The 144,179-nt window shown below is 41.4% G+C and overlaps 7 protein-coding genes across 9 annotated transcripts; all 7 read right to left on the bottom strand.

Annotated features, from left to right (window-relative positions):
• Positions 1 to 14,900: 14,900 nt before the first annotated feature.
• LOC311264073 (ladderlectin-like) lies at positions 14,901 to 17,021 on the bottom strand (the record flags this gene model as incomplete). The annotated part of the gene is made up of 5 exons (XM_084364621.1): positions 14,901 to 15,016; positions 15,483 to 15,582; positions 15,706 to 15,831; positions 16,165 to 16,256; positions 16,949 to 17,021. 5 exons carry the CDS (start codon positions 17,019 to 17,021, stop codon positions 14,946 to 14,948), a joined length of 462 nt encoding a protein of 153 aa, XP_084220747.1. The 3' UTR covers positions 14,901 to 14,945.
• A 5,717-nt stretch (positions 17,022 to 22,738) lies between these two features.
• On the bottom strand, positions 22,739 to 30,798 carry gstt1b (glutathione S-transferase theta 1b). The gene is made up of 5 exons (XM_084376770.1): positions 30,580 to 30,798; positions 29,886 to 29,973; positions 27,970 to 28,120; positions 27,303 to 27,479; positions 22,739 to 23,260 (listed from the first exon to the last, which is right to left on the bottom strand). Exons 1-5 carry the CDS (start codon positions 30,689 to 30,691, stop codon positions 23,063 to 23,065), a joined length of 726 nt encoding a protein of 241 aa, XP_084232896.1. The 5' UTR covers positions 30,692 to 30,798; the 3' UTR covers positions 22,739 to 23,062.
• A 29,227-nt stretch (positions 30,799 to 60,025) lies between these two features.
• On the bottom strand, positions 60,026 to 67,291 carry LOC311268864 (uncharacterized protein). Of its 2 annotated transcripts, XM_084372793.1 has the most exons (7): positions 61,901 to 67,291; positions 61,523 to 61,699; positions 61,362 to 61,417; positions 61,225 to 61,290; positions 61,045 to 61,101; positions 60,826 to 60,957; positions 60,660 to 60,745 (listed from the first exon to the last, which is right to left on the bottom strand). In XM_084372793.1, the coding sequence occupies exons 1-7, from the start codon at positions 61,926 to 61,928 to the stop codon at positions 60,725 to 60,727; spliced, it is 537 nt and encodes a 178-aa protein (XP_084228919.1). In that variant the 5' UTR covers positions 61,929 to 67,291; the 3' UTR covers positions 60,660 to 60,724. The 2 variants fall into 2 exon arrangements, with proteins under 2 accessions (XP_084228918.1, XP_084228919.1); XM_084372792.1 differs by having other exon boundaries at positions 60,026 to 60,957.
• Positions 67,292 to 71,895: 4,604 nt separating this feature from the next.
• ddt (D-dopachrome tautomerase) lies at positions 71,896 to 109,715 on the bottom strand. The gene is made up of 3 exons (XM_084383006.1): positions 109,529 to 109,715; positions 74,136 to 74,311; positions 71,896 to 72,419 (listed from the first exon to the last, which is right to left on the bottom strand). Exons 1-3 carry the CDS (start codon positions 109,634 to 109,636, stop codon positions 72,347 to 72,349), a joined length of 357 nt encoding a protein of 118 aa, XP_084239132.1. The 5' UTR covers positions 109,637 to 109,715; the 3' UTR covers positions 71,896 to 72,346.
• Positions 109,716 to 110,544: 829 nt separating this feature from the next.
• On the bottom strand, positions 110,545 to 115,321 carry chchd10 (coiled-coil-helix-coiled-coil-helix domain containing 10). 2 transcript variants are annotated; one of them, XM_084343251.1, is made up of 5 exons: positions 115,025 to 115,321; positions 113,229 to 113,268; positions 111,987 to 112,209; positions 111,099 to 111,240; positions 110,545 to 110,778 (listed from the first exon to the last, which is right to left on the bottom strand). In XM_084343251.1, the coding sequence occupies exons 2-5, from the start codon at positions 113,264 to 113,266 to the stop codon at positions 110,759 to 110,761; spliced, it is 423 nt and encodes a 140-aa protein (XP_084199377.1). In that variant the 5' UTR covers positions 113,267 to 113,268; positions 115,025 to 115,321; the 3' UTR covers positions 110,545 to 110,758. The 2 variants fall into 2 exon arrangements, with proteins under 2 accessions (XP_084199377.1, XP_084199376.1); XM_084343250.1 differs by lacking the exon at positions 115,025 to 115,321 and having other exon boundaries at positions 113,229 to 113,399.
• A 1,042-nt stretch (positions 115,322 to 116,363) lies between these two features.
• Positions 116,364 to 120,309, bottom strand: LOC311264033 (uncharacterized protein; the record flags this gene model as incomplete). Its single annotated transcript, XM_084364562.1, has 13 exons — positions 120,226 to 120,309; positions 120,092 to 120,157; positions 119,004 to 119,064; positions 118,642 to 118,692; positions 118,518 to 118,562; positions 118,285 to 118,349; positions 117,857 to 117,968; positions 117,676 to 117,762; positions 117,560 to 117,595; positions 117,386 to 117,481; positions 117,051 to 117,233; positions 116,626 to 116,714; positions 116,364 to 116,526 (listed from the first exon to the last, which is right to left on the bottom strand). Exons 2-13 carry the CDS (start codon positions 120,136 to 120,138, stop codon positions 116,364 to 116,366), a joined length of 1,035 nt encoding a protein of 344 aa, XP_084220688.1. The 5' UTR covers positions 120,139 to 120,157; positions 120,226 to 120,309.
• A 4,244-nt stretch (positions 120,310 to 124,553) lies between these two features.
• On the bottom strand, positions 124,554 to 128,613 carry LOC311264028 (uncharacterized protein). The gene is made up of 5 exons (XM_084364551.1): positions 128,552 to 128,613; positions 127,615 to 127,765; positions 127,311 to 127,439; positions 124,796 to 127,195; positions 124,554 to 124,639 (listed from the first exon to the last, which is right to left on the bottom strand). Exon 4 carries the CDS (start codon positions 127,115 to 127,117, stop codon positions 125,774 to 125,776), a length of 1,344 nt encoding a protein of 447 aa, XP_084220677.1. The 5' UTR covers positions 127,118 to 127,195; positions 127,311 to 127,439; positions 127,615 to 127,765; positions 128,552 to 128,613; the 3' UTR covers positions 124,554 to 124,639; positions 124,796 to 125,773.
• Between the last annotated feature and the right edge of the window lie 15,566 nt (positions 128,614 to 144,179).

Genomic DNA, 144,179 nt, shown 5'->3' with positions numbered 1-144,179 from the left:
ACTCTCCTTCTTGGTCAAATAGCCCTTACACAGCCTGGAGGTGTGTTTGGGGTCATTGTCCTGTTGAAAAATAAATGATGGTCCAACTAAACGCAAACCGGATGGAATAGCATGCCGCTGCAAGATGCTGTGGTAGCCATGCTGGTTCAGTATGCCTTCAATTTTGAATAAATCCCCAACAGTGTCACCAGCAAAGCACCCCCACACCATCACACCTCCTCCTCCATGCTTCACGGTGGGAACCAGGCATGTAGAGTCCATCCGTTCACCTTTTCTGCGTCGCACAAAGACACGGTGGTTGGAACCAAAGATCTCAAATTTGGACTCATCAGACCAAAGCACAGATTTCCACTGGTCTAATGTCCATTCCTTGTGTTCTTTAGCCCAAACAAGTCTCTTCTGCTTGTTGCCTGTCCTTAGCAGTGGTTTCCTAGCAGCTATTCTACCATGAAGGCCTGATTCACACAGTCTCCTCTTAACAGTTGTTCTAGAGATGTGTCTGCTGCTAGAACTCTGTGTGGCATTGACCTGGTCTCTAATCTGAGCTGCTGTTAACCTGCGATTTCTGAGGCTGGTGACTCGGATGAACTTATCCTCCGCAGCAGAGGTGACTCTTGGTCTTCCTTTCCTGGGGCGGTCCTCATGTGAGCCAGTTTCTTTGTAGCGCTTGATGGTTTTTGCGACTGCACTTCGGGACACTTTCAAAGTTTTCCCAATTTTTCGGACTGACTGACCTTCATTTCTTAAAGTAATGATGGCCACTCGTTTTTCTTTACTTAGCTGCTTTTTTTTGCCATAATACAAATTCTAACAGTCTATTCAGTAGGACTATCAGCTGTGTATCCACCTGACTTCTGCTCAACACAACTGATGGTCCCAACCCCATTTATAAGGCAAGAAATCCCACTTATTAAACCTGACAGGGCACACCTGTGAAGTGAAAACCATTTCAGGTGACTACCTCTTAAAGCTCATCAAGAGAATGCAGAGTGTGTGCAAAGCAGTAATCAGAGCAAAAGGTGGCTACTTTGAAGAAACTAGAATATAAGGCGTATTTTCAGTTGTTTTACACTTTTTTGTTAAGTACATATTTCCACATGTGTTAATTCATAGTTTTGATGCCTTCAGTGTGAATCTACAATGTCAATAGTCATGAAAAGAAAGGAAACTCATTGAATGAGAAGGTGTGTCCAAACTTTTGGTCTGTACTGTATATGTAAAATATTTTTGTCCCATAATGATTAGAGCTTTCTAAAGCTACTTAGCTTTCCTATTCAAAACACTCTGTACACATTCAGGACGACAAACTCTCTGTTATTCCTCTTAATCTGCACACCAATGCACCAGTCTGCTTCGAGTCGGATTATGCTGACCACTGGGGCATACCTTTTATGCAAGAGGGTTACTGTTCTGTGCATGTTTAAAATACTTTTATTAAAAGATGTTACTGCATATCCTACTGTATAGCCTCCCCTTTCACCCCCTCCATGCCCCCGGCTTTACTGTGCGGTCGCGGCCAGTGGAGCCCCTGCTGCACCATCCACCGGGCCGCCAGTAATGCTCCACTGTCACACCAACTGGGGTAAAAGTCCTCGCAAACATCTCATGGGACACATAAATAATCAAAGTGCACGTGCAGCTAGTGGAAACGAGCCAGGAAAGAGCATGCATGACAGCGTGAACTGAGCATTTCCTCAGAATGATTGACATGTTGGAGGACAAATAAGATGATCCACCCGGTTTGCTGCATTTGCAATGTTATAAAAGGTTGGCCACCAGAAAAATATCTATGACCCAGTAGGATTACAACCTATATGGACAACCCAGTTAATTTTTTGCTGGAAATCCAATATGGCCACCACAATATTAGCCCCTGTATAATTGAGGTGAATAGGGCAAAAAATTTAAACTTAGAGATATCTCCATGAAACTTCACAGGTTGATCACCGACATGAATAAGAACATCCTTTGTATTGGAGGTTTCCATGAATGTATATTTAAATATGCAAATAGGGCATTATTTGAGTACATTACCCTTAACCTAACCCTAACACTGTAAAGTAACTCGGATTAATGGGTAGTCGGACTTTTGGGTGGTCGGACTGACGTATGTCTCCCAATTCTGTATGGAGGCAATTTCCCGAGCAGCATCAGAAATCTCTCTAGTGAGAGGGAGAAGACAGACTTCAAAGCTAAGGCTGTTACTGTAAGAGAGGACTCAGGGTGGGGGAGGGGATGCCACCATAGGATGCCACTCAACAGGCTTAGAAACTGACCTTCAGTGTCACTACAATGAGCTGCCAGAGCTAAAATATCAGTCTTTCCTAAATATTGTCTCAATATTCAGCCTTCCATGATAAGTCATTTTTTACAAGTAACACAATTTAATAGAAAAGAAAAATTCTAATTGTATTTTTTATTTTATTTTCAATAGTAATTTAAATATACATATCTGGCATAAAATATGTGAAAATCCCTATTAAAGATAAACAGCATTTAAGAAGTTCAGACTTGTGCTGCTCTGTATCTCAGATTGAATAAGTGCCATACTACATGCTCCTCTGAAAGTTCACAGTCAGGTCAGCTGCAAGGTCAGGGTGGGGGAGGGGAGCTTTCAATGCACCTGCACCTCCAAACTTCCTCCAAAAACACTGCTGCATTCAAGGCAGGCAGGAATTACTGATTTCCTTGAACTGAATAAATAATGATTATTATTAATACGTGTATAACTTCTTAATCCCTTTATGATTTGAAATTATTTAAAGATAAAAAACTATTTTAACTCATTTTTACTAATTAAAACCATCCCATGGCTTGTATGACTGAGAATATTAAGATTATTTAATTTTTAATAGGCAGTTTTTATATTCTTCACTCTGCTTAAAACTATATTTGAAGTAATTATTTAATATGGGAGTAATTACCTCAATCTGTAGTATTTTTGCATTGAAACATTTGATAAAAGTTTCCTTTCAATTTGAGGCCATAACAGTAGTGAAGTTTCCCACTGCCTAGAGCAGTGAAGTTTCCCACTGCCTGTGAATGCATTGGAGAAGCCAACCGCGACGGCTAACAAGTCCTTCATCTCTGCTAAGTTAATCGAGCGGATCGTGCGGGAAGTCGACTGAGGACTGGAGGTATGTTTGCAGTACTATTTTTTTTTAATTAATTTTTGCATGTTATCTTGTCGACATTCAAATGACCCCATTTACTAAATGTTTGAAACCTTAATTACTATCGTCTATCGTATCCTCGTAGCATGAAGTCCGCGAATAAACCCAAGCCAAGCCGTATTAGGTCGATTGTAACCATGGACGTCAGAACTATTTTCTGAGAGGGGGGGCGGGATTTTTGTTGGGAGGGGCGGGGGAAGCACGCACTTTTATCAATGATTAAGGATTTGATTTGAAGTTATTTTATAATGGCGTGCAGTTATAAGAGAACTAGAATGGATGAACACAGCATCTTTATTGTTAAGAAAATGAAACTTTGATCACTAAATCAAGCCATTTAAAGCTATGGTCTACGATTTGAAAGATTTGTTATTATTATTAACATCATTTAGATGGTGGTTATGACCCAATAGTACCACCCACACAATGTGAAGAGTAAAGGGAACCAAAAAAATCCATTCTCTCTAGCGTCTGTAAAACTGAAAAGAAATTGACCAATAGGAACCATCTGGCCCGGATGGCTCCTATTGGATCAATTTTCCGATCCAATCCTCCCTCACTCTCCTGCTCCTGCTCACGTCTGGTCCCGACCCACTTCCGCATTTGAAACTACAAGCGGACAAGAGCAGTTCAGCTGCCTCTGCTGGCCCCACCGATAAAGAGTCAAAGAAAGAAAGTCTGTCACTGAAAAGACACAAAAAGGAGATGTGAAACAAAAGAGTGCTCAAACGGAATAAACATCGGGTCATCATTTGAACGGTGGCGAAAGGTCCGTGAAGATATGGACCCGGTGCTGATACAGCGGCGTTTCTGTTGAGCAGGTAACCTTCGTCTTTATTGTGGATGTTGTGACACAGATAATGTTCATGCCGATGCTGCTGATGACTGTGAAAGCTGCCGTTAGTTTGTTTCTGTGTTATTAGACGGTGTCTGTCTCCGCAGTGTTGTCAACACTTGTTTACTTGTTCGACGGAGACGTTAGCCTCTATGCTAGCATTGTAAGCTAACAACAAGCTAACATTGCTAACATGTTTACACCAAATCAGCCTATTTATTTGCTCGTGGCAGCTAAATGAAGCAGCAAGTAAGATGAATGAAGGGATGGATGAAATCCCAACGCGAAGCGGAGGCGTTTCGGATTTATTTCCGGATTTTTATCTTATTTGTCCGGATTTATTTCTCCATAACAACCTCTCGCCCGGTCACTACTCAACTGTTATGCTAACCCTCCTCCCGGTCTTGTCCGTTTGTTTTCAACGAAGCCTTTGCTAAATCAATATGATGGATTATCATAAACGCGTTACGATGTGTGTATTTGTGTGTCTTATCTGTCATAAACAAGAGATTACGGTTTACGGACACGTTTGTGTCGCGGTCTGTGTGAGTCTCGCAGCAGCTGTGTGTGTCCTAGCTGCTGTCTGGTGCTACTCAGACAGCAGCTGGGACACACACAGCTGCTTCGAGACTCACACAGGTTTGTTTTTCAGCCACAATGTGGAAGCGATCGTTGTGATGAAAGCTGACGGCAGCATCTGTTAGTCTCTTGGCCCTCAATAACTTTTAGAAGTGGCTAATTTAGCTGTTGTAACTTATTACGTAGCTGTAAGGTAACGTAGCTGTAGCATGCTAATGACGTTACGCTAGCTTGGCTGTGGAGCTTAGCTGTGGACATTGTAATGTGTTACAAGATTTACGTCAGTTTCAACATGCATTGTGTATCCGACATCGTTACTCCGCATTCAAAGCCGGGCTGTATTTGGTTTCTGCCGGCTTGTTGCTCTTGGTGCTTGTTGCGGGACGTATAAAGTTCGTTGAAGAGAAAAAAAAAAGCTTGTAGCCGGAGGGGGTGTGTTGCGGGACTCCGAGGGGAGAGCGATACGAGCTCGGAGGGGAGGGGTTAAGGAGCACAGAGGGGAGGGGGGTGTGTGGGGGGGGATGCTTTTTTCAAACCTTTCTCAGATCGTAGACCAGAGCTTTAAGGAACATAACAGCATTATTTGTACCCTTGAATGAAAAAAAAGAAAAGTCTGCGCTCCTGACTCAGGGCTTTCATGCATATCCAAAAGTGGACCTTCTCTCAGTTGACCTACTGATGAAGATTTTAAGCAGGGTCGAGACATCGCTTTCATCCATAAGGTCACTGTGAACGTTCATAACGGTCAAATGTGTAAGTCTCTCCTGCGTCATGGTGCGCAGCCAGGTTTTCAGCCTGTGCAAGGCTGAGAAAGAGCGCTCGGATGCCGCGACAGATATTGGCAGGGCCAGACACAGCTTAATGAGCTTCTCCACTCCGGGTTTGGAGCTGCAAGGTATGCAGGATGGACACATCCTGGATGGTGCTTACTTCTCGTCCCCTACACACATTCCTCAGTATGGGGGAATGCAAATGTTAAGGCATCTGGAACAAGTTCGCTTAACTGGAAAGACCACATCCATCCCCCACACTTTTGAAAAGCTTGCTACGCCAGTGCCCCCACCCCCGCGTGCTGAGGACAGCAAAGCAAGTGATAGCATTAAAGGGAGCACCAACTCGCATGTGACTGGCAGACAATGAACATTACGGCCAAGGGATCTCCTCCTGCAGGGAGACTGCTTCAGGGACTCACTCCGCTTTAAATAACCTTCTGTATATCCCACTACTGTGAAGCTACTGATTATGTATTTTAATAAAGCTAGAGAAAACTGTCTGACATGACGTGGCGTCGTTCTTCTTTCTATAAGCCTGTTGTAGAAAATATAAGCAATAGAAAGCACAAATATTTGTGTTTAATTCTGACACCACAACTGAAAGAAAGAAAGCCGGTCATAGACGTCGGAACTAGGGCCGCACCCCCCCGCACCCCATCAGCCTCCCTACCCACGGCATTACGCTTTAAAAAAAAAAAAGAATCTGACATACATTTATCTCTTACATATAATTAATGCATAGATCTATGCTTTTGATGTGACATGCAGCCTGCCTGACTACATACAGTAGCCTAGGCATCTGGCATAGGAGTCAGGCTGCATCTGGACCTGGTGCGCTCCGAGGCGGAGCGGCGTTTTGATCAGGAAGGACTCCGCATAGCTGCAGGGCGAGAGCAGGCAGTTCTTGAGGCGGCTCAGGGGAAACGAGTGGATGTGGGTTCCTTGGAACTGACCCCCTTTCCATGAGAGCGGCTAAGCCTTGAGCTGGACATACTGAGGAATGTGTGTAGGGGACGAAAAGTAAGCACCATCCAGGATGTGTCCATCCTGCATACCTTGCAGCCCCAAACCCGCTCCATGCTGTCGGAGGTGGAGAAGCTCATTAAGCTGTGTCTGGCCCTGCCTCTTTCTCAGCCTTGCGCAGGCTGAAAACCTGGCTGCGCACCATGATGCAGGAGAGACTAACACATTTGACCGTTATGAACGTTCACAGTGACCTTATGGATGAAAGCGATGTCTCGACCCTGCTTAAAATCTTCATCAGTAGGTCAACTGAGAGAAGGTCCACTTTTGGATATGCATGAAAGCCCTGAGTCAGGAGCGCAGACTTTTCTTTTTTTTCATTCAAGGGTACAAATAATGCTGTTATGTTCCTTAAATGGCTTGATTTAGTGATCAAAGTTTCATTTTCTTAACAATAAAGATGCCGCGTTCATTCTAGTTCTCTTATAACTGCACGCCATTATAAAATAACTTCAAATCAAATCCTTAATCATTGATAAAAGTGCGTGCTTCCCCGCCCCTCCCAACAAAAATCCCGCCCCCCCTCTCAGAAAATTGTTCCGACGTCCATGAAGCCGGTGAATCAGATCAATAGAACGTTTTTTTTTCTGGTTATCATCTATTGATATTCGGTACGCTACAGTTGAGGTGTCAGAATTTAATGTATTTTATGTACACAAGCATGAAAGCTGGTGCCGCAGCCGGCGGAGAATTAATGCTCATTTGCTCATTTATTTGCTCAAACTTGGAGCCATATGTGATCATAATGATGATGAGAAAAGAAAACGCATTAACTAAAGGTACAACCTATACTGAGATTCGAACCCATACTAGCGGATGATTCTGCTTACTGAGGGAGCTGCTCTACCAGGGGAGCTATACATCAGTCATAATACTCTCATGTGTCTTATTCATCACCGACCCGCTGCCCCAGCTGACACACATCAGCGTCTGGACATACATGCTGCTGTCGTGTCATCAGCCTAAAAACTGATCTTTATACATTTTTTCGTTGAGTAAAAATCCTCTCTGAATTATGGAACTGATAAGAATCATTTCTTAAATGCTTGTATGGACGTTGAAACTTCTGTAGGCTGTGCGTAATTGTTTCTGCCTCCACTTAGCCGTGCTGCAGTGAGCGAGCAAAATCACAACCTCAGATGTCTTTAGGGTCTTTGACGTGTGCACAAAAAAAGACCACAGTTAAACATAAAAGCAAAACGAAAACAGATAAACATAAAATGGGAATATCACAGATAAATACAAAATACAAAGAATAAGACCTTAAAAGACATTTAAAAGGCTTCATCGTGAGTTGTTGATGATGTTGATGGCGGATGAGATGAATTATTTTTTTCACTGTCTGTCCTTGCTAGAGGGACCCTGTAGCGACAGGTTGAAGGAAGGAGTTGGAATGAGGTGTGGAGTGGGTGAGGTATTATAAGCTACATTCTTGTATTTAAGCAACAACGAACAGAAACATAAATCAGGCAACCCTGTCCATTCCCCGTTCATGGTCACTGCTCCCTGCTGCTGCATGTTGTCGTCCTCCTGCTCACAGATGCCACCTGGTGGTTGTTTGGGCACATTGCCGCTTCTCATGAAAACACAATTGATCCTCCACTAAAAGGTGCGTGATTCTCGTGTGATTCACGCGAGAATCACGCGTGAACTCGGCCACAACGAAGTAGTACCTACTGTACACAGCTAACTGGGTCCGTGACATATAGCAACAGGTCTTCAGCATAGAGAGACACTCGATGTTCCAGTCCAGCTCTAAAAATACCAGTGAAACATGAAGAAGATTTGAAAGCAATGGAAAGAGGCTCTATTGCTAGGGCAAAAAGCAGGGGAGACATTGGGCAACTTCTCTTCATAGAGGGAAATATTCAGACCTTTGAAAGTTAGTTGTCACACAAGCAGAAGGGGCAGAGTATAAAAGTTGTATCCAAGAAATACATTTAGACCCAAAGCCAAATTTCCCCAAAACAGAAAACAAGTTATCCCATTCAACCCGATCGAAGGCTTTCTCCGCATCTAAATATATAACCATTTCAGCAGTTTGGGGACATGTTAGGAGATAGCACAATATTTAAAAGTCTTCTAATGTTAGATGATAGTTGGCGACCTCTAGCAAACCCTGTTTGATCTAAAGAAATTATGTCTGGTAGACAAGGATCCAAACGGCATGCTAGTACTTTGGCTAGAAGTTTTACGTCTGAATTTAATAAACTTATTGGTCTCCAGCTGCTACATTCATCTAAGTTCTTGTCTTTTTTAGGAATGAATGCGAGATTGAAGCCTGATTTAAAGTTGGAGGCAGAGAGCGCCACTTCAGTGAATCATTAAAGATGTCTAATAGCAAAGGAGCAAGTTGGTGGGAGAACTTTTTATAAAATTCAACCGGAAATCCATCCGGCCCTGGAGCTTTGTTATTTTGTATTAATTTAAGACAATAAATTAATTCTTCCAACTGTATAGGTTTTTCCAACTCTTTAATATGAGGATCTATGGTAGGTATATCTATGTTATCCAGGAAATTATCCATTGTGGTCTTATTTGCAGGAGGTTCAGACTGATACAGGTTAGAATAATAGGAAGCAAAGGTGGAGTTTATTTCAGCTGGGCTGGTAGTTATGGAATGAGAGGAGTCATATATTTGTGATATGAAATTTGAGGCTGCCTGACGTTTAAAGGATAACTACCGTTTTTTACAACCTGGACCTTATTTCTAGCAAAATATATTATCATTTACTCACCCAGATAACTTTGGTGTCATTTGAAGTCGTTCGGATGAAATTAGATCCAGTGTAGCGCCGGTATATCCATATAATGCAAGTGACGGGGCACCGAAACACAGCCTCTATATAACGCATCATCTGCCACGAAACTAGTTCATTTCACCAATATTTTGTTACGATACGCTAGTGCTATTCCCCTCTGAGTCCGGGCTCGTCTGTTATCAACATCCGGGGTCAAACTAGCAGTAGCAGCTACAGGTAGTAGGTCAACCTACAGACCCCGGATGTTGACAACAGACAAGCCTGGACCATGGATCTATAATATAACCTGGATATGACGAAGCCTCTCAGCAGGCACGCTGATTTTTTCCAGTGGCCACTCGCGGTATTGCAACAAAAAATCCCATGGGGCCCAGAAAGCATTTTTCCCATAAGCCGCAATAGTAAAAGAGAAGCCTGTAAAACTGTTCTCAGGACACCTCCAGCTGTCACCACTGTTAATTGCTAATCTTTGTATTCCATATTTTTAAGTCATGGACTTTTAAACCGTCAAAAAGTTTTGTAAAGGCCAGAAAAGCCCCCCCAAAGTCTCATTTTCCATGGTGACGTCACAGCTGTGTGCGTGCACTCCCAAGCGCGGTCGCGCTGTGTCTCGGGAGCGAGGATGCCTGTTGGCTGAATGACAGCTCTGAACGGGGCTAAACGTGGTGGGAAAAGTGAATTAAATGACTCCAGGGTGAGTCTTTTTCAAGACAGCGTTGTGATACAAGTTTCATATTTTAATGGCATGTATTTTAAATGCAGTTCTAAAGGTATTTTGGCGTTAAATCACCCGCTGAATGACCGCATTTTCACTTACTGCCAGTGCCACTGCTGTGGAAAAGTCTAAAAGTTATTTACCATGCATGTGATAGTGTCGGTGATGTGTGTCACCAGGGTCTGATGACTGTTTAATATCCTTTTCATCCTGTCATAACGACCTTTTATTACGGTTTGAACCGTCTCAGTCTGATGGCCTGGAATTATGCAGTCTGCAGCAGAGCATACTGATGATGATGCAAGTATAAACTACAACGCAATAAATAATAAAGATGAATAAAATAGAAAAATATAAGATACAATTAATTAAGAAATGCACATTTTACTTAAGTAATGTCAAAGCGTTCTCTATTTAAAGAAAGTAAGAAACAACAGTCAACATGCAGTCACATGTTATACTCTCACTTGGCTCTTACAAACTATTTTTCTCAGGTTTGCAGACTGTAATCACAAATTAAACAATTTTTACTTGGGACAGATTTGTTTGAGCCTTGGAAATATTTTACAATTATTTTTTATACATATACACAATCAACTTAATGCACATGAATAATGGCACTTGCACTTCGGTAGAGATATTTGTACTTTATTGGATTCGCACACAACATTGTTTACACATCACAGCAGCTCCGCCTGAAAGGGAGAGTCAGGATCCTGAATAGAGGAGACTGGACATGCTGTATCACTTTGTTAGTATTTGGTGGAACATGTGCCATAATTACTGTGTCTCACATGTGTAGACTATAGTGCCATAAGTGTGTGATTTAGTTGAGTCACTGTGTACAGTATGAAACACTAAACAGACAGTCGCTCTGGCCACAGAAAAAAAAAAAGTTCCCATCTCTGTGGCACCGTGAGTCCGCGACACAAACGCGCCCCGTAACATGTAATCGGTTGTTTATGACAGATCGGACTACACAAATACACACAACATAACATGAATATGATAATCCATCGATCCACCGATTGACTTCGCTGAAACAAATGCATACGACCGGGAGGAGGGTTAGGAAAACAGCGGAGAACAACGTTTTATCCTTACTTAGAAATAATAAAACAACACAAATTAATCACGTGTAGTCTATAACTATGACTTTGAGAACATCATCGGTTGATGTGCGCTATAAATCCATCATTTGATTGTGTAGATCTGTCGTTACCGCTCAAACTCATCCACAAGCACTCATGAGCGCGCGGCGCTTATCCAGAACGCAATTTGCTCGTTCTCATTGCCCCAGGGCATGATGGGAGGCCCCAGAGCATCATGGGGGGTGACTCAACTGCGCATGCTCTATGGGCCCCATAACGCAGAAGTAAACCCGGAAGTCAGAAACTTTTTCGGCGTATGCGCCAGGCGAGCAACTCCGTTGAAATCAACGCCGGCCATTTTCCGGTCCTGTATCCACTAATAATACATCCATGGCCCGGACTCAGAAGGGAATAGCACTAGCGTATCGTAACAAAATATTGGTGAAATGAACTAGTTTCGTGGCAGATAATGCTCATAGAGGCTGCGCTTCAGTTCCCGGATCACTCGCATTATATGGATATCCGCAGCGCTCCACTGGATCTAATTTCGTCCAAACAACGCCAAATGATACCAAAGTTATCTGGGTGAGTAAATGATAATATATTTTGCTAGAAATAAGGTCCAGGTTGTAAAAAACGGTAGTTATCCTTTAAGTTGGAGGGCGAGGAGACGGCTGGCTTTATCAGCATATTCATAGTATGTCCCTTTGGTCCGTCTTAAAAGGTACTCTACTTTCTCTGTAGAGAGAAGATCATAATCCGATTGTAATATGACCCCTTATACTTTGAATCCATCTGTGAAGCAGAAGGCCAACTGTCCACACAGTCCATCTGATCTGAGCCTCTGAAGCTTTGTACTCCTTCAGAGTTGTCACAGGTGTTGGGACCTTCACCACAGGGTTCTAACAATAGAGCGGCCTGCATGTAGAGCAAAGCCTAACACGCGGCCTCCTTGCACCAACAAAGCCTGGTAAACAAAGGAAAGTACACCAACCCTAGCGGCACTGTTGCCACAGCCCACCAAGTCCTTTTTGCTGCTAGTTTTACACTGTAAAACTTTGTGCTTTCTTGCTTTTCTTTTTGCTCATCCAAGCTGATTTTAGCCTGTCCACTCTGTGGAGCTAAGTGTTAGCTTTGCCGCTGTGTGACAAGCCCATTCCTATCAAGGATCAGCCAAAGTTGATTCGAGCCTTAATTTGTTCATCGGCCACTGTGTGATAGGAAGACGAATATTGTGTCTCCACGGCTGTTTCCCCCTTGCTGCGCTCCCAGCTTTAAAGCTAGACCTATTTTTCTCTCTCTCTCTCCACAAACCCACATGTACACACACAGACACGCATCGTTCGGGTAAATGCACACACAGCTTTTTGAAAACTAATCGTTAACGACCCCGCTATAACATCAGACACATGTGTCGTGGTAGCACCTACAGCCGGTTCAGAACATCAGAGTCAAGCTCTGTCCAAACTACACTGTGATCAAAGGCCCACTTTGGGTCGACAGACGCTGTTGGCCATCTTGGCTGTCTCTCACTCTCTCTTTGTCTCTCTGAAACACACACACACACACAGACACACCGCATGCTTGTTTGTTATTTGTTGCTTGAGTGTTATTGATCATTGAACAATTTGCTAACATTAATTCATTCTATTATATTGTACAGAGCAGTTTTCTGTCATTATTCATGCAAATGCTTTGTGGTAACAGCTGGTTGCGATGGTCAGTGCTCAGATTAATTTCCTTCACTGTTCCTTTAATTCTAAATATTTTACAAAAATTTACATTTAAAGTGAACCCTTCTTTTGAGACTGTTTTCCAGTCTGGTTATTGGTCCCTGATTCCAAGGTGGTGCCCCGTTTTATTGATTTAATTAATAATTCTAATTATTAATTTTGATAATTAATATTGTGGGAGAAAAATCTACGGCCAATAACACTCTGGCCCCACAGAATAAGATGTCTTAAGTACCGATAAGGTATGGATGACGCCATAGTGACGTCTGATCTATGAGTTTATATCTCTCATGGTCTTTGCAAACTTAGCAGTTGGAAACTGCTATAGATATGTTTACAAAACGGATCTCTGACAAACCAAGGCTGTTGTTTATGTAAAACTCATAGGATGGCCTACGACCTATCTGCTGTAAGCAGACTAACTGTCTCCCATGTTTCTGAGCTTGGAGGATATCACCTGAAACTAGAGAAGGTTCGGGAGGATTGACTTGACTATGCACTGTAAGTAAGTGTCAGACTTGAATACCAGATGCTGCTTACATCCCCAAACACCATCACTGTTTAACCATCACAAAAATCTCTTCTGAATCCTTATAGCCTACACTGAAGTGACCACAAGCACAGAAGATCAGAACATGATCATAACTGTGATGTTCTGGTTAGTTATTTAGTGAGTGGAGGAATGAATGAATGTGCAGCAGGAGAGTGGCTGTTATCAGCTTCTAAAAGCTTTTTCTTATGGTTTCTTGTTATACTGTACATAACTCTGTCAAATTATACATACACAATTATACCATTTTAATCTCTAACAAAATGATCAAAAAAGAGGTTAGAAAGCTTCAAACTATTTTTCCACTTCTAATTTACGATTTATTTAATCTGCTGCCGGTAGCTCCTAATAATAAATCACATAAATGTTTTTATTTTCTGTGATTTATCGTCCAACCTATAGCACCACAACATAGATGACAGCATTAGTTCTGAGATGTCTCTATCCACCTTATTCCTAGCCCCCATGATGCCTTGCGTGAATTATGGGCGCGACTTCCGGTTGCGTTTGTTTACATGGTAACGATAGACGCTAATCCGGTTTTCATGAGGGTTAGAGAGGTAAAACACGTGGGAACATCAGCTGTCAGAGCTTAAACGAGACAACATAACAATTCCGTTGCCTACTCATATAGAGGGGTGGGAGGATGACATGAAGAAGTGGCCTGAGATAACATACTGTTGCATTTTTAGCTACTTTCTTAACTCTGTCGCTTCGGACGGCGAGGCAATGAATAATCTGAAAAGCTCTGAGGCGTATCAGTGCCTGCACAGTAATAAGTAAGTATTAATAATTCATAATAATATTATATATAATATAATATAATATAATATATAATGTAATATAATATAATATATACTATAATATTATAATATAATATATATTATAATAAGTAAGTAAGTAAGTAGTAATATTTTTTGTCACCAAAGTGAAAAGAGCACATGTATAAAGTTTTAGGTGGTCTTTTCAAGTTAAGTTTTTTCAGCCACATCCTTCTGGGTTCCTCATCCTTCGGTAGGCGGAGGAAACTGTACCGATTCTCACAACAACATTCTCTCTTAGTCCGGGGTGCATGTTCAAAACATTGCTCTTGTAGCCACAGATTTAACTTCGTGTGGTTATTAGTACAACCGGCAACAGCGCAACATATTCCAGAGCTGCACAAGGACATTTTTAAATGCCACCGGAGCTGATCATCGTTTAGAAAAGAAAACAGTAAGAGACAACTTTCAAATAAACCGCTACAGGAAACGAAAACCGCTAGCTCACTGCTACTTCCGGTGAGAACCGGAAGTTGCACCCATAATCGTTTCTACAGCAACGACCCCAGGCCAGGAATAAGGTGGATAGGACATTATTTGAACTGCACTGATACAAGCCTGGTAAAAAAAGAGTTCTACTTTGACTGTCCTCTGCAATGACTCAAGTTACTCTTCAGAATACAGCTGGACTTCAACAACCCCTTTTCCACCAAGCTCTTAGAGGAAGATCACACATTGTTGCATTCTTACAAGTCTTTTTATTGAAAAAGAAGCCTAAGGCCAAAGTCACAAACAATATGCTTTTACACAACATTTACTGAAGATTTAATCATCTAACTCTTTTATTAATAAACGATAGAAAACTTTAATTCAGTGAGACACAAAACAAATTTGACTTTAAACAGAAAAAAACATCCAAGCTGATCCATCCTCGATGTTTAGTATGTGTGTTAACAACCAAACGGGTTCTTGGAGCAGATGAAGCGATAAGAGGTGCTGCACCTGGTGTTACCCCATCCATCTAAAAAAGAAGAGAAAAATAACAACACTAACTCTTAATTTATGATTTGAGTTGACAAATGAGTCACCATAGTGTTCATTGGTACAGAAAATTGAGTAAATCAGCAGTCAGACCAATAAAAGTGTCCCTGAAGAACAAATGAATGTCACGTTCACACTGTTCTGGGCATGGTCTTCCATGAAGACATACATAAAGACATATCCACTCTCTGAGTTACAGCACAATGTAAACAGCCATGCTGATTAAAACTGGGACAGAAAAAATATTCAATTAACACTCACATTTGACAAAAAAATTGATTATGTATGATGTTGCCTTCAAGAGCCAGGCAGACAGCTGTGTAGTAAATGGATCTGAACTAACACATTAGCTGAGGATATTTTCTTCATGTCATTTTCCTGAGAGAAAATAAAGATCAAAGTGAAGCTAATGGAGCTCTCCAGTCAAAGCTAACAGGTGGACTTACAGTTGGTGCGTAAGTGGATGCAGGGGTAGCTGCTGGAAGAGGAGGAGGAGTACCAGTTGGTGTAATAGAAACCTTCACGGTCGATCCACATCCACCGGCCCTGAGGAACAAAAAGCATGAGTGTAAGGAAGTGCTGCTCTCATGTGTGAGTCTAGAGTCCTTTGGACCAGGTCCTGGCCTTGACCTGGACTGACTGAGGTAGTATTTCTTCATAAATTCGCACCTGCAGGTTGAAGCCTCCCAGCCATGCGATGCTCTGACCAGCTGTCTGTGTGATCTGCTGGAGGAAGCTGTACTCTCTGGGGCTGGTGACTGAGGCCAGGTGGGCACCCTGACTGTTGCAGTGCTCCTGATGGACACAGGAAATGACATAAACAGTAGTTAGTTGTACATCCACAGATCACTCTGTGCTTCCTGTCTCCATTTTCCTCCTCCACATGGAAATGACTCGAGCTTCTATATGAATGTAAAGTTCATCTTTTCATGGACTGATGGTGACTGACCTACTAACAGATACCATCACCATCCAGAGGCTTTATGTTGCAGAACATGTTCATTCATCATGTGTACTGATGGTAAGTTCGAAAGCAGCCTGACTGAATGAATAGCATGGGTCTATCAGATGCTATTATAGCTATTATATAGCCCAATATAACTATACCAAATGTTAGAGAAGCCGTACCTCAGCACTGTACCAGGTCATGGGAGTATTGACGAACATGAAGCAGCGAGAGCCATGGCTGAACCAGCCGTCTGGACAGAAGTTTAAACGAGCTACAGAGAGAAAGCATAGAGAGAGCATTGACTTTACTTCAACAAAATACTTTGAGGGAAATACACTGATAACAGATCCTTTTTAATCTCACATTTTACAGCCTCTTACAGCAGAAACAGCTGCTCTAATGAAACCAGCACCTGTCTGGCTCTGATATACTTTGGAGAACATTAAGCAGTAGAGCCAAACAAGGGAGGTTTTTGTTAATAACCAAACACAGTAAGCATACTGCTATGGCTGCAGTTGAACACTCTACATGACATTGTGATATTTTGGGAAAGATGTTTGGCTTTCATTACCACTTCAGTGGTGGTGTTGATGTTATGGTGACCTCATTCATTAAGTAACATAAAGAAAGACAAGCGATAAAAAGCCATGTGGTTCTCATATTCAGGTGCTGCTGCCTCCTCAAAGATATATATAACAAGATGCACACTATGAAGTACTGTAGTACATATGGATACTGTCCATGCATACATTATATTGCATTATCAAAATGTTTATGTGTTGCCAATAAGCTTAAATCTTGACACTGTGAGCAGACTTTTGCTTCATCTAATTAAACTTGTTTCTATAACACAAAATATGGAAGAGTTGGGGAGTAACTGATTACTCAAATATGTATTTTATGTTTAGTTGACGGTGAGCAGCCATAGAATGCACTGTTATAAGTGATGTGTGTCCTCTCTACCATTTTTGGGAACAGGGACAGAATCTTCTGGCACAAGCACTTCATCTTCCATCATTGCCATCTTGTCTTCCATCTCTGAAACATCACCAGCTTCATCAGAACTCTTTTTAGTTGACAGTATTTGACTTTACAGTAAGTCACAGCCACAAAAGTCAACAGTGTCTGGCTAATATCATATTTAAATCACACCGACTGTTAAAACCAGTCTAAGAGTCTGCAGCCATGCTACCAGCTTTCATATTTGTTTGTTTGTCTGACAACAATGGCAATGTTAACATGTTAAGTTTAGCAGGTAGATTTACCATGTTTACCCTTTTAGTTTAGCATGTTACAGAATCATGCTAACATTAGCTAATTAGCATGAACAAAGTACAGCTGAGACTGAAGGAAATTAGTTTTGCAGGTCAAACACAATCCCTATTCTCATGATAAGGCTTCACTTCCAGCTTTCCCCCACTCCATAATTTGACATTTAATTTCAAATTGTGAGGATTAGTTTTTACTTTTAGTGTGCAATAGTCACTTTGTACACAAAGAACCTCCGACTTGACAGAACCTAAAGGAACAGGTACCAAATGTCAATCCTCTCAGCAGACAGGTCACCAGTATCAGCATTAATCTGGTGGCCAGAATTTCTCTTCAATAGTGCTGCATAGGTGCTGTTATACATAATATGTACTGCACTGAGCTGTAGTTTTGTGTTCAAATCCCACACAACTGTCATATTCTGGAGGAGTTGATCTTGAATTACTCAGACTGACTGGTCATCACAAGTCAAAACAAGAAAACACACCAGCTGTCCTAAACGTCCGTTAACAATCCATTAAGATTTTCTATTGAAAAAGCTACTTGTGTCATTCTTTATTGCCCTGCTCTGTTCACCCACACTGTGTGTGTGTTTGTGTGTGTGTGTGTGTTAAAGCAAAGAGCTTCAATACTGACCCAGAGCCTTTTCTTTGTCTTCAGCTGGAGCTGCAGGGAAAAACACAACACTGTCATTTAAAGTGGAGTATGTGTGTGTGTGTGTGTGTGTGTGTGTGTGTGTGTGTGTGTGTGTGTGTATGTGTGTTAGTCTGACCTGCAGATGCAACCCAGAGAAGAATGGAGAGGACCAGGACAGTCTTCATGCTGATGATCAACAGATTGTTCTATGTGGAGAAAAAGAACATTGAGCAGAGAGAAAGCAAAACCATGAGCAAAACTGACTGAAAAGAAACACAGCAGGTGTCTTACCTGTCAGGTAAAAGTGATGATGATGATGATATTCAGGGATTAGCTCAGTAATGCAGTGATGACAGGAGGCTGCCCAGCTCTTTTTATACACACACCTGTGCATAACGTGCCAATGTCTGTCAATGACTCAGTCCTTTGTGTGGGAAGCGTGCATATAAAACCATTAACCTGTACTCTGATCTGTTTCCAGACAGAAGAGATTGCACATACAACTTCCTTGTTGTCTTTGTTGTTGTTGTTTCAGGTCAGGTTAATGGTTTAAAACACTGATACTGGGCTAGTTAAGCAGTTACAGTATGTGTGTCAGATGTGTGTTCTGCACATGTATTTTAATAGACAGATGAACTGAACTTTTTCAGCTGCATTCTCTGCTGTCTTAAAACACCATTGACCTTTTCTCTGTGTCAAATGTCTGAGAAAAACACTGAACCCTGAAATTATCCTGATGGGTGTTTAAGCTTTAGACATATTTTTCTGCCAAATGCATTGTTGAGATGTTAAACATGTGAAGGGCTGGTGGGATATGGATATGGGTTCAGGAAATGATGGGAGGAGTTGGGAGAAATCAGTTACTCTGTGACAAGAGCTGTCATCTTTTGGCAACATGTTTTGTTCATACTTTCTTATGAGTTAACATCAACTATCCTGGCAATCATCACAGAGGACCTCAGTAAAGACAAAATAAACTTCAGAGAACCCATCACCACTGAAGACTGTTTGGCAGTATGTTTCATGTAAAATTCTGTTTTTTGTATGTAATTTACAGCCTAATATTATGTTACATAGCATTGAATACGTTGTGACACCCTTTAAATTCATGATGAGTTTTGATTGGTTGTCAGTGTTTCTATAGTAAGTAAAATCGCTTTGAAAGTGAATGAAATAGACAACATAAATCCACACTGTCGATGGAGTTATAGTTGTGATGTGGACAACACATCCTCATACCTAAACAACTGGATATGTCGATTGCTAGTGACTCCCTAAGTTTACGCAAGAAAATTATTTGGTTAGGTTTCGAAAAGCATTGCGGTTTTGGTTAAAATAACTATGGTACTGATGTAACTTCAGTTACATAAGTCCTGTGCTTGTTTGGCTCAAACATCACAAACGTCCTCCCTGTGGAATTTCTCGCTCTTTATATTACTTTGCTACTAAAAATGACTACAGCCACTAGAGGTCGCTGCCTGAAAAGAAACGTAATATGGTTCATAATAAGCTGCATTCAGGGTTGACCTAAATGGTTGTTTTTCTGATGAGGCTGGGCTAGGTGTGGACTTTGCCATCCACTGGAGTAAGAATGATTTTTAAAATGATTTATTCGTGTGGACAGCCCTTAAGTGTGTTGGTCAGCTGTTTGCTGCTGAGCAGGTAGCATACAGTGAGATTTTAGAGTGTTTTAGCTGAAAACAGCTGCCTGCTGTTGCTGGAAACAAGTTTGATGAGAGCCGAGAGACTGATCAGAACAAACCAAAACACTGAGCTGAAAGAGCCTAAAACAGGTATTCTCACTACAATCAACTGATTTTTATCATCATTTGATCCTTTGTTGATATAAAAACATGAATAAATGCAGGTTTTCTATTTTCAGGCTTTGATGCACACAATACGTGTTAGTAAGATACAGTCCTTGTTGGTTTTGGTCTTTTCATGTTGACAATAAGAAAAATACAGAAAAACACTGACTTTGTCTTTTAGTACTGCATTTCTGCGAATATACTTACTGCTCATGAAACTGGGTTCTTGTTTTACTTTCTGACGAAATGTTCACGTGCTTAGGATTCTTTACTCATTGAAAATATTTCATCAATATTTAATCACCTTAAACAAAGCAGGTTGTCAAGCACTGAAGAGATGACCAGCAAATATGCTGATTGATAAGTTATTAATATTAGCTCTGCAGGTTTCAAACTGTTTCCTCATAATGTTGTTGCCTTGAATGACAGTCATCTGTTTTGGCCATGCCATTCGGGAAGGAATAGCATGGCCATTCCATCAATAGTTATGTCTGTCAATGACTCAGCCCTTTGTGTGGGAAGCGTGCATATAAAACCATTAACCTGTACTCTGATCTGTTTCTAGACAGAAGAGATTGCACATACAACTTCCTTGTTGTCGTTGTTGTTGTTGTTGTTGGTTTAAAACACTGATACTGGGCTAGATAAGCAGTTACAGTATGTGTGCTTGTAAACGTGTCAAGCACTGAAGAGACACTCAGCAAATATGCTGATTGATCAGTTATTAATATTAGCTCTGCAGGTTTCAAACTGTTTCCTCATAATGTCATTGCCTTGAATGAAGGTCATCAGTTTTGGCCCATGGCCATTCCATCAATAATTAGTTTCTGTGTTAAGTTTCTGTGTCCACATCTGAAGAGTCATAGTGAAATAAAGAAAGTCCAATGTCAGTTTATTGTTCCTGTAATTCTCAATATAATCTAACAGAAGTACGTACCTCACATCACTGCCTCAATCAAGGGAGCAAGACGCCTACATAATACCGTCTTAAGCAAATGACATAAACTTTTATAGTCCTTTGCTCAGGAGTTTATAGCCATTTATGAATTAACAGAGTTTTGTGTGATAATTAACTAATGTGATTTCAGTTGAGCCAGCCTCTACACTGATGACTGCTTGCTGTAATGGTTTTATTAGCATATTTTGGTGGAAATGTACCCACTCTACCAGTCTCCCCAGGACATGATTTTGCTGGTTAATCCATCCAGTCTGATATGTTATGTTTATATATATATATATATATATATATGTACATATATACAGTATGTGTTTTAATCTGTAGGCCAGTCCACCTCCTGTTGATGTTCAATATGGGCTCATTACATGGCTTCTTGCATGTGATGCATTGGGTATGTATTGTAGATTGTACAGTGTTGGCTGTGCAGTGTCGGTTATCAATGTCAATATCGACAGATGAAACTGTTCCTGAAGCTATTTGACTGTCTAAGCAGTTCTGATGAAGCATACTGGCCCCTTAAAGGTATAGTTGGTAATCCTGTTCAGAAACACTTTTTGTTATACTGGGTGAAATGGTCTTCCCATCCTGAGAGTAGTCCATACATAATGTGTTCAGAATAAGGAACGAAATAAATCAGACCTCTGTGGCAGCTGCAGGCCTGTAAAAACTCTGACCAATCCCTCCCTCTCGGTCCGAGTTGAAAGAACCAATCAGATGCCTTCATGTCTCGTCCTCGACAGACAAATAACCTCTCATGTACAGAGCGCTGAAATCCAGAATATATTTTCATATATACCTAAAGAGGTGAATGGGATGAGCTATGAATTCTGTAGCCTCCATGAATAGAATACATTGAATGAAGTGTTTGTTAATGATTGATTTTGAAAGGATCTACAGTACACAGACTGCTCTGTCAGAAGAGCATTTGCAATACAGCAGAGAATGGATCACCTACAGTCTTCAGTTACTGGCTGTCTGTGCATGTTTTTTCCTACCTTTCCTTTTGGTGTATCAATTCAAGATGAAAAGAACATCCTTCAAGCCGGATTTGAACCAGCGACCTAAGTATTACAGTATATTCTCTCTACAGTCCTCCGATCTGTATGCACAACTTGTTACATTAGGTGACAGGTAACGAGCTGGACACAATACAGTGTGATCCTGTCATTCACTCTGTGTGGGGGCCGAGGGCTGAGCTCCACCAACCTGCACACTCAACAACTAAGAGTTAGAGCACAGGAACAGAACAGCAGCTGTGTTCAGGACCAGAGCCACCTCACTATGAACCTCTACGTGAAGTGTCTAGGCTCTGTGCACACAGTCAGTCAGGAGTAAACCATCAGCCTACCTGCTGCAGTCACACTGCTTGCTATCACCTTCTGCAGGTGAGTCCCGTGCAAGGGAATGGCAATGGAAGACCATTACCACCAGTGAAATAACTGGATAAGACGAAAACTAAGCATGACAAAAAAGAATAAATATGACATAAAGTCTTATTTATATGATTAAAAAGTCAGAATTCTGGGACAATAAAAAGTCGAAACTATTAAATGAAAGTCAAAATTATGACCTTGTTTCTCATATCCATGACTTTTTACCTCCTAATTATGTCTTACCATGGGAATATATATATGTATATGAATATATATACATATACACTCTTCTTTATTGTTATTGGACTTTTTCCCTTTCCCTTATTTTGCAGTCTTTTGCATTCTATTCATTATATCCATACTCATTACTTTATTAGCATAACTGAGTTTACTTGTAATGAAATGTGTTGCGTAATCGAAATGGCCTTACTTGTCCACTTGGTGGCAGCATTGTTTGCAAATGCTGCCATGAAACAAGAGGAAGAATGACTCAAGATCAGACCGTGATGCTGAGGGTCATCCCAATCAAATATTTGTTAAGTGGGCCAGCTGAAAAATAAATACAGATTGATCTCAAAATTGTACTTCAAACTTAAGTTGCACAGCTTCAGTTTTGTATCATATTATCAGATATCAGCAGGAGCCAGACTATGAGGCACTGTCACAGTGATCACCACAACTGACAGACACTGAGAGCAGAGTTTGGTGCAAAAACTCAATTTATTAAGGCTTGAAATAACCTCAACATATCTTCTAACATGGAGCACAGCCCAAAATGTCCACTGTGAAGCGTTAAGGAAATGGTGTGATGTTTGTTGGCAGACACAAGCTATAGCTCTCACATTTCACATTCCTCTGTTACATAATGAGTCCAGGACTCAACACGTAAGTATACTAGTGCTTTTACTTATAAACAGTGGAGATTCTACATACAGGAAGCTTAAAATGCATACAATGTATTGTCCAGTCTACATGTGCTGACAGTGACAATGTGGATTCTCTGTATAGCCAGGAATGAGAGGGAAACTCCTCTTCACATGAATAACTTGAGGATCTTGGGCTTGAACAACTGCATCTTGCTAGGGTCCATCATCTTCACACTCTCCTGGGCTCTCAGGATAGCATGGTGGGCATCATCAAACAGCTCTTTACCAACGGCGACCTCGACTCTGTCCCGCCAGGCGCTCAGCTTGGGTCTCCTGTCAAACACATCCAGGCCGGCGCCCACAGGCTGTCAGCGAGAGAGGCACAGAGGATGAGGACTGTTAATGTGCAGCCAACTCTTCAGGCATTCTCTGTAACTATGGACCAATATCACAGGGATCAATGGTAAAAGGGATTCTATTAGTACCAGTCATTCTTGATGATTACGGCTTACAGCTCATGAAAACCTAAAAGTCAGTATCTCAGAAAATTAGTATATTGTGAAAAAGTTCAATATTGTAGACTCAAGGTGTCACACTCTAATCAGCTAATTAACTCAAATCACCTGCAAAGGTTTCCTGAGCCTTTAAAGGGTCTCTTAGACCCCGTACACACGTAGCCGGGTATCTGCTAAAACGAATATATTTTTCTACGTTTGGACCTGTCATCCACATAAAAACGCATCATAAACGAATATTTTAAAAAACTCCGGGCAAAGTGAAGATTTGCGAATACTCCGTTTATGCATTTGCGTGTAGACAGAGATAACCGGAGTTTTGCGTTTTCGAACGTCACAATATGCGCCAAAACAACAACAAATCTGCTCTGACATCAAACGTGCGACCTTTGTTTACTGCAGAAGCATGGCTCCGAGTGCCTTGAAAACTGTGGTGGTGTTAACTATTGTGCAGGCGCTGTTTACCTCTTTGATTTTACAAGCCCAACTACTGCTCCAAGAGCACAGGCGACGGATAACATTGCGTGACAATTTCCGTATGTCTCGGTCCTCACTCCTGTCGCTGTCGGAGTTATTACGTCCTCATATCGAGGGGCAGTCCACTGTCATGCGATCACTCGTCAGTGTGATTGAAAACGCAGATGTTCGGTTATGTGTGGAAGGGTTTTTTTTCAAGAACGAGGTAGTGTGGATGAAATTTATTTTATAAACGGAGGGGGGAGATATTCGGTTTTAAAAATACCCGGCTACGTGTGTACGTAGCCTCAGTCTGGTTCAGTAGGCCTCACAATCATGGGGAAGACTGCTGACTTGACAATTGTGTAGAAGACAGTCATTGACGGCCTCCACAAGGACAGCAAGCCTCAAAAGGTCATTGCTAAAGAAGCTGGCTGTTCACACAGTGCTGTATCCAAGCATATTCATAGAAAGTTGAGTGGAAGGAAAAAGTGTTGTAGGAAAAGGTGCACAAGCAACAGGGATAACCGCAGCCTAGAGAGGATTGTCAAGCAAAGGCCATTCAAAAATTTGGGGGAGCTTCACAAGGAGTGGACTGAGGCAGGAGTCAGTGCATCAAGAGCCACCACGCACAGACATATCCAGGACATGGGCTACAACTGTCGCATTCCTCGCGTCAAGCCACTCCTGAACCAGAGACAACATCAGAAGCTTCTTACCTGGACTAAGGAGAAAAAGAATTGGTCTGTCGCTCAGTGGTTCAAAGTATTCGGGAACAAGAAACACATCCTACCAAAAAGCTAAGTTTCCTCATGAGACCGCAGCACATGCCCGGATGAGTGAGTGACGTTCAGGAGTCGGGGGTGGGGACGGGGGGGTGGAAACACCGCTGTTCCGACCCCCCCGCCCCCGCAGCTGTCCATGGTGCTGCTGAACCAGGTGACGTTGTTTACACTCTGCGTTGTGGCTTGTCTGGGAAACGCGCGCATCTCAGGGACTGGGCAGATCTGGCCCACTTGCTTTGTCCCTCACTCCGTTGGGAGATCTTCCACAGAGTAAAAGAAATACACATTGTTTCTCTCCCCCGCTCCGCTCGAGCGCGGCTGAACGTGGCTTGAGCCCACTTCACGGGTGCGAGGCTGCAGACCAGGGGAGAAAAAAAAATTCTTTGCTCGGTGCTTTGGTTGGGTTTTAGGCAATGAAGAAAGGAGTTGGTTAAAGTTTAGTAAAAAGACCAGGTAGAGGCCAGAAGCATAATGACTGTTAGCTATAGGCTACTATGTCATATTATTTACAGATCAAGTTTAGTTCTTGGAATTCTGTGCATTAGAAAGAACAGTTCTTTTAAGTATTATTTGTTTTTATTCTGTCTGTTCAACGTCCTCCAACAAGGACGGGTGGTGGTGGGGTTCATAATGTTCACAATGATATTTTATTAGTTGTTGGTTTAACCATGGATGAGGTAATGGCTGTCATGTTATTTTCTTTTCAATGACATTCCTTGTTACATGTTCATTGCTGGATTTATGGAAAAACATCAACCAATATTGCATATCCATAATTATTATAATGGATAAATAAAGAATACTTACTTTACGCCTATTTTGAATTTTACTCAAATACAAATACAAATACAAATACTTTTCCCCCCTCAACAAATACAAATACAGATACAAATATCGGCTGCTCTGCACACCCCTAGTGCATATACAAGAATTTACCTTTCAAAAGGCCTAATATATAAAATTATAAAATATATGTAATATTCAAATTTTCTGAGATACTGAATTTTGGGTTTTCATGAGCTGTAAGCCGTAATCATCAAGATTAAAACAAATAAAAGGCTTGAAACATTTCACTTTCTGTGTAATGAATCTATATGAGTTTCAAAAATTCAATTAAATTACAGAAATAAATTACGTTTTCCATGATATTCTAATTTATTGAGATGCACCTGTATATCGTCCTTTAAAAACCTGCGATTGGATGACCTCTGAAATCGACCACTGTTATCACTGTAAATGCAGTGTGAGAATGACAAACTTGAAAGGCGTAACAACATGGGCCAGTACAGGGGCCGGAGGTTAGCGTGGGTAACCTCAGCGAGCACTATAACCTAAAACTGTACTGAAACTCAGTTCCTTTGACTACTGATCAGATTGTGTTTGTAGCACCAGGCTTGCACTAGGGTCCGCCTCAGTTTTTGTTTCTTTCAGAAGGAGCAGGCAGCTGTTTCAATAAAACTAGAGACACGAGTTGAACTTTAGCAATGGCAATAAACTTTCTGTGCTGCACATCAGTTGCATTCTCTGTATTGGAACTTTGTTAAACTGCAGCAAAATAAAATTCAAATCAAATAAAAAAACCTGGTGAGTTTTTAGAAACTGTGAAGTTGAACTATTGATGAACTGTTGAACTTTATCATTTATTCAGTCTGTTATTCTACTATTCTACTGCATATGCTTCGTAACTGTGGACCCAAATATCACATGACAGTCATGATGTTGTTTGGATATGTATAGCATAAGGATCTCTTGTTCTCTGATAAGCTTATGATGAACTTGTGGGTCCATGTGTTTACCATTCAGTTAATATTGATGTTAAACTTAATTGTTGCCACAGAGTAGAAGGCCAATCACGTCCGGTTTCTTTGTTTGTGGAATGATTAGAAAGGAGGTTATTATTCGATCTTTGGAGCCACTCCTTCTGACTTCTTGTGATAAGGTTTTTTGTCTCCTATATTGTAATTACAATAAAATCTACTTGTACTTTAACCCTTTTGGTTTCTTTGTGTGTTTATCTAACTCTGTTCAGAGTTTTTTCACACCACAGCAATCCTGAGGCCAGATATTTCTCTAATGACCTAGTGGAAACCAGATTCCAAAGTCCAAATAAATGATAGTGTTGTTCAGTGTGTGCTTGATGTGTAAATAAGCAACTTTAGCCATGATCAACTCCATAGCTTGTGCAGACCTCAAGGGGATAAAAACATATAAATGCAGCTTTAAAATACATTTTGCAAGTTTGAGATGCATTTTACATTTGTGAACTTTTGTTGAATAAAAAAGTTTTGTTGCAAAACTTGTTTTTTTTTACTACTGATGCACTAATAAGATGTAACAGGCAAAACTTGATCAAATTAGACAAAAGATAGAAATAATATGTTAATTTCTAGACAGTTAACACAGTTATGCATTTATATATTCTATAATGAAGGTTTAACTGTGTTTTTTTTACTGTCTGATGTAAAACACATTATTTCTTTATTCAATACTGACCCTTAAACACAGGCACAAGGGACGACCAGTGTCAAGTCTAGTGAGACAAATAGAAAGTAGAAAATAACATTCATACATCTCAAACATTGTGATGGCATGGCCATTCATCATTCTCTGAACATGTTCCATGATAGTTGTTGGAAAAATGCATACTGTACCTGTATGATCTCCACAATGGCGACTAGGTCAGCCAGTGACATGTGATCTCCTGCAATGAAGGGCCTGTCCTGAAGGAACTTTTCTTCTATGAGTTTCAGTGAGCCGTTCAGATCCTCTAAGGCTGCATCCAGCTTCTCCTGAGGGACTTCCACACCCATGATTTTAGGAATCAAAAGCTACAGCCCAAACACAAAGATTTCCATTTGAGTGTCAAGGAAGTGCAGATGAAATAACAAACTATTCAACTCTGTCAATTAACTTATTCCTGACACAAAATCATTCACTTGGGACATTAAAATCACAAGTCTTCCCACTAACAGTCTCTGCACAGGCTCACTGACACATGACACACAATCACAAGTCTGAAGCAGGTCATTCAAAGAATGTATTGTATTGAGGCTTTTGTCTTGTCTTGTTACTGATGTCACACTGATGCAGTGTGAAAAGGAAATGAAATAGGATACAAAAGGAACATCTAAATGCACACACCAGCAGAAGAATGAAAGCAGCAGGAAGTCTCTGTCAGTGGCACTAACTGACAACAACACTGGCCTGGTGTTTGCTTTCCTGCTGACTTCACTCCTCAGTCTCTGACTGGAGAAAAGCTGGAGGTAAAAGCCTGCATTTTAACAAGGAGGACACCATGACAGGTGTCAGTGAACATACCCGGAGCCAGAACATCTTGGATCCATGCATACGGATAGCCATGTGCTGCCATGACAGATACTCATCGACACGAGCACGCTGCTGAAAGTCAGCTGGGTACCAGAAGTCTGGAGTCTTAAACTTCTGTGTCATATACAGCATGATGGCGATGCTGCAGAGCAGAGGCAAACATCGCAAATGACTACCACACACTGTGATTTATTTATAAAATTTATACCAGGTTATTACTGTTTAAAGCTACTACAAGGAACTTTCATTTTATGTTGATTCTGGTCGATGATGACAATGGGTAAACAAAGTAAACTATGATTTTATACCATAGCACCAGACTACAGAGCAGCTACTTTCCTCAATTCAGCACTCCACCATAATAAAATTGTTTTAATTTTATGATAATATGATAATATTCAATCTGGATAAATCTGACCCAGTGACAGGAATTACAAATAACTAGAATTACTACAAAGAAATAGATATAATAATAGTAATAATTAGGGCTGCCCGATAAATCGAATTTTCATCGTCATCGCGATATGAACATGTGCGATAAACACATCGCAAAAGAATGCCTGACACGCTATGAATAAGAAAAATCATTTTGTTTACATGCGGCATGCATGCACCGTGAGCATGCTAACATTTAGCCTATCTGACGGAGCCCTGGATACAAGGGCCAATCAGATGAAGCCCCAGCTAGCCGTTAGCTACCCCGACAAAATTAATTGGCATCAGTTTGGTGGTGATTGCCAGGTTATGATGGCTGAGGGAGGGGAGAAAAGCGATGAAAATGGTCGAGGAAGAACAGCACTTCTGCTATATGGAGTTATTTTGGATTTAGGAGAGACGACGTTGTAACGTGGGCTGGTGAAGGGGAAGGTGATGGTCCACTTTAGTGCGGCAACGCCGGGTAGCTCCGGTTTCTCAAGAGACGGCAGGCAACATTGGGGGTTTCTGCACGGCACTTTTATTCAAGTACACCTGCTCTTCTTCATCGTACAGGTTACATTACCCATTAAACAAAAGAAGGCGCCACCTAGTGGCGCTACATTAAATAACTCTGACTGTTACAACGTGTTACAAAGACAGGTACTGTGTAAGCACATCAGCACAACTTCAGCACATCAGGGAATGTGGTACATGTCTGAAACCTAACAAAGTTTACATGCTGGTTTTCTTGGACAAGAACTTGTGTTAAGGGAATAACTAAGGTTGTAACTTGACCTAAAGGGTAGATATTTTTTCCTGATTTTATTTTCTCTTGATTTAGTGGGCTGGCCCTGCTCTATTTCAGTTCATACTATAGATCTCTGCACCTTGTTAGGCAGAGTCAAGGGCCTTGATGACTGTGATGAGAGACATTACAGTTAATATAAAGTGCCATGTTTAACTTATATTTATTTAATTATGTAAGTTGTTTCCCCCTGGATTTTTTTTATTTATTTCAACTCTGCATGGTAAGAGATGTTTTGGTTGAGTGTCCAAGAAAATAGTTTAAAGGGAGCAGGGGAAATTAAACTTTAATGTCATATAATTGTAATGTCTTATTTAAATTAATGTTCTGCTTAATTGGTTGGGTATTCATGTGCAGTTTGTTCGATAAAAGCATGTTCAAAATAATTTATTTCATTCTTTATTCAGTGGGCATTGGCTATTCAATGTTTCGGGTCTATGTTAGCTGTCTACATATTAATGCGGAAACACTATTACTAACTGTATAGTTAATAATATGCAAACTTCAATATTTGTTTATTTATCGCAAGTTATATCGTCATCGCAATATTGAACAGTGTTATCGCACATCGCAGATTTTCCTCATATCGTGCAGGCCTAGTAATAATCTTCTCACTTAAAGAAGTTAAAATTTCCTCTACGTATGTTGTTTAATGATTTATATGGAAGAACATTTTATTAATCACCTTTCAGTCAGGCAGAAGTCTCCATCTCGCATAGCAGGAACTTTTCTTATCATGCTGATCTTCCCAAACTCTTCCTCATAATGTTCACCTGAAACCAACACACACGCTGGGTCAAGTCAGCAGCAGCAAGAAGATTTTAGCCTGGAATTATCTATATTTATTCTAGTCCACTCGGCCTGTCTGCCCCACTGTAACCAGTCCACTTTGCCTGTCTGTCCCACTGTAACCAGTCCACTCCGCCTGTCTGCCCCACTGTAACCAGTCCACTCCGCCTGTCTGTCAAACTGTAACCAGTCCACACGGCCTGATTAGTACTTATCCAGCTCCAGCTCTGTAGCTGAGTCCTGTTTAGTGTGCTTGATTCAGGTCACTGATTGATTTAGGTGATAAATGACGGTAGATGCCACTACAACGTTATCCAGTTACACTACTGCTTACCATGCAGATATCTGACGTCATCTTTAATTTAAATAGTTTTTTGTCCCGTTAACTAACTGCGAGCTCAGCCCTGTCACCACTGAACACAACGTGACAAAGCAGCAGTGTCCGCAGAGGATCAGCTCTCTGAAGCAGCACAGATTTATGAAAACACTCAAAAAAAGACTCTGCAGGAATGAATGTCATTTGCTTCTACCCCTGCTGATCTGGAAAAGGATACGAAGTGTTCTTCGTCAGTGTGTAAACTTTAACTCACCATCAAACAGCGAAACTTTTTTGAATTCAAAAGGAATGTTGTTCTTCTTGGCGAAGATATAAACTGAGCGGCAGGGCTGAGAGAAAAGGTCCAAGTACAGTTCCAGCGACATTATTGGTTCTGAACACAGGGCGGGGATCCTCTCTCGTTAGTTGTCTTTCTTGTGGCACTGGTACTTCTTCAAGGCTACTTAAGGCACCAAAGATCCTTTATTTGACTGAGATAAATCACGTCCCTCCTACAGAGAGACGAAGTCACGCCCCTAAGGCCATGGAAGCAAATCTGGACCATAATCCAAATTAAAATGGATTAACAGAAATGCTTTTTCATTTTCAGAATATAGCTGCATTTTTGACTCATAAATAAAATGAATAATAAATCATCCAAACTGCATTTTCATTTTCTTCTTCAAGACTGTTCATTCTGTGACCTAATTAAAATGAAAAAGAGACGTTTAAGATTCAATTTTCAAAAGATGCCCCAGCAAATAGTTACCAAAATTTAATCTGAAATGTCAAATTTGAAAATTGAAATGCATTAGCAGAAAGACTTTTTCATTTCAAGGTCAGCTGCATTATTTGACTCATAAATAAAATTAACAATAAATCATCCAAACTGCATTTTCATTTTCTTCTTTAGGTTGCACATTTTATGACACAACTAAAAAGAAAATAGGACATTGCTTTTTCGTTTTCATGCCCGCCCCACAAAAAAGAGTCCATAATGCAATTGAACTGGCAATCCCAAGGGGCGCAGGAGAGTGACGTCAGTGGCCGCGCTTCTCTGTCTTCTTCAAGACTCTCTTCTTCACACCGTGCTACGCATCTAAAGCTTGATTTATGCTTCTGCGTCGCGGCGACGGCGTAGCTACGTCGTCGACGCAGACCCCTACGCAGACCCTGCGCCGTAGCCTGACGTGCGCCTCCAAAAAATCCTGACTACGCGTCACGTCGACGCGTCGAGACGCGAACGGCAAGGACTGGGATTGGTCCGCTCAGACCGTCATTCCGGCAGTTGCTTTTCCGGTCAACAGTATAACAACACCGCCAGTTACTTCTGCTGCTTGCATGCTTGTCTCCTATTGCTTGTGAACTCCATGCTTTGTGAGATCCCAGCAGGGCAGGAGGAGTATTGGTGTTGTGTAGCATAGCTTGTAGCCCCACACTGTGACCAGAATGCTACACAGCATATCCGCTCTGACCGCAACTGCAGTGCAAGAGACGCAGAAGCATAAACTAGGCTTAAAGCCTAGTTTATGCTTCTGCGTCGCGGCGACGGCGTAGTTACGTCGTCGACCCGACGCCGTCATTGAGCATTCGAAGTTCTGCGTCGAGGGAACGCGTTGGTCTGCAATTCACCGCCAAGCCGCGAGGGGGGGTGGGGGGTGGGGGGATTGGTTTCGGGGGGTTCTTGCTCTCTTGCACTGCAGTTGCGGTCAGAGCGGATATGCTGTGTAGCATTCTGGTCACAGTGTGGGGCTTACAAGCTACATGCTGCACAACACCAATACTCCTCCTGCCCTGCTGGGATCTCACAAAGCACGGAGTTCACAAGCAATAGGAGACAAGCATGCAAGCAGCAGAAGTAACTGGCGGCGTTGTTATACTGTTGACCGGAAAAGCAACTGCCGGAATGACGGTCTGAGCGGACCAATCCCAGTCCTTGCCGTTCGCGTCTCGACGCGTCGACGTGACGCGTAGTCAGGATTTTTTGGAGGCGCACGTCAGGCTACGGCGCAGGGTCCGCCAAGGGGTCAGAAGCATAAATCAAGCTTAATACGTTAGGGGGCGGTGTGCATAATTGACGCTGGAGCAAGAGAAGAGACAAGAGGAGAGTGTGAAGGTTGTGTTGGTACCATAGACTGTGGTAGCTGCTTTTTATTTTTTTTATTTTTAAACTGCATTTCTGCTTCACTCTGCAGACACAATTATTTCTTTATATATATATATATATATATATATATATATATATATATACACAGCACAGACCAAAAGTTTGGACACACCTTCTCTTTCAAAGAGTTTTCTTTATTTTAATGACTATGAAAATTGTAGATTCACACTGAAGGCATCAAAACTATGAATTAACACATGTGGAATTATATACTTAACAAAAAAGTGTGAAACAACTGAAAATATGTCTTAGTAGCCACCTTTTGCTTTGATTACTGCTTCGCACACTCTTGGCATTCTCTTGATGAGCTTCAAGAGGTAGTCACCTGAAATGGTCTTCCAACAGTCTTGAAGGAGTTCCCAGAGATGCTTAGCACTTGTTGGCCCTTTTGCCTTCACTCTGCGGTCCAGCTCACCCCAAACCATCTCGATTGGGTTCAGGTCCGGTGACTGTGGAGGCCAGGTCATCTGGCGCAGCACCCCATCACTCTCCTTCTTGGTCAAATAGCCCTTACACAGCCTGGAGGTGTGTTTGGGGTCATTGTCCTGTTGAAAAATAAATGATGGTCCAACTAAACGCAAACCGGATGGAATAGCATGCCGCTGCAAGATGCTGTGGTAGCCATGCTGGTTCAGTATGCCTTCAATTTTGAATAAATCCCCAACAGTGTCACCAGCAAAGCACCCCCACACCATCACACCTCCTCCTCCATGCTTCACGGTGGGAACCAGGCATGTAGAGTCCATCCGTTCACCTTTTCTGCGTCGCACAAAGACACGGTGGTTGGAACCAAAGATCTCAAATTTGGACTCATCAGACCAAAGCACAGATTTCCACTGGTCTAATGTCCATTCCTTGTGTTCTTTAGCCCAAACAAGTCTCTTCTGCTTGTTGCCTGTCCTTAGCAGTGGTTTCCTAGCAGCTATTCTACCATGAAGGCCTGATTCACACAGTCTCCTCTTAACAGTTGTTCTAGAGATGTGTCTGCTGCTAGAACTCTGTGTGGCATTGACCTGGTCTCTAATCTGAGCTGCTGTTAACCTGCGATTTCTGAGGCTGGTGACTCGGATGAACTTATCCTCCGCAGCAGAGGTGACTCTTGGTCTTCCTTTCCTGGGGCGGTCCTCATGTGAGCCAGTTTCTTTGTAGCGCTTGATGGTTTTTGCGACTGCACTTCGGGACACTTTCAAAGTTTTCCCAATTTTTCGGACTGACTGACCTTCATTTCTTAAAGTAATGATGGCCACTCGTTTTTCTTTACTTAGCTGCTTTTTTCTTGCCATAATACAAATTCTAACAGTCTATTCAGTAGGACTATCAGCTGTGTATCCACCTGACTTCTGCTCAACACAACTGATGGTCCCAACCCCATTTATAAGGCAAGAAATCCCACTTATTAAACCTGACAGGGCACACCTGTGAAGTGAAAACCATTTCAGGTGACTACCTCTTAAAGCTCATCAAGAGAATGCAGAGTGTGTGCAAAGCAGTAATCAGAGCAAAAGGTGGCTACTTTGAAGAAACTAGAATATAAGGCGTATTTTCAGTTGTTTTACACTTTTTTGTTAAGTACATATTTCCACATGTGTTAATTCATAGTTTTGATGCCTTCAGTGTGAATCTACAATGTCAATAGTCATGAAAAGAAAGGAAACTCATTGAATGAGAAGGTGTGTCCAAACTTTTGGTCTGTACTGTATATATATATATATATACATATATATGCATATATATATATAAATCAAATCATGTTGATACAGAAACAACCTTTAGTCACAAGGTAGGAGCTGTAATTACTTTTTGGCAGGTGAAATACTGCCTTTTATGAGTTGTATTGGCCCTTTAAAGGTATTTCAACAAGTAAAAAAGACTGGATTGGTTATAATCTAGGGCACAGTGCTGGTAAAATAATGGAGAGTCATAAGGATAATTGCAATAGAGATCAATTCTTTATTTTTTACATAACCCATCCATAAATCATGTTAATAACAGTCTAGTTTCCAAATATAGGCCTAATCAAGGATATTAGACATACAAACACATATTAACACTGGAAACAATACCATATATTTTCTGTGATCATGTCATGCCCTGATTTCGATATAAACTGCAAACACTTTTGATTATTCACAATTATTTACAATTATGATTATTCGATTACAAGAAACGTTTAAGTTTCACAAAGACATACCTTTGCTATTACCACGGACATAAAGTTATTTGTATGTGTAGTTATGACTGTTTGATCCAGATAAAAGCAGCTGTAGACCTTATATAAACTGGGTAATACATCTTTAACAGGCTGTGCGTGCTCCCGCGGACGGAAATCAGTTTCTGGCGGACGATCACTTTTTAGCAACACAACGGCCCTCAGAAAGTGTCGTTGTTGTTGCAGCGTTCCCGCAGGTCCTTAAAAAGTCTTAAAATGTCTTAAATTAAAATCTGGGTAATTAAGGTCTTAAATTGTTTTAAATTTAACGTAAATTTGCTGCAGGTATTACATTTCCAGACTGTGCATTTAATGCCGAATGGAAAGCACAGTGGCCCACCGTAAAACATCTAATAGCTTGTATTTGTTTGATTAACTTAGTACAAAGCCCGTGTAGTAAATGAGACTCCGCGATTAACTCTGCCTTTTCCGGTGCTGCATGTCGCCATTACGCGGTTGTCGAGGTGAGCGGTTAAACGTGCAAAGATGGGGAAGTGCCCATTTTAACGACAAATGGATGGAAGAGGATGTATTTAGGAGGTGGTTGGCGCCAGCTGAAAACAACAATGAGGCAATGTGCAAATTCTGCAAAAAGACTTTTTCATTAGGGCTCAAAGCCGTCAAGTCGCTGATGAAAGGAGGAAAGCACCAGCAGTACATGGCAGCAGCTAGCCATAGCGGAGCCATCCCTGCATTGTTTGCAGCACGACCTAACGTTACAAGTTCAGACGCCACCCCTCAGTCAGCTATTAAAAGCTTTGTTTCGCCGCCAGAGACCCAAAAGGCAGAGGGACTGTGGATTCTCCATACTGTGATGAGGCACAATTCATTTAAATCTAACGAGGACATAAATGGCATCTTTGCTGCCATGTTCCCCGATTCTCAGCTTGCAAAGTCATTCACCTGTGGTGAAAATAAAACAGCATGCAGCATATGCCAGCATGAGACAGGCACACACCATGTCATCTCCCGTTACTATGGGTCGGAGTTCATGGGTCACTCAAGAGGCGAGGACATGTTGGGTCATTTCAGTGTAAGTAACGTTACGATTGTGTTTGAAATCACATACTATTATTCTGTTCAGGTCACAGTCTATCTTCACTTTGACAATCTGTCAGGTAACAACACGAGCTCAGAGTTTAAGCGGTGTAACTGTTGGTAGTTGTAGTTGATTTTGTCTAAATATACCGATTTGTGATTTTATGGGTTGCTGTTGTTCAGACGGTTGGGCAAATCTAGCTAACAGCTGTTAACGTCGGCTGTCACTTGTTGCCATAGCAACAGTAAACATTCACATAAGGGCTAATGAGCTGTAAATAGAGATGCAGAATCAAGCTATGTTGTAAATACAGATTAGATATGTTGTATTTTAGCACAGAATACATTATTTTACCAGTTAGTAAATCTATAGAATGCAAAATTTACCATTAAATTTATAGGCCACACACACACACACACACACAGAATGATTTTGTATCTGTATGTGTGTATGTATATATAAGCAAGAAACCATTAAAATAACAAATAATAACAAAAGAATAATTGCGATTATCACAATTAAGTTGTCAGGGGTTTTGTGGATGTTTTTGATCTATCTCTCTCCGCTATATAAGCACAACCATTATTTTTATTATTATCATTATTATTATTATTATTATTATTATTATTATTATTATTATTATTAGTAGTAGTAGTAGTAGTAGTAGTATTAATATTATTATTATCATCATCATTACACTAATGGAACCATCCCTTAACCTAATGTGGATTACTTGGCACTGTAGGAACACATGTCCATCGGTTCTGCATTTCATTTGAGGTTCTGTTTCTTGCATTAATTAATCCTTTCATCTGCATCCCCCCCCCCGAATCTGAACAACATGCTCTGACTGTCAATGGAAGGGCCCAGTGTTAATTGGAAGTTTGTTGAACTCATACATGAGGAACACAGAGAGCAGTGTGGTGGAGTCTAACTACAAATAATTGGGAATTGTGGCCTTCACACGATGCACAACTCGTTCAAGAATGGCTTTGCAGTGTGGCAAGTTGAGAAAGTCCTGAAAGCCCTGCACTACCCGTTTCATTGTGCACCTGCAAGGAGGGAAGACTTCGTGTTAGTGACCAAGTGTGATACATTTCCTCTGCCATTTTGTGGACATCGTTGGCTTGAAAACCTTCCAGCAGTGGAGAGAGCCATTGAAATTTGGCCATACAATGTCACCTATGTGGATCAGGTCAAAGCCAAGAAGCTCCCCAATCCAAGGCCATCATCATATGACACCATCGCGGAAGCCTGGATGGATCCCATTATCCTGGCAAAGTTGCACTTCTTCATGTGTATCTGTAGCCTTCCCGTGCCAAGCACACCGTTCTTTGATTTTACACCATTTATTGCTCTCAGCACAATGATCACACTGTCAGGGGGAACCGAACGCGGCTCATGCGTCTCGGACAAAACAGCCCCCCCTGCTTGAAGCATCGGTCTGCGGGAGAAAAGGGAGAGAGAAGTTAGGTGTGTGGAGGAGAGGCTCCCCACAGAGGGCTTGTTTGACCCTCTCAAATGCCAGCTGGCACACCTCCATCCACTGGACTGGATCTGAGACTGCCTCACCTCTTTTTTTGTCTTGGGTCTCGGGCAGGCAGCAATCGCAGCTGTCTTACCTGAGGATGCACCTGCCCGCCAGCCAAGTGGTACCCCAGATACCGTACCCACGTCCAACCGCACACTTCTTTGGGTTGGCCATGAGCCCTGCCCGCCACAGGGACCCGAGCACCGCGGCCACCTGCTGCATATGCTCGACCCAGCCGCCACTGTGGATGATCACATCATCCAAGTAGGCAGCCACATACACAGCATGCAGGCGCAGCATCCGGTCCATGAGGCGCTGGAAGGTGGCCGGGGCCCCGAACAACCCAAACGGAAGCGTAACAAATTGGTACAAACTGTACAGGGTGGCGAAAGCCACCTTGTCCTTAGACCCTGGAGACAAGGGAATCTGCCAATAGCCCTTGGTCAAATCCAGTATCGTGAAAAAGCGAGCCGTGCCCAACCAATCCAGGAGCTCGTCAACCCGGGGCATCCGGTAGGCATCAAACTGTGACACGTCATTCACCTTGCGATAGTTCACACAGAGCCGGACAGACCCATCCTTCTTGGCCACCAGAATGATGGGGCTACTCCAGGCACTGTTGGACTCTTCTATTACCCCCATCTCCAGCATGGCTGCCAATTCCTCCTGAACCACTTTTCTTTTGTGCTCCAGTAACCGATAGGGCCGTGAATGCATCACCATGCCTGGGCGCGTCTCGATGTGGTGCTGTATGAGGTCTGTGCGTCCTGGCAGGGGGGAGAACACATCAGTGTAACGCTGCTGCAACCTGGCACCATCTGCTCCCTGGGACGGTGTGAGATGGTCACCACAGAGGAGCAAGGTGGGATTGGTGGATTGTGGCACCTCAGGCCCCAGCTCATCTCTCTCTGCCACCATCGTCACCAGGGAAACAGGCTCCGCCTCTCTCCAGGCTTTGAGGAGGTTGAGGTGGTAAATCTGTGTTGCCCATCCCCTGTCAGAATGCACAACCTCATAGTCGACGTCTGAACTTCATTTTTACTCGGGCTCGGCCCTTCCTCCCAGCTTTCACTAACCAGGTCCAGAGCCCCCCGCGGTGTCCTGCCAAACAGCAGTTCAAAGGGAGAAAATCCCGTGGAGGCCTGGGACACCTCCCGCACTGCAAACAATAGAGGATCTAGCCACCTATCCCAATTGCAGCCGTCCTCGTGCACAAACTTACGGATCATGGACTTCAAAGTTTTATTCAGACGCTCAACGAGCCCGTCGGTCTGCGGGTGATAGACACTAGTCCGAATTGACTTGATGCCCAACAACCCATAAAGTTCCCGCAGTTTACGTGACATAAACGAGGTGCCCTGGTCAGTTAGGATTTCTTTAGGGATCCCAACCCGTGAGATGACCTGAAACAGTGCCTGTGCCACACTCTTTGCAGAGATAGTGCGCAGGGGCACTGCTCCAGGATATCTTGTTGCGTAGTCCACGAGGACTAACACAAAACGATACCCCCGTGCGCACCGGTGAAACGGCCCGATGAGGTCCATACCAATCTGCTCAAATGGGACCTCCATGAGAGGTAATGGGCGCAAAGGCGCTCTTGGGATGGCCGGCTGGTTAACCAGCAGGCATTCAGAGCAAGACGCACACCAGCGGTGCACATCTCCCCAAATGCCGGGCCAATAGAATCGGGCCGTTATCCGGTCTAGTGTTTTGTCCCCGCCAATGTGCCGAGCCATTGGGTTATAATGAGCCACCTCGAAAACAGTTTCCTGGTGGCTTTTTGGCACCAGCAACTGGGTAATTTCTTTTCCTGTCTGAGTGTCGCGACTCACTCTATATAATCTGTCCCCAATCAATGAAAAGTGTGGATATGTCTGCGCGGTGTCAGGGCGCACCAAATGACCATCAATTTTTATCACTTGGTCCAAGGCAAAGCGAGTATCATCACAAGACTGTTTTGAGTGGAAAATCTTCAATGGAGTGTCCTCCTGCGAAGGCTCCGTCGGTTCCTCCTCCCCGTCTGCAGCGTCTGACAACCTCGCGTCACCACTGAGCACCGCACACATATCCCATGTCCCTACCGGTCGTGACTGCACCCCACATTGCCCCACTAACCTATTGTAGAAGCCAAAATGTGCATCTATTTTGAATTGTTTTCTTTTGTTTAGGCAGTGCACATTATTATTATTTATCTTATTATTCCTGGTAAGAGGAAGTGGGTGTGGTCCCACATTATTTTCACCTGCGTGGTTTGTCGGCATCGCATTAGACAAAGAAGGTTGAGCGAGGCCCTATATTTTTTCTTTGACCGCAATTTCCATTTAATTTTGATCATAATTTCTGTTAATAAAGTCAACAAACACAGCTCGAACTGGATTATGGTTTTTCATTCAGCGAGTCATAGTAAGGAGCCTGCTTGCCTCTCAGCGGACTATTTTATGAATTAAATAAGCCGCTACATCTTAGTCAAAGAAAAAATATAGGGCCTCGCTCAACCTTCTTTGTCTAATGCGACGCCGACAAACCACGCAGGTGAAAATAATGTGGGACCCCACCCACTTCCTCTTACCAGGAATAATAAGATAAATAATAATAATGTGCACTGCCTAAACAAAAGAAAACAATTCAAAATAGATGCACATTTTGGCTTCTATGAGTCAGTTATTGTATTGCTTCCTCGAAAGGAACAGGAAACCCAGAGTGACTGGTTTAAACATGTAACAAAATACAAGACAGATATTATGGAAGATGCGAAACAATGGCTGTTTGAAACTGGAAGGCCATTTCCTCAAACAGGTCCCGTGACTACAGAACTAACAATGGCTGCAGATACAGATATTTCTCCCACTTCACCTGAGGCACCTGTTGAATTAAAAGAAACAATTGCCCACATTGACCAATATGACATTCCCTTACGTCAACCGAACATTAAGGCAACATCTGATGTACAAGATGAAATACAGCCAAGTGACAGTGTGTCAAATATTGGAAGCAGAAGAAGCAAGAAAAGTTCATCTGGCTCAAGCTCCAAAATTTCAAGTACAGCATCATCTGCACATTTAAAGGCCCAAGCTGAAATGGCTGCTCTTATTGTACGACAAAACCTGTTGAAGGACAAGCACATCTTGGAGGAACAGGAGGAACAGCTGAGGAGGAAAAAGGAACAACTGGAACTGGAAGCAAACATTGCTGCTACTATGGCCAAAATGAAAGTATTAAGTGCTACAAAAGGATCCAGTGTACGAAGTAACCTTTCAAAAGTGTCTGATGGTATGGAATCATATTTTGAGAGAGGACAACAACAAAAGAAACCAGTTGATGTTGAAACAGATACTGATACTTTTGAACCCCAGATACTTGGCCTACATACACATGGACAAAGACCCTTAAAGCACAGTGTATGTGATCCACAATCAACAAAGATAACAGGTACGGACAGAGCTGCAAGGCAAATCCAATCTTTCACCGCAGGTCCCTCGACGCTTCAACTAAGCACCAGGAATCCAAGTGAACATGCACATGTGATATCTCCAACTACATTACCTGTCTCAAGTAATGGTGACCAGAACAATATATTCTCTGTCTTGGAAAAGCAAAATGAAATCACTGCATTATTAGTCCAACAACAGTGCCTGTCTTCCATGCCCAAGAAGGATATTCAAGTTTTTGACGGTGACCCACTTCAGTACCAAACATTCATTAAATCCTTTGAACACAGTATTGAAAACAATAACAACAATCCCAGAGACTGTCTTTATTATCTGGAACAATACACAAGAGGACAGCCAAGAGAACTAGTAAGGAGTTGCTTACATATGACCTCTGACAGAGGATTCAGGAAAGCTAAATCTTTACTTCAGGAGCATTTTGGACATGAGCATAAAATTGCTACAGCTTACATGGAGAAGGCTCTATCATGGTCATCAATAAAACCAGATGACACAAAGGCTCTACAGGCATACACTCTTTTTCTAAGAGGATGTTGCAACGCCATGGAGGATGTCAGCTACATGCATGAGCTTGACATGCCCGCTAATATGCTAGCCATCATAAAGAAAATGCCTTACCGGCTGAGGGATAAATGGAGAACTGTGGCCTGTGATCTCCAGGAGAAAAACAATCAAAAAGCTACCTTTAAAGACATGGTGGATTTCCTGGAAAGGCAAGTAAAAATCATAACAGATCCACTATTTGGGGACATCAAGGATGCAACGAGCCAAAATGGAAGGAGGTCCAAGACACAGCCTCATTCAAGGATAAAAGGAAATATCTTTGCCACGACTGCGACGGTTGCAGAAAAGACAATTGGAGGAACAAAGGAAAACTCACCTGTGGATAGGAGTTGTTTGTTCTGTGGAGGTGGACATGCTTTGGAGAAGTGTCCACAGTTGGAAAAAAGGGCACATAGTGAGAAAATCACTTTCCTGAAAGAAAATGGAGTTTGTTTTGGCTGTCTGTGTAAGGGACATATCAGCAAAGACTGCAGGAAGAGACTCAGTTGCGATATATGCAGTTTAAAGCATCCTAAAATGCTGCATATCCACCAGAGAAGGAAGAACATGGACAAAGAGCAGGCAGAAACAAAGAAAGGGGCTAAAGACACCGCCGTAGCCTCTGTTCAGACAAGTGGTCTTAGTGGGGCCGGTGAAGACAACTGCAAGCTCTCAATAGTGCCTGTACAAGTTAAAGCAAAAAAAGGAAACATGACTGTGCATACTTATGCTTTTCTCGATCCAGGTAGCACTGCATCATTTTGCACAGTAGGATTAATGAATAAGCTTAATCTTCAGGGAAAGAGATCAAGTATTCTATTGCAAACTATGGGACAAAGGAAAGTGGTTGAAACTAACATCGTTTCTGGCCTTGAAGTCGGTGGACTGGACAGCAATGATTTTTGTGATCTGCCAAGCATATACACTCAGAAAATTATGCCTGTGAACAAAGGAAACATCCCACATCAGAATGATATTGATAAGTGGCCTCATATGACTGATGTTCATCTGCCTGAAATCAACTCTGAGATAGAGTTGCTAATTGGATCAGATGTACCAAAGGCTCTGGAACCTCTTGATGTAAAACGCAGTGTGGGAGACGGACCTTATGCTGTCAAAACCAGGCTTGGTTGGACGGTGAATGGCCCTTTAGGAGGAAGAAATTATGTTCAAGAGAAGTCTGTGATAAATGTGAACAGGATAGCAGTCATGAAGCTCGATGAGCTGTGGGAACAACAATTCAAGACTGACTTTCCTGAATGCATCAGGGATGCCCAAGAACCCTCAAAGGAAGATCAACAATTCTTGGATTTAGTTTCAAAATCTGCCCAACTAATCAATGGTCATTATTGCATTGCATTACCTTTAAAGGAGAGGAAAATCCACATGCCTGACAATAGAAGTGTTGCAGAACAACGAACACTAAACCTAAAGAAAAGATTTAGAAGAGATTCTACCTTTCATTTGGACTACAACAACTTCATGTCAGACATGTTATCTAAAGGTTATGCAGAGATGGTGCCAGGTGATGTCTTGGAACGCAGTGATGGCAGGAAATGGTATCTGCCACACCATGGAGTTTGGCATCCACAAAAGAAAAAACTTCGAGTGGTGTTTGACTGTGGAGCGACATTTCAGGGAGTTTCATTGAATTCTCAGCTCCTACAGGGGCCAGACCTGACCAGTACTTTGATAGGAGTCTTAACTAGATTCCGTAAAGAACCTGTCGTCATCACTGCAGACATCGAAGCAATGTTCCACCAGGTGAAAGTACCAAATGAAGACCGTGACCTTTTACGGTTCCTATGGTGGCCTGATGGAGACTACAGTCAGAACATGGTGGAATGTAGAATGACAGTGCATTTATTTGGAGCCACTTCATCTCCAAGTTGTGCGAACTTTGCCCTTCGGAAATGCGCTGAGGACAATATGGATCAATTCAGCCCGCAAGCCGTAGACACCATCATGAACAACTTTTATGTTGATGACTGCCTTGCCTCAGCAGCTTCAGGAGAGAATGCAATAGCTCTTTATCAGGACCTACGAGCAATTTGTTTCAAGGGAGGCTTTCTACTTACCAAATGGATAAGCAACAATCGTCATGTGTTGGCTGCCATACCTGAAACAGAGAGAGCAAAAGAAATGAAAAATCTGGATTTGGACAGTGGCAATCTTCCTGTGGAGAGAGTGTTAGGTGTTCAATGGTGTGTTCAATCCGATGTCTTCAAGTTCAAAATCATCCTTAAAGACAGACCTCTCACCAGACGGGGGATTCTTTCAATAGTCAGTTCAGTATATGATCCCCTAGGAATATTGGCACCTGTAGTCCTGACTGCCAAGAAGATCCTGCAAGATTTGTGTCGGAAAAGGATTGGTTGGGATGATACAATACCAGACTCCATCGTACAGAAATGGCTGAGTTGGATTCAAGAGCTTCATAAATTGGAGGACTTTAAGGTTGACAGATGCCTTAAACCTAAGAACTTTGGAACAGTGACATCCGCGCAACTGCATCATTTTGCTGATGCATGTGAGGACGGATATGGAACTGTTAGCTATCTGCTACTGCACAACAAGCACGACCAGGCACATTGTGGGTTCATAATGGGGAAGGCAAGAGTGGCTCCATTAAAACCAGCCACCATTCCCCGAATGGAGTTAACTGCTGCTACCATGGCGAGCAGAATGGACACAATGTGGAGAAAAGAGCTGCAGATGAAGCTAGCAGAATCCGTATTTTGGACCGATAGCACCTCTGTTCTCAAATACATCAACAATAAGACCACAAGGTTCCGAACTTTTGTAGCCAACAGAATCTCTGAAATTACCAAAGTCTCACATCCATCACAGTGGAGATATGTGAACACAGCTAACAACCCAGCAGATTTGGCCTCCCGAGGTTTACCAGTTATGTCTTTTCTAAAGAAAGAAATTTGGATATCTGGACCTCAGTTTCTTCTTCTGCCTCCAGGAGAGTGGCCTCAAAATCCTGATGGACTAGAAGAAATCTCACCAAAAGACTCTGAAGTCAGGAGCATAACCATCAATGCTACTCAGGCAAAGGCAAATGAAATAGATCCAATAACCCGTCTAATCCACCATTTCTCATCCTGGACTGATTTGAAAAGAGCAGTAGCATGGATTCTCAAAGTTAAGAGAACGCTTCTACATCATAGCAGAAAACGGAAACAAGCACATGGTGCTCATGCTCAGCTTCATCCAGATAGCACCCACCAAGAAAATCTGCAACGAAAGAAAACAGGAAATGGTGAGGCTCAGGAAAACAGTGGACTCACAGTTGAAGAACTGGCTTATGCTGAGATGGAGATTATTTGCTTTTGCCAGAGAAAAAGATTTGCAGATGAAATCTCAAGTCTGAAGAAAGGAATGAATGTGAAGAGGACAAGCCACATTCATAAACTCAACCCCATTCTGGAAAATGATGTATTGAGAGTTGGTGGGCGACTTAGCAGGGCAGCAATGCCAGAAGAGATGAAACATCCTGTTATACTGGCCAAAGAGTTTCATATTTCTGAACTAATTCTTCGACATGTTCATGAAGAGGTGGGTCATGGTGGTCGCAACCATATGCTAGCGAGACTACGTCAGAAATATTGGATTCCTGGTGCCACCGTATCAATCAGGAAAATTGTGTCAAAGTGCGTTGTTTGTCGGCGTTTAAATGCTACTCCCGGACAACAGCAGATGGCAGACTTACCACTGGACAGAGTCTCTCCTGATGAACCCCCCTTCACATATGTTGGCGTTGACTATTTTGGGCCCTTTGGAGTGAAACGTGGACGGACTGTTGTGAAGCGCTATGGTGTCATCTTCACATGTTTAGCTATAAGAGCAGTTCACATTGAAGTGGCATCATCACTGGACACAGATTCTTTCATCCACGCCCTCCGCCGTTTTATAGCCAGACGTGGTCAAGTGAAAGAGCTACGATCCGACAATGGCACCAATTTTGTGGGAGCTCAACGTGAGATGAGGGAGTCGATTAAAAGCTGGAATCAAGATCAGATTCATAATACTCTGCTCCAAAAGGGAATCAACTGGATCTTCCATCCCCCTGCTGGCTCACACCACGGAGGTGTATGGGAAAGATTGATTAGATCAGTGCGAAAGGTTCTTAATTCCACCCTAAATGTGCAAAACCTTGATGAGGAGGGTCTTCACACAGTTTTATGTGAAGTTGAAGCCATTCTTAACAGTCGTCCTATCACCAAGGCCTCCACAGATCTGAATGACCTTGAAGCACTTACCCCGAATCACCTTCTGCTTCTTAAGACCACACCATCACTGCCACCAGGACAGTTTCAGAGAGAAGACATATATGCTCGCCGCAGGTGGAGACAAGTTCAGTATATGTCAGATTTGTTCTGGAAAAGATGGACAAAAGAATATCTTCCCCAACTGCAGGAACGACAGAAATGGTCTAACATCAGACGCAACTTCACACCAGGAGACATCGTGATCATCGTGGACGACTCTGCACCTCGAAACTCCTGGCTAACTGGCAAAATCGTCGAGACCATCATGGACAAAAAGGGGCTTGTGCGTCATGTTCAGGTCAAGACCAAGACCGGCTTCCTGAACAGACCCATCAACAAGATCTGTCTTCTATTGGAAGCAGAGGATTTTTTGGCGAATCCCAATTGACCTTTTTTATTGACCCCTGACATTGACCTTACCAACCGCACAAATTAGACTATGGACTTGATTAATTAAGAGTGAGGTGGTGAAGACCACTCCTCTTATAAGACTGATAAACTCTGTCCATATGAAAGAAGAAAGAAGATCTACACAAAATATTGAAATATTGTGTGTTAGAATTTTGTGAGCATTTAATTGTAATTATTATTTGAAATATAATAATTAGGGGCCGGTATTGTAGAAGCCAAAATGTGCATCTATTTTGAATTGTTTTCTTTTGTTTAGGCAGTGCACATTATTATTTATCTTATTATTCCTGGTAAGAGGAAGTGGGTGTGGTCCCACATTATTTTCACCTGCGTGGTTTGTCGGCATCGCATTAGACAAAGAAGGTTGAGCGAGGCCCTATATTTTTTCTTTGACCGCAATTTCCATTTAATTTTGATCATAATTTCTGTTAATAAAGTCAACAAACACAGCTCGAACTGGATTATGGTTTTTCATTCAGCGAGTCATAGTAAGGAGCCTGCTTGCCTCTCAGCGGACTATTTTATGAATTAAATAAGCCGCTACACCTATTAAACCCAGGCCAATCCGTGCCAAAAATTAGGGGGTGCACCAGGCGGGAGCTAACCGCAGCCTGAACGCTATGCTTTTTCCCCCCATATCTAATTTCCACTGGCAACACAGGGTAGCTGTGAATATCCCCATGTACAAACCTAATATCCACCAAGGACGCCTCCACCAAAGCCCCGGGTCAAACCAGGTTCAGGTGGATTATCGACTGCATACAGCCCGAATCCACCATTGCCCGATGTATACCCCCTTTAATCCTTAACAGAACGCTGTATGTCCCCCATGGATCGGGGGAGGGTGTACGAGGGCCGGCGACCCAAATCACCTGACCGACCTCCATAAATGGGCACTACCGGCGGAAGTGTCCAGGCCACACGCACCTCCGGCACTCCTGCCCCGGCGCTTAAGGAACCCCCTGTGGGTCGAGAGCAGCGCCCGTAGCGGCTGGAACCTGGGAGGGAGAGAGAGCATAGGGAGGATTAGAGCGGGGCGTGGGGGAGGGCCGGGCGGACGTGCGGTGTGGGTCAGGGGCCGCGGCCAGCGGCAGGGCTCTCCTGCGGGCCGCCAGAATCTGACGGCTGACCCTCTAGTGGCTGGCCCCTGCAGTGGACCGTGAGGTGATCCTCCGTGAGAGCGACTGTGGCCGCCGAGGGCTGCAGTCTGAGCCTCCCCCGACAGTAAGGGAAGCAGCCGCACAGCCCACTCCCCCACCGGCTATCCGCACGCCACCGCCATGAGAGCGCGAGGAGGGGAAGATGGTGCCACTGCCCCCGGCTGAGCCACCAGCGACTGCAGCAGCCGGGTCTGCGCCTCCATCTGTGCGTGGAGCGCCTCCAACTGCTGCCGATTTCACGCCGCCTGCTCCTGGTGCATCGCGGCGAGCTCCCCCAGCATCTGGCCCGGTACCGTCACTGGCGGAAGCTGCTGCGGCACCGTCATACTGTGCTCCTGGTCCACCAAGTTTCATTGGGCGCCAATGTAGCCTTCCCGTGCTACCGTGGGTTACCTCAGTTACGCCAAGCACACCGTTCTTTGATTTTAAGCCGTTTATTGCTCTCAGCACAATGAACCGAACGCGGCTCGTGCGTCTCGGACACCAACTCGTCCTGCAGAATCTGTTCTGCTCTCCGGTGCGTCTCCCCTGCATCTCCCACCTGAGGTCCAGCACACTACTGCATATGAAGGGAGACAGTGATTACTAAGCAGGTGCCAGCTCTGTCAATTACTCACCTGGCACTGCTCTCCTGAGCCCTCACCACCTCTCTCTCACAGCCACACCTCGACCACGCCCAGTATGAGTTATAATAAATGTCTGTAGGCCTAATATTTGTTCATAGACATAATAATTGAAATATAGTTGGAAATCTGAGATTCATTTTCTAGAGTATACTGAATATGAATCCCTTGTGATTTCCACAAAATATAATTTTAACTGGAAAATATTACAAATGTGCTTGTCTTTATCTAAATGCAGGTGATAAGATTGCACAACTATTTCAGAAGTTCCTCTTCATTAAGGCCAGAGGAGAGGAATTCATGGCCTTCAGTGCATTGGATGGAAAATCACAAGTTGACAGCTTCCTGCATAAGGCCATGAATGGATATGCAGAATTTTGGAGCTTTGTGGAAAAGCTGCTGCTTCTGTCCCATGGACAAGCTACTGTGCAGCGTGGATTCTCCATAAACAAGGAGGTGGAGATGTGCAATATGAACGAGGATACTATAGTCACACAGAGGCTAATCTGCGACTACTGTACACTGCTGGTATAGGGTCTTCTTGGAAGATGAGAGGAAGAGAAAGGAAAAGACAAAACAGATGGACAAGAGAACGGGGCTGAAAATGAGCTTGAAGACCTACGCAAGAAAAGAAGAACAATCTCAACTGTATGCGAAACTCTAGAGAGGAGGGCAAGGACAAGAGAGGGGAGTTGATGGACCTAGACCATGAAATTGAGAAGACAGTGGCAGAGCTATGCCACATGTCTCGAGGAGAATTTGGGATGTTACAAAACAATGGACCTCTCTGTTCATTGGTTTCTCTCGTTAAGAGTCATGCGATAACATTTGTATTGTTTTTCAAACAGTTATGTACATTATTTTTCAACCTTTTGGCTTGGGACAGGCTGTTTTGAGGACTTTCATTATTGAGCTTATTTACAATGGAGACTGCTTTAAGTGTTGGAAATGTTGTTATTCTGTCTCCTTGTCTGTGTAGATTCTGTCTCCTTATTTGGAAAAAAAAAGAAGGTCCCTAACGAAAAAGTCTTTTTGCAGGATAAACAAATGGCTCCTACTGAGCCATGATGGAGACTGCTTTAAGTGTTATTATTTTATTATTCTGTATGGTTCCTACATGCAATGCAGTCTGTTGTTTAATGTAATGCAACTTATGTATGTTATGTTGGCTCTGTTCTGCATCACAATGGAACAAAATTGAAAAAAAAAATGAAAATGCCAACTGTGAGCTTTGATTGTCTTTACAATAAAATAAATAAATTTATTTATAAAAATAAATAGAGTATTTTCTACCAAAGAAATTGTTATGACATTTTTGGGTCTTAAATTATATTTGTTGAGGTCTTAAAAAGGTTTTAAGAAGCATTACATTTGACTTTTAAAATGGTGCAAGAACCCTGTATTGTTGTTGTTGACATGGTGGGAGACAGACTTGACTTGAAACCTGTTGTTTGCGTAGCACGGTCAGACTGGGGGCTGAAGAAGAAGAGCGGGGTCCGTGTACATTCTATTTCCAATTTTGAAACGAAAATCAAAAAACAAATTTAGGGCCATTTTTTCTATTTCCATTTCTTAAACAAAAATCGGACAACCAATTTAATGACCCGTTGTAAAAAAAACATTGCATTTTCTGACCCAAAATGTAATTTTTGCGAAAGGCCTCGAATTTCTGTATATCCATTTTCAATTTTCAATTTTTACGCTTTGCAGCCTGTAGCCCGGAAATAAAAAAAATATTACGCGGATTGATCCGCGTTGCAGGAAACGCAGGAAGCAGTGTGGTCCGTGGTCCGTGTACCTTCGTGCGGTAGCCTCAATTAACTTCAGCGTGGTGTCGGTGCGGTAAGAATGGACTCAAGTTTTATCCTTTTTAAAGGAAACAAAAGGCTCACGCTTAAGGAGAGCGACATGATTGGAGATAAAATCACCAGAATATTTCAGGTAGGTAACACCTTTTTCGTATGCTTGGAGAACATGCTAAGACCAAAGGATGCTATGCATGGCACATGGCTAGCCGACTCATTAAGGCTCATCAATGTAAGATAATTGAAATTTAAAAGCTATAAGCCTAGGGTGACCAAACGTCCTGTTTTCCCAGGACATGTCCTGTTTTCACGTCCTGTCCTGGCCGTCCCGGGAGTTTTTTATAAAGTGGTGAAATGTCCTGTTTTTCATTGGGCCATTAAATTGACGCTCACAACGAGCGAGCAGACAGCCATAGCACTCCTGCCTGCATCATCATGCCGAAGTGTAAATGCACATTTAACGATGAGCTACAAAAGAAATTCCCCACTAACCGTCCCGGTCGGGGCAAGTGTGAGGCTTCGTGCACCGTGTGCAAACCCGGTACATATGTTTCGGTGTCCAATGGGGGTGCCAGGGACCTCAAAGCCCACATGGACACCGAAAAACATAAAAAAAAGTGTGCGAGGTGAGTGTAGTAGTTGGATTGATGCAGAGGTATTTTTCAGTTATTTATTATTATTTATTTTTCTAATACAGAAGAGACATTTTCTATCATTATTTCATTTGTTGTTTTTGAAACAATAAATATAAATAATAAATAATATAATAAAACATGTTAAGTAACCTCTGAGAAGCGTGTCTGAATGTGTGTCTTTGGTTATAGATAGTATTTTGGTTGTAATATATACATTTTCTATCCATACAGAGGAGGCATACTAAATGTACAGTATGTTCATTTTAAGGCATCTTTGAGTGGATTTTGAGTATCATATCTCGTTGCTGGGCCGAGTGTCCTGGTTTTTGGTAATCAAAATATGGTCACCCTATATAAGCCTATTTACAAAATAGTCAGTGTGTGTGTGTGTGTGTGTGTGTGTGTGAGAGAGAGAGAGAGAGAGAGAACTGGTGTGGGTGTGTGTGTGTGCGCGCGCGCGTGCATGTGTGAGAGAGAGAACTGGGATGTGTGTGAGGGCGAGCTGAGGGGTGGAGGTATATGCTCCTAGCCTGTACATAACTGATGATGACAATGTGGCGATATTCCCAGGATCGGCTGGACATTTCAGCTGCTTGGACCTAAGACCTCGTGGCCACTATGAGGTTCATGGAGATGATACTGGTCTACCAGTTGCCGAGCAGAGTCATCCATCGTCAGGCCAGAACCGTTTCCAGTTCCACCGTACAGCACAGCCCAGTGCTGCTCTAGGGTCACCTGCTCAGGCCATAGCTCCTGCTCCCCCCCGAGCAAGCATGAGTAACACCTGTACAACCCAGTTTCATCAGTTCACAGCTCCTACAATTGACTAGGAAGCTACATATGAATAAATCAACATCATTGTATTTGTTTTCATAATGTAGACTATGTGTTTGAGATGGAATTAATTGATTCGACTTGATGTAAACCACTCCCACGACAATCTTTCTAGGTCTGTTTTCATTGCTGAGCTCAGCTGAGTTTGAAGCCACAACCACAGGTATCCTGTGGACTCCGAAGGGACAAGAGGTACTAATTGAAAAAATTAGTAATTACATAATAATAGTTTGTTTGATCAACTACCTGCCCCATCTACTTCAATACTGTGCTCTCTTTGTCTCATAATTTTTTGACCCACAAAGTATTCTGTTTAGCTGCAAATGTGTTTACATTATATCTGCTAAATGATTTGTCTTACTCTCTTGCTAGGCTCCAAGTATTGGAAGCAAAATGCAAAAAAGTTTCTTGCTGTCCCAGAGCAGATCTTCCATGAGTTCCAGCATGGAACAAAGGGAAAGAAACTGAGGTAAAAAAAAATACTGCCTATCAATATTTGTCTTTCATTCTGTTTTTAATACCATCTCTCTTAGAAAAAAGGTTATCTGAACACAACTGGGGTCCGTTTCACAAAGCAGGTTCAACAAACTCTGAGTCTAACCTTGAACTCTGAGTTGATCTACTCTGAGATAGAAAACTCTGAGTTTTCGGTTCCAGAACAGCTGATTTGAGTTAGTTTGATCAACTCGGAGTAGTTTCACCTGGAGTTAAGGGCGTGCGCCACAAGTATAAAAAGACAGCATCAATGGAGCCTCGATTCGACGAGTCACCATGGCAACGGGGAAGAGGAGGGCTACGTTTTTCACCCCACTGGGCGTTTCAGGGCGAGGCACACTTTTCTGACCGCTCTGCATACAGTTGCCTTGCTCAAGTGCTCTGCATCTCCGACGTTGTATAAAAAAACCGACGTTGTATAAAAAAAAAAAAAAAAAAAAAAATAATGTATGTAAATGGTGGACTGTGACGTGAAACGGTACCGCTCAAAAAGACAATTGTCTGGGAATGCAAGAACATCTATGCGCGGTCTGATAATCATCTCCCGACGAATATTTAATTCTCTGCGCAGTAATACTGCACCTTCATCCACGGGATCATTATCAAAAGGACATGCCATGGTAGTGAAAATAGTCGCCACCTAATATAACTCCTAATGTAGGCCTACTGACTGATTTTTGCAGTGATTTTCTCAAAAAACAGACGGCAGAACTATATTACGCCAAAACTCGCCTGCTGACTGAATGAATGAGGAAATCAAATACCGTGTGTGGCTGAAAGAGGGCGGAGACAGAGAGAAACTCGAGGTTTGTTGAGAAAAACCTGGTCTCGACCAGGTTAGGTTCATAGAGTATGTTACCATGGTAACTGACCGAGAGCTTAAGTTACCTCTCTCTGTGAAACAAGCTAGAGTTACCCCTCTTTCTCTGGTTTGAGTTACCTCCCTTTGTGAAACGGAAAACTCAGTTTCCCTCATTTCAGGGTTAACAGACTCAGAGTTTTCACTAAACCTGCTTTGTGAAACGGACCCATGGTGAATATTGTATAATGTTTTTGTTGTCGTTTTTGTCCCTTGTAGTCTTAAAGCTGTGGACTCCACAAGTCTTCAGGAGGTCCATGATAAAATAGAAGAAGTGGTCTTGGCTGCTCAAGGACTGAGTGAAGTCACCACAGTCATGAAGGACCTGTCAGCACAGGCCAGCAGCACCAGCGGCGCTATGCTGGTTCTGACCAACACCATGATAACACACATGAAGGAGGCCTTTGGTTGTATTGTGTGCAAAGGTCTGTAACATAATTTGTTGATTGATCTATATTAAAGTCTACCTTTAAGCAGGGTCAAATTGAATGTCCAAGTGAATCAAACATTAATTAACTTTTGCATGTTAAAGTGAAACTGTCCCTTGCCAAGCTTTTAAACATTTGTAATATGTAGATAAAGAGAAGATAATATATTGAACTCTAATCTTGCATGTGTATTGTCCTTTTTATTTTCTTCATCAAACAGGGCTAATGGAAGAACCTGTGATTGCCGTATGCTGCAAAAGCTTTGTTGGCTGCAAAAGCCAACAACCAGTGCCTCAAATGCAGGGCAGATGAGTTCTCTTTCAATGCACACAGGCTGACCAGTCTTGACAATGTTCTCTCCATACTGGGTGGTGTAATTAAGATGGATTAGCCCCTTAAGTGTGATTGTATCACATTCTGTGATTTAAGCCTGATTACCTCTGTTACAGTACATCTGGCTAATTGCCTTGTTCAAAGTCAATTGGAATTTTGCACTTGTTCAACAGCTGTAGAGGATACAGCATATTTTTAGTATTTCATGTTGCACTTTAGAAAAATATGTTCAATTGGTGGAGAACATAGTTCAATGTTTAACATTGGTATTGTTGATTGTGTTTGATTTTAGTTGCAATTCAACAAAGTTACAAAGTAACAAAGTAAGTAACAAAATATACAGTATATCCAGAACCAACTTGTCTTTATTTGACATTTTCATGCATATTGTTGTGTAATGTTTATCAGATACAGTAATGCATCCTGAAAAGGTGCAAAATTATAGTTTACTACATAGTCTAATAAAACTGAAATATCAGGGTACCCCTCAGCAAATCGTTGTTCTGCTGATATTTTGCCCTCCTCATTTGAGAAGGGGTCAGTTCCAAAACAGGTGACTCTAGTAAGTGAAGAGCCAACATCCTGCTGGTACATGTCTGCTACTTGGGAGGCATGTGGCAACAAATCATCTCCTAGTTTTTTTGGACATCCACCTGCTGCCAAATGATTGGGTGTTCCTTTGCCTGTGAAGCAAAGCACAGTCAGCTATTGTTTGAAGCAAAGCACAGTCAGCTATTGTTTGAGTTCACTGTCAACTTTAAAATAAAGAAAAACTTCACTGGATTGTAATGTGTTACATGTTTGTTTTTGTTTTTTTGTTTTTTTAAATGTAACTCACCTGGGATTCTATGTGCATTTGTAGTGTCTGTGTGTTTCTTATACCTCCTGAGCTCTGAGTGACAGGACAGGATGGGACAGGACCAGATGCTTCTCTTAAAGTATATGTGGGAAGGTGACGACGTAAAAGTCTTATGTCCTGAACAACAACTCCTTAGCCTGTAGTGTGCGTCAGAGAGTAGCTAAAGGAAGAGGTCCACACTGAGAACTGACCAGTTCAGAGGTTCAGGTTTGATTTAATGCAAACATTTCCATCTAAGTATAGAGAAACTAGCAGGTCAACTTTAGATAACATCAATATGGTCACACAAACATATTCCCTTGAAAGATATTCTATAGAGGTGTTATGCAGACCCATTCCTTCCCAACAGGATAGAGGGGCCCTCAGTTCAACAATTAGAGGAAATGAACAGACTCTCAAAAGGACCCGCACACCAAAGAACGGGGATGAATTTGGTTGATCTCCTAAGACTGAGGGTCCGACAGGAGTTCTGATAGAGCAGAGGGCAAAGCATTTTGGGCATCACTTTGCAGAGATTTGAGAATACCAGGGAGTGCACACTCTGGTTCGGACGCTGGCTTGAGATCTGTTTCAATAAAGATTGCTCTATCTTCCACCCAGCCTTGCCTCCGCAGAATTATTTTATCAACATACTACACACTGACACCTTTGGAGGACAACAGCCCATACACTTCACATTCCATGCAAGTACAGCTCTCGTTATGCCAATCTTGCACAGCTAAGCGGGAAGGTTTGATGTACAGTATCTGGTGACGTTGCTTCCATGTTGAGGACTTCCTGATCCTGCAGCTGCATGAGGGCCTCCTTCAATGGGTAATTTACCCGGTTGTTGATCTCTACCCACATTCGCTCTACCGTATGATTCTGTAGACAAGAAAAGGGTAGATTTTTTTTTTTTGGTGGATAATGTAACAACCAACACTCAATTTAAAAAAAAAATCCCCACTCAATTTAGTCTGCAAAATCAACATGGTGAGAGGAAATAGGATTATATCAGATGTAAAAAATGAACAGACAATATGAAGAGGGTTGATTGGGAGTCCAAGGAGGAGGACCATTGATGTGTAGGGTGCCTACAAGCATCCCTACTCAAGGGTGCATCTGGTTAAGGTTAAGTGATATGTTCTGTTAGCTATATATTCCAATAACAATCACTGCTAGAGTTTATTTTGCTGTTCAGTACGTAACATCTGAGTAACATCTCCAAAGCATAGTCTCATTTCAGGCATAAACAAGGCACATTTTGTACATTAAGGAAGCCGTTACCTCACCTTTGTTGACTGTGTTTGGAGATATGGTTGCCTTTGCAGGTTGTGTCTGTGGTTAGACAGCATCTCCTGCATGTAGAGGGCGAGTAGAATTCCCGGCCATGGTCCACCCTGACCTGGTCCCACATCCCATATTCAAGAACTGCTGATCTATAAAATAGTGAAACATGACTCAATCAAATGTTGACTCTGCAATATAGGATAGATCAAGAATATTGCAATCTATGAGTGCATCGTGTCCACAATTACATGAAATGACATACCTAAATAAATTGTGCAACAGAAGCCTGCAGATGACTCTAGATGTAATTTATTTTTTCTCAAATTTGTAGTGGAACTGTGTGAGGCTTCAGGCTATGTCCCAATTGTATTTTCCAGCTAATAAATCACATCTAGAGTCATCTGTAGGCTTCTGGTGGGAAAAAATTGCAAAAAAAAGAAACAGTCACAAAAAACTGTTTTGAAAAATGTGTTTTTGCCCTAGGGGATACTTGGATTCAGAAATCAGTGGAAGGGGGTATTAAAGCAAAAAAAAAAAAAAAGGTTAAGAAGCAGCGTACAAACCTGTAAACATCTTCATAGATCGTGAGGTTATTTTTGACAGGCATGGTTGCGTGGGCAACGACCTTAGTGCTGTACCCATCTATTGCGAGAACGTGTGTTACTCCGAACATGACCAATTTTTCGTTCTGGTCGATGTGTCGATGTGTCCCATGTATTCCGCACTGTAGGGGACGGGATTAAGGTTATGTGCGCCCTTTGGGGGAATAAGCAAGTAAAAGTCAGCTAGTAAAATACATTATACCATATACCACAACATTAAAGGCTCGCAAAAGATACTTACACATTTGCGCATTTCGGGATAGGGGCGATGAGTTGCTCTCTAAATCTTCCCCACCCGGCGTTCACCAGCAACCACTCCCATTGCAGACAGGTACCCGGTCATCATCCTTCGGCCATATGTTGACCCTTTCTGATGAATCAACATAAGCCGTGAAATGTAACCTAGTCAACATGAAATATGAAATATAAAACAGATGGGGGTGTGTAATGATGATAATGCTGCCTAGAATACTGAATGGGTAAAAAAGAAAAGTGACTAGCTCAGTGTAGCCGAATGTAGAGGAGTAAGAGTACATTCTTCTTCACAAGTATACTAAGTAAGTAAAAAGTATGGAGATGATGTAAAACTACTCGTACAATTTATCCAAAAACCTAATCAAGTAAATGTAACAGAGTAAATGTGACTTGTCAAAGAAAACCAAAATAACCTACCTGATTTATTGCCCTGCTGATCGTAACCTCCAATTGTGTGGAGGTTTGTGATGTGCACAAAATCTCCTGACGCTCATTTCAGAACATCCTTTCTGCACACCTAACTGTAATAAATGTCCGCGTGCGAGAGATTTTGAGCTACCATTTCTCTTATTAAATGTCCATAGGGCTCGAGAGACACCATCTCGTCCGGGCTTCAAACTCCTGCCAACCGAATCTGCTACTGTTTGGCTAAAGACCGCTAAAGACGTGCTAATCATGGGAAAAAGGCTAAAATACTGCTTCCGGGTATGCTGCTTCCGGTTGACCTTGTAATAATACAGATGTTAAAAAAATCCCCGCATTTTTGCATTTTGGATTAACATAGATTGGATTCTTCGTGTTTATCTGGGAATATAAAAATCCATAATAGGAAAACAACACAAAATCCAATTTTATGGCTGTATTTTAATAGAAAACTGCTCCTGTTTGGTCTTTTAAAACCTGCTACATATATTGAAAAATGAAAAATGCCTGTTTTTTTCGTTTTTCGATTTTCGTTTCAAAATTGGAAATAGAATGAACGGAAGGTACACGGGCCGGGCGGCCACTGATGTCACTCTCCTGCGCCACTTGGGATTGCCAGTTCAATTGAATTATGGACTCTTTTTGCGGGGCGGGCATGAAAACGAAAAAGCAATGTCCTCTAGTTGTGTCATAAAATGTGCAACCTAAAGAAGAAAATGAAAATGCAGTTTGGATCATTTATTATTAATTTTATTTATAAGTCAAATAATGCAGCTATGACCTTGAAATGAAAAAGCCTTTCTGCTAATGCATTTTAATTTTCAAATTTGACATTTCAAATTGAATTTTGGTAACTATTTGCTGGGGCATCTTTTGAAAATTAAATCTTAAACGTCCTTTTCTTTTCCATTTTAATTAGGTCACAGAATGAGCAGTCTTGAAGAAGAAAATGAAAATGCAGTTTGGATGATTTATTATTCATTTATTATTCAAAAAATGCAGCTATATTCTGAAAATGAAAAAGCATTTCTGTTAATCCATTTTAATTTGGATTATGGTCCAGATTTGCTTCCATATACAGCATGGGACCTTATTTGAGAAAAACTCTGAAAAGTGTATGGTAGTGAATGGAGAGAGAAAATATTTTTTTAATCACATGGTGCACTGTGTGGTGAAAAGTGTCATCACGTTTGCGAGTTATGCTCTGACCCACAAACCTCAGTTAAGTGTTTCCTCACACACACTTTCTTCAAGCTTCTCGTGTTAAACATGCTGACAGTATTTGTCCACACTCTGAGATAAGTGATCGTCATCACTGTCCTGGGGTCCGTTTCACAAAGCAGGTTTAGTGAGAACTCTGAGTCTGTTAACCCTGAAATGAGGGAAACTCTGAGTTTTCCGTTTCACAAAGGGAGATAACTCAAACCAGAGAAAGAGGGGTACTGTAACTCTAGCCTGTTTCACAGAGAGAGGTAACTTAAGCTCTCGGTCAGTTACCATGGTAACATACTCTATGAACCTAACCTGGTCGGTTCTCAACAAACCTCGAGTTTCTCTCTGTCTCCGCCAGTGGTGGACAGTAACGAAGTAAATTTACTTGAGTACTGTACTTAAGTACAGTTTTTGAGTATCTGTACTTTACTTGAGTATTATTTTGGGGGGATACTTTTACTTTCACTCCACTACATTTGAAGGACAAATATTGTACTTTTTACTCCACTACATTTCTATTGATGCTCTCGTTACTCGCTACTTTTGATCAGCTGATGATTTTTTTTTTTTGCAAAATTCAGAGAAAATAAACTGTTTCTGCTGATTCGCGTATGGTTTGTCTTAGTCGTATTGCCGTACCTGTACTACGTCATGAGCACCCGTGGCCTTATCTCAAACCCATGTTTGAGATTTTTGTCACAAAAACTGATTCGTTTCAGTTTAAATGTTTGTTGTGCTTACCGCGGACCAATTATATCACGGACTACAAAGACTCGTCTTCCAACCTGAAAAAGCACGTCGCGGTATGTAAAGTAGCTACTAACGTTAGTTAGCTTAATGTTTGTGAAAGAGAGAGTGTGTGTGTGTGTGTGTGTGTGTGCGTGCGCGCGCGCGCGCGTGTCTGTGTGTGTGTGTCACAGAGAGAGAGAGAGAGAAAGTGGATGTGCGCGCGTTAGTGAGGTGCGGCTGTCTTTGATGTGGGTTATCTGGCTCATTTTTGGCTATGATGTATGATATAAGTAAAGTAAACTAGCCAATAAGTTGTTTATCTGTAAATGTCAATATAAGTTCTTGTAGTGCCTACATCTACATCTTTTTTTATGTAGAGAAAGCATGGATGTCAGATGCAAAAAAATACTGAACTGACCGCAGCTGTCTGCAATATATTTCATGTGTTGATGAATGCAGCTGAGTCTGTGTTCTGAGGCTTCTTGCCTTTATTTGTTTATTTTTGAGCTATAAACACGTCTGTAGCAGAATCGCATCAGTGTATTGTATAATGACATTAAGCTACTTTCCTTTCCTGTATTTCCTGAGATATTTTTTAAATACTTTTACTTAAGTAATTTTTTAAACAAATACTTTAGTACTTTTACTTAAGTAATATTTTGACTAAGCTACTTTTACTTGTATTGGAGTAATATTTGACAAGGAGTATCTGTACTTTTACTCAAGTAGTGAAGTTGTGTACTCTGTCCACCTCTGGTCTCCGCCCTCTTTCAGCCACACACGGTATTTGATTTCCTCATTCATTCAGTCAGCAGGCGAGTTTTGGCGTAATATAGTTCTGCCGTCTGTTTTTTGAGAAAATCATTGCAAAAATCAGTCAGTAGGCCTACATTAGAAGTTATATTAGGTGGCGACTATTTTCACTACCATGGCATGTCCTTTTGATAATGATCCCGTGGATGAAGGTGCAGCATTACTGCGCAGAGAATTAAATATTCGTCGGGAGATGATTATCAGACTGCGCATAGATGTTCTTGCATTTCCAGACAATTATCTTTTTGAGCGGTACCGTTTCACGTCACAGTCCATCATTTACATACACAACCTAATCCGTCCTTATATGTCCAACATTACCAACCGAAGTCATCCTCTCACATCTCAGCAGATATTGTGTGTTGCGCTGCGTTTTTTTGCAAATGGGAGTTTTTTATACAACGTCGGAGATGCAGAGCACTTGAGCAAGGCAACTGTATGCAGAGCGGTCAGAAAAGTGTGCCTCGCCCTGAAACGGCTACTACCCATCTTTATCATTTTCCCTGGACATAAACCTGTCAGAGCCATCAAAGAGGAGTTCCACAGGATTGCAGGTGAATGATGTAGAGATCCATTAAATGAATATTAAATAATATTCTGTAAATGACATTGTTCTGCAACCTCAGACTGGGATTATTAATTTTAATTTCTTTCAGGATTTCCCAGTGTGATTGGCTGCATAGATGGCACACACATCCCCATCACGGCTCCATCACATAATGAAGCAGATTATGTGAATAGGAAGTCCATTCACAGCATAAATGTGCAGGTACATGTGGATTGACTACTGTTTCAAAATGTTAAAGACTGCATCATAGTTCAACATCTGTCATTCTCTGCACTGTCAAGATTGTATGTGATGCTGCATCCATAATTTCCAATGTGGAGGCCAAGTGGCCTGGGTCTGTTCATGAGTCAAGGATTTATCGGGAGTCTAACCTGAGCAACAGACTGCAACGTGGTAAGCAGCCTAAAGATTTGCACAATACTGTATAATTCACTTGTCTCCCTCCTTTTAATATACTCTAATGTATCCACTATACATTACAGGAGAGTTTGATGGCCATCTGCTGGGTGACAGGGGTTACCCATGCCAACCTAGGCTGCTGACCCCTTACCCTGACCCTGAACCAGGCCCTCAACAGAACTTCAACCGGGTTGACGAGAGCCCGGGTTGAGATGACCATAGGCCTGCTGAAAGCCCGTTTGCAGTGCCTACGTCATCTCAGGGTGACCCCTGAGAGGGCCTGTGATATTATTGTGGCATGTGTTGTTCTTCATAATATTGTCACTATTAGAGGAGAGCAACACCCTGCCCTACAAATTGAAGACCCTGTCCACCTGTCAGCTATGCAGGATGGCAGAGCAGTCAGAGACACCATATGCCATCATCACTTTAGTGATTGAGTCACCATCATCACCACCACCACAGTAGTCAAATAAAGACATAATACACATTTCACTTGGTCTTCTTTATTTCCTGCAAATACAAGAGCTAGTTTAGTTAATGTTCCAATAGTTAACATAATTAACATAATTCACCTTTGACGATGCACCTACCTCTAACTTGTGCTCCAGTATTTCAATTTCTAGGTCTGCCCTCCTAATCTGGCGGTCCAAGTACTGCATTTCTTTGTCAGTTTTTTTAATTTTTTTCAGCAGGTGAATTTTGTAAATCTCTTTGACTGGTAACTGGAAATACATACAAGGAGGACATTATACAGTTGCACATGAATTCCACAGAATGAATCTCTGGTGTTTACTGAACATCCATCTCACTGTGTCAATCTGTGCAGTGGAAGTTGAGGGACCCTCCTGCTGCTGCCCAGCCATGCCCTGTTAAAAAAGGATGAGAATGTGTTAATACTTCAGTGTAGGCTAAATGTCACTCTATATTCCACCAGAATTTTAAGAAATGTAAATGGGAAGAGAACTATCAGTAACATATCAAGATGTTACCTCTTTAGGCCTTTCTGGATCCCCCTCTGTAAAGGCAGCAGATACAGTTTCCTCGTACTCTTCATCCTAGATGAGTGATACGTTTCAGTATATTTAAACTACCATTTGACAAAATCTTTGGAGTATTGCCTTCTTACAGTTACAAGGTCTGTTGTGGCGTGAGTGGGCTCCACCAGGCAGATAGCACCAGAATCTGTTGGGACAAAAGTAAAAAAAAGTCATGAAAGGGAAATAAATATTTTTATGAATAGGCTTAAAAATATATATATATATATATATATAGGTCTAGGCATATTACATTTTATAAAAGCACTTGTGTCTTTGGGGGTGAGCTCAGAGGATGAGCTCCCTCCAGGGATTCCCTCAGCCACTGGCCTTCCTAAATTCTGGCTTAGGGCCAGCTCCTCTGCCTCTGTTAGAGGTGGCGGTGCTGGGCCACCACCCGTTTTACGGGCATCTGCTTTCTTTCTGTTGGCTGAGTAGAAGTCTGTGTTAGTTTAAATAGGCTTAATTATTTAACAGAACATGATATAGATGAGAAGACATTTATGTGTGTGAAAACAGCATTATGTTGGGGATAAAACAACTGTACAGTCAAACAGCCACTTAATATTTACTTTACAATGTAAAACATGATCAAAATGAGGTACCCCCATGAGATTATGTGAGGTCTTACCTGTTTGAACAATGTTTTTATGTTTCATCTTAAGCTGCTGCCAAGTGCGCTTCTCCCCCGCGGGATTGCACCTAAATGAAATTAATTAATAAGCTACCACTCAAGCAGTTTCCCCCTGTAATATTATTGTGATTGCTAAGGACTACATTTAAACTTACGCATTGACTCGAGCACCAATGTTCTCCCACGCCGTCTCCCTTTCTTTTGCTGCTGCAGCGGTGTTACAATTCCTTCTAAAAACGTGCTCAAACTCACCGTATGAGCGCATTAATATTTCCAATTCCAGTGGGGTGAAAAACGTAGCTCTCCTCTTCCCCGTTGCCATGGTGACTCATGAATCGGGGCTCCATTGATGCTGTCTTTTTATACTTGTGGTGCACGCGCTTAACTCCAGGTGAAACTACTCCGAGTTGATCAAACTAACTCAAATCAGCTGTTCTGGAACCGAAAAATCAGAGTTTCCTATCTCAGAGTAGATCAACTCAGAGTTCAAGGTTAGACTTAGAGTTTGTTGAACCTGCTTTGTGAGACGGACCCCTGGAGAGTCAAATTTGAGTACCTCGCCATTAAAACCAAGATAAAGCACCATTTTTTTTCTGCCTAAACAAACTAAATAAACAAGCTCTCTTTGTTTTCATGACTGAATAAACCGAATAAACAAACTGACCTTAAAGGACAACACAATTTATACTGTTTTACTTTGTTTATATGTGGCGTACCCTGCCACCTTTCTAGCTTCAAACAGTGTTCTGGGACCTTATTTTCCTCTGAGAACAGCTTGTTTATTCACTTATGGAGAAAATAAATATTTCAGAGTTTTGTATCATTACCTCATTAATATTGTAAATATTAAAATTCTGAGTTTCTTATCCAAAACTACATAGTGCCCCTTCAAATGAGCCACAGCATTATTAGTTACCTAGGTATTTGGTCCTAAAACCGAAGTAATGGACCCATTAAAAGAATGATGCTTCATGCAGGTAACAATTGTCTGTCTCTGATGGTAACTGTGATGGCCACAGCTGTGGCCACACAACCATGAAGCGGTGGTAACCTTCTGCACCCACATTTTGTTTTATATCTAAGTTAGCCATATCTCATTTATACATATTATACATTTAATTAAGTTGGTTTACAATAGTTAACATTTAGTATTGAAATAAACCACACACAGGTTTTCAGTTTCATATAACACACTTTATTATTTGACAGTACATTAGTTTCTATTTTGAAGCACACGCATTTAGTTAGCTTTTGTACAGTCTTTGTTTCAGTATAGTTCTAATGTTTTGTTTGTTCTTTTTTTGAGTTACCGGTGCTGCTGGTGCTGCTGCTGGGATCCAGGAAATCACAAAAGGGATCCGCCCCACAAGCTCCGCCATTTTGTAGCAGTGATTGCTGATTGGGCTAACCCAAAGGGCCAGTACACCATGGGGGGGGTTATTTAGTGCATTAGTTACCGTTTATTATTTTCTTTAGACAATTGGTAATTTTATTTGGTTGGGTTAGGTATACTTGTGTTTATTCTAATGAGTTAAGTTCCTGCTTTGCTTTGTTTGTAAATTAGCTGTTGTCTTTTGTGTTCAGTGTTTATGTTAATCCCTTTTGTGTTAATATGGGTTGATCACCCGGTATATAAGTTCCCTTCTTGTGTTCAGTAGGGAGGTCTGTTTAGTTTGTTTGTCCTCGGTTAGTTAGTTCAGTTGACGTTTGTACAGTTCTGTTGATTTGACCTCTTTTACGGGCCCAGTTCTTTATTAGTTTCATTTGAGAAATTTTGTTTGCTTTATATTTTGGGTAAATAAAAAAAAAAACAACCTTTTTTTGAAGTTACTACCTGTTGTCCTCATTGCCGACTGACTCGGTCCCTCACAGTAACTTAATTTGCTAAATCATTTGATTCAGTGCAAATGCAGGTTAAAGGTCATATGACAAAAGTGGATCATGACAAATATTAGCAAATATACAGACTTCATTGCAAAGGTCACATTTACATAAAGACAGATTTTTTTTATGTATGACTTCATAGGTTTAGAGGGACAAGAAAGGAAAACTGTTTTATAAATTTAAAAAAATAATTAAACAAATTCACAAGGCCCTTTGGCGGATGAGGCCCAAGGATAATACCTACTCTGGCCTCATGGTAAAACCACCTATGAGTGCAGAGCACACTGACATGGTGTGATGGTATCAAGTGGAAATTAATCAATATGCTTAATCTTATTTGGGAGCCCCCAAGGTCACCTACATATACTACATGTACATATACATATTATTTTTTACAGGAAACACAAATCTACCAACTCATCTTACGTATGTTTTAATATGACAAGCTAACAAGAACTGAGTCTACTGACTGACTCTGGTACATCAACAAATCTAGCTGAAGTTTGGTATTTACAGGAGGTGTCAGGGCGGTGAATGCACCTCTGTACAAGAGTTGGTATCAGCAGCAGCTGAGAAGAGTCCAGTAGAATGGAGATTTGTCGCAATGCAAAGAACTTGACCAAACTGCTAGTTAGCCATTAGCCAAGTAGTCTTGCCTGCGGCCAATGAAAAGGTGGGGCCTCATTGTGACTTCAGTCCTCTGGCCCCATTCTGACAACTTATCAACAAGTAGCTAAAGACTGAATATTCTTGCTTCATCTCAGTACTCTCTGATCTGTGTTCAGCAGTTAAAAGTTGAAGCAACAATCAGACTGAATAAGCATGCGGACAGGTGATGATGGCGGCCGAGCACACACAAAGGGAGGCAGGTCCTGCAGGTGCTGCGGCAGGTACTGCGTTTGTGCTAAAAACAAAAACTCCGTCTCACAGTTGGATACCAAGTGTCGTTTTTGCAATATGCCTGCTTCTATTATCAACACGGCAGCGATTAGCAGCTGAAAACAACAAAGAAAACACTTTCTTTCCGGCACCTGGGAGTCAGCACCTGCTGTACTCGGTAATCCTACACGACGGACGAGCCAGGACACCCTCCACCCCCACAAAAAATGAGTCAACTACCCCAGCAAATGTAACACGAAGGCTGCTATTCCTGACAATCATGGCACTTCTAGCTGGCGATGTGGAGGTAAATCCTGGCCCACAAACGCTAGGCCCAATTCAGCGGCTAGAGGCTAACAACAATAGCCTGCTACACCCAGCCACCAGCAGCACGGCAGCTGCTTATCCAGCGGAGCTAACAACTAGCCGGGCTAGCGATCTGCTGGCTCTGCTTCACCTACCTCCTCCGATATTTTGGTGGTGTCTCCCTGCTGTCACCGCCGCTGTCCGCCGAGCTGAGTTGGAACGTGGTGGTGGGGGCTTGGGGACCAGCGACATTGCCTCGGGGCAAGGCTACCAGACCCCGGCTATCATCATGGCGGCTTCCACCTGTATCGCTGGCCCGATGCACACGCTACCGCCGGCGCCTCCCGGGGAGCGAACACCACCAACCGCGGACATCAGCGGAGCTGACGGAGGCGTCCACCATCCCGAATGAATTCAAACATTGACTGTCTGGGTCTAACTGAAACTTGGCTAAAGCTACTATCCCCTGAAGCCCTAGTGAGCATGCCGGGCTATAATGTCTTCAGAAACGATCGAGTAAAAGGGAAAGGTGGTGGGGCCCTGTTATATGTTAAGAACACGCTGGACTGTGAACAGATCAAATGGCCGAATAAAATTCAAGTTGAGTGTGTCGGAGTAAATATTACTCTGTCCACAGAGATGTCCTTCACTCTGCTTTGTTTATACCGCCAGCCCTCCGCTAAAGTAGAGCACTATGAGCAATTAAAAACAATTTTAAATACCTGCAATGTAAACAAAGAAGTAATCATTATGGGAGATCTGAATGTAAATTGGGATGATAAAAAGGGCAGGAAAAATCTCAAACAAATTACAGACTACTTTAATCTCTCACAACTAATAGAGCAACCCACGAGGGTCACCAGTCACTCCAGAACCAGAATAGATCTCTTGTTTTCCAACAGAGCAGAAAGGATTACTAAAACCTATAATTTTTTAACTGGAATGTCAGATCATAATATAATTTTTTTTTCCAGGAAGCTATCAAAAAAACGCTTAAACAGACCTCACAGGCCCCAACCTTCTGCCAGTTTCATTCCAAAGAATCTTCAACAAAAATTTTTGTGGCAGCCCTAGAGCGTCTTGAGTGGGACGAAATCTTTTTGTGTGATAACATTGATTCCGGCTGCTCTGTCTTCCTGTCTAAAATCAGCGAAGTGATGGAAGCTTTCACCAGAAGGGGGAACCATAGAAAAGGGCAGAGGGTAACCCTTTCATGGATAGACGACCGCTGCAGAATTTTAATGAAAAAAAGAGACCAACTTCTCAAACAGGCATTAAAGTCGGGGTTGACCACGGACAGGCAAAAATTCACCCATGCTAGAAACCTAGTAACCCAAACCCTAAGAAAGGCAAAAGCCAAATTTTATATAAATATAATAGAGAGTCACAAAGGGAATGGAAAAAAGGTTTGGGACTGTATCAACAAACTCACAGGTAGACTAAATAACAAAACCAATAATACCTTCGAATTGAAAATAAATGATGCTCTAGTGAAAGATCCCCTCACTCTTGCCAAAACACTAAATGCATACTTCATAAGCTCTGTCACTCAAATTGTGAAACTGTTTAAACCTTCTATGTACAAAGCATGTCCCATCAAAAATGACCTCCCTATTTTAGACTGGAGGAAATCACTGAAGCTGAAGTGGGAAAGATAATAAGATCTCTTAAATCCTCCAAAGCCAAAGATGCTTATGGGCTAGATAGTAACTTTCTAAAATCTAATGCTGACTACCTAGTGAAACCACTCACACATCTGGTTAACCTGTCAATCAGGCAATGCACCGTCCCATCATAGTGGAAGGTTGCTTTGGTTACACCTATTTTTAAATCTGGTACGAAAACTGAAATGGCAAACTACAGGCCCATAAGCATTCTCCCTATCATATCCAAGGTGGCTGAGAAGTGGATGGCCAGTCTAATCACCAAACATCTGGATAAAGGTCACACCCCTCTGCATCATATGCAGTTCGGTTTTCGAGCTCTACACTCCACAGAAACAGCCACCTGCATGCTCACTGAAAAAGTGAGGCATTTATTGGATAGCAGTCCCTGTGCCATGGCAGTGTTTCTTGACCTAAAAAGGGCTTTTGATACGGTGGATCATCAGGTCCTCCTATCTAAACTATCCCATTTTAATTTTTCTACAGAGGCTATTCAGTGGTTCAGATCTTACCTATCAAACAGAAAACAATGTGTTTGTATTAATAATGTTAAATCCCCCTATCTCAGTTGTTCTGTTGGGGTTCCGCAGGGCTCTATTCTTGGGCCTTTGTTGTTCTCCTTGTATACAGTACAGACCAAAAGTTTGGACACACCTTCTCATTCAATGAGTTTCCTTTCTTTTCATGACTATTGACATTGTAGATTCACACTGAAGGCATCAAAACTATGAATTAACGCGTGGAAATATGTACTTAACAAAAAAGTGTAAAACAACTGAAAATACGCCTTATATTCTAGTTTCGTCAAAGTAGCCACCTTTTGCTCTGATTACTGCTTTGCACACACTCTGCATTCTCTTGATGAGCTTTAAGAGGTAGTCACCTGAAATGGTTTTCACTTCACAGGTGTGCCCTGTCAGGTTTAATAAGTGGGATTTCTTGCCTTATAAATGGGGTTGGGACCATCAGTTGTGTTGTGCAGAAGTCAGGTGGATACACAGCTGATAGTCCTACTGAATAGACTGTTAGAATTTGTATTATGGCAAGAAAAAAGCAGCTAAGTAAAGAAAAACGAGTGGCCATCATTACTTTAAGAAATGAAGGTCAATCAGTCCGAAAAATTGGGAAAACTTTGAAAGTGTCCCCAAGTGCAGTCGCAAAAACCATCAAGCGCTACAAAGAAACTGGCTCACATGAGGACCGCCCCAGGAAAGGAAGACCAAGAGTCACCTCTGCTGCGGAGGATAAGTTCATCCGAGTCACCAGCCTCAGAAATCGCAGGTTAACAGCAGCTCAGATTAGAGACCAGGTCAATGCCACACAGAGTTCTAGCAGCAGACACATCTCTAGAACAACTGTTAAGAGGAGACTGTGTGAATCAGGCCTTCATGGTAGAATAGCTGCTAGGAAACCACTGCTAAGGACAGGCAACAAGCAGAAGAGACTTGTTTGGGCTAAAGAACACAAGGAATGGACATTAGACCAGTGGAAATCTGTGCTTTGGTCTGATGAGTCCAAATTTGAGCTCTTTGGTTCCAACCACCGTGTCTTTGTGCGACGCAGAAAAGGTGAACGGATGGACTCTACATGCCTGGTTCCCACCGTGAAGCATGGAGGAGGAGGTGTGATGGTGTGGGGGTGCTTTGCTGGTGACACTGTTGGGGATTTATTCAAAATTGAAGGCATACTGAACCAGCATGGCTACCACAGCATCTTGCAGCGGCATGCTATTCCATCCGGTTTGCGTTTAGTTGGACCATCATTTATTTTTCAACAGGACAATGACCCCAAACACACCTCCAGGCTGTGTAAGGGCTATTTGACCAAGAAGGAGAGTGATGGGGTGCTGCGCCAGATGACCTGGCCTCCACAGTCACCGGACCTGAACCCAATCGAGATGGTTTGGGGTGAGCTGGACCGCAGAGTGAAGGCAAAAGGGCCAACAAGTGCTAAGCATCTCTGGGAACTCCTTCAAGACTGTTGGAAGACCATTTCAGGTGACTACCTCTTGAAGCTCATCAAGAGAATGCCAAGAGGAGTGTGTGAAGCAGTAATCAAAGCAAAAGGTGGCTACTTTGAAGAACCTAGAATATAAGACATATTTTCATTTGCTTCACACTTTTTTGTTAAGTATATAATTCCACGTTTTAATTCATAGTTTTGATGCCTTCAGTGTGAATCTACAATTTTTATAGTCATGAAAATAAAGAAAACTCTTTGAATGAGAAGGTGTGTCCAAACTTTTGGTCTGTACTGTATAAACGACCTACCAGATGTGTGTAACAATGTCCATTTCCAGATGTATGCAGATGACGCCGTTGTCCTCGCTCACGGTAAAAACTATAGTGAGGTGTCGAAGACACTAACATCTGTCATGTCCAATGTTCAAGAATGGCTCACTGCCTCATGTCTGTATTTAAATACGCAAAAAACGGTTTGTATGGCTTTCTCTAAAAAACCTGTTGTTATGCAAAATTCTAATGTATTTTTGAGAGGGGAGGAACTTAATTTGGTGACAGAGTTTAAGTACCTCAGTGTCACTTTAGATCCTACCCTATCCTACAAAAAGCATGTGAAAAAAGTAATCAAAATAGTTAATTTCAATCTGAGCAATTTCAGGCAAATAAGATCCTCATTAACTGAAGACGCAGCAAAAATATTTATGCACTCTATGATATTCTCACATATTGAGTACTGCTTCACAATTCGGTCTTTAACGGGAAAAACCATACTTAAACCCATTGAATCTCTCTATAAAAAAACCCTGAAAATTTTTGACAAAAAATCTTTATTTTACCATCACTGTGACATCCTTACACGCCATAATCTACTGAGTTTTGACAGTCTTATCACTTTCAAACTTGCATGCTGTGTTTATAAGATTTCGAATGGACTTGCACCTCCACCCGAGTCAGTTCTTTGAACGCAAATCCACTAACGGCACAAACACTAGAGCTACTATAAAGAGAACTGTAGAAGAGACTGTGCAATTGCATTTAGGCGCACCTCCTCACAATCTGCTATATCAGTCAGAGGCAGCAAAATCTGGAACGGCCTGCCAGCCTCCATAAGAGACTGCTCTACTTTCCTTATTTTCAAAAGGCAGTTAAAAAACTGGCTCAAGTCCAACCAGACCTGTAATCATTTCTAAGTGAACACACAAAGCTCCCCATGCCACTGCGCATGACCCCCCATGGACATGCGCAGTGACATGGGTAAACCATAAGGAGCACTGCAGCACTTTACAAATGTACCACCTCTCATTTCATTTTAGCACAACTCCCAACAAGAAATCGTGTTCCGGTCTTTGCATTGTTGCACTTCATCCCATTTACCCACCTCTGACAGCTGATTCAAACCCCACCAACTCTTATGAGCACTGCAACACCTTACTTGAGCACTGTAGCACTTTATTATATTGTATGTTGAAGTGTATGGGCTGTCGTCCTCCAAAGGTGACGGTGTGTAGTATGTTGATAAAGAAATTCTGCGGAGGCAGGCTGGGTGAAAGATAGAGCAATCTTTATTGAAACAGATCTCAAGCCAGCGTCCGAACCAGAGTGTGCACTCCCTGGTATTCTCAAATCTTGGCAAAGGATGCCCAAAATGCTTTGCCCTCTGCTCTATCAGAAATCCTCTCTGCTCTAGGAAATCTACAAGTCCACCACAATCTGATCTTCTCTGCCTGTGTGGGCCTTTTTAGATCCCTTCTGCCTACAACTATCTACTTCTTCTAATTGGTCACTTTTGGTGGATTGAAGGTCCATCTATCCAATAGTAATTGAATCTATACGTTGCCTAACTCTGCTGATGTCACTTCTGGATTTTACGACCTAAAGATGCTCTGCATCTCTCTCTCTGTCTCTATATGGAAATGTATACGTTAAGCCAGATCCAAACAATTGGGATGAGAGCCGAACTCAGTTCAATACCTTTTTAGGCCTCATCTTATAGCTAACATGTAACACACACACATGCAGCTGCATTCCTTAAACCTCTCACAGATGAACACCCTATCACAGTCTCATTACTCATAATACAGAATGTGCTGTTGTTCAGATACCTCAATGTCTTTGGTTTCGTTGTGTTTCTCAATCCAAACAAGTTTTGTTCGTTTTTTTTTTTGTTTTTTTTTTCTGTTCGATTTCTTTGTTTGTTTCTTTGTGTGTATTACTGTCTATCTGTTGTTTTTGTTCTCAGTAGTGTTTTCATGTCCCTTGCGTCATTGTATATACATGACATTGTGTAGCCTGGGTGAAAGGTGACAGATGCTTATATAACTCAGAATTATCTATGTGCTGGTTGTGTTACAGTAGAAATTAGTGGTTATATAACATTGTATTATACAAGTTTTTAAATGGAAAAACTTATTAAATATTTTTAAATGTACTGATTGATTCTATGGCTCAGTGAAGTTTTGGGAGTTCTGTTTTAACCAACAGCCATGACTCCAGAGAAGTTCAATCAAATTCATACACATACAGACCTCAATTCTTCAAAATTATTGAGCTAGTTAAATAGTTCACTAGTTAATAAATGAATATACTCGCTACTGAATACTGTGTATTCATTGCAGCCTGGTGCTGAGGTTGTATTTTTGATTGTCAAAATTAGTGGGCACGGTATAAATTTTAAATCAGCCACACTGTCGAAAGGTTTGCAGGTATGTGATCATAAAGCACTGGACAAATTAAAATTGTGATGTCATGATGATGCTGTGAAAAGTCAGTGGCCAATCACATAAGCTGGTTATCAGACTGGCAGCATGAATGACTGAAACCACAGCAGAGTGTAATGTAGTGTGTCATGTGTATTCACTCGTTTTTTTTTTTTTGTGCACCAGTTTATAAAAAACTTTATTTCATCCGTGGATGCCGACAATGACTGTAGGACCGGCATGCTGGTAGCATAACAACATAGCAGCTTCGCCTTTCAGCAAACTGAACAGCGTGGGTTCCCAGCATGTTACACACACGGACCATGGAGTGTGTGTGTCTGAACACAAGATATATCTATTGTGTGTTAGCAGGTTATGTAACATTACTGCACATAACTGTTGAGCTGGGTTGCAGGAAACCTGGCTTAATCCTTTCAGTCATTATACACATGATCTGAGGAAATTCTGTCTCTGCATCTTTCATTCAAACACTCCCCTTTCTTGTGAGTTCCTCATAATGACAGTTAATGCTAACCTGTGAGTTAGGTGAATGTGTAGATGTGTAGACTATAAGACTTTAGGAAAGTAAAACTCAGAGGGGATCCTTTCAAAATCAATCACTGCTTTAATAACTGTATTTGTTTCATGGAGGCTACAGGATTCACAGAAGAGACAGAGTCCAGTTCATCTCATCCACCTCTTTAGTTAAAATATATTTAAAAATATATCTTTTCCTGAAAATATTGACTGTTTTTATTCAATGTGGTTCTAGTATGATCTCCTTCATAGTATGTATTACAAGTGATTTTAGGAATGGTTACAGTAACAGGTCCTTTAATCATTAAAAATTTAACTGATGACAATGTTTTACAGCTTTAAGAAACTCTGCAGATGCGCAGAATGTGTAACTGGATATGCCATGAATATACAGTAACTGACTCTCCCCGACTAGCTTTACTTGGTGTATGATGAATTAGTGTGCTGATCTAATCAGTCATCTTCTTCTTTTTCTTTGAGGAATGAGACTGTGAGATTTGTCCAAAACAATGTCCTTCACAAGAAACTCATGACGGTTCCCTTCTTCCCGACCTGGTGAGGCTGCAGCGTGAGGAACTGAATAACAATCCTGTGAATCAGAACAAGGCTGTCAATCATTTCCCCAGTTCATTAACTAAAATATGTGAATACAGTTTGAAAGGATAAAATCAGCAGTTCTAAACCTCTCAGCTGCTCTGTGATGTTTCGAAGATTAAAGAATTCTGCTCTCTTGGAGAGTTAGTTTAAGTTATGATTAATCACTTCCGGTGAGATAATTGGCCAATTCAACAGGGTGAATCTGTGAATCCAAGCTAATGCATGTTGTAGTTTTTAACTAAGGCCTAATCTACACGTACACAGGGATTTTTGAGAAACTGTACATTCTGTAGCGTTTTAGCACTGTTTTAGAAGTAATCTCCGTCCATACAACACACCTGAAAACGTATATCACATGAACATTTACGTACACGAGGCATACATGTGCTGTAAACACGAATAAGATAAAGTCTGGTCAGATGCTTAGCTAGGGTAATGAATGAGGTGTGTGGGTAGGGCTTTAGACAGTTCAGCCTGCCTAATGTAAAGTCCTGCTTGTCTGCAGGCAAAAAAAGTGCAGCTACATTATGAACACAGAATGATGACGGCAGCGAAGACCAGGACAAGGTGACATGCTGTATGGTGTAGTGAAGACACAACAGTCTTTGTATCAGAGCCCTGAGTTGATAAGTGTGTGAGATAACTCTGATATCTTGTTGTTAAATGGACAGATCAACTAAAGCTGGACATAATCTTACATTATTACTGATTTTAGGGTTGAAAAGTTAGCTGTAGTTTATTTTTAAATAGGGTTAAAAGATAAACCTACAGACCTGTAGGCTAACTCAAAGCAGGGTTTCTATTATAAAGGGCCAGGCTGCCAGGGGCACCAAACACGTCTGATACGCAGATGAATCTGTGAGTGGTTCAAGAGGTGTAAAACTGGATGTGTACACTAGAGCATGACACGGGAGTGGATTTTCACTCCCGTCCCATCCCACTCCCAGAGAAAAAATCCCATCCCATCCCAATCCCGGGCCGGAGTAAAAAAAAAAATCCCATCCCGTCCCACTCCTGTAGAATGACTCCCGCTCCCATCCCGCTCCCACTCAAAATTACTCCCACTCCCATCCCACTCCGTTTTTTAGTGGCCGGCCCGGCCGGAAGTCAAAGCACTGTTGGATGTGTAGTTCTAACGCAAGTCAAAATAGTTTTGGCTCACTGAAAGATGACTACAAAAATGGACGTGTCTGTCCTTTTGGTTGTTTAACACGGCTGAAAATCATCATCTATTAATGGCGTTCCCGCTCCTGCCCGCTCCCGTTGATTTTTATTCCCATCCCGTCCCAATCACGGGATTAATAAAACTTTGACTCCCATCCCGCGGGAATCCCACGGGAATCACGTGACCCGCGGGAATTCCCGAAAAATGTCATGCTCTAGTGTACACCCTTCACATCACCAGATAATCAGTGCTGAACACCATGTTTTAAATGGGCAGTGCACTTGTACGTGTAAATATATGTATAATTTACTCTTACTACTTTTGATATTTTTAACCATTTAAAGCACATTTAATATAAAATACTATATTACTCAAAATACTTGATACTTTTACTCAAGTAATGTTTGTATCGCTAACTTTTATCAAAAGAATATTTTAACATGGTATCTTCAGTTTTAGTCATGCTTGACCTATGGGCACATTTTACAACACTGTCCAGTGACAGCATATGTGCAAGCCCAGCAGGGACTTCCTTATGCTCACCTGTCTTCAGTCAGATGAAGTTCTCTGGTCAGAAACTCAAAGATCTTGGCACTGTGCTCCTTGTTCTTGTCGGCAGTGTCAGTCACACCGATGGCAGACACTGACAGCATCACACACGGAGAGCAAGATCCACCTATCAGCATCTGCACCCCAGGTTTCACCACCACGTTCATCCTCTGAAAGACAAACACAGCAGAGGGAGGAGTGAGCACAAACACACAGTCATTCACGTATCTGTTAGATGAAGATAACGTGATAACATTTCCCCACCACAAGGTCAGAGCTCGTTCTTCTGCATCTGGAAGCCTGCTCAAGTGTCCTTAGGAATAGTTCACTCTAGAACGAAAATTCAGTCTTTATTGACTCAACCTCATGCTGATGAGAAATCCAGTGTAGTTTTTTATTCCTCAAAGTGCAGCTGGAGACCCGCGGGGGTACCATCCTGCAGCAAAAATCCATATAACGGGCGTCAATGGTGCCCAAGACGAAAAGGTTCATAAAACTACACAAAAACTTTGTAATATTCCTCCATACTGCTCGTTCGCTGTGATCCAAGCAAGTGTCCTGAAGTGGCGACATCCAGAGTTTACTCGAAACAACGTCATTTAGTACATTTCGTTCACGCGAGTCTCCCTCACAGCGTTTGCACTACAGAAGCCGCGCTTCAACAGATCAACGGCCTCTGTTGTGTGTTTTGCTCTCCCTCTCTCCCCAAATTTCATTCCCCCCCCCCCACTCTTTACCTGAGCACATCTAAGTGTGATCGGTGATTGGCTGGAGTGGGGGAGGTGATAAGAGGGCAGAGGGTGCAGGGACAGGGGAGCTTGGACACGCACATGAGCAGCAGCGCACCTGTGAGGAGTTGTTTTGTCCTCTTGCTTCTCCTCTTTGAAAAGGTTGGTTTCTTAGCCTCCACGTACGCTTTGGTGCTGGGGCTTCGTGATTTTGGTTCATTGTGCTAGTTTGGGCTGGAGGTTACCGGTAGTCCTGTTATCGGTTTTCTTTGTTTAGGATTAGTTTTTCCACATAGCTAGGTTAGGGGGAGACGTGGGGAACATCGGCCCACTGCGTGGCTGGTCCAGCGCCAAACCACCTTTTTGTTCCTTTTAGCCGGGACCTTCAGCCCCCTTTTGTTTGTTATTCAATTGATTGATTGATTGATTCTTTTAATGACCACACAGCCAGGCTGGGTGGAATTTGCTTCCAGTACAGCTCATTGGTACAGGTTCCAGACATATAACATATATAGACAAACATACAATTACAATTTATGTAGGGCCATGCTTGTTCCTTAGCGTACAGAGTTCAAGATATTTACTGTGGTGGCAATGAAACTGTTTCTGAAGCGGGTTGTTTTGGAGACAGTTGTCCTGTAGCGTCTCCCAGAGGGCAGCAGCTGGAAGACATAGTGTGCAGGGTGAGTGGGATCGAAAACAATTTTACGAGCTCTGCGCAGTGTCCGTTGGTGACTGATTGACTGATTTAATAAAGCCTTTTTGAGTGAAATCTGAACCTTGTGAGTGGTGTCCGTTGTATGTTGCTTCCTCCAACCCTTTGTTTGAGGTTTAATTTAATCACTACAGATGGAGGCCGTAACAAGCTACAAAAGTCTTTTTAATCCAAACATAACAGGCTAATCGATAAGGAAAACAATAATTAGTTGCTGTCCTACAGTAAATATATGTGAGCTCTATCACAACCACATAAAGTATGTGTGTAACACAGCTCTCTCCATCCATCTTAGCAATAGTGTCTGATAATAAAATATACTTGCGTATCAAACGTATAGTATCGTAAAGCCCACTGACATTGTCCTAAAAACACTTTCCAGCCAACCACAGTCACAACTCCTCAGGGGCCATGATGTAGACTGTTCTTGCACAGTGTGCGGTCCACCTCCCCGTACTGCACATCCTCCCTTTTGAAGAACTCCACAGCTGTCTTCTCCCTGGACTGGAGGGTGTACTTGACCGTTTGAATGGCATTGAATGTTGAAATGTTCATGTTTCCACTTCTATGGTCAATGACCTCATTCATCAAGCTAAAAGAAGACTCGACTCTGGGTCCTGGAAGATGCTGTATACATACTGTATCCAACGTCACCATTTTAGTCGACGAAGTCTTGGCATTTTAGTCTAGTTTTAGTCAAAGAAAATCCAAAGTATTTTAGTATAGTTTTAGTCAATAGTCTTTTTTTAGTCTTTGAAAGCAGATTGACAGTAATGTTAATCACAATTAATCTAGTCAAACCGCTAGATTCATTTTAGTCTTTTTCTCACTCATCTCACAAGATTTATGTCATTATTACCTGATGAAGTAGCTCCACATGTTGAATGATTTGGAATGCTACGTTGCTAGAGGAGCAGCTGCAAAGACACGTGTTGCTGCTTTCTGTCGGCCCATGCCACACAGATGTGAACCAAAAACACTGTTGACGTGATGTCTGAAGTAAGATAGGCAATAGGTTGCCAAAGATCCCACCAAATTTTATTTTTTTAAGGAGGTAAATCGACCCAGATGAAGCTACGACATCTCAGGAATAATACGTTTTATCAGGCAGGAGTACATTTATTGAAACACGGGTTAACACGTGAAATTACTCTGTAGCACGTTTCACCAGAGAAGCTCTGTTTGAACTCACCGCACTTAGCACAGAGCAACGGTGTTGTGTGTGCTCCTCACTCAGACACACACACACACACACACACACACACACACACACACCCCCCCCCCCCCCCCCCCGGCAGCGCAGGAGGAGAAAAAAACTGACGCGCATCCAGTGAAGGCACTTTTTGGATTGTAATTTAAGTCTGTGACGAAAAAAGAGACACATTGTATTAAGTTTTTATTTGATTAAGTAGATTTCATCTCGTCTTTTTTCGCCAACAAAAAATGTGTGTTAATTTCGTCACAGTCAGTGTTTAAGGGCATTGATTTCGTCTCGTCTTCGTCTCGTTTTCGTCATGAAATAAACCATCGTTGACGAATATTTTTCGTCTCGTCTCGTCTGACGAAATTAACACGCGTGGTGAATTGTCTTCTTCGTGTTTAACGGCAGTTGTCGTCCACCCAAAGATACTACTGATTACTACTATCCAGCCGTTTTGCCACACACACGCCTCTAGCGTTATGGCGGTGAATTGCAAGTCCTCTGCTCCACGCTCCCATGTATAGAAATCCATATCCGCTCCCGCTCCGCTCCACTGGGCTCCTGCTGTGGTGTAGAAAAAACCCATCATGCATTAATCAGCCGTTATTACTGGCCTGGAATGGAGGCTGACATCCGCAAGTGGGTAAGTAAGTCGGCTCACCCAAATTTGCCATTGAGTTTTTTACATTAAGGCCTACTTAACAAAACAATCTTTTAAATTGAAGCAATAATACATTGGATTGAATTAAACAGTTTCTTTTTGAAACCAAAGGCCTATGAGCCACATTTATTTGATTTTTTTGCTTCAGGTTGCCCAGGGTCCAGACTGCAAGGCCGAGCGGGCCAGTCTAAAAGAAAAGATTCAGTACAAGCCAATAGAAGTGAGGTTACTTGTGCAACTGCCTCTCACAAATGTGCTTACCTACCAACAACTTCTTGTACAGATGTCTAATTATCCTATGCTATTTTCAGGTTTCAGAGCCATTTGAACTTGTAGGGATGGACCTGATGAGGCTGACTGTTACAGAGGATGGTAATCAATACATTTCTGTAATGGTTGATTATTTCACAAAGTGGGCAGAGGCCTACCCTCTGAAGAGTAAGTCTGCAGTGGAGGTGACCAAGTGCATTCTTGATTTTGTATAAAAATTTGGTGCACCTCAGAGACTGCTTACAGACCAGGGCACAGAGTTAAAAAAAACAGGTAAAAATATGAGAAACATTTATATCTCACTCTGGTATATTGGTAATTAATTATTGGTATTATTGGTAAGTAATTATTTTCAAAAATTAATTTAAGGTGAATCTCAGACTGTGTGAATCCCTGGGGATTCAGCAGAGCTTCTGTGCCCTTTATCACCCGCAAACAAATGGATTGGTGGAGAAACTCAATGGCACCATCCAGAGGTAGGATGCATATTGTGATATTGGCAGGTTATCATACACCCATGACATGAATGGTATAGACTGAATTGGTGACATAAAATGGCTGCTGTTTTGTTGACTAATATGCACAATTGTCAGGTCCCTCAACAAGCTGGCCCATAAGCGGCAGAAAACATGGGACCCTTACCTGCAGGCCACAATGTTTGGCCTGCGATCAAAGAAACACCTTACGACCATGTACAGCCTGTACTTTTTAATGTTTGAGTATGAGGTAAGTGTGTATTAGTTTTATATTTATGAAGTCAAGGGGTTGTGGTAATGACTTGGATAAATGGTTTGGAATGTAACACCACTTGGCATTTTTATACTTTAGGTGACAACGGCTAAAGTGGAGAGCCTGGGTGATGAGGGAGGAAGTTTTCCAGGGGCTTGGAAGCTCCTCAAAGGTAGTGGCTCTCCTCTGGCTTGCCCCCCCACCCAACCACCATCCAGCCCCCCCACACAATCATCATCTAGCCCTACCAGCCCCGCCAGCCTCACCATTCAACATCCTCAAAGTGACCTCAACTTGACTCCCATCACAATGTCCTGCGACCCTCCAACAGCCACGTTACAAGAGAGTCACCCATCCACAATGGTACATCCTGTTCAGTAATGTGACATGGTATAATAACGCTATATATGCTTTGAAATGACTGTATTGCTTAAAATTTCCAGCACTTGAGGATATATGGAGGAGCGGAGTGGAGCTCCTGTGGGCCAAGGTGGGGCCTTACCTGCTTTTCACAGCAGATTTCCAGAACCTGGCACCTGAGAGGGAAGTAGTGAGTGAGGTGAGTTTTGTGAGTTATTTCAGATTTTTCCTCCTTGATGTGCAAGTTAATAATTTAAATATTCTTTGTGCAGATTTTAAATGGACACTTGGAGGTGGTGTCCAAAATCATCCCTGCAAAGGTCAAGGTGATTGATTCATTCGAAATGACGTCCATCTGGAATGGAACGTCAAGGGGGATGAGAATGGTGAGAATAATGGTTGTTTTCAACGGCGTTCACTACAATTACACATCTTAAATTCTCACTTGCAGCTTGACGTATTGGAGCGGGATGTGCTTATTTGGGCCGTCTGCATGGACCGACATTGGACTTTGGTCATAAGTGTATTTTGATGACTGGCATTTATGCAACTATATACACAAGGCAAATTCTAGTGCATTGAGGTATCCTATCTGTAAAAGGTCGATCTTTGTCGACCCCTTCGGAGCCACTCCCACTCAAATAAAACAGTGCAGAGATTCAACAAGGTCGGTAAATCCAGGATTTATTATGCATTTCATTTAAGTATGTTACATGGTTTCTGGAAAAGCCTAGGCCTCCATAGAGCCTCAGACCTCTCCCCCATTGTAAACAATCACCTCTTGCACTGACCTGACTTTTAGGACTTGGTTTGATAAAGGGATATCTAAATTTAGGGACCTTTACGACCAAGGGACTTTTATGTCCTTTTCTCAACTCTCTACAAAATTTGACTTGCCTAAATCCCACCTATTTCGTTTTTTTCAGGCAAGGCATTTTATTCAGAATCAGAACCCCAAATTCCCTAGCCGTCCCCCTGAAACTTTGGTTGACTCATTATTGGCTCTTGATCCTTAACAAAAGCGGCTAATTTCTAGCATTTACAGCCTTATTAATTCTGCTATTGACACCCCAGCTTCCAGTCCCAGGGGTTCTTGGGAGCAAGAGCTTGGAACCACACTGCCCGATGATTGTTGGCAACAAGTTTTACGGTTGGTTCACTCCTCTTCAATTTGTGCGAGGCACGGCCTCCTACAGTGTAAAGTTGTACACAAAGTTCATTACACTAATTTGAGGCTATCTCGGATTTACCCCAATGTACCTGATTCATGTAATAGGTGCAAACAATCTCCAGCCGACCATTCCCATATGTTTTGGTTTTGTCCCAGGCTTGCAACATTTTGGTCTGAAATCTTTAATACGCTTAACACAGCATATAACACTTCTATATCCCCTGATCCTCTCCTGGCCCTATTTGGTTCCCCCCTGCAACCTCTTGCCTCTAAAGTTATGCAAACTGTTCTTGCCTTTGCCACCCTGTTGGCCAGGCGACTCATTCTTCTCAATTGGAAACACCCTCAACCTCCTTCTCACAGCAGGTGGGTGAAAGAGGTGCTACTGTCCATTAAACTTGAAAAACTTAGATTTTCCCTCAAGGGTTCCTTAGGTCATTTTGAATTGACTTGGAGACCTCCCTTATATTGAGTCTTTGACATCTCTGCCTGAGTGTGACGACTGAGCCCCCCCCTTATTTATATATTTATTTGTCTATTTAAATTGTATTTATTTTAGTTTATCCCCCCCCTTTTTTTTTTTTTTTAAACATTTTTATTTCACTTGCTTGTTTACTTTATCATTTTCCTTATTCATGTATTTGTTGTTTGTATTCTGTACTGTTTACATGTTACCGGATTTATAGAACTGTTCACCTTTGAGTGGGTTGGGATCGTGGGAGGGATAAAAAACGGGGAAAAAATTATAGAATGGAAGTCCTCTCTGTCACATTGTTCTGTCATATTGCTACCTATGGAATTGCTTCCAATAAAGAAAGTTATAAAAAAAAAAAGTATGTTACATGGTTTCTGATGTGCAAACGTACAATTTCTTCCATTTTTGCTTTAGGGCCTTCATGAGGAAGAAGAATCTGAATATTTCAAGGTGGACTTGCAACACGGTCCAGCATCCGCAGCAGCAGGATACCACATCCTGTGGCGTGATTGTCTGCAAAGTAAGATTATGTACCCTTTGAAGCATTTTAAATGTGCGAATTGAGTCGCACTGACAGTTACCTGTGCTTTAAGATTGCAGAGCTATTTTTTGAAAAAGCAGACCATCAATTTCCCAGTCGATAAGGTGGGAATTGAAAACTTTCGTAGAGAATTGGCCCTTACGCTGATGGACCAATCTGGTAAGCTTCAATTTATTTATCAACCTAGCTGAAATCTGCATACACTTGAACCAGTGTGAAATTGAAATATCTGTTAATAGACAACATGGCAGATTCGTGTCGCTTCTGCGGAAGGGACACAGGAGACAGGGACCCTTTAGAGACACCTGTGGATAACTGGGCAGGAAGACTACAGTTAAAGAGTAAAGTGTGGGTGTCATTTTTCCCAAAATCTCATTTACATATCTTCTTTCAGATTGAATGCGACACATGTCGCCTATGGTTCCACTGCATGTGTGTGGGGGAACCCAACTTGCAGCAGGAGTTTGTGTGTCCTGCCTGCAAGTGACACCCAACCCAATTGTCCCTCTCTTCGCTCCACTACATCAGCTGGCCGGCTGGTACCGCCATCGCTGAAGGAAAACGTCGCACCCTGGGCTCCGCTGGATCATCGCTCTCCTGTTTCACTATCTGCACCTTTATTTTCTGTAAATTTTGATGCCTCTTCACTCTTATCTGTCTATTACTAATTATCCTGTGTCCTGCCCTCTTCCAGGTCACCACAGTGGAGAGGAGGTCGTGTGACTCGTCTGCTCAGTCCTCTACTGGATCCACATACTTACATATTATAATTTGTATCAGATATTCTGTCAATGAAACTTGTAAACTTTGATTTGTTGTTCTTTTCTGTACATGCGACATCTATTGCATGTCTGTCCGTCCTGGGAGAGGGATCCCTCCTAAGGACAGAGGATGTCGTTCATTGTACAGATTGTAAAGCCCATTGAGGCAATGTGATTGTGATTTTGGGCTATATACATAAAATTGCTTTGACATTGAATGTATTTTGTCTGCGTATATTACAAGCCCATGGTGCAACAGTGGCTCTCTGATTTATTTATTTTTTTAATCATGAAGTTTGATTTAGATTATCCGACAAATGGCCACTACACACGGATTGTTATACCCTTGGCCCCCGTGGATCATTTCCCTCTTGTTTTACTCTCTATATCTGTAACTTTTTTCATCACAATCTTTGTATATTCTGATGAATTTTGCTAATCTTTTATTCAATATTTGATTTCGGCCTGTGCTGAATTTAAAACTTAACAGTTTGACGCCTATGTTTTCTTGCCAGGGCTGTCAGTGGACTAGTTTTTGGTGTTATTTTGGGGCCGATGGGGGTTCTTTAAACTTCACTATTTCCAGATGATTGCATCAAGAATTTGTGACAACACAATAAGTTTTGGATTAACTGCTTTCACACGGCTTATTTGTGTTATTAGACAATCACAGTACCGACATCGTGCATAGACATTGCGGTCACAAGTTGATCTGGCCACTTCTGTGTCCAAGAGGTGGCTGTGTGTATGCTATGAGGAGTGAGATAGGCCATACCGCCAGTAACCTGCATGATCCATTTGGCGTAGTGAATTGGATATCACGCTAAAGTTTTTTTGCCCTCAATTAGTGTGAGTTCAAGTCCTGTAATATCTTTTCTTCTTTTTTCATTTAAAAAGGGTTCCATAGTTCTTCCATGTGATGCATGTTTATTCAAATAGGAAGTGAAGACAAATGAGTGTATTTAATAAAAGGTTATGCTTATTTGTGTTATTAAACCATCACAGTACCAACATGGTGCATAGACACTGCGGTCACAAGTTGATCTGGCCACCTCTGCGTCCAAAAGGTGGCTGTGTGTATGCTGTGAGGAGTGAAATAGGCTGTACCGCCAGATACCTGTGTGGCGTCGTTGGTGTGGTGGGCTAATTGCCACAGTACGGTTCTTTCTTTTCCCACAATGAATATGAGTTCGAGTCTCCTATTATTTTTTATTTTTTCATTTTTCCATTTAAAGGGTTCCATAGTTCTTCTATGTGATGCATGTTTACTCAAATAGGAAGCGAAGATGAGTTAGTGTATTTGATAAAGGTTTATTAGAGATTAACATTCACAGGAAGAGCAACTCTCCCTTTTCCTGTTTACAACGTCTTCTGTGTAACAACCAGCAACGATGATACAGCGACTGAGGGTTAAGCACGTTTACTCAAACAGGAGCCCAACCACGGATCGGGTATGTTTTGCACCGAGACAACCTACACAAAGAGGCATATCCAAGGACAGCCACGTCTTCTCTTCCCGTTTTCAACATCTGCTGTGGCTACGGCAACCACTGACACATTCGTGTTAATCCGAAACACCGGTAATCGTCCGCCAGAAACTGATTCACCCAGTTTATATATGTCTACAGCTGCTTTTATCATGATCAAACAATCATAACTACACATACAACTTTATGTCCGTGGTAATTGCAAAGATATGTCTTTGTGAAACTTGTAACCGAATAATCACAATTGTGGCCAAAGTGTATGCAGTTCATATCGCAATCAAGGCATGACATTTACGTGATCACAGGCAATAGTATAATATTGTTTCCAGTGTTAATATGTGTTTGTATGTCTAATATCCTTTTTTTTTTTTTTTTTTTTTAATTTACATTTTATGATTTAGCACAATACAAGACTTAGACGTAGGGACAATCAATCAATCTACACACAAAATAAAACAAAACAATACAGACAATACAAACACAACGATGACAGTGCAAGCGTCGGGGAGCACAGATTAATTACATTCAAAAAAGGTATTCATTTATTTCTCGTGAGTATTAAATCAGAGTTTCATTCTTCTCAAGGAAAGAAAAAAAAAAAAAAAAGGAAAATACGGAGCCAAATGCTTTTTTATTGTCTTTCCTCTACATATTCCCGAACAGAAGTCCATAAATTGTTTAGTCCATTATCCCTGTAGGATTCCAGCAGGGGAATGGCTGCTTGCTCCATCATTATCAGATCTATAAAATCCTTTAACCAGTGATCTAAACAAAAGCAATTTGGTTTTCTTATTTTCCAGTTCATCAGAATGATCCTTTTTACAGAAAGAAAAGCCAATGATAACAGGTGTTGCAGTACTTTGGATTCCACTCCGTCCAGTTTCAGGCCCAACAGACACACTTCTGGGCAAATAAATACATCCACCCTTAAGATTGAGCAAAGAATATTGTGCACTATGGCCCAGAGTTGTTTTATTTGTGGACATTGCCATAACAAATGTATCAGAGACCCTCTCTCTCCACAGTGCCAACATAAGTCAGATGTGTCTGGGTTCATTTTATGCAGCCTCTGTGGTGTTATATATGCTCGGTGCAGAATTTTCATCTGTATAAGTTTGTACCTAATACATTTTGGTAAGTAATTTGTGCGACGCATTATAGTGCCCCATTGCTCTGTTGTTAGGTTTTTCCCCAAGTCCTGTTCCCACTGTGCTTTTAGTTTTATCCAAGATGTTACAGGAAGAGGTATGAATAAACCTATATAATTTAGATACTGTGCCTTGATTTTTAATGATTTCTTTCAGTTTATTATCTGTTTCCACATCTGAAGCCAGTGATATTCCTTTTGTTACATATTCCTTCAGAATCGATTTGATCTGTAGATACTGTAAGAAAACAGTATCATTAAGTGCAAATATGTTTTTGAATACAGGAAAACTTATGATTTTATTCTGCTTTACAATCTGACCCAAATTCCGGATGTTGTAATTTTTCCAGGTCTCATTACTAAGGGTTTTTCCTCCAGCCGTGAGCAATGGGTTCTCCCATAATGGGCATGAGGGTAACATTAAGCCATTAATTGAACATTTCTTTTGTATGGTCTTTGCTATTTTACATGAGAAACTAATAATGGGATCTTTAATATTTGTTTTTACATCTCTACAATACCACAGAGAGGAGAGGGATGTCTCTTTTTTACACTCGTGCAGAATTTTCTGTTCCAACCAGAGCAGGCTTCCAAGCTCACATTGACCATGATAATAAGCCCAGAGCATGGGATATCTGCCATTAAATGCTAGTAATGTAACTAAGTAAAATGGCTTCCAGTGCGACTGACAGACATGCAGTAACTTGGCTCGTTACTGACTTTCTGAGAAAATACTTGAAAAACGACTAAAAGTTAACTCAAACTCACTTTTATATCTGGAAAAGTCCTGGTGAAAATATGACACGAAAAAACAATACACGAGGACAACAATCTCTGAGTGCGACAGCACAAAACGAGACAGCTATGACTGACGCTAGCCATGATGCTAACGACAACCTTGAGGAGGCTAATGCTAGCGGACCGTCAAATACTGAGATACTGAATGCAATACACTCTCTGAAGAAGGATTTCGGCCAACAATCAGCTGGTACGCTGAAGGCTATTAACAGCATCAAGGAAGATTTGTTGTCCCAGTCGAAGAGATTTGGCGAAACTGAGGAGAGAATATCGCAGGCAGAGGAGGATGTCACCACTCTCCAGCAAAAAGTTAAACAACTGGAAGGTACAACAGAGATGTTGCGCAATAAAATCCAAGATCAAGAAGACAGGGCAAGACGCTCTAACTTGAGACTGATCGGTCTCCCTGAGAAAACCGAGGGCCCCGACCTGTGCAGTTTTCTGAAAAACTGGCTTCCCAAGGTAATGGGCGACACTCTGACCCCTACCCCTGTGATTGAACGAGCACACCGGGTCGGCCAAGTTAACACAAGCCGGTCTTCAGCGCCCAGACCAATTGTCATCAAATTTCTGAACTATAAAGACCGTGAAAATACACTCAAAGCAGCCAGGAGACAGAGCGAGGTGCGCTACAATGATCAGCGAGTCAGCTTTTTTCCAGACCTGTCAACTGAGACCCGACAGCGTCAATGTCTATTCAATGAAGGCAAAGCTCCGTGCCCTGAACATCCGCTACGGGCTGCTCTACCCCGCTCACCTGGTTATCACTTATGATGGCAGGCGCCTTGACTTCACGTCCGTCACCGAAGCAGAAGATTTCCTTCGCAACATTCCACCACAACAATCCACCGGCACCGGCACTCTGCGGGGATCCCCAAACTCCGAGAGCCAATGAGTCTATTTTCTGGACTAAATCAAGTAAATAAGGTAACGGTACATCTGAAAACCACTATGACTATATGACGGAGGACTTGTGTTTTGGACAAACCGTCTTTCCATCCCTCTCTATTCACAATATGAGCACCCTTATTTTGAAAATCCTCACTGTATACATTTAATGAAACTAACATGCTTGAGAGGCGTATATTCTTGACGATTTCTCTGTGTGAGTTTTGTTATAACCTACGGTGACAACATGTTTTTTTTTTTTTTTTCATCTCTCTCTCTCTCTCTGTGATTTCTTTATTTCTTTATTTATTAATCTATTTTTGGGATTATTTTTGATTATTATTATTTCATTTTATTTTCACCTTAAACTTACTTGGTTGAATTTAAAGTCCGTTTTCAATATGTCAGTGAGCCTTATGACGCTGTAGCCTATTAGTGCATGAATCACGTTGCTCCTCACTGTGTGGATCAAACGTTGATCATAACCAGAGTTAATTACTCATTTTGTAGTTCACATGTACTTCCTTTGGGGAAGTGCATGAAGGGTTTTTGGGAGGGAATAGGACCTCGGTGCTATGTTTTTGGTTTTGTCTTTGCAGTTTTTCGACCAGGTCTTTCAAATGTGCAACCTAATTTTAAACACAATTGACTACTAGATCAGAGTTAAAAGTCTCTAGCTGGAACACAAGAGGGTTGAACAAATTGGTAAAACTGAAACAGGTATTGAATAGGATTAAGCAAATGAAGGCCAACATTATTTTCCTACAAGAAACCCACTTGGTAGAAAATGATATAAATAGAGTCAGGAACAGGTGGCCAGGGCAAGTTCACTCTGCTTTCTTTTCATCCCATGCCAGAGGAGTCATAATATTAATTCATAAATCAATCCCTTTTCAATTAAAAAACAAATATATAAACCCATCAGGGAGGTATATTATACTTAACGGTACCATAGTGTCCACTCAAGTCAGTTTAATATGTGTGTATGCTCCTAATGGTGACGACCCGTCTTTTAATCAAAGCCTTTTTCTTTCTATATCATCCTACCCCGGTCAATACATAATTGGTGGTGATTTTAATTGTGTGTTAGACCCGACACAGGATCGTTCAACTGGTATTGATACCTCTCATCAACAAACAAGAAGAACTATCAAAAAGTTCATGAGTGATCTAAACTTGATTGATATTTGGCGATATCTTAATCCTAACAAAAGAGACTATTCATGCTTTTCAAGCACATATAAGACATATTCGAGAATAGATTACTTTTTAATTTCACATGGGCTACTGTCAAAAATTGAGAAATGTTGGTATGACAGTATATTGCTGTCAGACCACGCACCAATCTCCTTGATAATGCAACTACCTGATGTAATGACCTCACCGCCTAGATTTCGTTTCCAGTCCAGATGGCTCCAATACCCAGACTTTGTAAAGTTTATTGATGGGAAGATAGACGAGTACTTCTCTCTAAATACAAACCAAACCAGTGCGTCTGTAAAATGGGAGGCATTCAAGGCCTATTTAAGGGGCGAGATTGTAGAGGGTTGGAAACAATAGGGACAAGTTGAAACAGTAGGAAAAAGTAAATAAGAGAAAAACAGACACCCCTACTATAATTTTTTATCATCATTTTTCATTAATTTTCATTCATTTTACCATTCACTTGCAGTCTCAATGCTTCACTGCACTGGCACATCCAGGCCGCCAGGTGGCGCATCGCGCTTGTGGTATAATAGGATTTACGTGTAAAGAGGAAGAATAAATCCTGCTGCCGTGAAGTTAACACCAGCACGACGTGTATCTCCTTTATTCTTACCACAGGTCAGTAAATATGCATATAATCAGGTGTACATGCTATGAGTTAAGAGTTGAACATGTGACTCGAGGATTAGTTGTGTACATATAAGCCAAAGTAGCGAGTTATAAAGAGAGTTTGATGTGAATTGAGAGACGGCTGGTATGCTAACTGGCTAATGCTAAGTGGACCTGCATCGAGGTGTGTGAAGCTGACCCAGAACAACAGGAAAATACCTGTGAATGCACTAAATGTCTTCTGCACCTTATTAATGAATCTGTTCGCATGCAATATGTGGTTTTCTGGTGGTTATCTGTAGCCAAATGGATATAGTTATGTGTTATTGCCAAACCCAGGAAATGCTATTGTGAAGTCAAAGTGCGGCGCCATTGGTCAAGTGAATGCATTTAAAATGTAGTTTGTCGTATTTCCACGTTGTGAGAAAATATGTTTTCTGAATATGGTGTACTGTTGATTCAGGATAATGTTTGGTTCATGATTGGTTCAAGTGAACATGGTCAAAATGTAGATTATATAGCCTATAGAGTAAAAAGGTAATTTCATAATACTGGAGAAACTGTGTTGGTTAAAAATACACGGTAAAAACAAATTCATTCATTATTTTTCATGAACATGATGTTTCATTATTATGTTGAAAGTGGATATGTTTAAGTCCAAACGGCATAATTGAGTTGTATTGTTATTAAGATGAAGAACATGTGAGCAAAGTGTTGTTTTTATTAACCTATGCATTGAAATGGCCATCTGAAATAACAGTGGGACTGAAGCTCAGGCCATTAGCTTTAACAATTTTGTAGAAATGTTGATACCTGGAGTGTGGATTTACGTGTAAAGAGGAAGAATAAATCCTGCTGCCGTGAAGTTAACACCAGCACGACGTGTATCTCCTTTATTCTTACCACAGGCAAGACTGAGGACTTGCAGCTTCCCTGGCTAGCCAGTCAGGGAGATCATAAGCTATACTACATATAAGTCCAAAAAATTTATTTACAGCTTAACACTCTTGAACAAAAAGTTAAAAAATTAGAGCAAGAACTTCATCACAATGACATCCCGGAAAAAACAACAAGAGCTCCTCTTACTGAAATCTCAATACAATGAGTTAACCACCAACAAAATAACTTCCAGTTTGTTGTGGATAAAACAATCACACTATGACCAGGGAGAGAAAGCTGGAAAGCTGTTAGCATGGAGGTTGAAAAGGATACAAACTGATAGACCTATAAACTCAGTTAAATTACAAGATGGGAAAATCCTGACCGATCCATCTGAAATAAACACTGCTTTCAAAGAGTTTTATGAGGATTTGTATAAATCAGAATATAGCCCACTGAACAGCTCAGAAAAACGAAAGGAGTTTCTGGATAAACTCCATTTTCCAACATTAACTAAAGGAGATAAAAATTATCTTAATAAACATTTATGTGTTGAAGAATTATCAGAAGCAATGAAAGGCTTGAGCAGTGGAAAGGCACCTGGGCCTGATGGCCTGCCCATAGAATTATATAAAACATCTGCAGGAAAATTGTTACCCCATCTCTTAGAGATGTTTTATGAATCATATGAAATCGCCTTTTTCAGGCGACTTCACTTCCCCTGCCTGCCTCTCTTTTTTTCCTACTCTTAAGAAAAACTTTACCTGCTTTATTTGGAGCAACAAGCGCCCTAGACTACGTCTTTCTCTCCTTTACCTACCCTATGAACGTGGTGGGCTTAAACTGCCTAACATGAAGCTATATTACTGGGCAGTCCAACTCCGGGCAGCCATATATTACTTCCATACATCAGAGGTTCCAGCTTGGGTAAAGATAGAAAATAATGCAATAGAACTTCCATTGTGTCAGTACCTCTTTTCGTCTCAAGCTAAAATACTCGGAAAACGCACACAAAATCCTTTCCTCAAAAACACTCTGATAATATGGCATGAAGCCCACACCTTTTTAAATGACACCCCCAAACTTTCTTGTTTCACACCTATATGGGGAAATGAAAACTTTACTCCTGGGAAGCGTGATATTGGATTCAGACAATGGATGGAGAAAGGACTAAGCAAAATAAAAGATCTTTATGATGAAGGCATTTTAATGTCATTCACACAATTAAAGAATAAATTTGACCTACCTGGGAAACATCATTTTAAGTACATGCAACTAAGAAGCTTCTTATACTCCCAAATTAAAACTACCTCGGAACCCTCATTATCTACCATTGAACAACTCATGGTAAACCACCTACATGGCAGAGGTCAAATATCCATCTTTTATGGTCTGCTATTAGTAGGTTCTAAAGAAAACTCTCTTTCTTATCTATCTGCATGGAAAAATGATCTTCAGTCATACATTAGTATAGAGGACTGGGAGGAGGCATGTCTTCTGGCCCAAACTCAAACTATAAACACAAGATGCAAACTCCTACAGTATAAATGGTTGCTTAGAACTAATATCACACCTGTTAAATTGCACCACTTTGATCCCAATATTCCTGACTACTGCACCAAATGTATGGAAGAAGTTGGTACCCTGCTACATTGTATGTGGAGCTGTCAAAAACTACAGATATTCTGGAAAGAGGTTCTCGACTTAATTTCTAAACTCACAGAAAAGGTTGTTCCAGTTGAAGCTAAGATATGTTTGTTGCACATTTACCCTGAGAATTTCCCAGTGACTGTTAAAAAACGTAAACTAATTAATTTCTGTCTGTTGCATGCTAAATGTGTAATTGCCTTGAAATGGAAGGAGATCCAGGGACCTACCTCGGGCCAATGGATTACAGAGCTGTCATCTAATTTGGCACTGGAAAAATTGACTTACATGGCAAGAGGAAAAGTCGAGGACTTTAACAAGATGTGGTAGTCTTTCCTAATCTTCATGAATAACCTGAATGTGCAACCTAGAACTGGACAAGATCTGTTGCCACCACCTTTATGACCTTAAAATGGCTCAATAGTGGTTCCATGGCTGGAGTATTAGTACTGTGAAGTAGAAATAGAGATGAAGAGGAGGACCGAATTATGGACCTATGTTGTATTGGATATATGTGTCTGTGCATATTGATGTTCACTGGAATGTATGCAGGCTCAATATGTAATGCACATCCTAATATTATTATCAAAACTTTATTTACCGTAGATCTTATTGAGGGTGGGAGGAGGGTGGGTTAGAAGGGTTTCTGTTTCTTTTTTGAGTGTTAAAGTGTTGTTATGTGTATGATATATGTTCATTAAAGTGGAAAATCAATAAAGAAATTGTGAAAAAAAAATAAAAATCGTAAGTAATACGCATGAATATCAGGTATCCCCAGACCTCCTTTTTTCCTGCAAATTTTGAGTTTGTCAAGACTAATTCTTGGCTTTTTATTCCTCCAAAGAAACTGTGTTAGTAATTTCTTGATTTATTTAAACCAATATTCTGGTACTTTAAGTGGAATTAAAGATGGCAAAAAAGATATTCTGGGAAAATATTCATGTTTATGATCTCGGCTCTACCCCATAGAGATAATGGAAGTGTGCTCCATCTAGTAATGTCATCCCTTATAATTTTTAACATTTTGGGCCCATTCAGTTCAAATATCTTCTCCGTGGGAGAGATAATGTTGATCCCCAGATATTTTAGTCCTTCTTTCCTCCACACTATTTGTGTTGTATCGAGGTGTATTGGAAAAGTCAAGCGGTTGAGTGGAGCTGCTTCACTTTTATTCCAGTTGACTTTATAGCCCGATAGGTCACCAAGTTTTTTAATGGTGGTAAGTAAATGAGGCATTGATACATTTGGGTTTGAGAGGGTCAACAAAATATCATCTGCATAAATATTTATTTTAAAATCATATCCATGTATGTTTATGCCTGTTGTTGGTTAGCTCTGATAGCACACGCTAGTGGTTCCAACGTTAAAATAAAAATAATCGGGGAGACTGGACATCCTTGTCTAGTTGACCTAGATAGCTCAAAGGGTTGAGACACAATACCATTAGTTTTAACATGGGCAAGAGGTTTGTAATAAAGTGCACGAATCTACTGCATACACACAGGACCAAGGCCATATTTCTCTAATATGTAGAACAGATATGGCCATTCGATCCGATCAAATGCTTTTTCAGCATCCAGCGATAACATGATCGCTGGATGCTGAGATAAAGCAGCTCTGTTCATGACATGAAAGAGTCTTCTTATGTTGTTTGCGGCAGATCGGCCCTTAACAAAACCTACTTGTTCAAAATGGACAAGCGAGGGAACCACACTCGCATTGCAAGTATTTTTGCAAAGAGCTTGTAGTCATTGTTAAGTAAGCTAAGTGGTCTATAGTTGCTCATTTGCGTGTGATCTTTTCCAGGTTTTGGTATTGATGTGATGACAGCTGTGCGCATAGTTATTGGCATGGATTCAGCTTTGATTATATCATTTTATAATATAATAAGAAATGTGATCAGTGTATCTTGAAAACATTTGTAGAATTCGATGCTGAATCCATCTGCTCCTGGTCTCATACCATTACAGAGGATTTTTTTTTTTCTTTTTATAATATTTTTATTGTTTTTTTCAAGAGAAGTTTAACAGCACAACATAAAGGGACTGTGCACGAAAAAACATTTACAAAAATAGACATGGTAACAATAAGTAAAACAATTACAGAGGCTTTTTAATGCCCGTTTTATTTCTCCCCCAGTAATTTTCTCATCAAGATATTTTTTGTCTGTTTCTTTTAATGAGGGCAGAGGCATGTCACTGAAAAAATTTTGGGCTTCTTCTAAATTAAAAAGACACTCAGTTTCATACAATTTCGTATAGTAAGTTTTAAAAGTAGGGATGCACCGAATATTCGGTAACCAAATATATTCGACCGAATATTGCAAAAAAAGCCACAATCAGTATTCGGTGGAATGAGTGAAAAACAAGGCCGAAAAAATATGTTGCTTGTTGCGTGTTTTACTGACGCAATCAAACTATGTGCAGTGACGCGGTCAACATAAACAAAGATGTCGGCAGTGTGGAGATATTTTAAAGTTTCGGAGAACGAAAAAAGAATTGCGGTTTGCAGCGAGTGCTCAGCCGAAATATCTAGAGGGGGGCCTCTGCTAAGACCTTTGGCACTACGGCTTTAATTAATCATTTAAAAGCTAAACACCCCGAGCAGCATGCTCAGTATGAGAGAGAGACGTCTGCAGCAGCAAAGAGGAAAGCTCCGTGTCCCAGCACCCCCACTCTGTCCGTGGCCAACGTCTTCCAAAAGACAAAAAAGTTTGCAAAGGACAGTGCCAAAGCAAACGGAATCATGAAGAAGGTAATGGAGTTCATTGCTTTGGTTGATCAACAGTTTAGTGTTGTGGAGGACATTGGCTTTCGGAGGCTTGTGGAGCACATTGAGCCCTGTTACACGATACTGAGCAGGCGGTATTTCTCGGACGTGTGCTTACCTGAGATGTACGACAGCGTTGCAACTCGCTTCCACGAGCTCTTTCTAGAGATAAAGATGTTGACCTCAGCTTTACGACAGACATATGGAGCTCGGATGTCAGCCCCACCAGCATGCTGAGCTTAACTGCACAGTGGGTCGACGCAGATTTCAAGTTACAAAAGATAGTGCTTCACTCACAGGAGTTCAGAGGATCACACACGGCAGTAGCCATCTCCGATGCATTCGCCAGGATGTTTCAAACTTGGCATCGACCCATCAAAAGTGCATGCAGTCATGATTGACAATGCACGAAATATGACTAGAGCTATGGAAGACAGTGACCTGAAAGGCATACGGTGCATGGCTCACACTTATACAGATAGCAGTCAGATAGCGGTCCACGAGGGTGTGTTAAGTCAGCGCAGCATTGCAGATATCATAGCCACAGGGAGGAAAATTGTAGGTCACTTTAAGCATTCCCTGCTTGCTTATTCTCGCCTTCAATCTATTCAAGAAGAACAGTTCTGAATGCCACCAACACGGTTCCAACAGGATGTAAGCACTAGGTGGAACAGTACTTATTATATGTTGGAGAGCCTTTTTCACAAAAACGAGTCCTGGCTGCCTACGTAGCAGATTATGATCTGCCCGCTACCTTCACCTCATACCAGTGGGTGTTAATCGAGAACACGCTCTCTCTTCTCACCCCGTTTGAGCAGGTAACAAAGGAGAGAAGTTCATCTGATGCATCTGCAGCAGATGTTATCCCATTACTTGCAGCACTCAAGTGTCTTCTCAGTAAAGAAACAGAAACGGACCATGGAGTCAAAACAACTAAAAGTGTACTGTTAGAAGCTGTCAAAAAACGTTTTAGTCAGGCAGACTCCGAACCCCTGTTCTGCATCGCGACTGTGCTTGACCCACGATATAAGGATCACTACATTGATGTGGAGAAAAAACAGAGGGTTAGGGAAATGGTCCAGGCTGAATTGGACTTATTAAAGCCACTTGGAGACAGTGAAGTGACGCACAGAGAGGGGCGAGAGGGTGCAGAGACAAAAACAATCCGCACCACGGAGGCAGTGCGTGTGCCCTCACTCTCTGACATATTCGAAGAGATCCTCCAGGAAAACAACCCAGATGCCAGGCAGACAACGAGTGCCACTGCTCAACAGCTGGACTGTTACCTGTCAGAAGTCCCCATCCCCAGGAGTGTTAATCCTCTAACATATTGAAGGACCGATCAAGGCCGCTTTCCTGACTTAGCACAGATGGCACGCAGGTAATAACAGTCAATAAGTTTTACAGCACTTTTCACAACATACTTACAAAGTGGTTTACAGTGGTAAAAACAAAATGTATAATGTAATTAATGCAATATAAAACCATATAGGAATACTACAATGAAAGTGCACACGGTAATGGTGATGTACAGTAACAATACAAAAACAATAAGCTGATAGTATGGCAAAGGGATTGGTTTTCTTTTTCTCTTTATTATTTATTCTTTATTGCTTGATAACAATGAACTGGACCTACAATGTTGTTTCCATTCCAAGGTACCTGGCTGCTCCATGCACAAGCACTGATAGTGAGAGGCTGTTTAGTGCTGCATCTCATGTCCTTGATAAGGAGAAACAGACTGACACGTGACAAAGCAGAGAAGCTACTGTTCATAAAGAAGAACCTGTTCCTGAAGGAGTAGGCTAAGTAGACTTATGCCACAGTTGTTTGTTTTTATGTTTTTGTTTGTATAAAACAATTTAAGGGTTGTCTCAGATGTCATAGTTTCCTTCTTTTTAATTTGAAGCTGAAGTACTGTTATTGACAAATCTGTTCTGGTCTGGGATATGTTATGTACCTGTATAAGTGTATGAGGTTACAAGCACACTTATTGCAATTTACTTGAGCCTTCTATTTACATTATTAGCCTACTGTGACTAAGTAGACTTGTGCCAAAAGGACAATAATTCATTTGTTGTGGGTTTATCCACTTTTATGCACTTTAGTTCTTTTGGGAATGCACTTCTAATGCAGGTTTTGTTTGAAGGCCTACAGAATAGATATTTCTGAACTCAGTTATTTAGGGTTAATATAAATGTGAAACTACTGGAATATTCAAATGTCAGAATATTAAATAAACATTTATTTTGTTTGAAAATCATGTCTAAAAATATATTTTATTTATACAATATTTAAAAAAAAAAGAAAAGAAAAACTTCTCGACTGGCAGGACAGCTAAGCTAACGTGAGTTGTTCAAAAACCTTCTTTTTAGCAAACTTTGTGTACACAAACAATGTTCTCAATGCTCGTGTTCATGTGTAGAGACCCTGGTGATGCTATGGGCAAAGTTTCATGTTGTGTCGAGTCTTCTTAGTGTTTTAAAAATAGCGATTTTGATGGGGTCCGCCCGCTATTCCGACATCCCGCTATTCCGACATGTCTCTATTTAGACATGCCGCTATTCCGACATGTCTCCGACAATGACAAAAAACAATGTCGAAATAGTGGGACGCTTGAAAAATAACTTTAATGCCGCTATGCCGACAATTAGAGGTCACTGTCTAAATAGCAGCATGTAACTGATTTTGATGCTACAGAAAAGTTGCCCGTGCACCTCTATTGTAAATGAGTTTGATCTGGAAACGAAACTATGGTGAATCTTAAAAGTGGCTTTTTCGTCGTAATTATGCTTTTACACCAAATTTTGACTCGTGTTCATTCACAAAATAAGCCGAGGTTGCATTTTGGCAACAGTTACACATGAACATACCGGTAGCCTACCTACACACACAGCCAAACAAGACAAAAACAACTTTTTTTTTTTTTTAAACACCGAATTTACCGGCACGGGCAGCATGACGTCGGTTATCGTTGTAAATTTCGGTATCGGTAAATTTTAGGTTTATCGTCCAGGCCTAATGCTGACACCTCTTGAGGAATTACTACCATAAGCTGAAAAGACTTGGTCTACCCATCTCTGTTTTAGTTTTATTGATTCCTTTTCAGACAGGTGGGTCTCTTGAAGCATTGCTACAGTAGGTACTACTTCGTTGTGGCCGAGTTCACGCATGATTCTCGCGAGAATCACGCACCTTTTTAGTGGAGGATCAATTGTGTTTTCATGAGAAGCGGCAATGTGCCCAAACAACCACCAGGTGGCATCTGTGAGCAGGAGGACGACAACATGCAGCAGCAGGGAGCAGTGACCATGAACGGGGAATGGACAGAGTTGCCTGATTTATGTTTCTGTTCGTTGTTGCTTAAATACAAGAATGTAGCTAATAATACCTCACCCACTCCACACCTCATTCCAACTCCTTCCTTCAGCCTGTCGCTACAGGGTCCCTCTAGCAAGGACAAACTTAGTGAGTTGTTGATGATGTTGATGGCGGATGAGATGAATGATTTTTTTCACTATGAAGCCTTTTAAATTACGCACAGCCTACAGAAGTTTCAACGTCCATACAAGCATTTAAGAAATGATTCTTATCAGTTCCATAATTCAGCGAGGATTTTTACTCAACAAAAAAATGTATAAAGATCAGTTTTTAGGTTGAAGACACGACAGCAGCATGTATGTCCAGACACTGATGTGTCAGCTGGGGCAGCGGGTCGGTGATCCATAAGACACATGAAAACATTGTGACTGACTATATAGCTCCCCTGGTAGAGCAGCTCCCTCAGTAAATAGAATCACTCGCTGATATGAGTTCGAATCTCAGTATAGGCTGTAACTTAAGTTCATGTGTTTTCTTTTCTCATCATCATTATGATCACATATAGCTCCAAGTTTGCGCAAATAAATGAGCAAATGAGCATTAATTCTCCGCCGGGCCGCGGCACCAGCTTTCCTGCTTGTGTACATAAAATACATTAAATTCTGACACCACAACTGTAGCGTACCGAATATCAATAGATGATAACCAGAGAAAAAAAAAACGTTCTATTGATCTGATTCACCGGCTTCATGGACGTCAGAACTATTTTCTGAGATGGCGGGATTTTTCTTGGGAGGGGCGGGGGAAGCACGCACTTTTATCAATGATTAAGGATTTGATTTGAAGTTATTTTATAATGGCGTGCAGTTATAAGAGAACTAGAATGGATGAACACACCATCTTTATTGTTAAGAAAATTAAACTTTGATCATTAAATCAAGCCATTTAAGGAACATAACAGCATTATTTGTACCCTTGAATGAAAAAAAGAAAAGTCTGCGCTCCTGACTCAGGGCTTTCATGCATATCCAAAAGTGGACCTTCTCTCAGTTGACCCACTGATGAAGATTTTAAGCAGGGTCGAGACATCGCTTTCATCCATAAGGTCACTGTGAACGTTCATAACGGTCAAATGTGTTAGTCTCTCCTGCGTCATGGTGCGCAGCCAGGTTTTCAGCCTGCGCAAGGCTGAGAAAGAGCGCTCAGATGCCGCGACAGATATTGGCAGGGCCAGACACAGCTTAATGAGCTTCTCCACCTCTCTCGTGGAAAGGGGGTCAGTTCCGAGTAACCCACATCCACTCGTTTCCCCTCAGCCGCCTCAAGAACTGCCTGCTCTCGCCCTGCAGCTATGCGGAGTCCTTCCCGATCAAAACGCCGCTCCGCCTCGGAGCGCACCAGGTCCATATGCACATCCTGGATGGTGCTTACTTCTCGTATCTTCCCGTGGGTAGGGAGGCTGATGGGGTGCGTTAGTTCCGACGTCTATGACCGGCTTTCTTTCTTTCAGTTGTGGTGTCAGAATTTAACACAAATATTTGTGCTTTCTATTCCTTATATTTTCTACAACAGGCTTATAGAAAGAAGAACGACGCCACGTCATGTCAGACAGTTTTCTCTAGCTTTATTAAAATACATAATCAGCAGCTTCACAGTAGTCGGATATACAGAAGGTTATTTAAAGCGGAGTGAGTCCCTGAAGCAGTCTCCATGCAGGAGGAGATCCCTTGGCCAAGTGATCAATGTATTTGTTGCACACCTCTTTGCTGTCCTCAGCGCGCGGGGGTGGGGGTCGGGGCACTGTCGTAGCAAGCTTTTCAAAAGTGTGGGGGATGGATGTGGTCTTTCCAGTTAAGCGAACTTGTTCCAGATGCCTTAACATTTGCATTCCCCCATACTGAGGAATGTGTGTAGGGGACGAGAAGTAAGCACCATCCAGGATGTGTCCATCCTGCATTCGGAGGTGGAGAAGCTCATTAAGCTGTGTCTGGCCCTGCCAATGGCCGCGTTTCCCAGATTCGTTAAGAAGCTCTTAAGTGCTAAGATCTTCTTAGGAGCGCTCTTAAGAACGCTGTGAAAGAAGGATGCGTTTCCCAGAGTCGCTCTTAGCTTAAGAAGATCTTTCACTAAGAAGGAAATTAAGATCGAGCTGACCCACTCTTAACAGCCTTCTTAGCGACCAAATGCTCAGTGATCAAGCCGCGTCAGGGAAATTTACATCCTCCACTTTTCGAAATAATAAAACAATGCTCAATGTTGAAATGCGCTCATAGCTGCGGACCACTGGCGCAAGAAACATAGGTTTTAACAACGTTTTATTGAATTACACGTTTAAGTTTTCCACACACATCTGCATATGAGTTTATAGTACTACACATAAAAAACAACAACCCTGTGGCATTTCACAGATATCAAGGAAACAGATGTAATTAAACTCAGCTGAACCTCATCCAGAGAGGCTTCACCTGCTACTCTATATAAATGCGTTGCCAAAGTCCGCGCGTGTGAGAAACCATGGCTACAATACAGCTACAACAGCGTCGCCGTGCGCGAAGCCAGACGGTTTACATAAATGCATACGTGCGTCAGCACTTCTCCCCACTGGACGTGCTGTCAGACCGGGCTGTCCAGGCAAAGTACCGGCTGCCCCGTGCGGAGATCCAACGGCTGATCACTCGGTGTCTCCACACATCCAGAGAGCAACAGCTGCAATTTTGGCCTCAGCCCGGAGGTGCAGCTCCTGGCTGCGCTGCGTTTTTACGCAGTGGGGAGCTTCCTGGAGGTGGTGGGGGATGGCACTGGCCTCAGCAAGGCATCGGTGTCACGGAGTGTGGCAGCTGTGACACCGATTCTCCTGCGCCATGCCATGGATGGCACCCTCATTCCAATCCACAATCCCTCCCTGGTGGATCCGTGCTGGATCGGTAGAAAGCACAACGCGGCCGTCAACACACCCGCACCCACACCCCACACACGCACACGATACATGCGTAGCCTAATTGCACCTGTGGGGGGGGGGGGGGGGCACGGGGTGCTGTGTGTGACTTATGCGCTGATAAAGAGGTGGGTGATCGATTTGCCTGGCATCACTTGATTCAGTTTCAGCAGCACCGCGGTGGACAGCTCCCAATAAGAGCTTCTTAAGAAACTTCTTTGGCTTGATCTTAAGGTTCTCCTAAGAAGGCAGTTAAGAACGCGTCTGGGAAACACCCGCATCTCAGCGCTCCTTCTTAGCCGAACCCTTCTTAAGAGCCTTCTTAAGTCCTTAAGAACGATCGAATCTGGGAAACGCCGCCATTGCCGTTATGTTCCTTAAATGGCTTGATTTAGTGATCAAAGTTTCAATTTCTTAACAATAAAGATGCCGTGTTCATCCATCTAGTTCTCTTATAACTGCACGCCATAATAAAATAACTTCAAATCAAATCCTTAATCATTGATAAAAGTGCGTGCTTCCCCCGCCCCCCCTCTCAGAAAATAGTTCCGACGTCCATGAAGCCGGTGAATCAGATCAATAGAACGTTTTTTTTTTTTCTGGTTATCATCTATTGATATTCGGTACGCTACAGTTGTGGTGTCAGAATTTAATGTATTTCATGTACACAAGCAGGAAAGCTGGTGCCGCGGCCCGGCGGAGAATTAATGCTCATTTGCTCATTTATTTGCTCAAACTTGGAGCCATATGTGATCATAATGATGATGAGAAAAGAAAACACATTAACTAACGGTACTGCCTATACTGAGATTCGAACTCGTACTAGCGGAAGACTCTGCTTACTGAGGGAGCAGCTTTACCAGGGGAGCTATACGTCAGTCATTACACACATCAGCGTCTGGACATACGTGCTGCTGTCGTGTCTTCAACCTAAAAACTGATCTTTATAAATTTTTTCGTTGAGTAAAAATCCTCTCTGAATTATGGAATTGATAATAATCTCTCCTTAAATGCTTGTATGGATGTTGAAACTTCTGTAGGCTGTGCGTAATTGTTTCTGCCTCCGCTTATTAGCCGTGGCTGCAGCGAGCGAGCAAAATCACAACCTCAGATGTCTTTAGGGTATCAGATATTATTATAGGCTATTCTTATATTTAAGCAACATCCAGTCAGGCCGTGATATAGGCTCACGGGGGCGGACTTGGACAATAATTCAGGTCGGCAATTTTACCAGTAAACAAATGTTCCTTAAAAAACGACTAATGTAGTTTAGCTCTACTGTAAAACAAAGAAAGCACAAGTGATTATCCAAGGTCACCCAGATAATGGAGGTGTCCCACCGCTGTGAAACAATCAGTCTGAATCAATCTGATACGGTTTAGCGGTCCCCCTCTCCATTCACTCTACCTGTAGCCTAAAACAGCGCCACTCTCCATTGCAGCTACATTGTGGTCAAATGTGGAATTGTCCCAAAATCGTTTCAGCTGCAATTCAGTACTATGCTTCCACCTAGTGGCTACAGTTGTCACTTACATTTCACGCGTTGCGTGAATCTCGCTCCCCGCGAGTGAAATGGCCACTTTGAAGTAGTACCTACTGTACGTTACACGTCAAAGATTTCAAATGTGAACGTATCTTATATCGTTTGACTGTTGTTGAAAAGGCTGTCTGTCATCAGGAGCTGAAAAGAGAGTGGCTCATTACTGACCACTAGAGGGCACGCTATTGCTGTTCTGCCTAGCAACAGGAACCAGTTTGGATTGGTTTGCTTAACCAGTAGCAGAAAAGGAGTGAGGACTAAAAGGTCACTAAAAGGTGTTGCTGGCAGTTTTCAGTCTGTTTTTTCCTGTGTTCCAGGTCTAGTTTTTTCAGTTTAAGAGGGATGTGTGCGTCCATTTGTCCTGTAAGTAGATTCCAGTTGATATTAATAATTATTATCTTGTGGATTGCAATTCTTTTGAGTTAAGTAATAAGCATTGTGTTAATGTGGTAAACCTTTAAGCTACTATTGGTTATTCATCTTTTGTTGTATGAAGATTTTAACAATAGTGTGATTTCTTTTGTTCTGTGTACATCCTAGAAACCACACACACAAGTCCCTGTAAGACCCAACAACTTTATCAGAAAATAAAGAACTTTTTCTGCAACCACCCTACACCCTAACACCTATTTTTCAACTGTATTTGTGATCCCATTAACATTCCATGATATAATTCTGATGACTGGCAAACTCATCCTTCACCTAAACAATTATAAGTTATCCTCCTTAAACTCATACTCTTAATCAGTTAACTCTGTTCTCCTGACGCATTAGTGCACATACACTCACACACACACGCGCGCACACACACACACACACCCACACACACCAAACAACAATGCCAATAGGCAGAAACTAATCAGCTAACTAAACTCCATGCATGTCTCAAGGACATTAGGACCTGGATGACCTGCAATTTTCTGCTGTTAAATTCAGATAAAACCGAAGTTATAGTACTTGGTCCTAAACACCTTAGAGATGCATTATCTAATGATATAGCTAGTTTGGATGGCATTAACTTGGCCTCCAGCACCACCGTCAGGAATCTGGGAGTTATCTTTGATCAAGATATGTCCTTCAACTCCCACATAAAACAGGTCTGCATTTTTTCATCTACGTAACATTGCAAAAGTCAGGCCCATCCTTGTCCCAAAAAGACGCAGAAAAGCTAGTCCATGCATTTGTTACTTCCAGGCTGGACTACTGTAATTCTCTATTATCAGGCTGCCCTAACAAGTCTCTAAAGAGTCTCCAGCTGGTCCAGAATGCTGCAGCACGTGTACTGACAGGAACTAAGTAAAGAGATCATATTACTCCTGTATTGGCCTCTCTGCACTGGCTCCCTGTAAAATCAAGAATAGAGTTTAAAATCCTTCTCCTTACCTACAAAGCTGTTAATGGTCAGGCACCATCATATCTCCAGGAGCTCATACTACCCTATTACCCAACTAGAGCATTACGCTCCCAGAACGCAGGATTACTTGTAGTTCCTAAAGTCTCCAAAAGCAGAATGGGAGCCAGAGCCTTCAGTTATCAAGCTCCTCTTCTGTGGAACCATCTTCCTGTTTTGGTCCAGGAGGCGGACACCCTCTCTACCTTTAAGAGTAGACTTAAGACCTTCCTTTTTGATATAGCTTATAGTTAGGGCTGGCCCAGGCCTGTCTTGGACCAGCTCTTAGTTATGCTGCTATAGGCCCAGTCCAGGGGACAAATGACACACTGAGCTTCTCTCTCCTCCTCTCCTCTCCATCTGTATACATTATGCCTGTATACATGCCCCATCTCTGCATGTCACTGACTTCACTTCTTCCCCGGAGTCCTTGTGCTTTCTAGTCCTACAGGCTCTCATGGATCCTGGCCGCACCCGGGTCGTGGATCGTGGATGCGCCTACTGCCATGGCCCTGCCTGACACCCACCACTACTGTTGCTAATATTAGTCATAACTCTGTTACATACGTTTCACTACTATTATTGTAATGCATTACTACATACTAGGGGTGTGCAGAGCAGCCGATATTTGTATCTGTATTTGTATTTGTTGAGGGGGGAAAAGTATTTGTATTTGTAGGCTATTCGAGTAAAATTCAAAATAGGCGTAAAAATATATATATTTTTTAGTTACACTTCTAATTTTCGTTATAGTGTAAGTATTCTTTAATTATCCATTATAATAATTATGGATATGCAATATTGGTTGATGTTTTTCCATAAATCCAGCAATGAACATGTAACAAGGAATGTCATTGAAAAGAAAATAACATAACAGCCATAATATGACATAGTAGCCTATAGCTAACGGTCATCATGCTTCTGGCCTCTACCTGGTCTTTTTACTGAACTTAACCAACTCCTTTCTTCATTGCCTAAAACCCAACCAAAGCAGCGAGCAAAGAATTTTTTTTTCTCCCCCGGTCTGCTGTCAGCAGGGTCGCCAGCTGCAACAGCCTCGCGCCTGTGAAGTGGGCTCAAGCTGCGTTCAGCCGCGCTCGAGCGGAGCGGGGGAGAGAAACAATGTGTATTTCTTTTACTCTGTGGAAGATCTCCCAACGGAGTGAGGGACAAAGTGTTGAAGAAATCATTCAAGTCCAGTTGAGTAGTTTGCTGTGGTGATGTGTTTATTCAAAGTCTACCGGTAGACTGGTGGACTGACAGGCACAGAGTGGATCTGAGCCGGTGAGTGAACCCAGAGCAAATGAAACAGTAGCATTTTATACAGTAAGAACAAAGAAGATTCTATCAGGTTCAAACAATAGGTATGCAAAAGACATGCAAAGGGAGGGGGGTCTGCTCTTTGGAGAGTGTGATCAGCAGGGGGTAGGGGAAGTATGGGGGCACACATTTAACATAGTGATCAAATCGTCTGTCCATTGATTAACTATCCATTGATTAACTGGTGTTACGCAAATGTGTATCTACAGGGTTTAGGAGACAGACAGGAATTAACATTTATGTCTGGAGGTCAGAGGGCACTTCTCAGACGTCACTCTAAATGTGTATTTTCTTCCTCAAAAGCAAGTGGGACAGATCTGCCCAGTCCCTGAGCAGCGCGCGTTTCACAGACAAGCCACAACGCAGAGTGTAAACAACGTCACCTGGTTCAGCAGCACCATGGACAGCTGCGGGGGCGGGGGGGGGGTCGGAACAGCAGTGTTTTGACGCCCCCACCCCCGACTCCTGAACGTCACTCACTCATCCGGGCATGTACTGCGGTCTCATGAGGAAACGTAGCTTTTTGATATGATGTTTTTCTTGTAATATTTTTTAAAGTATTTGTTTGAAATAAGTATTCACAAAAAACACGTTATTTGTGCCTTTCCGAATACCGTATTCGGGTTCGGCTCCACCCCTACTACATACTATCCTTACCGTTAACCACTACTACTGTTATTACTAGTAGTCACATTTCCATTATGTGCATTTCATTATTATTGCTGTAATACCTCTTTATGTACTTTCATTCCTGTCAACCATCTATTATAATTGTATACATTGTGATCTCGTTGATCTGCTCTGTACATGCGACATCTATTGCACGTCTGTCCGTCCTGGGAGAGGGATCCCTCCTCTGTGGCTCTTCCTGAGGTTTCTTCCGCATTTTTTTTCCCTGTTAAAAGGGCTTTTATTTGGGGCAAGTTTTTCCTCACTCGAATCGAGGGTCGAAGGACAGAGGGTGTCGTCTCTGTACAGATTGTAAAGCCCTCTGAGGCAAACTGTGATTTGTGAATTTGGGCTATACAAATAAAATTTGATTTGATTTGATTTGAAAACCCAACAAAAAAAACAAAAGAAAGAGGTCCCATCCCTCCTCTATCCATGATCCAATGAGGGCAGGCGCAGAGTCGTTCAGAAAGCGTTCCACAACCAGGTTTCATGTTGCCGCACTATTCAAATCATATTTCATGAGAAAAAAGATAAATGAGGAGAAAATAATTATAATAATAAAAATAAAAATAGTCATTTATCTTTTAGTGCGTTATTCTCATATCTCAGCCAGTGTCTTATCCAAATATAGACGGGAGGCGTGTTGTCAAGTCCTTTGAGGCTTGATCCGGAGTACTGTAGATATGTTTCTGGCCATCCAAAGTGACCATGAGTCTTGCTGGAAATAGCAGACCATACCGGAGACCTGCTCCGCGCAGCTTCCTCGTGATGTTCGCATACTCTATGTGTTTTTGCTGGATCTCAGGTGGCAGATCTTGAAACACATGAATAGGCTTATTTTTCCATTCCAGCCTTTTTTTTTTTCCGGCCAGCTTTTTTCCCTTTTCAGCTGCAGCTCTCAGAATAAGCTGTCGATCGCTCCATCTCAGAAGGCGTACAATATATGCTCTCGGTGGGTCTGACGGGTCGTTAGTTTTCAAGTTTCTAATCTCTTTCGTGCATTCTTGTATGGCTGTCTGGTGGGTAGCTTGTTTATCCTCCATTGTCCCGATCCGTTTTTCAGTGTTCCCCACTCTGTTGACAATAGCACGTACGTCTTTTTTTATCTCCTTTATTGAGTTGTTCAGTTCATCGAACCTTTGTTGGAAGGTATCTTTTATGCTGGTAACTTCTGTCAGCAGTTCCTAGGCCCAGGCAGGTGGTTCCTCATTAGAACTCATGCTTTGTTTGAATGAATGCCACAGAGCCTTGTGCTGTTTCACAGTTTGTCTCGTCTCTCGGGAGCGTGCCTGGTTTGACATAAAACGTGTCTTTTCTAAGATAATAAATTTCGCCAGTTTAAAGTGTAACTAAACCCCTAGGTTTTGGCTGAGGTGCATCTGGGCTGGAAATTCAAAAAATGCCTTGATTGTGGGCAGGGCTCCAGGAGCAGTTAAGACATGTCCAGTCACTCTGTGCAACCTCCAACATGACGCTGAAATTCGAATGTGGGCGTGACTAAATGTCGCTTGTGATTATTCACGCCAGCCGTCAATCAAATTCAAAAGAAGAAGAAGAAGAAGAAGAAGGAGGTTTCCCTTCGGCATAAAAGAGAAACAAGAAGAAGAAATAGAAGAGATTTGCTGCTGTTAAAGTGTACTAAGACGACATGTGAAACGTTTTATAAATTCATGAAAATGTCCGGGAAGGGTTTCATTTAAAGGACATTTTCATGAATTTATAAAACCTGCCCGGATATGGAGGACTAAACATGACTTAAGTATAAATTAATAAATAAATAAATAAATGCATAAATAAATGTATAAATAAATAAATGCTGAAATAAATGAATAAATAAATACAGGAATAAATAAATAAATGCTGTTGCTAAATGCTATTGCTTTATATATATATATATATCTTCAGCCCGTGCACTGCTGGGCTACAGCAGCTGCTCAATCTTTGCACCCAATATGGGATGGAGTATGATATTACATATAATGCTAAAAAGAGCAATATCTTGATTGTGCGCAGTAGAGATGATCACCAGTCGAGGTTTCCAGCTTTTTATTTATCTGGCTCTGCCCTCAGTGAATGTAATGAGGTTAAATACCTTGGACACTTTATCACTAATGATCTTTCTGATGATGTATAGACAGTGTCGTAAATTGTATGCTCAAGCAAACATGCTGTCCCGTAAATTTAGTATGTGCTCTGTTCCTGTTAAAGTCGCTTTATTCAAAACATTCTGTACTCCTCTCTATACTGCACACCTCTGGTCCAGATATAGAGTGAGTAGCCTGAGACGACTCACTGTGGCCTATAATGACAGCATGAGGCTGCTGCTTAGAGTACCTAGATGCTCTAGTGCTAGTCAAATGTTTGTTAATATTGGTGTTCCCACCTGCTCTGCTGTCCTGCGTAATTTAATGTACAAAATGATATGCAGAATTGATGCTTCTGAAAATGATATAATATCTGTTATTGTCAACCTAGGACGCACTTCTGTAAAGTATTTGTCAAGAAAGTGGCGCCACTGGCGCTTGAGTCTATATTAGGCTTTTAAAAAAAACTGTCTTGTCTGTTTGTCTTTTGTTTCTTGTTGTATGTGTCGTTTGTATTATGGACCTCCCAGTGGGTGAGTCTGGAATAAAGCTTTCATTCATTCATATATATAATGCTATAATGCTTTATATTTATTTCTACATTTCTGTTCACCTACATTTATTTATTTCTGTATTTCTGTGTCCATATGTTAATGAGGTAGGAGGTCCTAACCTCAGTCAACAGCATGATTGGTTACAGGAGTGTGCTCGATTCGGGTCGACTACTTCGGCCTTACTATGTTGTTGGCTACCAGCACGCCCGCTCAGCTAACCCTTAGCTGCAGTTCTGGTTTAGTAATGGTAGTTTTTGTACGAGCGATTGCGAATGAATTACGATCATAAGCGAACGGTTTAGAGAACCATGCAACCAACGACTATGTTCAGTTTCGTCTGGATAGATTGATGGATGACTTGGCTCAGCTCAACGCCGATATGGATCACAAGCGACATTTAGCCATGCCCACATTCAAATTTCAGCCAATCACTGGCGACGTTTAGCTACGCCCACAGTTGAATTCCAGCCAATCACAAATCGACCTTTCGTTCCGTCCCTTTCTGCAGGCTGCAGACAGGTATGCTTCACGAACAGTGGTGGCTCGTGATGTAAGCTGCCTCCAAAACGTCATCGGCCTCCATCTCAGCCAATAGCAAATTCGATTTTAATAGTCGGGTTTCTACCCATAGAGGGCAGTCACTCTTACATTTTTACAACAAAATACACCAAATTGAAATACTTTGACTAAAATGTCAAGAGTTGGACCAGAATACATCAACAACACTACTTCATACCCAAATACATTTGTTTTCAGCAGAAAAAAGTGGTTTGGGGGTGAAGTTACACTTTAAGCTCAAAACTTGGGCAATCAGAGGTATAAATATTTCCCTGGTATGTGGACTCAGAACAGCTCAGTCCGCCATGCTCTCTTGTCACGTGATCTCAGACATTTTCCTGTCTAATATCCTTGATTAGGCCTGTATATGGAAACTAGACTAGTTATTAACATGATCTATTGCAATTATCCTTATGACTCTCCATTATTTTACCTGCTCTGCAGAGGTGGACAGAGTACACAACTTCACTACTTGAGTAAAAGTACAGATACTCCTTGTCAAATATTACTCCAATACAAGTAAAAGTAGCTTAGTCAAAATATTACTTAAGTAAAAGTACTAAAGTATTTGTTTAAAAAATTACTTAAGTAAAAGTATTTAAAAAATATCTCAGGAAATACAGGAAAGGAAAGTAGCTTAATGTCATTATACAATACACTGATGCGATTCTGCTACAGACGTGTTTATAGCTCAAAAATAAACAAATAAAGGCAAGAAGCCTCAGAACACAGACTCAGCTGCATTCATCAACACATGAAATATATTGCAGACAGCTGCGGTCAGTTCAGTATTTTTTTGCATCTGACATCCATGCTTTCTCTACATAAAAAAAGATGTAGATGTAGGCACTACAAGAACTTATATTGACATTTACAGATAAACAACTTATTGGCTAGTTTACTTTACTTATATCATAGCCAAAAATGAGCCAGATAACCCACATCAAAGACAGCCGCACCTCACTAACGCGCGCACATCCACTTTCTCTCTCTCTCTCTCTGTCACACACACACACACAGACACGCGCGCGCGCGCGCGCACACACACACACACACACACACACACACACTCTCTCTCTCTTTCACAAACATTAAGCTAACTAACGTTAGTAGCTACTTTACATACCGCGACGTGCTTTTTCAGGTTGGAAGACGAGTCTTTGTAGTCCGTGATATAATTGGTCCGCGGTAAGCACAACAAACATTTAAACTGAAACGAATCAGTTTTTGTGACAAAAATCTCAAACATGGGTTTGAGATAAGGCCACGGGTGCTCATGACGTAGTACAGGTACGGCAATACGACTAAGACAAACCATACGCGAATCAGCAGAAACAGTTTATTTTCTCTGAATTTTGCAAAAAAAAAAAATCATCAGCTGATCAAAAGTAGCGAGTAACGAGAGCATCAATAGAAATGTAGTGGAGTAAAAAGTACAATATTTGTCCTTCAAATGTAGTGGAGTGAAAGTAAAAGTATCCCCCCAAAATAATACTCAAGTAAAGTACAGATACTCAAAAACTGTACTTAAGTACAGTACTCAAGTAAATTTACTTCGTTACTGTCCACCACTGCTGCTCTGTGTCCTAGATTATAACCAATCCAGTCCTTTTAACCTGTTGAAATACCTTTAAAGGGCAAATACAACTCATAAAAGGCAGTAGGCTATTTCACCTGCCAAAAGACGGAAATCAGTTTCTGGCGGACGATCACTTTTTGGCACCACACCGGCCATTCGAGTGGTGAACGCTGGTTTTGATACGTTTGTGTAAAATAAATCTGAAGCTGCTTCTGTGTTAGCTACATGAACTTGTGAGGTACATGTGAACATGACTTAGCGTTAACGTTATTCAGCGCACAGTTGTGCGGTTGGACTAATGGAAACCAGCTGGGCTTTAGATAACACGCACATGCAGCCTTGACATTGCATCACTCTTGCTCCAGACAGGGTTCGGCCCCAAATGTACTCACGTCCTCTGGTTTTCCGAGAGCGGCCGCGGCGCAGGAGCTCAGCCTCCTGACGAAGTCCTCCGAGAAAGAGATGGCCGGTAAATTACTTTGGAAGTCAATGAAAGGCATCTTAAGAACTGCTGGACAACTGCTGACAACTCTGTTTGAAGACGAGGACGAAGACCAGTGACAAGACAGCAAACCTGCTACTTCCGGTTATACCTTTCAAAATACGTGCGGTGCGTGACAGCGATCCAAGCCGCTGCTGCTTTCTGTTTCTGCTAATAGTGAAGGGAGATACTAAAGGTGTCCTATTTAAATGGTTATTTTTGAATACTAATGAGTCAGAGGTTTTACCGAGGACAGGTCAAAAAATAAAGCCACCCTTTATGTTTTGCAAGTCTGTTTCCTCAATGTATGGCTTTATTTTGAAAGTACAATCGGATGTAACCTAATGCATTGAGCTGGCTGCAGGCAGGCAGCTCCAATGAAAACCAGGCTGGAGCGCCTCCGCCGGCCGGCCCCCATCATTCATTTTAAAGAAATGATCGGAAAATGAACTATTTTACTCAGTGTGGTACAAAGTATCCAGAAGTCATACTTGAGTAACAGTAAACACATCGTGTTAAAATGTTACTAATACACTAATATTTTTTGATTATCGGAATCAGTGTTTGTTTTTTATTGGATAGCCAAGGTAAAAATCAATGTATTTAAAAATGTTGTACTTTGGCTCTGATGCAGCATGCAATCTGCAAAGTAACTAATAACTAAAGTTATCAAACAAATGTAGTGGAGTAAAAAGCACAATATAGCCTATGCCTCCAAAATGTAGTGGAGTGGAAGTATAAAGTAGCAGAAAATGGAAATACTCAAGAACAAGTACCTCAAAATTGTATTTAAGTACAAGGCTTGAGTAAATGTATTAGTTACATTCCATTACCGATTATAATGTATATTACAGTAAATGACACTTTTTGTGGTTAAAAACACGACATAACAGAAATCAAGACAACACATTCATTCACAACAGGATGTGCAGGTAGATAGCAGCTGTTTATTATAGGATTATTACTGTACATAACAAAAACATTTCATACATCACACAGTCATCAGTCAACCAAACAAACAAACCAACTGCCTGAGTACAGCCTTCAGATTTTGGGGTTATGATGTGTCTACAACATGTCTACAATACAGCATAGGTGTCATTATTGAAATATGTCCATCGCGACAGCTGACACCCATCCTTCACACCAGTGATGTCACACCTACAAAAAAACATTAAAAATTGGTCATGGTTACAAATACCAAGGTCATATTATGCTGTTGTAAACATATGTGCAAGCAGTTGCTGTAGCTCTTTGCAAGTAGGCACTGAATCAAAAAGTCAGAAAACAATCACGTGAAAACAAAACTAGAGATTGCAGTATAACAACAAAATGAAGTAAGAGTTTGCTACATGAAGCCTGAATGAAAAATGTTAGATAGCCCAAAAACAGCTGCCTTGTGTAAACTGTTAAATGACACTCATGGCTTGCTTTGAGCAATGCTGGATTAAGTGGCTGCAGCCATCGTTCAGTACACTCACCATGGGAATACTTGCAATGTTTGAGTGCCTCACTGAAGCCCTCACATAAACTCAGGTCATTCTGGGTGGTGGCACAGTCCAGAAACTGTTTGACCTCAAAGTGACAGGGGCCTGGCTGGGATGGAGCAGGCCGAGGGGGCTCCTGGAATAATACAAGCAAGGAAAGAAACACATCACACACTTGAGTTAGAATCTCACCTTTCTCAACAGCAGAGTTGTTGCAAATTTCCAAAACTTCACAAGTAACAGTCTGGATGTTATTTTGAATCAATAAGCATGACCCGGATGTCTTCAAATATTAGTCATTTGGTCAATCACTTCTGTATCCCAAATAACTGTACATCCTGTAAATATATAAAGCAAAACAGTTCTACCTCAAGTGCATTGGGTCTCAACCTGGGGTTCAGGTTTTATTGAGAGTGTTTGTGAGAGTCAAAGTGTGTGTGCACATGAGTTGTGATTGGACACACACACACACACACACACACACACACACACACACACACACACACACCCCTCTTTTTGGCACTTTTAGGATTTTATGAGTTGGAGCCTGGACACACCAAACCAATATCAAGACAATACCAAGAACTAGTGGCAACTAAGGCAGACAGTTGCATCACCTCGTGTTGCCTCTGTCTTGGCCAAAAAGCTGCATTGATAACAGCCAACTGGCTCCTATGTTCTTCGCCCATATGAGAGGAAATAACTCTCGATAACACCAGGTGGCTCTAGTAATCTTTATTTGACATTCCAAAAGGGAGAAATGGAAGACTTGTGACTGCTGATACACACACTGTTATAAAAATGCAAGTGGAGAAAACTCTACCTTTGAACATTTCCAGGCAGGTGAGGGGACAAAAACACTGATCACACTCCACCTCTTACCTGGTACGTAGGCTTGGCTGGCTCTACACTGTTGCTGCTGCCCCCACTAAACGCTCCTGTGAGGGCGCTACCAACGACATGGCCCACAGCTGAGCCTACTGCCACCCCAGCAGCTGTGGTAGCCATCTGGGCCATGAGGCCCGGCCCTTGGGACTGAGCTGGAGCTGGGGCCAGGGCAGCAGGAGGTGGATGAGCAGGGGCCGGAGCATGGGATGGAGCTGGGCTACAAACAGAACGAACACAGTCCACAGTGTAATTTATTATGTAGAAGACAACTTTAAAAGCTTGTGTTACACCACCACCTCTCCTTCCCGTTCAACTGTATCAGAAATGTAGACCATGAAATAAAGGGATGAATTCTACCTTCATACAACGCACTGCAACAATCATATTTATTATCAGCCAGGAGTTTTTAGCCTCAGTTGCAGAAAAAAAAAACAGACAGTACCTTGTGTTGCTACTGTAAAAGGTGAGGTTGAGGTTTGTTGGTTGATAAATTCCTCAAAACAATTAAAGAAAAAGAAAAGAAAATCACCTGTCAAACTGTCTGACAGACTAAATGATTAGTCAGGAGCAGTTATCCAGACAGTGTTATTTAATTAAGCTGCACAGAGGATGGAGGACAGAGTGTAAACCAAGCAGGAAGGACTGCTTTCACAAAATCATTCACATCTTTTAAATACATTTTTATATTTAATTTCTGTATTCATACAGCGATAGTGTTGCTCTCTAACATTAGGAACCCCCACTGACAATGACTTGTGACATTATAATTATGCATTGCAGTCCCTTCATGATTGTAGATATTCAGTCAACTATTGTCATAATGAATACCAGCACACGTTCGACTGTCATATGTTGGAGTCCTGAGGCAACTAAATAAGCACGTTGAGATGTAAAAGCTTCCAGCAGCCTTCACAGCTCCTTGTCCTCACTACAAACCTGCGCAGCAATATTTTGACTTGCCTCACCTTTCACACAGTGACCTTGCCAAAGACCTAGGTTAACTTCATGTTAGACCTGACATGATGATCTCAGTAACTTATGACGCAACAATAATTGGACTATATGCCGTCACTTGTATAAAGTAGTTATTAGTGTGGCTGACAAACTATCTCGGCTATACTATCAAGAACATATCTATTTTTAATTGTTAATATATGTTGAATTAGCGCTTCTTCCTCATTTTAAAAAGAACACTTGAGACAGTGAGAGCTGTAAAGTTCCTGTAGCTGTATTTACCTGGGTGCTGAGGGACGGCTGCGGCTTCCTCTGGCCATCTCTGAAACGACACACACTTAAACTAGATTTATTGGTGAACCGATCTAAAGTACAGAGGAACCCTGTCGAAGCTTCTAGAAAGTGCTACTTTAGCAGACTGCTCTGGTCACCACCGGCTCATGCACTCATGCAACTAACCTTGTGCAGCTTGCCGGTTAGGTGCACAAATATCGCGAGACTTAACGCGCTATCTCAAAATCCCCTGATCTGTGCCCCCTCCCCTCCCCTCCCCTCCCCTCCCTAAGACCAAGACACTAGGCCATGGATGTATTATTCATGGATGTATTATTAGTGGATACAGGACCGGAAAATGGCCGCCGTTGATTTCAACGGAGTTGCTCGCCTGGCGCATACGCCGAAAAAGTTTCTGACTTCCGGGTTTACTTCCGCGTTATGGGGCCCATAGAGCATGCGCAGTTGAGTCACCCCCCATGATGCTCTGGGGCCTCCCATCATGCCCTGGGGCAATGAGAACGAGCAAATTGCGTTCTGGATAAGCGCCGCGCGCTCATGAGTGCTTGTGGATGAGTTTGAGCTGTAACGACAGGTCTACACAATCAAATGATGGATTTATAGCGCACATCAACCGACGATGTTCTCAGAGTCATGGTTATAGACTACACGTGGTTAATTTGTGTTGTTTTATTATTTCTAAGTAAGGATAAAACGTTGTTCTCCGCTGTTTTCCTAACCCTCCTCCCGGTCGTATGCATTTGTTTCAGCGAAGTCAATCGGTGGATCGATGGATTATCATATTCATGTTATGTTGTGTGTATTTGTGTGGTCCGATCTGTCATAAACAACCGATTACATGTTACGGGGCGCGTTTGTGTCGCGGACTCACGGTGCCACAGAGATGGGAACTTTTTTTTTTTCTGTGGCCAGAGCGACTGTCTGTTTAGTGTTTCATACTGTACACAGTGACTCAACTAAATCACACACTGATGGCACTACAGTCTACACATGTGAGACACAGTAATTATGGCACATGTTCCACCAAACACTAACAAAGTGATACAGCATGTCCAGTCTCCTCTATTCAGGATCCTGACTCTCCCTTTCAGGCGGAGCTGCTGTGATGTGTAAACAATGTTGTGTGCGAATCCAATAAAGTACAAATATCTCTACCGAAGTGCAAGTGCCATTATTCATGTGCATTAAGTTGATTGTGTATATGTATAAAAAATAATTGTAAAATATTTCCAAGGCTCAAACAAATCTGTCCCAAGTAAAAATTGTTTAATTTGTGATTACAGTTAGTAAGAGCCAAGTGAGAGAATAACATGTGACTGCATGTTGACTGTTGTTTCTTACTTTCTTTAAATAGAGAACGCTTTGACATTACTTAAGTAAAATGTGCATTTCTTAATTAATTGTATCTTATATTTTTCTATTTTATTCATCTTTATTATTTATTGCGTTGTAGTTTATACTTGCATCATCATCATCAGCTCTACTGCAGACTGCATAATTCCAGGCCATCAGACTGAGACGGTTCAAACCGTAATAAAAGGTCGTTATGACAGGATGAAAAGGATATTAAACAGTCATCAGACCCTGGTGACACACATCACCGACACTATCACATGCATGGTAAATAACTTTTAGACTTTTCCACAGCAGTGGCACTGGCAGTAAGTGAAAATGCGGTCATTCAGCGGGTGATTTAACGCCAAAATACCTTTAGAACTGCATTTAAAATACATCACATTAAAATATGAAACTTGTATCACAACGCTGTCTTGAAAAAGACTCACCCTGGAGTCATTTAATTCACTTTTCCCACCACGTTTAGCCCCGTTCAGAGCTGTCATTAAGCCAACAGGCATCCTCGCTCCCGAGACACAGCACGACCGCGCTTGGGAGTTCACGCACACAGCTGTGACGTCACCATTGAAAATGAGACTTTGGGGGGGCTTTTCTGGCCTTTAGAAAACTTTTTGACGGTTTAAAAGTCCATGACTTAAAAAAATGGAATACAAAGATTAGCAATTAACAGTGGTGACAGCTGGAGGTGTCCTGAGAACAGTTTTACAGGCTTCTCTTTTACTATTACGGCTTATGGGAAAAATGCTTTCTGGGCCCCACAAGTGTATCCGTCTGCGGCCTGCAAGAGAGAGGCGTGTCGAGTAGGGGGCGTGTCGTGTAGTGACGTCACTACAAGACACGCCCTACACACGGTTCTTAAAGGGATATGAACCCAAGCAACTACTAATACAGTTTGAGCATGTTCCAGCTGCACAAGCAACGTTTTTGCCCTATAATAAATATATTCAAAAGCGTACAAATATTATCATTATTATTATTTCCTTAAGTGGGAAAAGAGTTTTTTAAGGCAGGATTTAATATGTAGATTTATTTGAAAAAAGGGGCCTATGGTAGACCATTATAAATGTGAAAGTAGTAAATTACAAAAGTAAAAGAATGCGATGACTCCTTAATGGGGAATTCATTTATGAATCACTCCATTCTGTAGGTTACTGAGGAGAGAGCAGTGCTGCTCCCTTGCTTTCTCTCGACATCAGCAGGGTTGTCAGCAGCATTGGCACAACCCGGGCTCTGGGAAGCTGTGGGCCTACAACATTCTCCTGGAGCCCAGTTATTGGCCCTCTCTCCTACCTGCAACACCTCTTGGTCTTTGTTTGGCATTCTGATTCCTTTATTCCACCCTACAACACCACACATACTCCTACACTCATGCACTCACATCACTGATTATACCTCTCTCCTACCTGCAACACCTCTTGGTCTTTGTTTGGCATTCTGATTCCTTTATTCCACCCTACAACACCACACATACTCCTACACCCATGCACTCACATCACTGATTATACAGACCACACACACAAAATCCAATCATGGCGTGTATCTCCCTCCTTTGTCATGGCCGTTTTGTGACAAGTAGCCATTCATCACTACTGTTTTTGGTCTGTCAAATGAGAGGGAGATCTTATCACATTAATTTGGAATCTGGTACTTTATGTATGTATGTTTTTTTTATGAATTCATGTCATGTGAATGGCTCTGAAATGTAGAAACTGAATATGTTCTACAAAAACAAACTATATAATACATAGAAAAAAAATACAAAACATTTCAAGGCTTCTCACACAATTTATTGTGTTTTTTCCAATATAGCCGGCTGAGAAATGCCTCAGAGGAGAGGGCTATTTCCATTTTGGCCTTGAAAGCTTGGAGCTTCACAGTTGCCTCCTCTGATAAGTGCCGGACCAAGGCTTTCTCCATCATTTTCAATTCACTGTCAATAAAAGAACAAACATTAAAAAAGGTTTTCAATTACATGTTGCATTACACATTGAAATATGTCCATCATCAATTCTTTACATATTAATCTTACCATGGTTCATATTTTGGTCCCCTTTTGAACCTGGCTACAGCCTCTGGCACTGTCAGGTCACATTGTTCAGCCAGGGTGTGAACTGTCACCTAGATAGGATGATTGACATTTGTTAAATTAAAAAAAAAGTCACTGAACTGAATGTAGCCTTATGTTGTGTCCAGTTTGATATTATTTTTTCCTTTTGTCAAATCTTATAGTGTAAGAGGCTCTGTAAGATTTGACAAAAGGGGTGAAAAAAATAGTCTAAGAACGTGGGTCTGAATGAACCAATGCTCTAAAAATTTTAACATTACACATCTGTGTTCTATTTCAAGGTTCTTTCAACTACAAGTGTGAGATGTGATATTAAAAACCCTTATGTACAATATTAAACACAGTGCCAATATTAATAATTTAATGTAAATGAACAAATCATGTCATACTTCTGGTAAGAGCACATTGAAGATGTAGGCAACCCAGTCTGTTAGCTGCCTCGCTCTTGGGGTTTCCCTGATTACTCCAAACAAGAATGAGACAACCTCATCAAGGTGCTCATCCTCGAAGTAAAGGGTTGGCCTCTCCTTCCTGGGTTCCCATTCTGAGACAAGCTCCCCAGTTATGATAGCCTGAAAACAAATAGTTACTTTAGAGGATGGTTATGGTCCATATTGATAGTATATCAATGAAATGACTCAAATTTCTTTTATTTGGAGAAAGACTTTCTCTTTGAAATGTAACTAATGCTATGGTAATTATCTCTTCATGCTGATATACTTACCTCAAGGTGTTTCCTTATTGAAGTGCTCCCCTTCATGCAGTCGATTAGGTCAGCACACTGAAGTTGCCGCACCCGCTGTGCTTCTTTTACCGCTTCCTGAAATTTCAAAATACATTTCTCACAAATAATCCTAAAAACTGTACGTCAATAATTTTTGAGTGGCTTCTCACTAACCTCCAGCAGCTCAGGATTGTCCTCACATTCATTATTCTAAACAATAACAATACCATTAATATCATATAACGAATGCACTCAATATGGAATGTGTAATGATGTTGTCAGTCACTTACCAACTCTGTTGGATGGACAATTCGAGGCTTTTTGGAGTAGCAGTGGTCTTCCATTGCCCAAGGGTTTTCGTCCACTTGTAATGGTTCCTGCTGACAAAGGGAGCAAGAGTTTGGCCCTTATGTTAGTTCATGGCCACCATGAATATCACTCAGTAAAGATTGGGATGTCACTTATTTTTACATTTGTGTCTTCATTAGCTTGTCTTTTCCGCTTTAGTCTGAAGACAGGGGAAAGAAGCCCATGAATCATGTCTTTTCCCTCTTTGGTGAAATGGGCAAACCGTCTTCCATGCCTGAAGAAACAAATGATACAATTAGAAAAATAGTCATAAAACTGAGAGGGTGACCTTTTCTACCAGATAGGGAAACAATAGAACACATAATTTTGGCAAGCCACTGTAGAAAATGTGCTAGCCAATGCCCACCAACTGTAAATTTTAAGTCCAGTAAAGCTTTTACAATAGGAAAAATAATTTTCAGTCAAACAGTTACACAAGCATGAGCAAAAGAAAACATGTAATTGTCTGGCAGCCGGTGTTGTTGAAACAGATATATTTCCATGTTAAATCAAATCAACAAAGAACAAACAAAAGGATAAATCAATAATACCCTTCCAGGTGTAGGTTTTCCATCAGTACTGCACACCACCATCTCCGCAGAACTGGCATGTCGTCCTTAAAGGAAGAGCACATTCACACAATCCACAATGATTAACTTCATGCACATGTATATTTCTGTGTTGCAACATTGCCTTAACGATCCAAACTGCTAATGTTAAACAGGAATTGACCATTTGACAAATTTATCTGTTAGTCAATGAGCAAATGATCTGTTCAACTTACAACAGTGAAGTCGAACGGTGCATCAAGAATGAGGTACCAGGTATACTGTAACAGAAACATTATACTTGTTACAGTATCGATTTTATGTTCAGCAAATTTTATGCTTATGTGATTGTAATCTTACCATTATCATATAAATGCCACAGTCATTGCCATGTGTCTGTTGGGGAAGTCCCTGAACCATGAGAGTAAAACATGTCAATATATCAAATACAATTTATTAATAAAACGGATACCATTGCTTTGATCGGACAGGTCAGGTTGTATGCGTGTGTATACTAATAAGAAAAAAGTTCAGACATTAGTGTAGGAGCAAAAATATTGTGCATTTAAGCACCTCGCTATCACTCAGCAAATACATTTACAGTATCCGTTGCAGGCCGCCCTCTTACTGGTGACACAGACACAGAATGACCCTGTGATACTTCATTCCCATGAAAGCAGTATTTTCTCCACATTAAATAGTACAATCTTAAAGACATTTACCTCTATTTCGTGCCCTGTTTTCTCAATCCAGGGACCTGGAACCAGCTGCTTTGCAAGATCACTGTTATAAAAAAAAAACATCATTATGACACTATTAGATAGTATGTGCAGTCAACAAATTGACAACAATTGTAAAGAAGTCAACTGAACGTGACTGCCATCATCAAGCGAACCAAAATGAGCAAGTCAGGAGAACGTGACTGCCATCATCAAGCTAACCAAAATGGGCAAGTCAGGAGAACGTGACTGCCATCATCAAGCTAACCAAAATGGGCAAGTCAGGAGAACGTGACTGCCATCATCAAGCTAACCAAAATGGGCAAGTCAGGAGAACGTGACTGCCTTTAAAAATAAAACAATGGAGGTAAACATGCAGAAAAGTTTTCCTGAGATTTTACAACTGAAGGTACAGATGCAGAAGAAGATAATTGGGAGTTAGTGTATTTTCTATATTCATGCCAAAAGACAGTAATAAATGTAAATAAAACTCAGTTGTAAAATCACAGACATTAGTCAAGGGAACGTCTTTGACTAAATAAAAGTACACTGCATGTTTTTTGCCTTAAGCAAGTGCGATAACCATCATGTCCAAAGCCCTGTTTTCTCATGTGATACTGAGAGTCAATGAACATAATTTCTTTCTGCATTGGCTTCATAACCTGGAGAACATAGGAATTACAGGGTTAATATATATATATATATATATATATATATATATATATATATAAATAAACAAACAAACAGGGTTAAATATAGGATTACACTCAAAGTATTGACCAAAATCTTGTCATTGAACAATTTGATAGGTATATGAATGGAATATAAGAAGGGGCTTTCAAAGAGCATATGGAGGGTGAGATGAAGGCTAGGACTAGAAGAAGAAAAAAAGAACAGCAAATTATGGTGTACATACATTTCATAACCACGTGAAGTTACAGTAATAACAATATTTCAATCCCACAGCAGAAGACAACACAAATGTGCCACAAAGCAAATGACAGGCAGTCGTGAGTGAGCCTTTGGAGGACAGTTCTTGACAATGCAATGAACAGCTTCACAAATAAACTTGAACACAAAAGTGAACTTACACACAACAGGAAATGCCCAGGAACCCAAAGAGGAATGACAATGGCATCCATGTATTGTGAGTTTACCTAAACAAAAAGCACAATTACATATCCATTTCTCTGTTATCTTGTTATACATGACGAAATATACTTACGGGCAAATAATGTGAAGGGTTGCAGCTATTTGGTGGCAGCCATGTTGGGGGTGCATACAGGTCAACCACATGAACAGATTTCCCCTGAACAAGAAAACATTCAAAATTAACAAAAAATGTGTGATCCATAGACAGGATTGACATACAATGAATAGGCGCCTAGGCCCAATGATAAACTGTCATAGAATGACTTGACTATTTAGACTAATGAGCACTGATAATTATCACCGTTTTGGGGTCTTTTGTTTTTTGTAATACATATTCTTTATCCATTTGAAAACTGTACCTGTATCTGCAGGATCTCCTGGACAAGGAGCAGACAAGCATTTCCCATCTGTGAATATATGCACAGTAAGTATAACAGTTTAAAATATCAAAGCTTATAATTCCAGAAATAACCACACAAAACCTCTAAATAGGTTAGTGTTCCACTTAAGAGTGGGTACATTTAAATGACACCAAAAAGTATTCCTTATCATTCATTTAGAATTCTGATAACTTGAAATTGGGTACCTCAGAATCCATGTCCTTTCGAAGCCCCAAAGTTTGGAAATTTTCCCTCGTCAGGCAAGTGTTGCCGTCTTTGACGATAAGTTCATGTTTTGGTGCTTTATCATGTAGAACGTAGTCCAGCTACGATACATAAAAAAAATAAATGAGTATATTGTTCTTGCATGTGGAGAATTTCTCAATACCAGGGATAGACTGACGAGTTCCCATTTTCCATGTCAACATGCCCAATCTATTATCTGTACTGTGTTGTTTGTGTGCATAAAAGAACTATATCCTCAAGGTAGCTTCAGTAACATGTGGGTGACATATGTCATAAGTAGTTATTCTTAACTTTGGCACTAACAAATATTTTTTTTCTTCAAATGCAGATCTGTCCCCTTTATTGGTTATGTTTGTCTTTGATTTCCAGTAGGCTGTATTGGTCCTGCATTGGTAGATACCTTTGATACAGTTGTTTTAACATACCAGTTGTTGTTGCTCTGGGTGGTATCCTAATGTCCAACAGGATCGACATGGTTTGAGGTTGCAGGTCTGTGTTACAGCCTCACAATACAATCCACAGCCTGCAAGACAGTGTTCATCACCCACAGAACTTATTTTACAATGCACAAAACAGTATTCAAACTATGTGGCTTCAAAAATAACAAAGCAATACCTTGGTATTCCTGTGCCGCAGAAGTTGTAGCAGAGGAACCGGCGGAGACAGAGGAGGCTACAGAGGCAGGGGTCGCAGCAGAGGAACCGGCAGCTGCAGAGACAGAGGACGCTGCTGAGGCAGGGGAGGCTCCAGGGGCACGGGCAGAGGAGGCTCCAGAGGCAGAGGTCGCAGCAGAGGAGACAGAGGACGCTGCTGAGGCAGGGGAGGCTCCAGGGGCACGGGCAGAGGAGGCTACAGAGGCAGAGGTCGCAGCAGAGGAACCAGCAGCATCAGAGACCGAGGAGGCTGCTGAGGTGGCTGCTGAGAAGGCTGCTGAGGCACGGGCGGCATCAGAGATAGAGAAGGCTCCAGAGGAGGGTGCTGAGGCACGGGCGGCATCAGAGACAGAGGAGGCTGCTGAGGAGGCTGCTGAGGCACGGGTGGCTTCAGAGACAGAGGAGGCTGCTGAGGCACGGGTGGCTTCAGAGACAGAGGAGGCTGCTGAGGAGGCTGCTGAGGCACGGGCAGCATTAGAGACAGAGGACGCTGCTGAGGCAGGGGAGGCTCCAGGGGCACGGGCAGAGGAACCGGCAGCTGCAGAGACAGAGGACGCTGCTGAGGCAGGGGAGGCTCCAGGGGCACGGGCAGAGGAGGCTCCAGAGGCAGAGGTCGCAGCAGAGGAGACAGAGGACGCTGCTGAGGCAGGGGAGGCTCCAGGGGCACAGGCAGAGGAGGCTCCAGAGGCAGAGGTCGCAGCAGAGGAACCGGCAGCTGCACAGACACTGAAGGGAAGCGACGCGCTAGTGGCTGCAGAGGTGCTGGAGGCTGTAGAGACAAAAAGGACCTTACTTTAAAAAATTTATTAAAAAGAATGAATTTAGAATTATATCAAAATTAGAGATTATTAAGTAAATACTGAGAATGGCTTTTCCATTTGAGTCAAGGATGACATTTCCATTAAACGCTTTCTTCAATCCCTCAATGGCCTGCTGGTTGAGTCTCTCATTACGGTGGTGTAAGATGTTGCGCATCAGAAAAACATGGCTTGATGAGGAAAGAGAGTTCAGGAAGTAATTGTTTTTACGCATTCCAGAAAATAGCTGCTCCACTGTCTGGGAATTGAGCCACCCACATAGTTCTGGTACTACTCCGATGCGTCTCAAGGAATCCTTTTCATCTTTGGTGTTAAACTGATGAAAGGTGTCATACAGAGCATAATGATCTGCAGAGCCTGTTTCGGGATGGCCATCAAGATCCGGTGGGCATTTTTTTAACTGCAACCACGGCAAACTGATCCGTAGTTTCCCATTCTTGGCACATGAAATGTTCTCTGGTGTAGCCTTCACCAGTCTTCCTTCATGTGGGCTGAAGGGCAGTCTCTCTGGCTCTCGTAGATTGGTGTGAGTCACTAATCCTCGTGCAAAGTCGTATATTACAACGTTTGGGAAATGTTTAAATGACAGCAACAAGTCCGTGTAGTCTCTTGGGCTTTCAGCTCTTATATTGAATTTAACAGCGTTTACAATGCCACAAGGGCACATGATGACTGCCCAGCCACCTTCAAATGGAAAATAAAAACATTGACGTGTCAGAGTATTCTTAAACATTAATTGTTTTTCAGTGCACACAGATAGATGATGCAACAGTATATATATATATATATATTCAATGTTTTACCTGATGCTCCCCAAACTTTTTCAAACACTTTGTCATAGGTGCTCCTGGTTTTCATTTCATCCCTCAAACGCAGGAGGAGGTCCATTTTGGATCCCTTTGAGTCAACACCACACTCACGAACAAGTTTCCTCAAAGTATCAACCTACGTGAACACAGTCACAAAAGCTGTAATTAAAACCCAAAAGTATTTTTCAAATAATCTAAATAATTTAACAATGTGTGTATAGCTATCACATGTAAACAAAATATTATAAATCACCTTCAAGTTCATTAGTTCGCTTGATAGACGTTCCTCTGATATGTCAATGTCAGCTTTTTCTCCCACAGACTTTTTGGTGCCAAGTTTGGCATACTCTGTATTGAGTATGACTTTCCCAGCTCTCGTATGAGGCCCAATCCATGGTGCCCATTTATCATAGGATGGAGATACTTTGCAGGGATTGTCTCGATTACCTTCATAGTCAAACAATGGATTTTGTGTTATAAACGTGGCAAACACAAGAGCACAAATGCAAGTATACATGTGCATTATTCCAAGCTACAATAGACTGATATGAATTTATGAACACTTCTTTTAACAGTACTGCAGAATACTCACTTCATATAGCCATTCAGGGCTACAACTTACTTTTTAAAAACCCTCTGCAAACAATTTCTTTGTCAACAGACTGCCAGAATGCCTCAACATCCACATGGCCATCAAACTCAGGCGGGGGATCTTCAATGTCACTCACTGTAAGACAGGTGGTTAGACATGTTCCTTGAAATCAGTGTTGTGTTATTGTATTGGAAATGTCAAAAGAAATGAACAAAACTTACCTGGCATACTAAAAACTCCCTTCTTGTGTAAATCCATAATGACGACAGGTGGATGGACCCCACAATTTACACACGAATAATTATAATCATGTGCTGTCAGTGCCTCAAAGTGCAGAAAACCATGTAGAATGGAGTCATGGTTTGGAAATTTCTTGTTGTTGGTTTGTTCAAGGGTGTCAAGAGCCCTCCCAACTGCAGTATGATTCTATGGAAATATTTGAAAGATAATCATGGTAAACAATTACATCTGAGAAATTTGAATATGACTGACTACAATACTTCAGTGGTGGATCCTTAGATCTTTTTCACGGCAGCCATTTTGACTTGAGATAGTAGGACAAATACAGGTGTTATCAATGATACTAATTAAGGTTCTGTTTCATTTAGTGTAGCAGAGCTTTTCTAATGAGCCGACAATGCGCAAAAGCAGCACCCTGACTCTGTTTGGCCTGAATGGAATGGAAACTAAATTAGTATCATTGGTAACACCTGTATTTGTCCTACTATCTCATGTCAAGATGGCTGCCGTGAAAAAGGTCTACAGCTTAACATGGTAAACAACATGTACATAAGTCATCAGTTGATTTAAACAGGACATAGAAATGAAAACAAAATGAATGAAGAATACCTGCACAGACTGTCTCAAGAAAAGACAAAGATGTAATGTTAGAATGACGTGGTCGTCAAAGTTGTGCAGCCCCTCAGTCCACTCCTGGTAGCGGTAGAATGTTCCACATATCCCACACCTCTTACAATATGTGGACACATCTACAGTATAAGAAACAAAAATAATACTAGGTGTAAGGATAAAAAAAATTAGTAATGTGATTTTTCACAATTTGACTAGATGCAAGAAACATAAAATGTAATATCTGTGATTAGACTGCAATTTGCAAACATTATGCATTTCTTAAAAATACAGACCTTCTACTACACCCGTGAACATCACAATCTTGGCTTTCTGCGATATCAAGATTGGTTCAGAAAGAGGTACCCTTCCTGGACACACCGCACAAAATGTTTCTTGAGGTATTAGGTGCTGTGGCAATGTGTTTCCATTTGATGGAGAACTGACATCTTTTGGCAAGAGAGTTGGTATTCTCTTGTCCTTCAGCAAATACTCAACCATTGCCATCAGACCAGTTCCTTCTGGTGGATATACCAATGTTGTCTCATGCCCAGTGTTGTGTTCATCTTGATGTCCATCATTTTCAAAAATGTCAAACACATCGGAATCTGTTGATCTAACTTTTTGAAAAAGTTGAGGATGTGTTTGGTTCAAGTGCCATTTTGCAATTGATTTATGTGGACAGCTGTTCTTCTGCTTAGCACAAGGGCAGTGCCAAGTATTTTTTTTCCTGTCAAAATAAACCACTACTCTCCCTAACCTAGAGTAATATAATGTGCCACTGTCCTTCACAGACACATACATTTTTGATGTTCCATTTTCAAGTGTGATTTCTTCACTGAGAGGGCATCCCTCGGACTCAGCTGTGTTTTTTTGTGAGAGACACAAGTGCATAGTGTTTTCAGAAATCCATCTTTTATCCACCATATCTTTCAGAACCTCTTCTTTGAGAGTTACATGGCCTACTGAAGACAAGGGACAAAAAGAAATGGATTTCTGATGGATGCACTGAAATCCCATTAGGCCACTTCTTCTGGCAAACTCTCCCGCCCGTCTGCATTGCTCCACCTCACACAGTATTTTATGTTTCTCTCCCCAAGTACAATTCTGAACATGAATTGGAGTAATCGGCCCGGAAAATGTTCTTTGGACAGCAAAAATTCCATTCTTTCTGTCTATGCATTGTGATGGCAGATGGTGAGTTGATGTTATGTCAGTGATTGATGATGTGTGACGTCTCTGTATGTGTACTTTTATGTTTTTTTTATTAACAATCAAATTACAAAAGGTGCAGGTAGTTTTCTTTGGCCTTGATTTAAGTAATTCAACATTTCTGCTTTGCTGAAGGGTAAAGATGGTTGGGTAAGAGGAGAGAGAGGAGGCTGCAGGAGAACAGGCAGCATCAGAGACCGAGGAGGCTGCTGAGGTGGCAGCTGAGGAGGCTCCAGAGGACGGTGCTGAGGAGACTGCTGAGGAGGCTGCTGAGACACGGGCGGCATCAGAGACAGAGGAGGCTCCAGAGGAGGCTGCTGAGGAGACTGCTGAGGCACGGGCGGCATCAGAGACAGAGGAGGCTGCTGAGGACGGTGCTGAGGAGACTGCTGAGGCACGGGCGGCATCAGAGACAGAGGAGGCTGCTGAGGCACGGGCGGCTTCAGAGACAGAGGAGGCTCCAGAGGAGGCTGCTGAGGAGACTGCTGAGGAGGCTGCTGAGGAGGCTGCTGAGGCACGGGCGGCTTCAGAGACAGAGGAGGCTCCAGAGGAGGCTGCTGAGGCACGGGCAGCATTAGAGACAGAGGAGGCTGCTGAGGCATGGGTGGCATCAGAGACAGAGGAGGCTCCAGAGGATGGTGCTGAGGAGACTGCTGAGGCACGGGCGGCTTCAGAGACAGAGGAGGCTCCAGAGGAGGCTGCTGAGGCACGGGCAGCATTAGAGACAGAGGAGGCTGCTGAGGCATGGGTGGCATCAGTGACAGAGGAGGGTGCTGAGGCACGGGCGGCATCAGAGACAGAGGAGGCTGCTGAGGAGACTGCTGAGGAGGCTGCTGAGGAGGCTGCTGAGGCACGGGCGGCTTCAGAGACAGAGGAGGCTCCAGAGGAGGCTGCTGAGGCACGGGCAGCATTAGAGACAGAGGAGGCTGCTGAGGCATGGGTGGCATCAGAGACAGAGGAGGCTGCTGAGGCACGGGCGGCATCAGTGACAGAGGAGGGTGCTGAGGCACGGGCGGCATCAGAGACAGAGGAGGCTGCTGAGGCACGGGCGGCTTCAGAGACAGAGGAGGCTCCAGAGGATGCTGCTGAGGCACGGGCAGCATTAGAGACAGAGGAGGCTGCTGAGGCATGGGTGGCATCAGAGACAGAGGAGGCTGCTGAGGCACGGGCGGCATCAGAGACAGAGGAGGCTCCAGAGGACGGTGCTGAGGAGACTGCTGAGGCATGGGCGGCATCAGAGACAGAGGAGGCTGCTGAGGCACGGGCGGCTTCAGAGACAGAGGAGGCTCCAGAGGAGGCTGCTGAGGAGACTGCTGAGGAGGCTGCTGAGGAGACTGCTGAGGAGGCTGCTGAGGCACGGATGGCATCAGAGACAGAGGAGGCTCCAGAGCTGGCTGCTGAGGCATGGGCAGCAGTAGAGACGCTGGAAGTTGGAGACCCGCTGGCAGCTGCAGAAAGAGGGGAGACTGCAGAGATGGAGGAGGCTGCAGTATTAATGGAGGCCAGAGAGACAAAGCAAACATATTTTAACTGAAAACTGTGAGAAATGAATTTGCATGTAAATGTTAAAATATAAAAAATATCTAAACAAAGGAATACCTAAAGTATTGCTGCAGGTTTTGACATGACATATGAATAAATCCTGTCTGGTGACTGTGCGGCCACAATAACAGCAATGGTGATGTGGCGTTTTGACACAGCCTCGCAGGCACCTGTACATTTTATAACCTGCAAACAAATAGAAATTGGATTTACAAACAATTTGTGCATGAAATTCTTATATATATATACCAACAACATTCATGCACACATTGGTATAAACTACCGACCTTAAATAAAGAACAAATTTACAACATTGCACAACACCTGCATGGACGTCTCTGGATTTGAAATTAAAACATACCTCCATGACGAACAGCTGCCCTTTCGTGGCACTGAATGTGTGCAACAATATTTGCATATTCTCCCTTTTTCAAACAGATAACACATGCATGTGTTTGATCTGTGGAAACCACCTGAGGTTTATTACCATCAATGATGATGGTTGGATGGAGCTGAAAGCAAACATAAAAGGTTTTTTTTAATTTGTGCACACAACTCTATCAAAAACACATGGATGTAACCTCATGATCCAGTTTGGCCAAATAATTTCTGTTACCTTGACAAAAACCTGATGGCACATAGTTAAACCCTCAGTAGAAACCCATACAAATGGCTTTCTCTGCACTGTATTAGTTCACTTCTTTATACATAATATTTAGTAAGCTAGCAGGGTGGCTGTTTATGGCCTGTTCATCTGTTCAGGGTGATGTGCATTTATTCATTAAGAAACTGTAACTTTTGTGACTGTAGGAAGTACGTGTTTGAATGTAAATTTGAACAATAACTTCAACCAAACTAATGGTACAACACAAATGCTTGTGGACAAGCTCTCAATTACTGATATGGCCGTTCATGTCAACGTCGACCTGGTCATAATAATCAAAAGTATGCTATTACTCATTTTAAACTGCTGCAATAGACCACGCTGAGAATAATGTTTTTCAATGAGCACGTTAATATTATAGCAGAGTCACAATTTGTAAGTTACATTTCATCACATTGCTGGCTACGTTACAACACCCACTAGCTTAGATTCACCCTCTGAAACTTTGCTAACGTTACCCCATTTTGCGAGATGCATTTTGCTGAGTTTAAACAGCAACGGGCCGGCCTCGTTTTGTTTCTCCGCTTATATTTAATACTATGAATAAATATCTTACTTGCTTAGTCCATCGCTGAATACAGCTATATATTATATACATTTATTTGTTTATTAAATAAATTACGCTGACACTTACAGTCTGCATACGGTCGGACATTCTTCTTCTTTTACGTTTGGTTCACTTCCGGTTTGGTTTAGGTTTTGGCGGGTCTCATTTGACATCTCGCGTGGTTCAACGTGATTTTCCCTTGTGTAGGGGGCGTGCCGTGTAATGACGTCACTACACGGCACGCCCCCTACTCGACACGCCTCTCTCTTGCAGGCCGCAGACAGACCCAGGGCCCCATGGGATTTTTTGTTGCAATACCGCGAGTGGCCACTGGAAAAAATCGGCGTGCCTGCTGAGAGGCGTCGTCATATCCAGGTTATATTATAGATCCATGGCGTATGCGCCAGGCGAGCAACTCCGTTGAAATCAACGGCGGCCATTTTCCGGTCCTGTATCCACTAATAATACATCCATGATTATTATTGTATAGACTATACATTTTCCGGTCCTGTATCCACTAATAATACATCCATGATTATTAGTGGATACAGGACCGGAAAATGGCCGCCGTTGATTTCAACGAAGTTGCTCGCCTGGCGCATACGCCGAAAAAGTTTCTGACTTCCGTCTAAATCTAGTAATAATGGTCACTGGCTAATCTGTGTTTTGAATATTGATGAACAGTATAGTATTCTCGCTAATATCTATGGCTTTAACAACCCAGCTCAAAATAAATTATTACTTACAGAGCTTTCTGATAATATCAAAAATCTAAAACTCACCTACCTACTTGCAAATGGAATTGTGGGAGGAGATTGCAACATGGTTTATGATGAATATCTGGATAGATGCCCTTCTAAATGTCAACACAGCTCTCAGAACCCTGCCTTATCTCATTTCTGTGGCAATCATAACTTAGTAGACCCCTGGCGCCATGTGTACCCTAACACTAAACAATACTCCTGGTTCAAACCTAATAATACATTAAAATCCAGAATCGACTTCTGGTTAATTTCTTCTTCAATGATGCATTCTGTCTCAGACTGCTGTATGTCAGCAGCTCCTCTATCTGATCACTCGGTTATTAAGTTGAGTTTTAAACCCCCTGGTGGCTGCTGCAGAAACAAGGGCTACTGGAAATTCAATTCATCCTTATTAAATTGTCAAGCGTATTGTGATGGTATAAAATCTCTAATTGCTGAAGTGATGGCTGACGACACTATAATATCCTATGTTTCAAGGTGGGAGTTTTTAAAATTCAAATTTCGAGAATTTTCCATTCATTTTGGGAAATCATTTCACAAAAATAACAAACTAGCAGAACTTAATTTAATTAAAGAAATAAACATTCATTGCAATAAGGCATCACCAACTGACAATGATAAACAGAAATTACTAACTCTGCAAACAAAACTTGATGAGATTTATCTCAAAAAAGCAGAAGGGGCCTACATAAGATCCAGAGCTAAATGGTTCGAAGATGGTGAAAGAAGTACAGCTTATTTCTGTCGATTAGAAAAAAGAAGGCAAGAGAGAAATTCAATTAAAACCTTATTAATTCAAAACCAACTATGTACAGATCCAACCTTGATTTCAAAGGAATTGACTTCCTTTTACAGTAAGTTATACTCGTCTGCCTTCTCTGCAACTGATTCAAACTCTTTTTTCAACCATATCAAGGATCTTATCCCCTGTATTGATGATGATTTTGCAGAGTTATGTGAAGCTGATATTACTATTTTTGAGCTGGATAAAGCTGTAGACAACTTGTCTTTAAATAAATCTCCCGGCTGTGATGGCCTTACATCTAATTTCTACCGACACTTTTGGGATCTATTAAAAAATCCTTTTATTCTCATGTTAAAGGAGGCAACTGATAATTTGTCTTTTCCTCCCACTATGAAACAAGGTATAATTACTTTAATCCCCAAACCGGGTAAAGACTCCAAGATATTGGATAATCTTAGACCTATCACGTTATTGAATACGGATTATAAAATTGTAACCCTTGCTTATGCCAATAGATTAAAGAGTAAACTAGATACAATTATAAGCGACTCCCAATCTGGATTTATGAAAGATAGATCCATTCACAATAACATCCGTTTGGTGATCGATCTCCTAGATTATAAACATTTAATAGACGATGATGGCTTTATTTTATTTCTTGATTTTTATAAAGCCTTTGACTCTATCGAACACCCCTTTATTTTTCAGTGTTTAAAACTTTTAGGCTTTGGGAACAAATTTCGTGCCACCATAGAGTCTCTTTATGATAATGCAAATAGCTCTATTTCACTACCAGGAGGTACATCACCAAGATTTGCTATCAAACGTGGGGTCAAACAGGGCTGCCCTATCTCTCCATTCCTCTTTATAATTGCCACAGAAATGCTTTCTATTTTTATAAAAAATTCAGACATTGCTCCTTTAAATGTTATGGGGCTACCTGTTGTCATTAGCCAGCTTGCAGATGACACGACCATTTTTATGAAACACCTAACTGAGACCCCCAAGATAATACAAGCAATTAATACGTTTTCCAATGCCTCTGGGCTTAAACTTAATTTGAATAAATGTGAGTTGATGCCAATTCATCAAAGTGATTTAACAGAAGCATACAACATTCCTATAAGATCAGTTGTCAAATATTTAGGAATACACATATCTAAAAACCCAACTGAAAGAGAAAATTTGAATGTGCAGAGAACAATAACTGAATGTCAAACTAAACTTAACTCCTGGTTATTGAGAGACATTAGTTTACTGGGGCGTGTCTTTCTTACTACGATGGAAAGCATATCGAGATGTATTTATCCAGCATATTTGTTGGCCATTCCTAACAGAGCCATCAAGAAGGTCAACCAAATTAATTTTGATTATATTTGGAGGAAAAAAATTCACTATATTAAGAGGACAGAAATGACCAAAGAATACAAAGAAGGGGGCCTACAGGCTATCGATTTTGATTTCATCAATGGAACACTGAAAATTAACTGGTTAAAATCTTTCCTTAATAATAAGAGCTTCTGGTATCATATCCCCAGAGAAATCTTCATGAAGCTTGGAGGTATTAATTTTCTGTTAAAATGTGATTTTAATATTCAGAAACTTCCGGTCAAATTATCCCTGTTTCATCAGCAAGTCCTTTTATATTGGAAACTTTTGTACAATCATAATTTCACCCCACACAACACACCGATATGGAACAATAGATACATTACAGTTAAAAACAAGTCGTTGTATAAAAAGGACTGGATGGATAAAGGTATTTGGTCCTTAATTCATTTGACCGACGATGATGGGCATGTGATGACATATGAACATTTTTGTCTTAAATATGATCTAGCAGCTGATCGTAATTCTTTTGCTTCCATATTGAGAGCCATCCCTAAGCCTACTTTAAACTTAATTCAAGGGATTGTTTCAAACTCGACTCACATTTCTCCTAATCTTCCACATCTCCTAGTTGGAAACTGTGATTTCGAGAGTATTAAAATTCCTAATAAAACAATTAGAAAGATGCTTGGTGACATCACAAACCCTTTATTGTCTTTTCGAAACTCCATTAAACAAGTATTCCCCAAAGATATCATATATTCTTTACGCACTAAATACTTAAAATTTCCCATAAATCCAAAAGCGAAAGAAATCCATTTTAAAATTTTAAATGGTGTGTACCCATCTGGTGAACTATTACGACAGAGATTTGGTTTTGAAACAAACAAATGTGAATTTTGTGATGATATTGAAACCTCTGATCATTTATTCTTTCAATGTATGTTTTCCGAAGCACTTTGGACTGATATGCATGACTGGCTGCACATAAAGATCCGACTGGAACCCTTTTCTCAAAAAGACATTATCTATGGAATTGTTATGGACAATAATGAATGGGACTTTCTGGTAAACAATATACTCATCCTCGGAAAATGTTATATACACAAATGTAAATACATGAAAGTGAAACCTAGGTTCTATGTGTTTCATAATGAGTTTCTCTCTTTCACCAAAGCCCTTAACATAATGAAAAATAAATATGCAATGAAACTTTTCAGTTTATTTGAAAAATATGATCTGCGACAAAAGCCCTAGCTATAATATTTTATTTTATTTTATTTTATTATATTTCATTTATTTATTTCTCATGTTAAATCTCTATTCTGCATTACTCAGTGCACCTGCTCCTTTTGGAATGTTAAAATTGATGTAAGCCATGTTGTTTGTACATGATTTTGTCAATAAAGTTGGAGAAAAAAAGAAGAAGAAAAAAAAAAAAGTTTCTGACTTCCGGGTTTACTTCTGCGTTATGGGGCCCATAGAGCATGCGCAGTTGAGTCACCCCCCATGATGCTCTGGGGCCTCCCATCATGCCCTGGGGCAATGAGAACGAGCAAATTGCGTTCTGGATAAGCGCCGCGCGCTCATGAGTGCTTGTGGATGAGTTTGAGCGGTAACGACAGATCTACACAATCAAATGATGGATTTATAGCGCACATCAACCGATGATGTTCTCAAAGTCATGGTTATAGACTACACGTGATTAATTTGTGTTGTTTTATTATTTCTAAGTAAGGATAAAACGTTGTTCTCCGCTGTTTTCCTAACCCTCCTCCCGGTCGTATGCATTTGTTTCAGCGAAGTCAATCGGTGGATCGATGGATTATCATATTCATGTTATGTTGTGTGTATTTGTGTAGTCCGATCTGTCATAAACAACCGATTACATGTTACGGGGCGCGTTTGTGTCGCGGACTCACGGTGCCACAGAGATGGGAACTTTTTTTTTTCTGTGGCCAGAGCGACTGTCTGTTTAGTGTTTCATACTGTACACAGTGACTCAACTAAATCACACACTTATGCAGTGGTGGACAGTAACGAAGTAAATTTACTTGAGTACTGTACTTAAGTACAGTTTTTGAGTATCTGTACTTTACTTGAGTATTATTTTGGGGGGATACTTTTACTTTCACTCCACTACATTTGAAGGACAAATATTGTACTTTTTACTCCACTACATTTCTATTGATGCTCTCGTTACTCGCTACTTTTGATCAGCTGATGATTTTTTTTTTTTGCAAAATTCAGAGAAAATAAACTGTTTCTGCTGATTCGCGTATGGTTTGTCTTAGTCGTATTGCCGTACCTGTACTACGTCATGAGCACCCGTGGCCTTATCTCAAACCCATGTTTGGAACGTCTCTCGAGAGGGGAGGTCATGGCGCACTGAGAGACAGCAGTCCCAGTGGCTCTGCAGCATGACTAAAAGCTTTTGAAAAATATCAGACATTTGCCTCTCCGAAAACTAAACTCTCAGAGAAGGAAAAGAAAAAAAAACCAAAAAAAAAAAAAAAACCATGAGATCTTGATGAACTTACCCGAGAATTGACTTCAAGGAAGACTAAATTGCTCTCCGGAAGACAAACAAGCAAACAGACTCCACGTGCGCTACAAACATTTCTGCGCCGGGCTGAGTTGCAGAGTCTACATCATTCTGATGGCCAAGGACATAAACTTTATAAATACGATGCATGCCTATGCACGTAATTGCTTGGACGACCAACTTAAGGTAATAGACAGCATCACTGATAAGGAAGATGAACCGATTCCGGAGCAGTTACCTAAAGCTTCCACAGGACCAAAATCAAAGAAGAAAAAGAAACAGGTGAGTGATGAGCCGGACTCGGAGGACTCCGAACTGGCGTCATTAAGCATTCTGGAAAGAATAGAGAAGAGACAAGTTGAATCTCTCAAGCGACTTCAATCACTGGAAGATGCAGTGAAAGAAAACACAAAAACGACGAAGAGTGTCACAGACTCCCTGGAGGCTCTGTGGGGCCGGGTGGAGGACATGGCTGGCCAGGTGAACATCCTCCAGGCTGAAGCAGCAGACCTGGGGAAAACGAGCATGGAGCTCCGGGACAAATACAACGACTTTGATGCTTATTCGAGACGATGGAACCTCCGAGTTGCGGGGATACCTGAGATGATGGGAGAGGATATAAAGAAAATCATCATTGACCTGTTTGGCCAAATCTCCCCCGACATTGCGAACCAGCTGGCTCTCACGGTGGACATTGTGCACAGAGTGGGTCCGCGCTCTGGACATGAGCGCTCCAGCCGCCGCGTCATAGTACGCTTTCTGTCAAGATCTCATCGGGATAAGATCTGGAAGGATGCCAGAACATCAGAGTTCCTCAAAGAGAGAAGAATAAAGATTCTGGAGGATCTGACACAAGAAGCCAAGGAATCCAGAAACCAGCTGTGGCCGCAGGTGGAGAGGGCCAGGAAAGAGGGGAAGAAAGCTGGCTTCAGAGGAGTGCACGCCTACATCGATGGTAAAAGAATCACAGTCAAAGACTTGTAAGATGACTTTTTTTTCTCTCTCTCTAACACTACAGCCTTTGACTGTTATAATATTGCATCCAGATTTTTTGGGACTTTTTTTTTTTTTTTTTTCTTTTTTCTCCCCTTTCTTTCTTGTCTTCTTACCTGCTCTTTCTCTCTCCCTTAAAATAGTCCAATACTGACAGTGTTTTTTTTGCTTTCCTTTTTTATGAGAGAGATCTAATACCAGACCAAATGAAGAGAGGAAAACTTCTCAGTTAAGCCTAAGTGCTGTTAGATATGCTGCAGCAGTCAGCCCAATAGCATCTGCTCTCAACCCAGAGAGGTTTCTGGGTAGGTGCTATTATATTCTTTCTTTTTGTTTTGTTTGTTTATTTTTTGCCTTTTTCCCCTTTGTTTTTTTTTTTCAATGTCAATTTGTGTTCTTTCTGTCAATGCCAGGGGTATCAAAGATCAATTGAAGAGAAAATGTCTTTTTTTATATTGCCAGAATAAAGGGGCAGACTTTTATTTTGTTCAAGAAACTCATGCTGTACAAACAGATATGTTGTATTGGAGAAGTCAATGGGGTAAAGATATATGGTTTTCCAATGGTAGCAATAGATCAGCAGGGGTAGCTATTTTGCTTGGGAAATTCAAAGGCCATGTAATTAATCATTTTGCAGATACCAATGGAAGATGGATAATTCTTTTAACAGAACTTGACCACTTCCAATTCATTCTTGTAAATATTTATGCTTTCAACAATAAGAAACTGAATACAACTTTGTTCTCAACACTGGAAAATAAGATTGCTCAGCTGCTAATAACTTTTCCTTCAGCTAAAGTTTTGTGGGGGGGAGACTTTAACACAGTGATGAATGATGACAGGGATAGATGGCCTCCCAGAGAAAAACAAATAAATGAATTAGAAAATGTTTGCAACAGGATAAGTTTGATTGATGTCTGGAGACATAGGAACCCAGACAAACGAGTATATACATGGAGTAATAAAGATGGGTCTCTTCAATCACGAATAGACTTCTGGTTAATTTCTTCAGATGTTGAGGATAAAGTGGACTCAATTACAATAGAACCTACAGTTCTTACAGATCACAAAAGTGTAACAATTAGAATTAATATGGAGACAAGGAGACATCAATTTAATAGTGAATACTGGAAACTAAACAAAACTCTGATACACAACAAAGAATTTTAAAAAAAAGCCCAGAAAGTCATAGATAAATATTGGAAACAAGCAAAGGTTCTAAAAAATTTTGGGCAATGCTGGGAGATAATGAAATTTGAAATAAGGAACCTGGCTATATTACTAAGTAAAAAAATCTCTAAAATGAATAAAGGAAAAGAATCTCAAATTATTGATAAAATTATGAGTTTATCAGGTAAAATAAATCTGTCTGAAGAAGAGACGAAAGAACTGGCAACTGCACAAGCAGAACTTGACAAAATATACGAAGATAAGGCCAGAGGTGCCTTTGTCAGGTCTCGAAGGAAATGGCTAGAGCAAGGTGAGAAATGCACTAAATACTTTTTTAATTTAGAAAAAAGAAATTTTGAGCAATCTTCATTGATTAAACTTAAAATCAATGATTTAATATGTGATGATGAAAAGCAAATCTCACTCTTTGTGGCCAATTTCTATGAGGAACTGTATGGGGCAGATCAGTTGGATGAAAATGGTATGGATGTGTTTCTGAAAGGAATAGAACCAGAGACTAAAAAAATCAGTGATAATTTCAAATCAATATGTGACCAAAAAATCAATATAATAGATGTACAAAACTGCATTAATGGTTTAAAAGATAACAAATCTCCAGGTAATGATGGACTAATAGGCGAATTCTATAAAGATTTCAACAAAACATTAGCTCCTTTTTTAGTAGCAGTATTTGAGGAAGCTCTTGACAAAGAGGAGCTACCTCCAACCCTGAAACAAGGTCTTATAAAATTAATTCCAAAACCACAGAAAGATAAACTTAACATTGAAAATTGGAGACCAATCAGTTTATTAAACAATGATGCTAACATTTTTGCTTCGATCTTCGCCAAAAGACTAAAGTTAGGACTAAATGATATTATCGATGAAGAACAATCTGGTTTTATGCCTGGAAGAAACATAACCAATAACATACGTTTAATACTGGATATGATTGACTATAATGATTATGTACTGGATGATAGCCTCATTCTGTTTATCGACTTTTACAAAGCATTTGATACTATAAATCACCTATTTATGATCAAGGTTACTCATTTCTTTGGATTTGGTAAAAGGTTCCTGAAAGTGATCCGAACTTTATACAAAGGATGTAACAGCTCAGTGAAATTACCAAATGGAACAACCCCTCGATTTGATATTAGGCGGGGTATTAGACAAGGCTGTCCGCTGAGTCCTCTTCTGTTTTTGTTAATTGCTCAGGTTATGGCAGTGCATATAAAAAAATGTCCATTTCGAGGTGTTCGAGTTGCAGACAGAGAATTTAAGTTATCTCAACTGGCCGATGATACAGCAATATTTATAAAAAACAGACAAGAGATAGGTAAATCTATTAGATGTATCGAAGAATTCTCAGCTGTATCGGGCCTGAAGATGAACTTAAATAAATCTGTGCTATTTCCAATCAAAAACTGTGATTTGTTAGAACTTGACAACATTCCTGTTAAAAACTCACTTACTTATCTAGGAGTTGTGATTGATAAAAATGTAAATAATCGATGTAATCTTAACTATGGTGCAATAACGCAACAAGTAAGCAAAAGGTTCAATATGTGGCTGATGAGGGACCTCACACTTAATGGGAGAGTTCTTCTCTCTAAGGCTGAAGGTATATCAAGGTCGGTCTATGTATCTTTAGCTTTAGCAATGCCTCCTGCAGTCTGTAAAAACCTTGATAAAATCTTGTTTAACTTTATTTGGAAAAATAAGTGTCACTATTTAAAGAGAGGAATTATGTGCAACCCCAAGAGTAGAGGAGGAATGGAGGTGCTGAGTTTCGAAACATTGAACAATACCTTTAAAGTGAAATGGTTATTAAATATGATCAAAGAGAATGACAACATCTGGAGCACCTTACCTAAACATGTATTTAATGATGTTGGTGGAATCAAATTCTTACTGAAATGCAATTATAAGATTGAAAAGTTACCTATCAAACTATCTAACTTTCACAAACAAGCTTTACTTGCCTGGAAACTGATATATAAACATAACTTTTCACCAACCAACCTGTATATCTGGAATAATGAGAGCATTCTGTACAAAAACAAGTCTCTGTTTTATCAAAAATGGTTTGACCATGGTATTATTTTAGTAAGTCAACTTCTTTATAATGAAGGACACTTGCTGCGTTATGATGAATTTCTCTCTAAGTTCCAGTTACCAGTATCACCAAGAGAATATGCTATTATTTTTGATGCTATACCAAGGGGCATACTGCACCTCCTCAGAGGCTCAACAGTCTCCAACGAGGTCTTAGTTAACAGTACCATTTTCATTGATATGATAGATATTTCAAAGAAACAATGCTCCAATAAATGTATTAGAAATTGCTTACAAACTATAACTTTGCCAGCAGGACAGTTCTACTGGAACTCTTTTTATGATAACATAAACTGGAGCAAAGCTTGGCTGGTGGGTGAAAGGTTCTGTATTGGTAACAAAGTAAAAGAAGTGTCTTTCAAAATAATGCATAATTTTTATCCAGCAAAAAAGACTCTGGAAAGATTCAAAATTGATATGGATTTTTTTTGTGTTTTTTGTGGACAAGAAATCGAAACAATACAGCACCTTTTCTATAAATGCATGTACTCTCAAATAGGGCTGTAACGATTCATCGAGTTACTCGAGTTACTCGATTACAAAAATTGGTCGAGGCAAAAACTCTGCCTCGAAGCGTCGTTAAATTTCTATGACGCGCAGGGATCTTGAATGTTCCACACGGACCGTTGTTAATACTACTGCGTAAAGTGCCGTACACGGACACGGAGAGCCCTCTCCGTCGCCGGAGAGCCGGAGAGCCTCTCCGTACTCTCCGGGCGCGGAGTGTCCGGCACTCCGTCGCGGGGAAACGGAGACGGCAAGGGCTGTGATTGGTCCTCTAAACTCACGTCCTCACGCTGGTTCTCCAGCAGGAGATTGCATTGCGTATCCGCCACCACGACGGAGAACTGCGAAGGCTCGAGATGACATGCCAGAGCAGAATCAGTTTGTGCGCGTTTAAAAAACGTAGATATGATATCTGCTTTACAGACAGTTGAGACCGACGTGACATGTTCTCTCTCTCTCTGTCTGTCTGTAAGTGTGTGTGCACGTGTGTTTGTTTACGTCGGTCCGGAGCTCCTCCCTTCGTAAAACAAAGCGGAGGAGAATTGTAGATGCGCGACGATGAAGAAATTATTAATTAAATGAACACGGTCCGGAACGGTTCTATAGGAAAAGTGACCTTAAATGACTTCTGTTGTGATTTGGTGCTGTGTATAACATAAAATTATATATAACACAGCATGCGTGCACACACATAGGTTGCTAGGATACCATAGCAAATAGGCCTATCCCAGAGATTATATATTATTTGTTAGTAGGTGGTCAGAAGGTGCAATCCCTTTTTGTAATGTTGTATAAGACAACACTAAGGCAAAATGGCCGTTACTATTTAAGTTTGTATTGATTCATAGTGTTACATGTTATACATGTTTTACAGTAAGTTGAAACTGTATTGTTATTTAATTGTTTGCACTTGCACTAAATGAGTAAATTGCAATAAAGTTTTGGAGCCAAATGTTGGAGTTGTAAGAAATACCTCTGTTATTTAAAGAAATAAAAGCCAAATGGTTGATCATTTTACAGCCACATCATTTTCGTCATGCATTATTTGTTTTGGTTGTTTAAAAATGCAAAAAATATATATATACGATTAATCGATTAATCGATCGATAAAGTGCTAGATTAATCGATTCCAAAAAGAATCGATAGCTACAGCCCTACTCTCAAACATTCTGGATTGACATTCAACACTTCATAAGAAGAATAACTGGACAAGTGATCACTCTACAAGAAAAGGACATTTTTACTTTTTTTGAAAACAACAAGTTGGACAAAGACACAACATTCTTCATACAACTGGTAGTACTTATGGCCAAATTTCATATCCACAAAAAAAAATGGACAGAATCAAAACCCAGCCTGGATCATTTCACACAAGAAATTCTCCAATATGCAACTACAATAAAAGACATTAAAAATAAAAAAGCTATGAAAACGAACTGTATTTTTGAAAGATTTAACATAGCCCCTCTTTAAGAACTTTTTACTAGGTAAATGGATTCTTCCAAATCTGGCAATGTCTATTTGTATTTATTCATTTATTTAATTTTTATATGGAATGTCATTATTTGTATTGTCATTGTCATTTTTGTTTCCTTTACATTATCCCCCTGTCTGCTTTGTCCACCTTTATCTCTCTGTATAATACATAATGTTAACATATGCTATGTTATGTGCTTAGTTATTTATGTTACGCTTACAATAAAGCAATGAAAAAATAAAATAAAATAAAATAAAATAAAATAAATAAATAAATAAAAAAAAACCCATGTTTGAGATTTTTGTCACAAAAACTGATTCGTTTCAGTTTAAATGTTTGTTGTGCTTACCGCGGACCAATTATATCACGGACTACAAAGACTCGTCTTCCAACCTGAAAAAGCACGTCGCGGTATGTAAAGTAGCTACTAACGTTAGTTAGCTTAATGTTTGTGAAAGAGAGAGAGAGTGTGTGTGTGTGTGTGTGCGCGCGCGCGCGTGTCTGTGTGTGTGTGTGACAGAGAGAGAGAGAGAGAAAGTGGATGTGCGCGCGTTAGTGAGGTGCGGCTGTCTTTGATGTGGGTTATCTGGCTCATTTTTGGCTATGATGTATGATATAAGTAAAGTAAACTAGCCAATAAGTTGTTTATCTGTAAATGTCAATATAAGTTCTTGTAGTGCCTACATCTACATCTTTTTTTATGTAGAGAAAGCATGGATGTCAGATGCAAAAAAATACTGAACTGACCGCAGCTGTCTGCAATATATTTCATGTGTTGATGAATGCAGCTGAGTCTGTGTTCTGAGGCTTCTTGCCTTTATTTGTTTATTTTTGAGCTATAAACACGTCTGTAGCAGAATCGCATCAGTGTATTGTATAATGACATTAAGCTACTTTCCTTTCCTGTATTTCCTGAGATATGTTTTAAATACTTTTACTTAAGTAATTTTTTAAACAAATACTTTAGTACTTTTACTTAAGTAATATTTTGACTAAGCTACTTTTACTTGTATTGGAGTAATATTTGACAAGGAGTATCTGTACTTTTACTCAAGTAGTGAAGTTGTGTACTCTGTCCACCTCTGCACTTATGGCACTATAGTCTACACATGTGAGACACAGTAATTATGGCACATGTTCCACCAAATACTAACAAAGTGATACAGCATGTCCAGTCTCCTCTATTCAGGATCCTGACTCTCCCTTTCAGGCGGAGCTGCTGTGATGTGTAAACAATGTTGTGTGCGAATCCAATAAAGTACAAATATCTCTACCGAAGTGCAAGTGCCATTATTCATGTGCATTAAGTTGATTGTGTATATGTATAAAAAATAATTGTAAAATATTTCCAAGGCTCAAACAAATCTGTCCCAAGTAAAAATTGTTTAATTTGTGATTACAGTCTGCAAACCTGAGAAAAATAGTTTGTAAGAGCCAAGTGAGAGTATAACATGTGACTGCATGTTGACTGTTGTTTCTTACTTTCTTTAAATAGAGAACGCTTTGACATTACTTAAGTAAAATGTGCATTTCTTAATTAATTGTATCTTATATTTTTCTATTTTATTCATCTTTATTATTTATTGCGTTGTAGTTTATACTTGCATCATCATCAGTATGCTCTGCTGCAGACTGCATAATTCCAGGCCATCAGACTGAGACGGTTCAAACCGTAATAAAAGGTCGTTATGACAGGATGAAAAGGATATTAAACAGTCATCAGACCCTGGTGACACACATCACCGACACTATCACATGCATGGTAAATAACTTTTAGACTTTTCCACAGCAGTGGCACTGGCAGTAAGTGAAAATGCGGTCATTCAGCGGGTGATTTAACGCCAAAATACCTTTAGAACTGCATTTAAAATACATGCCATTAAAATATGAAACTTGTATCACAACGCTGTCTTGAAAAAGACTCACCCTGGAGTCATTTAATTCACTTTTCCCACCACGTTTAGCCCCGTTCAGAGCTGTCATTCAGCCAACAGGCATCCTCGCTCCCGAGACACAGCGCGACCGCGCTTGGGAGTGCACGCACACAGCTGTGACGTCACCATGGAAAATGAGACTTTGGGGGGGCTTTTCTGGCCTTTACAAAACTTTGTGACGGTTTAAAAGTCCATGACTTAAAAATATGGAATACAAAGATTAGCAATTAACAGTGGTGACAGCTGGAGGTGTCCTGAGAACAGTTTTACAGGCTTCTCTTTTACTATTACGGCTTATGGGAAAAATGCTTTCTGGGCCCCATGGGATTTTTTGTTGCAATACCGCGAGTGGCCACTGGAAAAAATCGGCGTGCCTGCTGAGAGGCTTCGTCATATCCAGGTTATATTATAGATCCATGCTCTGCTCCCGCTTTCTGTGGCTCCCGCGGAGAGTGTGTTGTGTGCTGCAGTAAAATGCGACCGTGCGGAAACGGCGGTCAGGCGGAACTAAAGTTCTGCGCGCAGAGCCGTTTTTTGTCAAATTATGCCCCAGCCATGGGGGTGGCCAGAGAGTGGCCAGGGCGGCCACCCAGTAGCTCCGCCCCTGCACTGGTAAACAAATGAGACATGTTCCGCTTTCTACCCCCTGGCTGCACGCGCATATGTGCGATGACGTTGCACAGAAACCCGTCTATTGTTACACCCCTAATATATATATATATAATTATATATATATATATATACATAATTATATGTATATATATATATATATATATATATAATTATATATAATATATAATTATATATATATATAATGAAACGTTAGAGATATATATCTCTCTATATAGAGATATCTCTCTCCCTCTCTCTCTATATATATGATATACACCAAACTGCAGTGAGTAATCGTGCACTTTAACTTGTTACAGGCATTTTGTATTCTTCAGTTAGACAGATATTGTGATGTTTCGTTATATAATTATCTTGCAATACATCGATTATCATAGAATTGCTGCATTGTGATATAATCGGTATTGTGGGCCATGTATCGCGTATCGTATCATGCTGTGCGGTACCCTGTGATTCCCACCCCTTTCCATGCGTTCCTGTAGCATGTAAAAATCCTGTAAGTGGTATTTTCTCTTCAGAATATGTGAGCAGAATCACTGTAAGCTTAGCAAGTTCACATGTAGGAAGGTTTAGGAGGGTGGGGAATGTACTTACTGGAGAAATAAAAACAGATTAAACTGTATCCACTATATGCTCAACATCTTGAAAATGTCCATTTGCATCCAAATGCAAAGTACAAAGGATTTGATCCCGCACATCAACATTCATGTAAAGCACAGTCAGTTCATTTATCAGTACCTCAAGTACCTCAAAATTTGGAAAAATGTTCCACTTTTCCATGAGTTGGATGTTGCTTTAGCTGCAGAGCAGAATGACTTATTAACCATTTGGCTGGTAGATCCACAACGGTAGCAGGGGTGATGAATACCTACATTGTGGGCTGTGGCGGGCACATTCTTTGAAGCAGGTTTCCTCGGTTGCTCAGTGGTTGTGTGTATGGCTCTCACCAGTGCTGCAGCACAAGTAGTAGTATCAGAAAGCACGTCAGCATTTCATAGTCCGGTTTCGATCTGTAAAGCCAGTGTAGTAGCTTTAGCCAGATTCAAGTCCAGTTCCAGCAACAATCTTTCTCAAATGTGTGAACTGGCAACACGCTCTATCAGTTAATCACAAAGCATTTGCTCCTCCATGTTGCCAAACTCTCATGCTCCAGCGAACTCATGTTGTTGGGCCTAAAAACTAAACTGGTCTATGTGCCCTCTGGCAAAATGTGTGGCATTCTGCAACCACATTAACTTTGGAAAAAAAGTGCTTCTTCAGTCCTTCCACAGCAGAAGTGTATGTAGTACCTATATCCGGCTAGGTGTAAAACCATCTTTTTCCTTTTGTGGGAATTGCATGGAGAAGAATGGCACGTTTTCTTTTCTCAGGCCAGCTGTCCCCATAGCAGCAATAACTAGCATGTAGTTTTGAAACATATTTAACCAAATGGGAAAGGCAATGGCTGTGTCACCTGGGCAGGGCATGGACCATACAGGTGAAGGCACAGACATGGCCATC

This window comes from Pagrus pagrus (assembly GCF_965226575.1).
Source record: "Pagrus pagrus genome assembly, chromosome: 2".
In the NCBI taxonomy this organism is placed as follows: domain Eukaryota; kingdom Metazoa; phylum Chordata; class Actinopteri; order Spariformes; family Sparidae; genus Pagrus; species Pagrus pagrus.
The sequence above is the reverse complement of the archived record's forward strand: the minus strand, read 5'-3'. Positions and strand labels throughout refer to the sequence as shown.

Excerpts from the sequence above, each read along its gene's own strand:
- LOC311264028 (XM_084364551.1), bottom strand. The coding sequence starts at position 127,117 with ATGCCTCAGCAGCCAGCTCTGGAGCCTCCTCTGTCTCTGATGCCATCC.
- LOC311268864 (XM_084372792.1), bottom strand. The coding sequence starts at position 61,928 with ATGAAACATAAAAACATTGTTCAAACAG. Across the intron at positions 61,418-61,522 it reads CACAAGTGCTTTTATAAAAT|ATTCTGGTGCTATCTGCCTG; the intron begins GTAATATGCCTA and ends TTGTCCCAACAG. Across the intron at positions 60,958-61,044 it reads CCACTGCACAGATTGACACA|TTACCAGTCAAAGAGATTTA; the intron begins GTGAGATGGATG and ends ATGTATTTCCAG.
- gstt1b (XM_084376770.1), bottom strand. The coding sequence starts at position 30,691 with ATGTCGCTGGAACTGTACTTGGACCTTTTCTCTCAGCCCTGCCGCTCA. Across the intron at positions 29,974-30,579 it reads AAAAGTTTCGCTGTTTGATG|GTGAACATTATGAGGAAGAG; the intron begins GTGAGTTAAAGT and ends TGTTGGTTTCAG. Across the intron at positions 23,261-27,302 it reads CCATTGTGGAGATCATACAG|CCTGTGGGCGCCGGCCTGGA; the intron begins GTACAGTATGCA and ends TCTCGCTGACAG.
- chchd10 (XM_084343251.1), bottom strand. The coding sequence starts at position 113,266 with ATGGCCAGAGGAAGCCGCAGCCGTCCCTCAGCACCCAG. Across the intron at positions 112,210-113,228 it reads AGCCGTCCCTCAGCACCCAG|CCCAGCTCCATCCCATGCTC; the intron begins GTAAATACAGCT and ends TTCTGTTTGTAG. Across the intron at positions 110,779-111,098 it reads ACATTGCAAGTATTCCCATG|GTGTGACATCACTGGTGTGA; the intron begins GTGAGTGTACTG and ends GTTTTTTTGTAG.
- ddt (XM_084383006.1), bottom strand. The coding sequence starts at position 109,636 with ATGCCTTTCATTGACTTCCAAAGTAATTTACCGGCCATCTCTTTCTCG. Across the intron at positions 74,312-109,528 it reads CTCTCGGAAAACCAGAGGAC|AGGATGAACGTGGTGGTGAA; the intron begins GTGAGTACATTT and ends TTTGTCTTTCAG. Across the intron at positions 72,420-74,135 it reads CTTCATCTGACTGAAGACAG|GATTGTTATTCAGTTCCTCA; the intron begins GTGAGCATAAGG and ends TCTGATTCACAG.